Genomic DNA, 110,642 nt, shown 5'->3' on the forward strand with positions numbered 1-110,642 from the left:
TTTATGGATGCTGTTACATATCATGCCAAGGATATATTGTACATACATATGTGTCAGTCTATTGTGCTGATGAATTTGTGTATGGTTGATGGTTGAATGAGTAAGAATCAGCTTCATCAGAGCATGAAGGCCAAAACTGTGACATACAACCACATGTTAAAACCCAGAGACCCGGAGATCTATCTAAAATACAGCTGTCTCATCTCTCTGTGATGATAATATTTAATGAGGGTTTTTTAATCTTTTATTTATCAAATGAAGGGTTCTGATGAGCTCATGCTCTATTCCAGTACTCTGCCTCTCTCCTCTCACTTTCTCTTTTGCCTTCATACGTCTTTACAGCCTACATTCAAATTTGTGATCTTTAAAGGTACTTTTAGAGCCAACTTCATGTCCCGATGGAAATATGAAGTGCAGCTTCCTACAACTGTCATACTCGACCAGACTTCAAAGTCATCCTTTTTCTCCTCGGTACTGTAACTAGAGATATTTTTACACAGCCAAATGTGCAGGTGACATAAGCCTTGATAGCACGTAAGAAAACACTACAGACTTTTTTTGTTTCATTTTGGAGGCCGGGGCCAGTAAACTAACTTAGAACAAGAGTGCTGATCTAAGCCAATTTAAAGTTTGTATGGTTGTGCAACCTAGCTTGTGATCATAGATCTGCTCCTAACGTAAGAAACATGGTGAAGATCAGCAAAAATGTTTATTTTTTCAAACACTTTTAAACTTGCTGAAGCAAACTGAGATTTAAATTGAGGATAAGCATCAGACCACTTTTTTTCTTTTTTTTTTTTTTCTTTTTTAAAGTTGCTGTTACTGGCAAAATAGAAGGTAAGAGAAAAACAACTTATTCAAAGAGCTTTTGAAGCTGTTTTGATGGTTCATCAGTGCACCCTTGGAGTTAACTGAGAGTTTTTCCTTCCTGCCTGATGGAGGATTTGCTGCCTCAGTTCTTATATTTAGCTGTTAAACTTTTAGAGAGGAAACTTCTGCTGTGCCTCTTTCTCAATAACGCTTGACTCGACTGAGAGGGCCAAGGGCACCTTGAGCAGCCGAAAGTCTCACCTGAGATTGCAGCAGTAGTTTTCAGCCTGCTCCTTGGCTGTTACAGGGAGCTGTCTTGACAATATTTTCCTTTTTGAAATGATATGCCTGCTGTCATCCTACACACGCTGGCACTGGCAGGTTCTGCAGTGGTAAATATAGACACATAGGCCTGGATTTGGCTCGCCTAAGTCTTGTGTCAATCCCACACAATGCAGCATGAAAAAATTGTGCACTTGGCCCAAAGGGAGATGCTTCGCTCTCTTTCCTTATCGATCTCTCTCTTTTTCTCTCACGCACACACCTGGTGTAAGACAATGGGAAAAGGAGCCAGTTTTTCTGGTAAAATATTGTTCTTCTACATCAAATCATAAGAAAAGAGGGAGAGAGACAGGGAGAGAGAGGGACAAAGGTGACATGAGAGACACTGTGAAGAAGCGGAGTTGCATGAGAGAGGCTGTGGCCACAGGGAAAAAGAGCTTGAACCAGAAGACCAGAAGAGAATGACAGAGATGGACTGTGTGGAGTGCAAGGCAGGCACAATCACCAACAGTCGTATATTTTCCGCATAAGAAAATGACTTCTCTGTGTCATCATTCAGTAAAAATAAAAGTGATGTTATTCATTATTTATCTGTATGGGGAACTCTCCCTTGCTTGCCCATCTCCAGGGAGGTCAGAGTGCAGGTTCAGCTGCAGATGGGAGTGGATGTCCTCAGCAGAGGAGGTGCTTGCCAACACTGGTCTTGAACCCAGGTCATCCACTTCAAGGACAGTTGCTTTACAGAGCCATTTGTTTTATTTGATGCAGCGGTGGGAGGGTTTTGTAGCGGAGGTGATCCAGAAGATTTATCGGTGCATCAGACAGATACTCCCCGCGCTCTTCACATTGTCACCGCCCTGCTTTCATTCCCCCTGCATGGAAAACTACTCTTTCGTATCAAAGCCTGTCAGCACAAAACATACGTTGGCTTTCGGAGACGCAGCAACAATTAGGGGAACAAACCTCCCTCTCCAAAAACAGACGCCTGAGGCAAAGTTCAGCCCATTTGTTGTCACACAACAGCGTTCTTCTCCTTCTCCTGGTTTCCCCTCTCAGTGGTGCTCTTGGTCTTCAAAGCCATCCCTGGTGAGCACGGGCTCTGGTTTGGAACAAAGCACCTGTCCATTTTATGACATCAAGAGGCGTCAACATTCGCCAGAATTAGTTCCTGAGGAATATATCGTAGAACAAAAGACCTATGACATGTTCACTAACTGAAACCGCTGTTCTCTAAAATAGAACAGAGGAATGTCATCTGTGTGTGTGTGTGTGTGTGTGGCAGGTATAGGAGAGACGAAGCTAAAGTGAGACAGTGGTGGTTTCTGACATGGGGAGAGAGAGAAAAGCACGTCTTTCAAACACATCAGAGTGAAAGAAAGTGGGGGAGGCGAGAGGGGAGTGTATCTAAAGTGTATATGGAAGAGAAAAGGGAGAGAGATGAAAGAAATATGACAGGTGAGTTTGGGACTATTTTAGCTTTGTTTAGTTTTTGTTGCCGTCATGACAGGTACATTCACTGCCACACAGGAACAATGTGACAGAAAAAAGGCGTAAAAAGGCATTCTAAAAATAATGGCACTCTAGTCCTTTAGGTATTTGTACTACTATAATTAAGAGACAAACAAAGTACGGTATAAGCATCTCCTAGCACATTCTGATGTGAAATTCACACCTACTTACTTGAAAAGTTCTTATTTAAACTTTGAAAACAAGGAATACATTTCTCAATATTACTCAGCATGTTACAAAATGGCCAGTCTGACAGCTCATACACAGGAAATGCATCTTGGTAGACAACTCTCCTTGCAGGCCACTGTAATGCATTAGTGGTGTAGTGCGTCCTGGTGTACAAGCTGACTGACTCGACCTGTCTCTCTGAGAACCCGTTCAATCAGTCACGGCACCACGAGCGACGGTGTTCTCTATTGAGGCAGCTGGGATTAAGAAACCATTTGGATGGAAATGGAAATCAGTTTCAGACTTGTATCCATTTATCTAAATCACAGTTTCCCACTCTGCTGGAATGATCTTTGTCTGGGTTAATGCAATTATTTCACCCTGCTAATCCTGGCCCAGGGCCCCGGGGTGCTGCAGCTGGAGGAACAGACAATGCCACGGCTGATCTCCCTCCTCAAAGTGGAAATTTACCCACTGACTCTGGGCTTACTGTTAAATTTCAGAGGTGCAAACTTCATTTGGCAAATAGATATGATTTTTCTCGTTAACTATACCCACCTTTTTCTCTTGGTACTGGGAATATTCTACACCCCGTGGACTTAACACTTGAGATACTAATTTTACATTTACTGGTGTAATGGAAACAATAAAACTGAAGTCAAAACACCCACTATAATCCCACTGACGCCCATAATATCCACCCGGGAGTTCTGTAGCCATTTCCGTTGGATACAACAAACTTTTATGTCTCATGTCAAACTTTTATGTTTTTCTGGTTCTTTGAGTTTGTTTGAGATTTTAAGCAGACTTATCCATCAATAATGTGCTGTTCTATTCAGACGCAGCACCTGGAGGTCTGCCTCACATTGACTAGGAAATTGCTGCAGCCAGCAACAGGCAGTCTGTTCCACACTGACTGAAGATTGTTGCCCTCGGGTTAGGTGAATAATAATGTGCAAGGGATATGGATCTGTCGTCCCAGTCATCAATAACATCAATGCAGAAACAAAGCTCCTCTCTCCAGCCTCAGAGAAGGCTACAAGAACAAATGTCTCCAGTAATGACTAAACCCAGAGTGCACAAGCTGTGAAAACAAGTCAATACAAATGAGAAGCAGCCGGGCTACCATTTTGGCACTACCAGATTTGTGATTTACTCAAGTAAGACGACATTTTGTCAATAACACCTTTAGGGAACGGCTGAACTCTGGCAGGCCCTTCAATAATAAAAGACAAGAGAAATAGTGTGTACACCTCCCCGTTTGTTTTTTTGGTGCCGGTCTCATCCGTCCCTTCAATAGTTTGAAGAGACTTTGACGGCGCAGTATTAAATATTCAACACTGTTGCAAAGTTTTCCTGACTGCGACTCGTTGGGACTGAGACTTGTTAATATGGAAGTAGACACAGGAGAGCCGTGGTACCAACTTCCGCAAGATCCTTCCAAACTTTGACAAAGGTAACACTGTCAAGTGAGCACTAACAAGGGCAGAAGGCTGTCTACCCTGGATGCGGTGCCAGCTTAAGTTGTCCATGAGCCTGCTGTGGAGGAATGTGTGCCCATATAATCAGTGCCAGGCTTAATCTGATTTGATTAGTGTGTCCTGCTGAAAGGGGAGAGTTGCTGCACCCTGCTGGTTCGGGCCCGCAGGCTGCTGTCACACACTCCACACGAAGTCTCTTAGAAGTTGTAATGAGGCCAGTCAAGTCCCCCACCTCCATCGTTCACGGGAGAGGCTGCATAGAAACACATGCGGGCATGCGCACACACATGTCTGGTAATGAGCACTTTGGGGATATGGTAAGTATATAAAAATAGGTGTTATTTTGTCAGGCACTGAAGCTTTCCTTGTTAGTTCTCTCACACAGCTTGAACTAAGTACCCTCATGCACGCAGAGTGGCAAAGTGTTACTTCATTATGTAAATACACACTCCGCTTTTCCACCACAGCAACTGTCCCTGCAGCACAAGAACCATTTTGAGCAAACCAGGAACTCTCACCGCTTTTTCCACTGCAGGGACCAGTCCCTCTTTTCCCCATGGGTGTTCAGGTCCTGACTCCCAAAACGGTTCTTGCAACCGAGGTAGTACCTTCTGAGTTCCTGGGGTCCTTTGCGGTGGCGTTTTAGTACTGAACATCCCTGAACATCAAACTGAAACTGTAGTGTGTGTTTGCAAAACTAACTAAAATCATAAAGAAAATGTCGTTAGTTTTCATCTTTGTCAGTTTTTTTGGTTGTTCATCTGTCCTAAATGAATAAACTTTTTAAAATGGTAGGATGATTTGTTGAGTTTATATTACTCATTTATTATACATGTTATCACACAGTTGGGTTTTTAATACAAATAACCTTTATTGCACACAAAGGCTAACACTAAAACTAATAAAAACCAAAATAAAACTGAGAAAACTGAGATTGAAAACAAAAAGTTAAAATGAAAATAAAAATGAATGAAAAATGCAATAATTTTGATGAGCATAACAGTGGCTTGTTTTGCTCATTACTGTTGTCAGTGACATGCAGAACGACTAGACACCTCTTCCTTATTTACACTGAGTTCTCTGCTCTCAGGGCATAGTCGAAACTCACTAGCAACCCTCCTCTAAGAGCAAGACCCAGGAGCTCTGGCCATGGACGTTTTAAAGTGGAAAAGTCTACATGTTTACTCGAGATTTGATTGTGTCATAGAATTTATAGCAGGATGTGGACTAAGTGGACCATCCATGAGCCATGAATCCCTTGCAGCAGCTCTAGTGAGATAATGACAAAATATAATTTTCTGTCCCTCTGACTAATTCCTCCTCTTTCCGGCAAACGCTTTGCCATCTGACAGCATGCCTCCCCCTCCCCTTTCTCTTTTCCCTCCTCCATTGTTATTTCTCTTCCAGCCATCTCTCCATCCCTGCTAACGGGTGGCTAATAGAGTTTCATCAGGGCCATCAGCTCCAGTGAGTAATCCACTTACCGACTGGCTCTACTCGGCCCACAACCCAGCAGCTACCCCTACCAGGAATGGAGCCATTTAGGTGTGACTGCTCAAATAGCTGTATGCCGTTGGTACGTGCGGTTGCATGAGAGTTTGTGTGAGCGAGAGATAGGGCGAGCGAACAGGAGAACTGGGCTGTGGGCACGAGGATGTGAGCCTGCATTTTTGCCCAAGAGTGTTGCAAAACGGATGTTGTTGCATGCCGGCTTGAATACCAAACCACTTCTAATGAGCTCAGGGGAATCAGTATCCATTAGTAAATGAACGGCCTTTCCCTAAAGACTGCACCCACTGGAGCCTCGCAGGCTGGGTGGTGGATAGAGCCATCCAGCAGTAAATGATGTGAGAATCATCACACGCAGAGGAGCACACGGAGGGAGCGGGAACACATGGTTAGGAGGCTGCTGTGACCTGCATGTTGGGAAATAAGTATCCCCTGACACAGCCAGGCATGTAATGGGAAAACTCAGGTACTGAAACCAAGGCCACACACACACGCACACACACTCCAGCTGAACTGAATGACAAAATGTGTGGCGTTCTTGTCTCGATAGGGCGTTGCATGTCAGAATATTGTTCAGATGCTTTTACAGTTGATGAACTATGACGGCAGCTTTTTTTGTAGAATAGGAGTGTACCCATTCATCGATTGCATCAGATATAAATCATGCCGATTCAGCTGCTCTGATCTGTTAAAAGAAATAAATAGATTCCTAAATCAAAAGGTACAAGTGATTCTGTTGTCTGATTTTTTTTGACATTTCAGATGAAAAAAATTATAGTCTTACATTATTGCATGTGTTTATTGACTCTGCATGACTCTCTCTAGACTCTGTTTATGGGCCTCTTGTTCCTGCCCTCTGTGTCCTTCATGTTTACCTGTTGCTTCACCTGCCCTGCGTTCCAAATCGTATACTTCTTCTTTTTACTTTTAGTATGTACTGCAGCTGCCCTTACAAAGTATGTAGTGTAGTATGCAGTATGCATGCGTATGCATACTGCATACGTCACACTACATACATCGTCCCTGAAGTTCGACCCTCTTGCTCACTTCCGCCGCCGTCCGTAGCGCCACATTTGAATGTTGTTGTCAAAATGCCGGTGCTGTTTCATACTGCGCTGTCGTCTGTCATATTTCTTATCTTCTGTCTTTCTGTCTCTTTTGCTGTCACTGAGCGAGGTGAGTGCAACATGTGTGTTGCGTTGTCTTCCGTATGTGGGCGTGGCTTGTACACACAGCTCACTCAGTGCCACGCAACGTCCGCTGTGCAAAGGATTGTGGCCAGAGCAGCATGCTGAAATGCATACTGTGAAATCTGACCGGATGTAGTAGAACATCCTGGTACAACAGACAACATACTAATACTTTTTTTTTTTTTGCCTACTAAACAGTATGGTAGTATGAGCATTGGAACGCAGGGATGCTCTGTGTTACCCTCATCATTGTTTTCACCTGTGCCTTGTTCGCCTAGCTCCTTCGGTCTCCACCTCCTCTGCTCTTTGTCCTGTCTCCGGTGTTTTCCTTCCATTTTTTGTCCCTGCCTCCTCACCAGCTGGATCTTGTCTCCAATTAGCTCCTTGTGTATTTATACCTGTGTGCGTCCCATTGTTCCTTGCCAGTGTGTCGTCTGTGTTCCCTGGTGTTTCAGCCTTTGTTTTTGTTCTTCCAAGCCAGTTCAGTTTGTCTTTGTCTGCCTGTAAACCTGAGTCTGGTAAATTAAATATATATTACATATTTTTTTCAGTTCCTGTCACCTGTTTTGGCCGGTAGTACTGAATTGATTTGTTTACTTGAGTTTTATGAACACAAACTGAATTTAAAATCATTCTTGAATTGAACTGCCAACTAGTGAATCAAATATGATCTCTGTTAAGCCGAAGATTCACACCCTTAGTGCAGACACTCATCACTGCAACAGATTTCCTTTGATCTAAGAAATGTATCGCCCCATGTTTGCTCAGTGAGGCATGGAGCTACTGAGCATGGAGGTTTTCACATTTCATGGAGCCAAACTAATTTTACTTTGTGAGTTAGTGTATTTTGACCACTTCATCATTCTCAAAACTGTAACTTAAACCACGTGTTTTTTGAAGAATGACATATCAAGAACTAATTTTTGAACACATAAGATCATTCTTTATAAATATACACATCTATCTACATCGATAGATATATATTCAAGACCACCAATAATTGAGGGAAGTCATGTTGAGAATGCTAAGATGACCTGTAAGTTACTTGAATAGTGTCCTTAAAAACTTTCCTTCCTCTGAAACTGTTCTGGCACCACACGGTGACTTTTGAGAAATGACAGCTCAGAAAGTGACACCTCAGTGGCTGGCGCGGCATTTTGATCAAATGCTGTCTGCCAGGTCTGTTGTGGCCGGTGTCATACGTTATGCCTCTGCTGCCAGGGTGGCGGTATCAGCTCTGGGGGATGCCTGCAGCAAGGCTCTGTCGTCGGGATGAACCGAGACTGGCAGGGTAGAGAAAGAGAGAGGATGGTGGAAAAACTGTGTGCCAGCATGGACATCACCTCCACGCCCACTCCACTGTGAGCTGTGTGTGATGAGGAGCTCCTTCAGAGAGCGCCGCGTACCTCCGTGTGTGTTTGTGCCCACCACTCTCTGACTGTACTGCCAAACACGACAGCCAGTGACTCAGCTAAACAGGAGGATGTGGCAGAGCCGCTCCCTGCCTCTTTTGACTGAGATGTGAAAACAGCCCTTCGTACATTAAATCTACTGGCTGCTGTGTCAACAGCATGCCACGTTTCCTTTGTGTTCATGTGTAACACGTCAGTCTGCCAACATGCCATGGATCTGCATCAGAGGCACATATTTAGATTCTGCTTTTTATTTAAATTTCAGTTTGGGTTTTCAGTTGGCTTTGGTAATCTTATTTTTTGGTGACAAATCCTTGGGTTTAGTTTTGCATTTTTAGTTTTGAGTTGCTGTTTGATAACGGGTATCTTTGTATTTTTGTATGCTTGCAACATGTAGGTGGACTATAATAGCCTCCAAACAATACAAACATACATTTTTCAATAAGTTTCAAGTAAAATTGCCCCAAATGCTTTTTATTTTTTTTGCTCTGGACATATACAAGAACCAGAAGCACCCCAGTTATATTTCATCTTAGTTAGATTTACATGTACAAAAGACTACTAGTATGGTGGTTTCACTGGTGTTTTGGTCTTATTTTTGTCCAGTTTATGACTTTATATAATTACCTTACTCTGTGTGCATTTTCAGATAGAGAACTATGCAAACTTAAGCTCAATCAAGATATGGACAGGCTCTACATATCAATATGTAGGTATGGATCTCTCATAAATCTATATTGAAGGAGGGACATGATTTATTGCTAATGGTGACTAGCGTGTCAGTGGGTCACAAGGTGGTAAAAGACTGTAGCGTTTGTTAACTTGTTTATTCTAAGTGCAAAATCTGAATCCCTGATGGATATCTTAAGTACTAATCTATCTCTTCAGGTGTTAAAAGGATAGCTCATACCTGTTGGGTGAAGAATCAATACTAAATACAGTGTCTCTCAATAGTGGAAATGGATAAAAACAGTGTTCCAGTGTGTTTTTTTTTTGGCTCCTATTAAGTCAAAATTAACTGTCCAAGATACTGGCTCTGTTCTTTAAAGTGCATGCAGGTTTATGATGGAAAGAGAAAAATGGCAAAAAGCGGTACGGTCCATAAATCTTTAATGTAAACAGCAGTTTGAGGGGCTTTGGAAAAAAAAAAAAGAAAAAAAGAAAAAAAACATCTTCAGGTATTAAATAGGAAGGAGAAAATATATAAATCATACTAGAAATAACAACCATGATCTGTTTTCTTTTTTTTTTTTTTAAATTAAAAAAATACATAAACCTTCAAATTTTTTTGTGGCCATATGGTCCTGAACACAAAAGGACAGCTTCCCTTGACCAAAACACTAAACATCCTCTTTAAAATACCAACGACTTGGCAGTTTTCACAATTTCAAATCACTAAATCATGACCATCGTACAAACAAACAGAAAAAAGCTCAAATATTGCTTTGGAATGTCGTGTACAGCAGTCGATACAACGAGAGGGAATCCAATGAGGGACAGAGTGTGTGTGTGGCTTTTGTAATGGTGTTTTTACAGTTGTCTATGTGTGTGTACAATATGCTATAAGCAGCATGTGGGATAATATTACCATCAGAATATTCAAAAGAGGCATTTCACTGCATTACAGTGCCTGGGCTGTGACGATCGACTCACTTGTTGTAACAGTCTTCAGTATGTGTGAAGTACGGACAGAGCGTATATAGGGGACAATTTTCAACAAGTTCATACTTAAAAATTTGACCTTAAATTCAGTTGAACCTTCCTTCCTTCCTCTGAACATATAGCTGCCGCAAATAAATGGGAATGTGACAGGAAATACTGTTGGAAAGCCGATGAACCCCCCCCCCCCCCAAATGGCAACCCGGTCCCTCCCTGCCTGCAGAACGACACAACCACTTGCAAAATGGCCCTGTCCAGATCCCTGACACCCCCCTCCCCCTTCCCCCCTTCCCTCCCTGTTTTTCAATAACAGCCTGAGGAAAAAATAATAAAATAAACATTAAAAAAAAAAAACAACCAAAAAAAAAAAAAAAACAAAAAAACAAAACAGGACAACCAGAAAAGCTGAGTCAAATAGAATTTCTAAGCATTTCTCTACAACAATCTCCAAGCAAAATGACAGCGGGTGCCTCAGTCGAGAAGTGAGCGACGTTTGGGTTGGCGACATCAGACACACACAACAGAGGGAGGGAGAGGACGCAGGACGACCGGGCCGACGACACAGGCCAAACACGAACACTTCCTGGTTTCTCTCTCTCTCCCCATGGCAACGTGATGACTCAGCAAAGCGCCGCGTCAAAGCCGGATCAACCCGAGTCACTCAAGTGCAGCCTATTAATATGCACCGTTTTCTCTCTTAAAAAGGAGGTCTAGCAAGAAGCAAGAGGAAAATAGTAAATCCTTTTCTTCCAATCACAGTTCATTTTACAATATGGTTTTATTCATTTTTTTTTGTTTGTTTGTTTCCAGTTTTTAAGAAAGGGAATTGGTCCAGTGAGTACAGTAGGTGCTGGGTAGGTGTTGGGTTGGGGCTTGTGGGTCGGTTGCTTAGTTACAGTCATAAACAAAGTCATAGTTGCTAGGCTCTTTGGGAATTGGGGGTGGAGCCTCAGGAATCTGGATGTTCTCTAGATCCAAGAGGCGGAGCTTCATCTCCATGGAGAGGAGGGTGTCCATGTCTGATTTGGTGTAGTCGCTGGTCATCTCCTTACCGAGGAGGGCATTCAGACCATCTGTCCACACACAGTACTGCAGAGAGAGAGAGGAGGAGAAATATCTCAAGCATTTGGATACGCTGCAGTATAATAACATCCCAACGTGCACAAAGCTTATCATGTAAACGTCCCTCTTCATGCTGTTATGTGTGTTCATTCTCTGTGACATTGGCAGCGACCACAGGGCCGGCCACTGTGCGCGTACCTCATGCTTGTCAGGAGCAATAAAGTTTAAATACTCGTCAGACTCGTAGAGGACAGAGAAGGCCAGCTCTAACACCTCCTGCAGGGAGAGGGAGAGGAGAGAGAGAGGAAAAAAGAGAAATAGTGAAAGAGAAAAGGAGGGGTGAGACAGAGGAATCAGGGTTCAGAGATGAGATGCAGAAGGTGCGAGGAGGAGGTAGAAGAAAGGGTGCAGGAAAAACAAAATAAAGGGAAAACAGGTGAGATTTACACAACAAAGCTAATAAACCAATGCAATCTCCTTCTCCTCCTTGCATCACCTGCTCTGTTACTTGCATTGCACATACTGTATATTCACTTTTATCAACTCACTGGGGAAGGGTGTGCCGATCTTAGAGAGAAATACCTGGATTCCCTTAAGATAAAAGATGGGAAAACGCCTAGGGCACAGATAAGATGTGGAAAAAAAAAAAAACGACTTGAAAATCCATCATACATTTTTCTAGGAAACAAACGCAGGATGAAAATACGAGGACATATGAGCAACAGGGTCAGAGAAAGGTATTGATTTTTCAATTAACTGAAATCGTCCTCAAATCTTCCCGAAATCCCAAGATCGATTTTGCAATGTATGTCTTTTTTTCAGTGGATGTGTGAAGATTTTTGCTAAATGTTAAGTAGCGCCTCCCGTCCTGCAGATGAACTACCAGCCTTCAGAAACTCAGCTGACCGAGTTACATGTTAATGAACAAACGAACAAACAGCGGCAGGAACTCCCTGCTGAAGCACCAACACGCCGAAAGGCAGATGCTTCCAAACACTTTGGATTTAAGAACCATGATGGTAAAGAAAAGGCGGACAAACGCAAAGCTATGTATTGGTATTATAACTGAAATATCCCAACTCAACTTATACAGAATCAAATTGTAATCAATGTCAAACTGAATTGAGACCTTGTGGCTCAAATTGGGAAATCAATACCAATACCCAGAGCAAGTGGGCAACACTCTCTCTGGGTATTTTTGACTAGTAAGGAACAGAAGAGAACATATTTTATCGCAGAGTCATAAATATATGACAAAATTACAGATGATGAGTCAATCCCCCAGCCTCCCTCTGTCTTGGTGTCTCACAAATGGTGTGTGTGTCTGGCCTGCTCCAAACTCCGTAGAGGTGACTTTGGCTGGCCTTGTAACAGTGAGTAATGAAATGCGCTTGTGTTCTCATTCACAGCCCACAGACCCCCCTCAGGCCATTCTTCTAACCCCGCGCTTATCGACAAGGTAATAAAGGAGACAAACCAAGGAGGAGGCGTGCTCCTTTGTCTTGAAGGCTATTTATCCGAGATCCAATATATCAGTCCCGTGGGTGGGGGTGAAGGTTTGGAGAGGCAAAGTGCAGCACAGGAAGGGCTGATGTGTACACACACACACACACACACACACACAGACAAGATGGCTCTTTCGTCCCGGTTAGATTACCAGAGGGCATGGCAACGTGTTGCTTCAGCACTCAGACATCAAAGAAAAGTGGTCAACATGTTTTTCAGGGCTCTCGTGTTGGCAGCTAAAAAAACTATTCTGCAATTTTATTCCTAAGCAGTGCTGCTGATGGCTCCGTCTCTGTGTGCTAAGCTGCAAGAGCCGAGACGCATGTTATTGTGTTATTTCCCAAAGCCAAATTATGTAACGGACGTCACGTTATGTAACTCGCACACAAACACTTTCTGTCTCTCAAATAGACACCCACCCACACGCATGCACGTCTACACACACTTGTTGGCACACATGCGCACACATGCACACACACACATACCGACAAACTCACCTACTCCCACACACACACACACAGACACATACACACACCTTGTTTTGCTTCAGGGCTCCCTTCTCCTTCATGTGAGGACAGTCTTTGCCGGTGACAACAGCTTTGATATCAGCCACAGGCACTGTGGAAGGACAGCGCAACTCTGTAAACAACAACAACAACAACAGCCACAACAAAAACAAAAACAACTACAACAACATCTTTCTGACAACCGTGTCTCCGCAGATGGGCTGCTGATTTATTCATAGTAAATTCCCCAACAGATCAATCACTGTGCATGCATCACAAATTAAACTCATGTTGACTTTATCTTAAGGACAAACGCTGCTATATCAGACAGTGACAGAAGTGCATGCATCTCCCATGAGGCAATGTTTTCAGGCTATGTGCCATGTGTATTAATGCCTTCAGCATGGAGAAAATAAATGTGGACATTATAAGGGGATACAAAAGTAAATGTAAAGAAAATAATTCTGCGTTTGCACTGAAAAAAAAAAAAACATAGCAATGTACAGCGACAAATCTCACGACTTACATTTGTCCTGTAGAGAATCGTGGGGCACCTCGCCCTGGGGGCTCTCCTCCAGATCCCCATAGTGCAGGACTTTATGGTTAGGAGACAGGCGACAATACCAAAACTTATCTGGAAGGAGAGAAGTGGAGGAAGTGAGAGAGGAGGAGAGGGACGACAGGAGGAGGGAGACAGATTTGAAATACGTCAGTGGCTGGCATATGACATCATTTGGGATTACATGAGTCATGTACAGGAGAGAAAAATTAGCACTGCAAAAATCTGTGACCAAAACAAAAAAAAAAAAAAAAATTAAAAATTAAAGAAAAATCAGCAAGGTCCATAGGGAACATCCACAGATGGGCTATGATGCTTTGCATGAGGAAGGTGTCTTGATAGGCAGCAAATACACAGCTACCAGACAGTTGGCCATTATCATTATTCATTTAAACGAATACAAAAAAAAAAAAAAACATAAACAGAGGCACTGAAGCAAAGATTTACAAAAAGGTACCACTGCGGCCTTATTAAAGCCTCACTGCTGATCCTGTTGAGTGTTCTTGTCTATTTGCTGATGGCATGGCGGAGCCTCCAGCTGCCGAGGCCGACAGCTGTGTGTGTGGAGCATCGGGCAGCGCCACACTCAGTGGTGAGCCTGGTGTTCTTTAGTGGTGCCATGCCAAGGTGGGCACTGAGCTAAGCTGGCAGTGAGCAGGCACAGACTGGGGAGGTCTGGTTGGCGCACGCATGGGCGGCACAGTCCAAATTCTAATTGCTGAAAATAGACAGTTGGCAGTGCCAGGCTGGTGCAGAGTAGCGCTAATCCATGGGGAGCGGGTAGACGTGTGTGGCGGCTATGAGGAGAGGGGGGTGTCGACTCTGTGTGTGTGTGAGCACATATAGTTTTCCCTAGCCATCTGTATCCCCCCCTCTTGGATTTCAGTGGCTTCACTCTTGCGTCATATTCAGAGTGCAACTTAAAACTCAACTGTTGTAATTTGATTCATCAGCCATCAACAGAAAAAAGGCCAAATTCCCATGTTTGCTTTCACATTCCTGCAGCAGCACACACACCTCACACTCTCCCAGGTGCTGTAACCTGTAGACTGAAGCAGACTGCCCTTGAAAGACGCTGCATGTACAGGTACTCTGGGCTCTAAACACCGCCAGCCTGGGCTTTTAGTAAGAAGACTCCCCTCCTAATGGGCAAACTGGCACTTCGGAAGGGAGGAAGAAGAGTCATCTCCATTGAAGAGCAGCTAAATTAATATCTGCTGCAGAAATTTGATTTACAAAGGCTGAAGGACTTTGACACAGCCGGATAAGAGGCTGATGGAGGGGTAGGAGAGGAAGGGAGGAAAGAGGGGTGAACACTGCATTTGTCCAAAAAGTGTTGGGCGAAGACTCTCAACTGTTGAGAATTAATACATCTGACTGTGAAACACAAAATCTGACTGTAGATCTGTGATTCACTAAGATCACATCCTAAAATCCTGTGTTACATGTGCAAGAGACTCCTTTATTCACACATCCCATTTCACCTGACCTCCTAATATTGAATGAAACTGGGGTCGGACTGTGCAACATAATGAGCCATAGGGCTCCTTTTATCCTTGTTCAGAGCTTGCGCTGCCTCAGGTCTCTAAGGCAAAGTGCTCTTCACATTGTCAACACATAGATATAAGTACCGCCCAGAGAACAAAGGCTGGAAAATAACTCTGAGCAGAGAGGCGGAGGAGAGAGGAAGAAGGAAGGACGAGTATCTAATGGACAGATATGGATGGAGGGAGGAGCAGGGCTGAAAAGGAGGCAGAGAGAGAGGAGAACGAGGGATGGAGAGACCGAAGTGGGAGGGAAACCGAGCGGGAGAGGCATGTGAATGTAGGAGACACACACACACGCGGGGAGTGGTGCTGAATAAAACAAAAAAAGGGGCATGAAAAGAGTGACGGACGGGCGAATGAGTGTTGTCGAGAAACAGCGTGCCCTTGAGAGCGACTCCTTCATGTGTCCTCAGAGGCAGAGGCGGCTCGTTCGGAGCTTGAAGGAGGCAGACGACTCGCCTACAGACTGCACTGCAGATTAAAGTCAGTGTAATCCCACAGGCTAGTGTGCTAAATTAAATCCCGTGGGACTCATGAACCAGGCTGTATACAGTGTGTGTGGGTCTGCATCCAACTCTTTCTGGCTAATGCCTCTCTGTTTTGATGTTTGGTTCGTGTGTGTGTGTGTGTGTGTGAGTGCGTGCATATATGTGCATGAGCTTCCAATGCCGTTGACAAGCATTCAAGGATCTCCAATGTAATAACCATAATATGCTAATACAAGACTCCAGTCACAGCATGCCACTGCATAAAAGCCAGACAAGCATAAATCAGCCGACCACAAGCGGCGAAGACAATCAGATATTCAATCTGGGCGATACTTTCCACCTGTACGTGTGTCCCGCTTCAACCTCGCAACTCAGATCTATTTTTTCCCCCCCATTTTTGCTTGTCTTTTCAATTTTTCCATTTTGGAAACCCCAGTTGACAATATCTAGATGACAGTTGCCAAGTCGAATCAGTGATAATGCGCTGTAAAATGCCAAAATCCAGTCAGGAGGGAGAATCAACCAGTTTTTTTTCTCAATTTAAGCTGACTTATTGAAGATACAGGGTTTTTGCAGGGCGCCTGTGACAGTAATGCAATATAATTTCTGTTAACACTTCCACAATGAGTCAAACAATTGCAGAACCTGGATTTGTCATTGTGTTTTTTATTCTCTGCATTTCTATGTGCCTGTGTGCAGACGGGGAGAAGAATGACAGAGAGGGGTGAGGGAAAGTGCAAGAGGGAGGACAGAAGAGTGAAGGGATCAGGTCTCAGGCAGATTAAATCCTCTTTGACTGTGAAGAGCAGCGTATTATACAGGCTAAATGCTACCACTGCTACTCCTCTCTCTCTCCCGCTCCCTCCTCCCTCTCTCCCTTGTGACAGCGAGTGTGAAACACGATATTAGGCCGGATGATTCCAGCACGCTTCTATTTGAAGTGGCTGCTGAGTTTTCTCTCTCTATCTCTCTCCTCCTCTCTCCTTTAGTGACTCACTGAGAGGGGAAACTCTCTGCACTTAACACCAAATTAAGTTAACAGAGAGTAGAAAAAGTGTGAGGCTGTGCGACTGCCCGCTACATAAAATTAATGTATGCCCTACTGATGTCTGTGTCTACAGGTGGGTGTGTGCGCGCGTGAGACTTATGCTTCACAAAAGAGACGCACTACAACATCATGGCACCACAAAAAAAAAAAAAAAAAAAAAAAAAACGAGACATCCTTAACTGCCTTCAATCGGAAGCATAACAATCTCGAGCCCTTGATGGCTGCCTGAACACAAAACAGCTCGTGGAAAGGATGGAAAAGAGGCTCTCGACGGATAATACTTTGTCATTTTCACCCCCTCTCTCCACACTGCATAACCGGAGATCACTGAAATCTCTTCTTTCGTCATTCTTTAATTGCGTTTCTCTCTCAAATGCTTCTCTGGAGTTCCTGACATTTATCTTGGCGACTGCGTACGCAGTGTAACAGGGAGGAGAAGTGTTAGTGCATCTCTGAGTGTATGACGGAGGGTGAGAAAGGGAGGGTGCGCCTCTCAGTGCTCAGCTAGCAGCGACGGCAGCATGTCAGTTGTGGGCCCCACTACAAACACCGAGAAGAGCCAGAGGAATTGGTGGGAGCTATTAAGACCGCGAGGATTCGAAGCAGTCTGTGACTTCAATGATCTCTTGTGGTACAAGTGGGGCTCTGGCAAAACAAAGGGAGCAGAGGGAGGGAGGGGTGGTGCAGCGGTGGTGGTGGGGGGTTCAAAGCTCATGTGGGTATGTGCTGTGAATGAGAACAGGATAACCTCGGAGCCTCTTAACCTAGTGCTTGTTTGCTTTTATGGAGCTCTGTGTGAGTGTGTGTGTATGTGTGTGTGTATGCGTGTGTCTTACCTTGCCTCCTGCGGCTACTGATCTTCCTGAAGCAGGTTCCTTCGCACAGCCTGTTGAGTCTCTGCTGTTTGATCAACTCCATTATCTCTGGCTGGATCTTCTCCCTCAGCTCCCTGTACAGGACAACACAAGGAGGGAACACTTGGTTCTTTGGGTCCTTGGTTCGCGAGAATCATCCAAGTCGTGTAAACCACACCCATCTGGTTTTGTAAGCAGGCAGCAAGACTTGGAAGTGAATTCTTTTACAATTCACCAGGTCTGCTGGCAGCATGCAATATTCATCTGACTGACAAAATCCCTTGGATTATGACTGTCAGGAGCGAACAACACAAGATGGGCTGAGAACACATGCGCGGCAAATGCACAAGATATGCTCTTGTGCACGCACATGCATGCTCGTAAACACACACTGACACAAACTCCATATGGAGACCCAAAAGCCTCATGAGTAAAAATCTGCCCTGCTGCAGCTCCAGCTTGGATCTCTGCGATTTATGCATGCATGTACATGTATGTGAGTCCGTGTTGCATATGAATGCTAAGCACACAGCGCAAGTCAACATGAATTATGTATAATAACTCTCCTAGCACTGCGTCTCCCTTTCCTTTTATTTTCCTTCATCATGACTGAAGGTCCTTTCTCTTGCTCTCTCTAGCTGTGTCTCGGCCCATTCCGTTTTATTTTGCCAGAAATATGATTTTGTTGGGTTTGTTTAGGTTTTCTAATTTTTAGCCATACAATGGTGATTTCATTTCTAATGAAAGATTAGCATTTTCTTGTTGTATTTCCCCTCTGTTATCACATCCTTGTCTTTCTTTCTATTCCTTGCCCCTTCTAGGCTCATCCATTTCTCATGTCCTCGGCCTTCCTCCCCATCGATGTGCTTCAGTTTTATTAGTGGACTCTTTACTGAATTAATCCCTTGTTGGATATGAAGTCTAACCTGTTAAATGGGACAGTTCTACAGTCACTTACAGGGACTTGTGGTTATAGCTTTACCACCTCATGTTCTAATGTTCTGACCAAGCCAGACACAGGCGAGATTATTTTGGTGTATGTGTGTTGACATGGTTTGGCCGCACCATCATCTCAGAAAATTGTTCCAATAGAGCCGACTTTCCAGGACTTACAAAAAAAAAAAAAAAAAAAAAAAAAAAATCACAGTTGAATTAAGCGGTGGAAATCTTGTGCTGGTAGAGCTAAGCAAGGGAAGCACTCTTTGGTTAATATCAGGTGTTCCTATTATATGATGAAGTAGAAAGAAGTGAGGCACTCAGCTGTTCAAGTGGCACAAAAACCCTTTTACAGCTTTGCGGAAATGGACAAGCACAGGTACCCATATATCAGTGAAATACTTCATAAGAACAGGAACCGGGGATCAATAATGAATAAAGCTTAGCCACTTCTCATTCTAATTTTCTGGGAACTGGATTAAAGTGAAGACATATATTAACATTTTCTCATAAATGTTTCCTCAGCAGTTCTGAGTAGACCTGCTGTATGAATTTATGAATTTTTGATAGGGTCGTGTTTATATAAGGGCAGCAGGGCGGTGCAGTGGTTTGTACTGTTGCCCCACTGGAAGAAGGTCCTGGGTTTGATTCCTAGCTGGCCAGGCAAGGTCGAGGCACTAAATTGGGTATTTGTTTGAATGCATGCCCATTCCAGGTTTTATTTTGCTGTTTTTTCCAGGATTTCAGGTTTTCTAGACACACAATGGCTATTCATGTCTAATGAGAGACTGCCATTTTCTTGCTGCATTTCCCTTCTATTTGTGTTCCTGATCACATCCTTGTCTTTCAACCTATGAATGTGTGTATGTGTCTGTGTGTCTGCCCTACAATGGACTCATGTCCTGTCCAGGGTGTTTCACCGCCTTTCACCCACTGAGCACTGGGATAGGCTCCAGCACCCTGCGACGCTAATTAGGATAAGCGGCTTGGAAAATGAAGGATGTTGAATGTGTTTGTCTAAAGTGAAATTTTTGGTGCAAGAAACTTTATGTACATACAAAGTGTGCAACACAAAAACAGCAAACACAGGATTTTTCTAATTATGCCAAAATACTTCCAAGATTTCCTTTACAATTCAACCAAAGCTATATGAAGTCATGCCTTGAATGGAGACACTTTACAGGAAGAGCAAAAGGTTCAACATCAGCTGAAAAATAAGCTTCTCCTTTAAGGATCAAAAGTCATTCACAACAATAACGGATTACTGAAATTTAGATTTTGTTGTAGCCATATTCCTTACATCTACTTCTTACTTGAGTTTGTGATTTCCTACATTTCCCAGAATGCCTTTCAACAACTCCTCAGAGAAGGGCCATGAATTGTGGATTTGATCAGAGTAAAGTCAGTATGATGTTGGATAATCTGTGGAAATCTGTTCTCTTCATCTACCTTCAATATTGTATAAAGCAAAAAAACAAAACCATGTTAATGAACACATTTATTACTTGAAAAACGGTTAAGCCTGTAACTGCTTTTCTTTTAATATTTTAATATCTTGTTTCTTATGGGAGACGAGCTATTGAAATCTGAATTGAATGGTTGATTGAATGTTTATACATAATAAAAATAGCTTCTCTAATAATGAAACTACTGCCTCTAAATTGGATTTCCTCCTCTGGGACCCAGGAATGCATCTACATCATTAATAGTTTTTTTTCTTCTTTCTTTTCTTTTCTTTTTTTTCTTTTTTTTTTTTTTTTTTTAGCATTTCAGGTTACAATTTCCCTTTAACTTTCTTTGCTTTTGCTTTACCTTGCCATTTCCACCAGCATTAATTGGTTGCTAAAATTTGATCTCTGCCCTTCCAATATTGATTCAGTAAGCCGATGGCTTAGCATTGATTGCCATTTAAAGGGACAGACTCCCCAGTGAAATGATTTTTCAATAGTGCTAGCTAGTCCATTAAAATAAAGGCAGAACAAAACAATATTGTCCATTACAGGGCCTGTATCCATAATCAGTCAATGAATGATCTATTAGAGACCAGCTCTCCAAGCTTAATGAGCTGGAGGGTCATTAATGGAGTATTCACTGGGAATGCCATTTGCAGAAAATTTGATTTTAATGCAGATTTTCAATCACGAGGGGAAAGCGCAGGTGCACCCTGCTTTATGCCAATAGCTGGCATTTGTTTGACAAATGGAAAAAGAGAACAAGTGGAAAAAAGGGAAGCAATTAAGAGTGTATTAATGACTATGGTTCTTTTATGTTGTTCCAGATGCAATTCTGTTCCTCGTCTTTGTGGGTTTAGACTTACTGACCGGTTAGATAGGGACAGGAGGAATTACTATTAACTATATGAATATTGCCAAGATCCTCTTCTTCCTGTGGTGAGCAATGACAGTCATGGACTTAATAGCTGGGAGAAAATGGAGTATGAAATTTGCTATGCTCCACTCCACAGCTGGGCATAGCTATGTCTTACATTTTCATATTTTCAGAATGGCCTTCCCTGGGCACAACACCACCAGACCTTTGCATATATGAAATTCTAGTTGAAATTATTCAAATTGATGTTCTCACACCATCTCTGCTACCCAACAAACTCACTGTGGGACTCTTCAGCTGACTCAAGTAAGCCAGGCAAGTTCAGGCAACCACTAAAAACTCTTAAACAACTGTATGTGTGTGTGTACCCCTGGATTTTAGACTGTGTTTTGACAATGTATGCCTTGTATGTGTGGTACCATCCTACTGATGGCGGGATTTTGACTCACATGATGGGGCGGGACTGGAAGTCTTCCTGGTTCATCCTTTCAGACTGGCGTATCTTCAGGATCTCAGTGTAGCTCAAGTTCTGCAGGCGACTCTTAAACTGGTCCAGGGAATTAGGCTTGAGAGTCAGCGCTCGCATGATCTGCTCCCTCACCACCTGCATTACCTGCAGAGCAGAGGGGATGACATCATCATTGATGCAGGAGGCACAGAGGATGCAAGTGAGTGTGCCAGTGTGTGTGTGTGTGTGTGTGTGTGTGTGTGTGTGTACATCGGCAAAAGACAGAGTGGCTTACAGGAAGGAGTCAGGTCAAAAACCAACCCCCTCTTGTCAGGGAAGCGTATAAAGTTCTGGTCCATTCCCGACAAGATTAATGATGTGCATTTTTTCAGAGCTGGAGCCTGTAATCCAGTCTAGTGCATTCAGCCTTAAGAGGAAAAGTGCAAGGGGGAATAATTCAACAGTGGCTATTCAACTGTTAGGCCCAGTATCACGCATCAGTGGAGAGCATTTAGAGAACTTGCCCATAGTACCCCAGCTGGGCCTATTAGTTTGACTGTGGTTGTAGAGGCATAACAAGACCAAAACCAGTGGCCAAACAAAGCCCAGGGTCTACAAAGCCCATCATCCAACAGTAAGCTGTCTATGTTACTGGCACTGCGACATGGGTTAAATCCTCAGTTGGGGACTATTATGACTACTTTGATTTGCTCTTTAACACAGGGGATAAAGCGCTGATCCCCTCCCCAGTACAAAGGTCCTTTTCCATCCCAGACACCTCCAATATAAACCACGGGAAAACAGAATTCGCCTGAAGGCCCAAAACCAGAAAATCTTACAAGACAACCACTTCCATGCCATTATCATTTTACTGTCCTGGCTCTTTTGATTCACTCTCCTCAGATTAGATCCATATTAACTGGAGATAAAACCCACAGAGTGGCCTCTGTATGTTCTTTGTGTCGATCAGCCCTCCACCCCAGTGTGTTTTGGTGGAGCGAGGAAATGAGAGCCTGCAGGGTAGGCCCTCGTTGCTGTGCGTCAACAAATTAACTATCAGACTAGATGTTGCAGCATTCATCAGCCTTGTACTCCGAAAATGAATCTGTGTTTTGCATAATTAGGATTCAAACACTCATCCAAGTCAAAGATAGACTCTTTGTGGAAAGATACCCTTCCTGTGATGCACAAAGGAATTGGCTGCGGGTAAACATCATTCCAAACATGCATCCGCAAACTCAGTACAACATAACTTGCAAAAGCGCTTCTCCCCTGGCTTCCGAATGTTTTTTCTAGCCAAGTCAAGCAGTGCTCCACCACTTTGTGCAGATAGCGTGATGGCAGAAGTGACAAGCAGTCCTGATTATGGATCAGTCTTGTTAGAAACTCCCCCTGGGCCTGCAGATTGTTGACTCATTGGATCAGATCCACTGTTCATATGAGGTGACAAAGAGAAACCCATCGCCTTCTCTCATGCTCTTTGATTTTGTTGTATTATTTTTCAGTTCTCTGCTTGAGGACAAACACTTATTCCCAACGTGAGCTGCGAGCTCAAATGCCCATGTTAAAAAGAGAAGATGAGGCTGTGGTATGGATGTTATGTTCATGAAAAAAGTGCAGAGGTATCTGGCATGTCATAATTGGCCTCTACTATTCTATTTCATCTAAAATCCAGGCCTGCTCAAAAGCAACCTCTAACTTGCCAAACCCCAATGAGTTAAGGTACCAAGCAGTCTTACATAATACTGTTATTGCTGTTTGTGTTTACTGCAAGGCGATTACTCATCAACTCGCTAACCTCTGGAGCTTAAACTGGACTCTCACTGGTCAGACGGAGCTGGGGGGCGAGAGTGTTAAAAATAGATGAGCTGAGTTGCTGAAAATTAAATATGAGAAGCCTAAACTTTAGCCCAGTGCCAAAAAAATATCAGAAAAAGTCAGATGAAACAGGCACTCAAGGATAATCCCTTTGAATCGGCGTCGCTTTCGCCGTGATAAAAAGCGGAAAGAAGTGGCCTGGGCTCCAACTCCCTATTCGGGAAGTTGGCAGCGACACGGTGAAAGCACCATAAAAAGGAATTAACCCATTTCTAATTCTAGATCCGATAAGCCCTAGAGGTAATACTCAGCTCCCACCATAAAAAAAAGAATGGGGGGGGAAAAATGCAGTCATTTTCCAACTGATTACACAATTTAATCCTGGGATTAGCTTTTGGGATGCAAATATGTTCAGAGGCGGTAATCACAGTGTATTGCCTAAAAAACTGGCAACAAACTGACCTTGGAAAATAAACACATGCGATAAGGGAGGAAAGCACAATAGGAAACAACACTGTCAGGTCACATACAGTCTGATTGGGGAATTATTTGGAGCAGTAAGCATGCAAATTCCTTTTGGCACCACTGTGAGAAAATCTGCACCTGTAGCACCAACACCTGAGCTCTGCACTCACCGACAGTGATGTTATACACCAGGATTGGCAGGCTGTTGGATTCATCAGTGGATATATTTATAAGCATAAGCTGCAATAGCAAGTTTTGAACCTATGCAACCCTGGAAGTGTTGTACTTCACAAATTTAGCTCATACACAAGACATCACTACAGCACATGAGGCGCTCTCCCCTGTGATCCAAAACAAACCGGCGCTGAGGTTAATTCAGAGCATCGGCGGCTCGGCACAATTCTGCAACACCACTGTGGCGGACCCAGACAAAAAAGGTGAGAGCTGCATGTGTACCTCTGCGTGTCTCACACTCTGCTCCAGCATCACGTCGCTGGTTGTTTAGTAACACAGCAGCAAAGTGAATCTAACTATGTTCAATTAGCCATGACTCAGAGTTGTGAGGTTTAGGCTCGCGCTAGCCAGTTACAAGAAAATGGGAGCACATCCATAAACCCATCAAGATAGCTCCCCATTCATCCAGCTACTGCAACAACCATGAATGTATTTGTGTTGACTGCTGACTCTGCACTCAGTGTGTCATCTCATGGTGTTAGTTTTTTTTTTTTTGTCTGTATTCAGTCCCTCCCTCTGCGTCTCTGTGATACCTGCGCCATATCTTCATACAGAGAAACAGGTGTCCACCTAAAGCCAGATTTATAGCCTACCGAGCGGGCTTTGCAGCCTCAGCATTTCACCTCCCCTCCACCTTCCTGTTCCTTTTCTCTCTCGCTCTCCCCTCCCCCACTCCGCTCCCCGAGAAAAATGTGCAGACAAATAGATGAGGCCACGGCTTGCAATCATGGTACACGAGATTCATCACTCCTGTCCACTGTTCTTAATTACACTCTTACACCACTAGCTAGGTTTTAACACACACACGCACACACACACACACACACACACACATGCACGCGCACATACGCACACACGCTCTCTCACACACACAAACGTGCACGAAATAAACCTTATAATTAAGTTGCACATTAATTTTCCCATTAAGATTACAAATGGCCTGTCATTATGTCTGGTAACAGTACACTAACCAATGATCATTCTTTTTTTTTAGCGTAAGACGCAGCAAGGTTGGCACAAACAGAAAAACAAAAGCAAATGCAAAGACTTAACTTGGATAACCTCTGCACAAAAATGAGGAAAGTCACAAGCTTTAGTTTATTTATCCTTTACACAAAACATATTCAGAGTGGATTACAAAGCCTTGAGAGACGAGACAAGCAAACCAAGAGCCAAAATGGGCCGCTGGAAAAAAAAAAACAACTGAAAAAAACCTGCTTGTCTTCTACTTGTAATTTCAAGTATTATATTTTATATTATTCGAACATGCTTGGCTACTCAAGGTGAGTGCCACTCTCATCTGTGGCTTGCCTCCAGATCTTTGTAAAGACTCCAGAGACCAACTACCATCCAGCCCTTGGTATTTCAGCAGTGCCCTCCCAGGGGAATGTTCATTAATATGCCTTGTTTGCAGCCGTGTCTCCGGCAGGAAAACAATTCTGTTGGCCCATGTGGCTACACTCATGCTAATTAACACGGCGAATATTCATCACATTTAATACGAACACATGGTCCCTTCACAACAGGGGGGTCATTATGAATATTTTATCTTCATCTATTTTTTCCCCATTCACCGACTGCTCACAGAGCACACTGGTAGAGGTGAGATGACGTCAATAAATTTGCAGGATGAGCTAGCTCGGTGGATAAATTTAGGCTCAGGTTCTTCCTGAGCATTTCCGACTTTTTATTCTGACAAACGGAGTCACGCGGGTTTCATGTTGCATCAGTGCAGGAGCAGAATTCGGGCCCACATTATGCATGATCCTTGGGGTATCCTACAGAAGGGGGAATCTATCTTTTACATGTTCTGGAGCCCCAACAAGTTAACTCTCATAAAGCTGCAGATGCCCATTTGACGTGATTCTGCCCTCACCCTGATGGTAAGATATTTCGGTTTGTGTTGTTTAGATGTCATACATGAATTTGTCAAATAGATTAAAAGTGGTGATATTAAAACATAATGTGCAACTAATCACTCAAACCTTTTTCTGTATTTTAACCATGTCTAATGAATTAAACATAGTGACATTAAATTATTCCTCATTTTGCCAAGGAGCCCATGTCCTCTAAGATAGTGATGAAAACTGACTTTGTACTGGTTTCATTTTAATGAAATTTTAGCTTTCGATGAAATGAGGATGATTTTAGCTCAGACACATTGGGCTTCTACTTGTCCTTTGCCTTTGCCTTGAAGGAGCCGTGTGAGCGTCTGTTTGGTCGGAGGTGTTGATCTAAGATTTATTGGTTCTATCTTGTCACCCTTTCTTTTAATCTGTCCCTCTCCCCTCCCCTTCCTCTTCCTCAGACAGCAGCCATCGCTCTCTCCTGGAGCTCGTCTGGGGGGAAGTTATAGGCAACAGACAGCAGACCAAGTGTCGGCAATAGTAATTAAACCCGTTTGTCCCACGGGCCGTCTAGTACACGTAATGAAGAATGAAGAGCTGGCCACACTAGCTCCTCTGCGGCCCTCCTCCACTCTCTTGCTCTCTGTCTCTCTCTGTGTCTCTCTCTCTCTCTCTCAAACAGGACAGTTGGACACTTGCTTCCTCAGTGTCTCCCCCCTCATCCATCATCAACAACGCACCAGCCGTGACAAATTACTGTCCCCTCTCGCCGGCCAATCGACTGTCGCCGCTGCTCCATTTACCTAAGAGGATGCTAATGACATCATTTACCAGCTGTCACTCAAATGCTCCACCCGCCACTCAAGCCCAGGCGGGAAATCTGGAGATTGCGTTGGAGAGGCACTTCGGTGGGCGAATAATCAGGCAGTAATCACAGAATAATGACTTTGCTGCCACTCCCTGAAAGCAATCAAAAAGTCAATCTCACATGGTGATGATGGGACCGTCGCTGAAGTGAGTTCTTGTATTTATGGCCACATCTCGGTCCTTTAAGTCAGCAAAACAAGCATGTGGGCCCATTCTCTCTCACACACAGAGAAGATGTGTACACACACACACACACACACACACACACACACACACACACACACACACACACACACAGAGATGCACGCAAGAAATGAAGCACTCACTCTCACACACAATTCTCCAGCAGTGATCCTTTCTTTATAAGGGGCAGACAAAAAGAAATATAGGGAATCCATTTCCTTGCTATTGAAATGGTAATTCTATTTTCCCTTCCCTGCCACCACATCCCATGTTCAATTAATTATTATCTACTTCAAAGTTGACCATGCTGTCTTTAAATGTGAAATAATGCCACAGAGATGGACATGAAAGGATGCCTGTCTCTGTTATCACAGTGCGCAGAGTGAGGGGGTGGGTATGGGTTGTATTATATTTAGAAACTGCTAAAAATGTATTGCATAAAAATTGCAGCAATGTGTATTGGTGAGGAATTGATTGGACTGAAGAAAATAATAAAAAAAAAAAACATGTGGTTGCAGCCTCATGGCTTTAATACTTTAATTTGTTACACCATTACAGTACCAACATTTCAATGGCAAAGCTGCCGTCATCAAATTAAACCATTTAGACTGTTAAATTCCTATTAAAACAATGTAGCAAAAAGCAACCAACACATCCATTTTTGCAGAACCATGTGTTTTGAGACACTGGCTGTTCTGCCTGATTCTCTATCCAAGGGTTTTCCATCAATAGGGTCTTGATGAAGCCATTGGAGCAAATCTTCCCAAATTCATAAGAAAAAGACGAGCCTTGGCCATCCTTCTTTGCACGTGCGCTCACCCTTGTATGTAGGCCCCCAGATATTGTTTACTTCTGGTTTCTATTTATGAAATGGCAGTGACGCTAATCTGTGCCAACAATGCCAACTGTGCCAGCTTTTGCTCTCTGTCACCCCCATGGTCTGTGTGATAGGACTTTTGGGGAGGCACAACAAAACGCAGATCCACGTCTGACAGGCTGACAGTGCACACACGCCGGCTTTGCTTTGGTCACAACACAGTGAAGCGCTTCAAATGCTCCCCGCTGGCTTCCGCTACAAAAAAGGCCTTTCTGAGCCAACAGTCCGTTACGTTCTGCATGTCAGCTGTTGTGGATGTCACTGAGGTGCTTACAGAGGAGACATTTCTAAAGAACTTAGGATGAAAAATAACATTAAGCCAGTGATACAGGGGTACATTTTTTTCCCCCCAATGTAAACGGGTAACACTGCCTTCAGCGAGGAGTTTTGTCAAATGGGATAAATTCAACATGGATCACATAATGACCAAAGCTGCTGGCAAAACAATCTATCAGCAACGCTTCAAAATGTTCCCTGTTTATCATGATCTCTAGAAACTGGCACTCCGTAGCATCCCAAAGCTTCGTGGATGTGACCCTTTATGTTTTTGTGATAAAATGAACATGGAGACGAGCAACAAGCTGCAGGGAGAATGGCATGAAGAAAGACCTCTCAAGTGGCAAAGCTAAGAAATAATAAGAAACCATTTGTCTTAAGTGCTACTAGGATCTTAAATGTAACTAGGATCCATACTTATCTCTGCACACATGGTGGTATTCCTGAGACTTTGCAGCAGTGTTTCCACATTATAGGTCAGACTCAGGTACACTTAATTATAGCACATTTGTACACTGTGTTAATGATGAGGGCACTGCTGAGATTCCTCCTTTTTTCATTTAATGTATATATGTCTTAGATGCTGAAATGTCACATTGTGGACAATTATATTTTTGTGTTTCTAAATGTTTGTAGGCACGGGGGAAATTTCAGAGAGTGTGAAATGGGGTTGGGCAAAACTATCACTGGAAAAACTTGTAGAAAAACGGCCCGATTATCAATTTGTCAATGAACGGTGCTCGTGCACAGTACACTGAACTTTATGTCTTGTTAAGATTCTCTCTCGACAACCTTGTCCAGGCTCTTTGTCAAGTCTCTTAGGAGCAATTGAGCGTGGAGGCCGTGGTCCCATCCATTAAAATTTCAATTATATATCTACCCCAGTGTCTGGAATGTAAGGGTATGACAGGCACTGCATCCGAGTGTTTCAGTGAAATGCAGTCGTACAGGGTAAATATAACTTCACAGCGCCAAGTGAAAGGCAGCCTTTTCCTCTCTCTCTCTCTCTATATGAATGCCTTAGGGACATGTTTGACAGCATTTCTGCACTGCAGGGAACAAGACATATTGTAGGCAAGACACACACACACACTCATTCACTAGCTATGCAATTCCACCCCTTGTCATATACAAATACACATTAGAAACACATACACAATCACAAACTATATGTACCTATCAACTGAAATCCCCCACCCTAACTTAATCATGTGCATGCAGGCACACATGCACGCGCACACACACACACACACACACACACAAAGAAACCACATCTGGCTGGTTCCCTGGAGACCTCCCTCCATCTTTCATACTCGTCCTTCCGCATGAGTGATGCAGGTTTAACTCCGGCTGTTGCTGCTAGCTGTTGTTGTTGCCATATTTAGCGGGCCAACGCTGCACTCCCTGACAAACTGTCAGAGGGTTTTTTCCCCCAACAATCAGCTCTATGTGAAATGTAGCATGGGCCATATGGGTGATCTAAGACTGAACTCCCCTGGGAACTGCCACTTGCTGTAAATTTATCAAGAAATGCCGATGAAAGCCATGCATTGACCTTGGCTTGTGCACAGCAATATATTAATGGATGCAATAAAATTATGTAGCTTTTGCATGAGATATGAGAGTCTGCATAATTATCCCAATGGGATAGCTAAAATGCTTGAGATTAAACCCCATTCAAGGACATCAAATAAGGTATTATTTCATTATATGAAATAACTCTCATCAAAGACAGGCTCTACGCTAGAATATACCCACAATGCATCACAGCAACTTGGCTAAGCAGAGCCTATTCATTAAATTATCCATAAAATATGCAAATGCGGCCCATTTTGACCAGCTAGGCACACTGAGGCAAATGCTCAAAGTGAGTAAGTGCGACTGTGACCCAGGCTGATTCCTCAGCATGACCCATAGGGAGACAGCTGTTGAGTAATGGACAGTCGGTGTGTTTGTCTCTTTGCCTTACATGCACACACAGTCATCGTCCCCAAGGGGAGAGCTAAAGTGTTTCAAATTAAACCCTTATTCACGGAGTAATACGTCGAGGCAGGATATCATATGACACAGTTGAACGTAAGTACTAAGGCAGCATCCTAAATCTAGTCGTCTCCCTCTTCAGTGGTCTCTCCGCTGATTTGCGGTGAGCTGTTACTGAGGAGCGATGGCGGTATCATTACCTAGACGTGCGCGGAACAAAACGTTAGCTTTGCATCTCCGCTCATGCGGCTCCGATGGCTTGATGCTAATGGCTGATGATCTCCCTGGTCTGATTAGTGCACACGAGCTTTGGCAGGGGACTGGTGTTGCCTGAGATCAGAGATGCCCCTCCAACCTCCCACCGCCACCTTTTTGGGCTGTGCAATACAACAATGCACACACACACACGCACACTTGAAAAAAAAAACCAAACATACAAAAACAAAGAAAAACAAACTCATAAAACATACAGGCCCTTGCGCGCGCGCACACACACACACACACACACACACACACGCTCACACAAAGACATGCACACACATGCACACAAAAAACAATAAAGCAAACCTTGTTAAGAGAGTGGGAGGTGAAGCAGCCAGGCAGAAAGATATAAATAGCCTGTCTGAATTTAACAATAGGGTTGGAAGAGAGAAGAGGTGTAGGGGGTCGATAGACACAGAGAGAGAGAGGGAGGGCGAGAGAAGGGGGGGGGCACGGAGATACTCAGAGAAAGAAAATGGGAGAAGGCAAGGGAGAGAAAGAGCGATAGGGAGAGAAAGACAAAGATAAAAAGAAGAGGCTCTGAAAGAGAGAGAGAGGGAGGGAGAGAGGCGCGGAGGGCAGGAAGATGGAAGCGGCAGGAGAGGTAAATAAAACCTGTTTGGAATGTGAAGCGGCAGGTCTCAATGCTGGAGAGAAGCGGGGGAGGGGGCCACTTCGCCGAGCTCTGATAGTACTCATAGATGGACTGTGTGCTGCTTCATGCGAGGCACGGCGGCAGCAGTCACAGTGGTTGGCATATGGCAACGTGTGCTGCGTTTTGACTAACCGCCCCGAGCCGCTTCCAACAACCAGGGCACCTGCACTCACATTATTGTAGTCACATCGCCTGCGCCTGGACACGCCGGCGACCATTTCATTAATCATGTATGCGCGCCTGTTCACCTTCTAGAAAAGTGGTGGCATTGTCCCGTTACCTCAATAAAGGACAGAGTCAGAAATCATTTGCATTGATTTGCATTAAACATCCTTAATTGATTTGCCCGGCGCCGCCTTAAATTAAACTGAAATGGTTGATCCGCACTGAATGGCAAATCAGTGGCCCTTAAATGCTAGCTAGAGGCCAAGTCTAGAGACGGAGCGGCGAGCAGCAGATGGGGGTGCGCTAAGGAGGGCTGAGGAGAGGAGGGTCTATCGGCAGCAGTCGTCCCGCTGGGGCTTTTGAGGATTGCCATGCGCATAATCCCACATGGAGCAGGTCAGGCTTCAACATGGCTGAACAAAGCAGATTATCTACTGTACTCTACATTACCCCAGGCCAGAGTAGAAATGTTATGAAAGACCAGAAAAAAGGCCTTTGGTTAACTGCCACAGTACATTTAGACATTTATAATCGTCATTATCCAGAGGGACTTCAAATGAGTGAGCAGGATGGGGTTCAATGTCTTGCTTAAGGGCACTTTAGCAGGATATTAATATTGTGATATGAGACTAGACATTGTCGGGAATTTCGGATATTATCTGGATATAACGTAATACAGCATTTAATGTCTTTTCCTGGTTTTAAAGGTTGGGATACAGTTCTCTTCTACCTGCTTCATCATCGCATCCACATTAGTAATGATATTTATCAAAAATATCATGTAAATCTCAAGCACCAATAGTGATTGCTGCAATATCATCACAACATTGACAGAGGTAGTCAGTCAAATAAATCGTGATATTTGATTTTTGTCCATATCACCCAACCCTACTTGAGAGACTGAGCCCCGTTAGGCGACAGTACCTCTGAGGTTACCCCGTTTGCTTTGTGGCACACAGCCGCGCAGACCAATGATAATAAGTGCATGAAACGGCAGTATGTGCCGTGTAACACAGATTAAATCAGGTAGTGGACTTCAATAACATCCACTGGCACTATTTCACAGACTCGGCTCCCTAGGATGTGGGATTGGCCTTAATCTAATGCTCTGTCAAAGCCCCTCCGGCCAAAACAGTGGTTGAAGCTCGTCCAAAGCGGAGAGACAGTGAGTGGAGCGGCAGAGTGCAGCGGTAGTAGTGGCTATGAATTCCTCTGGTGACAAACGGTGGGTGTTGGTGATGTAGAGTAATCCCATTCACAACAAAGCCCAACCCCCTGCCGCCCTGTACAGTGGAATACAAATGATGCCTGAAGTGTGAGAGTGTGTGTGTGACGGATGAACAGGGTGTGTATGTGTTTGCATGCTTGGTGATGAGTATACTGTGTGTGCATGAGCATGCTTATCTAGTGGATTACATTGGTGTGACTGTGTGTGTGTGTGTGTGTGTGTGTGTGTGTGTGTCTTGGTGGAGCCGCTGTGATCTGGGTCCTAGTCTAACCTGCTTACGCCTCACCGAGTCCGCACGGCCCCATCTGTCCCTCTCCATCTCTTCTTCTCCCTCTCTCCCTGCCTTTTCCTCTCCCTCCTCTGCATCCAGGCAACAACACAAACAAACCCTCTGTCACCTTCTCCTCCCTCACTACCACCCCCCCCATCGCTCCTGCCATCTTCGCTAATTGGAAAACACCCCTTCACCCACACTTCTTGCTACTTACATGTAATCGTCACCTCCATGGCTGCGAGTGCTGCGTGATGCTCTCCACAATGCCTGATGAATCCCCGTGCTCTGGCCCGAGAGGAGAGTCGGAGCGCCCGATGGGATGCAGGGATGGACAGAGGGAGCAGATGGCTCCTTGGAAGAGAGGTGCAGCTGATTGTGGAAAGCTAGCTTTCGCGTTAGCCCCAATGTGTGTGTGTGTGTGTGTGTGTGTGTGTGTGTGTGTGGGGTCGTCTGTCAACACGACTCGTCCTCCTCCTCCTCCTCTTGTTTTTCCTTTTTCTTCCTCTCCTCTTTGCCACTCCTTACTTCAGTCCTGGACTCACTCCTCAAGAGGATTTCCCCTCTTTTTAAAAGGGAACAACAAACTATCCCTCCTTCTCAACTCTCCTATCTTCCTCTTTTATTTTGTTTCTGTATCTCTAACTCCCTTCCTCCCTCTCTCCCTCTGTGACTCTGAGAGCATCGGCCAGGCTGCTCTGCTCCGCTTATGTTGATCTCCGGGCTTAAGCTGTGATTGGACACGCCACGAACAGAGGCGCCAATGGGGCTGTGGCTTACGGATCACATGGTAGATGGATGTGTGTGTGTGTGTGTGTGTGTGAGAGAGAGAGGGAGAGTGAGGAGAGAGAGGGTTAGATGGAGGGGGAGGGAGGGATGAGAGAAGGAGCAGAGGGAGAAGGGGGGGGGGGGTATGGTGAGTGGCTGCAAGCCGCTACATCACTGAGGGATTTTTTTTTTTTTTGAGCGCCTGAGTGGAGCGATGGAGGCTTTCTTGTGGAGGGGAGGAGGAGGAGGAGAAGAAGCTCTCAGCACAGACGTTTGGATGAAGGGACGCCAGGCGGTGGAACAAAACGCAGCTTCTGACAGACACTCTCACACACGAGCGCTGACGCACATAAACACAAACATACACACACACACACACACACACACAAGCGGAGAAGTGGCTCCATCTTGCCGAAGCGGAGCCAGAGTGGAGTAGTGCAAAGCAGCGGCGGTAATTGGACAGGGGTTGCTATGGAAACAGGGGAAACGGTTGCCTGACGGTCGGAGATGTGCCCTGGGAGCATCAGACCTGCCTCCATTATACACACACGCTTTATGTGCACACAGCATAAACACACACACACACACTCTCTCTCATCCTCTATACCCACTTCACTACCTCCTTTTACTAAACACTCCATTCAAGACATCTGACATGCATTAATGTATGATGTCTGTAGGATGATGTGTGTGTGTGTGTGTGTGTGTGTGTGTGTATGTGGGGGTGTGTGTAGGCTTAAGTGCCATGGTGTTAAGCCTCGTTTATGCCTTTGTGCCTGTGTTTTATATGAGCATAAATGCATGCAAGAGCCTGTGTCTTTGTGTGTGTGTGCATGTGTGTGTATGTTTATGTGTAAATGTGGGGCGGATGGGGAATGCTCAGTCAGCCATGAAGAGCTAGCCGCTGAGAGAGCCATCAGTGCTTTAGAAATGCACCCCATGCTCTCTCTCTCTCTCTCACACACACACACACACACACACACACAGGCCACAGCAGAGCTCAGCGCACATCCCAACATCAATGAAACCTGGTAAAGCTGGTTTTGTATTCCACACCTCCAAAAGCTCAGCGGCATCAGGAAACCTACTTCAACGGTAGCTGTGTTTTGATGTGGACGACCTCATAATTGTCCCTGAGACAGATAATTACCCACCCACCCACACACACACACCCAAGCAAACACACAGTCCTGCATGCATGTCCATAAAGCATTTAATGCCAACACAGGTACCGCATACATCCACACTGACACAAATGAACAGGTGTCTTTGTATTTGTGAAAGAAAAACATTCTTCTTTTGTTTATCTTACACAAAAAGCAGTGCATGAGACGAAGTGATTTAATATTGATTAATACCAGTGATTTAAAAAAAATAATAATAATACAATTAAGAATACAAAAAGCATAAATAAATTCTGTGAATTTGTTACGCTGAAGGTTAGAAATGTAATCCCATTGTGACCCTCATGGTGTGCAGATGGCAAGCCAGAATGAACCTATACCAACCTCATTATGTGTATTAATGCACAAAATCTTAGCACACCCACATTATAATACACATTATGCAGCGAGGATGATAGATATGTATTCTTTGACCAGCAACTGTAGTGATAATAGTAGATGTGGCCTTCTCCAACACAGGCAGGAGAGATTCATTGTTGTATGTCAATAGTGGACCAGTCATTTCCAATCATTGTTTGAACAATATCAAAGCATGACGCAGAATTTGGTCTATTGCAAGAGGCTAACACACAGAAATCGTTACTATGCAGAAATAACTCGCACAAAAGACATGAGGTGAGTCAGTGATTATAGGCAAATCAGGACAATGTTACATCACTCCTCAAATGTTACCTTTAACCTCTTACTGTGTGTTACAAGCTCTATATCTCACTTTTTTTCTGAAAGGGCTCCCACTGGTCCCTTTATCCCTACTGTGCCTAGAATTATTTCTAAGGTGTATAATACCTTTAAGTGTGTTCATTTTATGGTATACCTGCTCAACTTTGTTTTTTTTTTTTTTTTTAAAGTGCTGGATATATCAATAAAGGTTAATATTAGGATTATTGTTATTTGCCTATACATATGGTACATTACTGTAGGCTTTCACAGAACTCACACCTCAGGCTGCTACTTCAATCTTTTTGGAAGAATTTTTGAAATACTATACAGGGCTGGGTTTTTTTCATGGAATGTCAAAGAACAGTTCATTTGCAGTTTAACAATCCAGTCTCTTGTTAATATGAATTGCTGGTGGATAGGAAAGGGTAAAGGATGACAACTTCGGCCATCACCAGAGGATTTAACGTCTTGACATTGTAAATGGATTGTGTATACAAATTGGGGTTTGCGTTACAGGCTGAAAGTGCTATTCTGTCCACGATTTAGCTGATGGGAAGCGCTTGAGACCAAACGGCCGACTATTGACAGCTTGCTGCTGGATTTCAAGAGCCAAAGGTGCTGTGAGATGAGGGATGAGATGGGGGGAGAGCAGAGGGAGAGGGAGGGGAAGCCTCATCTATCCCAACTCAATTGAAACTGACTCTCATCTTCCAGGGAGGGTTTTGAAGGATGGGCTTGGATAATAGGATTCCTGGCCTAGAGAGGTGTCTGTGTACGTGTGTGTGTGTGTGTGTGTGCGCACGCGGATGCATGAGTGCATTAACCCCCCCCTGCCCCCACCACCAGTCATCAGAACTACTGCAAAACATGGGATGTGCTAGTCATTTCAAAGCCGATTAGTGCCGGTGTCATCGGTCCTGGTGCGACTATCACCAACTCGCACAAGCGTTCAGTTCATTAATATAATATTTGGGCTGACATACATTCTGTGTTCACACTGACAGCTTCTGCCGAGCCTTCGTGTAAACACTGAGACACGGCCTGAACATTTAAAAGCACAGATGGCATTTTGTGAGGACTTCAATCGATTATAGGTGCATGTGACATTTATTCCAAAACTGCCGCACAATAGGGCTAGCTTTTTGAATTTGAAAACAACGTGTCCTGATTCTCCCCTTGGCCGCTTTGATCAAAACCGCCCCACTGGGTCTCAGAAGAACCTTTTTTTATACCAATAATCATGTGAGGCAGGCAGTCCTTTCATGACGGGTGAGAGCTGCTGTCCAAGTTATCCTCGAAAAGCTCCATGTTCTGCCTGCTGCTAGTGTCAGTCAGTGTGGCTGACGAAACCTCACAATGCCATCTTCTATCACTTACCTTACGGCGACATAACAGAGCATGATGCAACTCCAGCATAACTTCATTTGTGCACTCTAACCGTCTCCACAAACAAAAATAAACTTGGCAAACTTGGCAAACTGCTGGCAATGATTAGCAGGGGACTCTAGAGGGTGAGCTAGTACTTAATCCCAATTATAATGTTGGCCTCATGGTGCACAATATCTTTATCTTAATAATGATACTACTATTACTAAAATAATAGCTATGTGACAATAAGGGCTGTTGAGAGTGTAGCAACTAAAGCAAATAGAGAAGCGAGGAGATGTCTCACTCTGTTACCCTTTAAAATGAGGATCAAAGTCAATAAACACAAACAGGACGATCTTGTGAAGATTTGGCTGGGACGAACGAAAACAATGAAAAGGGAATGGGGCATTTGTAGCCTGTGCCATTGCATGTGGCGTTCAACACAATAAGATAATGATAATTATTTGACAAATGAGGGAAAAAGCGAGTGACATCTGTTGACAACTACAACTGAAGTCCAGTTGGATTCACAACATGCAATGTCTGTCTATAAACACTTTGTTACTATCAGGGTCTGGCAAAGCACGCTGGCATTTCCTGAATGAGCCTACTTCAACATCAGCCAGCTTAGACAAGTTTTTCATCTTGAGCCAGCCTTCACTGAGCTCCAAATGAAGACGCTGGAGCAAAATCAGCAGCACAACCAACAGAGACAGTTAATGTGTTATGTCAGTGGGAAAAAAAAACACAATGCAGAAAAATGAGGAATCCAAAAAGCCCCCGAGATGTGTACGCAGTTCGCTGCCTCTCTCAATCTCTTCCCCGAGCTGACAGAAGGGGAAAAAAAAAACTGCATTTCCATGTCTGCGCATCTTAATCAGGCCTGGATAGCTGGCATATATGTCTGTGTGCAGGCTGTGTCATCCTAATAACTTATAGAACTTGAGATATGATTATCATAATTGTAATTATAGTGAGATATGGTTGTGCTGCTGCCTGCCAATGTCCAGGACATAAGTACAAGGTCGATGACGTGTGACAGAAAATGTAATGTGCCATGGTCCTGCATGTAAAAGCCGAAGTACATTGTAAAACAGCAAAGAAAAAATTTTTATATATATATATATATATATATATATATATATATATATATATATCCCAGCATAAAAATGTTATCAGTGGGTCATACTGTTTGCAATCTGTGAGTCTGATAAATGTTATCCATCACAGACTGTCTTTATCTATTGTTATCCTTCATTATGTATCATATTTTTGTTATTTCTGTACACCAATTATTTGGAAGTGATAGATTTGATCCGTTCGTTGGTAGATGTCTGGGACACAGCTTTATTAACTCGCATGGCAGAGCTTTTCTCCATAATTTCAACTTGTGTCACATTTTAAAGAAAAGCACTTGAAGCAACTCACGCCCACCACCCTCCAACACACACAGACATGCAGCTTACCTTGTTGAAGTCTTCGCTAGTGGCCCTCATCTCCTTCCAGGTCTTGTTGAGGAGCTGGATGCAGATGCAGAAGAACTCCTCGAAGGAGCGGTCATGGGTGAAGAACATGGGGTGGAAGTCATGGCAGTTTTCACTGGCTGTGGGGACAAGAAAGAAAGATGGTCATCTGCTGTGCAGGTACAGTTAAAAAGAGAATGAGTGAAGGTCAATTTAGAAACATTTCTTTTTTAACCCTTTGATGCATGAATTATGAAAGCCTGAGTCAAGATTTTTTTCTTATGTGTTTTTACTCTTCTTAGGGCATGAACACTTTTGTGAGTCTCCATACTTCTTCAAGGATGCAGGACTGGTATTACCATGTCATGATACTAGTATTAATATGTTTTCAGCAACAAGAATTGACAGTTTCTGCATAAACCTCGATGGAGGGGAGCAGCAGAGAGCATTCTAACAGCTGATATGCAATTCCACCATAGAAACCATTGCATTTAGGAGAAATGACTTTAAAACAGCTGTCCACTCTAGTGACCGCTATGCGCCAAAGGGTTAAAAAGGTTAGCCTGATAAGGTTTTGTGGAGGGAAGGGGGTTGGGATTACAATACAATAAATTAAGATGGACAAACCACTGGTGGGTCTGTGAGGAAAATGATACACAAAAGCTGTTCGTTTTCTAAGGCCTCTGTCCATTAAGAAAGCCTAAGCTGATGAAACAAAGCTCATGGTTGCAATCAAGTCTTCGTTTACATGAAATATGCATGCATCATATTTAATGCATGCACAGTTTATATCCCCCCTCATAGAAAACCTTCAACAGTCATATTACTGACTCATCACCATAATTAGTTTAATTTTGTGTGTAAGCCAGTGCTGGAAAGAGTACTACAAATTGTTACTCAAGTAGAAGTACTGTTACTTTTGCTGACGTTTTTCTGCTGTGAAATCTACTGCAGTAAAAGTAAAAAGTAGCTCATTTAAAATGTACTTGGAGTAAAAGAGTCCCTTTTTCAAAACATTACATTCGTTAGCTGGGATCTTTTCCATGCAATTATGAAAGGATTAGAGAACACATTTCAAACTACGGTGCATTGTGCAAAATTGCTGAGGGATGATTTAAGTGAGGACCTTATAGACTCAACTGACAAATGTGCAATAGGAGCGTAATATGATGGTTGAGTCTACATGTTTCTCATCGCCAGGTCAACTCATTGATATTCCACTTTTTTCCCCCAAATCTGGTCCTCACTTACATCAATGCACCTTTTACTGGAAATTTGGAAATAACAAGAAGTAGAACCAACAAAGTAAAAGCAGATTCCTCTTCTCATCTTTGCTGACTGAGTGTTTTGATGTGAGAGGTTCTTGTCTGTCATTGATCATTTGTTCTCTGCAATGGATGTGATTTAAAATGCAGTGAAGTGCAGCACTCAAGCGAAAATGTACTTAAGTAAAAGAAAAAAAAATTACTGACCTTAAAAAAGTCAAAAAAAGTACAAGTACACAAAAAGCTACTCAATTACATGAGTCAATGTAATTACTAACTTCCACCTCTGCCATGCAACACATGTGATGACTAAATTCTCTCAGTTAGAGCTCTACACGTCTCAAAAGTCCTGAAGCCCAAGCCAGACCCGTGCTCACACATCCATGTGTGCACGTGTTCAGAAAACGTGAGCCAGTTGGCCAGAGCAGGTCCGTTCATTTACATTTCACATTTCTCCTCTGTTCAGTGACCCATGCCATATGGTGGCCTTTGATTCAGAAATTTCTAATTGGGCCTGAAGAAATGTGGCCCTTGGCCTGGACCTGAACACCTCTGACTAACACTCAACAAGAAGGACTAGCACTTTACTACCAAAGTTGTGAATTAGGTAAAGTCTTGACACACAGCACAAAAATTTGGATGTATTTTGAAGATAATTTTCCAACAGAGAGCGGGTTCTACCATAGCAGTCCTGTAGTTTATAGTTATGCTAATATGATAAATGATTCTCTCTTTAGCTGGAAAGCCTAAAATCATGAGGTTCATACATGCTCAAGATCCGGAGTGAAACTGCACAGGTCCTTCACCTCCAGGAGGTCTGTTTTCCTGATAGATGAGGAGTAGTTTGTAATATGGCATGTGACAGGCTGTTCGTGAGAGATAATCTTACTCTGGCCTGCAGGTGGATTTTCTGAGCCCACATTACAAATGTGGCAGGAAGTTGATGGGTTTATAGAGGTATGAGCTCCTTCATAACCTCCCCACAGAGAAAGAGATACTGCTCCCCAGCGCAGCGAGGCTCTGTGATATTGAAAACGCAGCACCTTATCATCATCAACAACAACAACAAAACATCCCTTGGAGGCAAATTGTGACCTGCCTACACTGCTCCAAACTGGACTAAGGTGTGAGTTTTCATTTTCCAAAGCCAGAGATACCTTACTCTATTTATTAACAATGTATTGAATCTTCTCAGTCACCAGTGTCTGTGTATGTGTGTGTATGCGTGTGTGTATTTGGAATGAGAGCAAGAGACGAGAATTGAGAGGCTCTTAATAGAGTGCCCGAACAATATTAAGCAAGAAGTACAATAACGGGACTTGACATTCATTTGAACTAAATTGTTCTTCCTCTTGTCTTGGCGAGATGAGAGGAAGCCTTGAGCCAAAGGTTGCTTCATTTAAAGAGTCTTGGAGCAGCGCAGCAGGGGCCCGGGCCCTCCACAAGCAGCCATGAAATTGGATGGAGGGGGTCAGGCGGCAATTGAAACTTCACAGCATAATGAATGATGCCCGCGGGCCAGGGGCATTGGGACCCGAGCCTTGATTTGGAGCGATGGATGAGGGATTAAGGGAGGGCTGGAAATCCGGTGAGCTCTGCTACCAGTGCCATCAGTCCATCAGGAAGCTAATGGAGGTGAGCCAAAACAGATGCTGACTGGCTGCTTAGTCAACAGGACATTGCCCTCAGGGACGGACAGAAGACAGAGAGAAGAAGAGAGCGCGGATAAAAAAAAATAAAAATAAAAAAAAGAAACACTCTCCTTGCTCAATCAAATTGCTTTTTTTTTGCAGACTGGTATAGTGGGAGGGTGGGTTGATGCTAAGAGTGACCTCTGGGCTAACTGGGCTGTTTATTGATAGGACCAACACAGCCCTGAGGTGGCAAGGTGAGGGGAATTACATGTCAAGGCTGATTTGGGAGATGCAGACAGTGAGCGGTCTCATGGGGCTCTGCAGAAATTTCTCCTTCCTGAGGCTTTGCAAGCCGTGCTGAGTCGCAGAGACTTTCATTACCTCTCACTAGGCTCGGCAGGACCTGAAGCAGCACAATGACGGAGCCAGAAAAACATTATAGCATGTTCAGGCGAAGCTCATAAACAGTGCTCTGCATTGTAATACTCTAATTGGCAACTAGACCGCAACTTTCCCAAATGGTTACAGCGCAGATCTCTGAATATTTAATCAAACAAAAATATTTCTCCTACAAAGCAAATAATTAAAAAGCGAGAAATCTGGGCCACAACCAAGCTTCATTTGAGGCAGACTCTCCAGATGAAAAAAGTGCAGAGTGAATGTATAGACTAACATATTTATAGTTATAGGAATATAGCCTGGAATTGTGGGCCTCTCAAATTGATATACTCTGACTGTATACAAATGACTTTTTTTTCAAATAATATAAATGAATGACACATAACTGGGAAAACCAGCACAATTTGCTGGCTCCTCTTAGTATTCCTAGCCCGAAATGCCATGACTGAATCACTCTCACCACTGCACAAATGCACTTAAAATTATCTGCATGAATGGAGATGGCACTGTGTGAGTGGAAAGTCGTGTTACTGTCATTAGGTAACTATCATTTTAAGCCTCAGCAGCATGAAAAGGGTCCTGGTTTTTACACAGCAATGCTTATTTTGATTGACACTGATGCTAAAATGATTAAATGAAAACATCTGCTGCACAAAGAATACCTCCCATCTAATTGATTGGGATACTCTTGCCAGTTGTGCTGGCAGGGCTTTGCAGCTGGATGGCCTGAATAGGAAGACCTCGTCTACTGTGGCTCAACATCATTAGACCGAACATGACCTTAATCTGAGCTCTCCTGACTCCAGCCTCTGTGGTGTGTGTGTGTGTGTGTTAAAGACAACAACCCCTCTTTACACTACAAATTGCCATTCTTATCTTCACATTGAGGATTATGGAGGAAAATGTCATTTTATGAGGGAGAAAAAGACACGACTCAAACAAGAAGGAGAGGAGAAAAGGAAAGAGTTCTCGATGAAGGACAGTTCTCTATTCCCAGCGAAATATGTTTTTCAATTTTGGGGCCACTGTGTAAGACTCTGTTTCAGCAGCTACATGGTGAAATATTTCCATGATTGAAAATACTGGCAAGAAAAATGACTGATCCCCAAAATGTTGACTTACTTTCCACCACACACCACTAACTTGGCGCTGCTCAGGGCAAAAAATACGCCAAACAGCTGCCCTGATAGAAGGATTACAGATGCAAAGAATATCCTCAAAAAAGGATGCTGGGTAACATTCCAGTGCCGCAGTGTTGTGATTTTCTCACTGATGTGAGAGCTAATCTCTTATTAGAAACAGGGCTCTGGGTATGATGACACTACCCCATTAACGGTGAAAAACGCCCCTCCGAAACAGTTCCAAGTGGGTAAAGAAAAAGTCACCTTGTTGAAAGAATTAATTTCCTTTACTGAAATACAGAACATTAATATGGAGTGCCACCATTTAAATGGCTCAAGGCATCATTGTTCAGTACCTCAGACTAGCAGTGTGCTGATAAATGATGCAGTATGCATGTTAAGCAAGATTAAACAAGTACATATCACATATTCCATTAATTAAATAGCAATATATCCCTAAACGCAGCCGGCTGGGTTGAATTCCTGTCCGTTTTAAATGATGAAGTGTCACATCATATATCTCAAAGGAGACCCACATGTTTGAGGGTTTTAGGCTTTCCCTGCACTTGTTTCATTTTTAACTTATCCATTATTGTAAATTCTGTTGTTGTTTTTTTTTACGTGAAAATAAATAAATTTAAAAAATAATGCAACCTGTAAGGAACCTGGCAAAGAAACTCTGCATCATTACGAGCTATGCTACATTATCGGACCATGTGCAACACCAACACGGTGTCTCTCAGCTGATTGAAACCATGCATGTGAATCAAACCTGACTTCCTTCCTTCCCCTGAGAAATGGCCTTCCATGACACAGCGTTTAGTGTCCCAGTGTGACATTGCGGGGAAATGGGGTGGACGACTGGACACATCAACTGCCTGAGGAGGCCGAGGCTTTTTGATGGATGAGTCACAGGGCCAGGGGCATGAACACACAGACACACACACACACACAGACACACGCACACACAAAATGTACTCTCCTTGTAGCTGCATGACATGGCACAAAACAGCAGGGTAGATATGGACTTTCTCTCAGTTAAAGTCTCAACCAGCCATAAACGTCACAGAAAGAAAATGTCAGCTATTTTTGTACCTCTTTTTTGGCAAAGCACATGGGTTTGGAGCAGACAATTTAGACAGATGGAAAATGGACCGCAATGGGTGTACTTAAACCTATACGCTTTCCATCCATCTGCATAGTCAGACATTAAGTGTCTGTAACACCCATAAAGTAGGTAACAGGACACTATGATGGCCAGTTTATGTTCTGCTGGACCATATGCCCACGTGGATCCTTCACACTGCCAACAGCCAACCTAGCAGCCTTCATCTCCAGCAGTTATGGGACAGCATTTCATGACCATATGCCACCAAGTTACCAAATGGTGAAAAGTAGATCAACCAGTGCTGCAAGCTGGAGGGGAGAACTCAAACCTCGCAGAGCACAAACACAGAACACACTGCAGCTCACTGACCAAAACCTTGCATGCCCAAAAAACCTCTGGGTATAAAATGGCTTACTTTCCTCTTTAGTGCTTGAGCCTTTTTGTGATACACATGGGAGCAATTTGTCTTTTTGTTCCCCCCGCCTCCTCAGAGAGGTCAGTGTGCAGCATTAACCATGCAACAGCCCTCATGGAGCAGGCAGGGAATCGAGATGGGACGATATGAAAATTCAAAAATCACAATTAATGTGACCAAATTTATCACTTTTTTTTTTGGCATTATCGTGGCAGAGTTAAATGTGCTAAAAGTGTTACATAATTACTAACACACACTGAAATAATTTATTTCACTGTTTTGCATTGAACACACACCTGAATTATCAGGACTATGAAATGCTTGTGTTAAAATAATAACACAACCACTGCCCTGTGTTAACATATAAAGTATTAAATGCACCCCACCCAACTCAAAAATCTCTAGGCATTACACGATCAGGATTTTTGGGGCCGATCACGATCACCGCTCACCGATCAGTGAGTTTAAATAAACCGATCACCGATCCGATCACATGAGGGAGCATGTGTTTTATCTGTCTCAGACACTTTGAAGAAGTCCCACACCACCGACATGTTTGTTTGAATCCGACAGCGAATGATTCAAGATTAAAAAAACTTTATTGTCAGGGCTCAAAGCTAACATGGCGGTGGTGTACTTCTTCGGAGTAAATGAGACAAATAAAACACTGCAACGGGAGCATCTGCAAAAAGTTTCAACATGACATTGACATCATTGATCGGATCTGCGAATTAAGACATTACAGCCGATCACACAAATTGCATAAAATGCAAAATATTGGCAGATCCGATATAGCCGATCAGATCGGTGGAAAGCCTAAAAATCTCTATCATGATAATTAAACTATCTCCAACTGACAATGGCAAAGCTTATTTAACAGAAACTGGCAATGCCAACTCTCAATTAAAAACTACAACTAAATAAAAAAAGAGTTCTGAAATTGGGAACTGGGGTTTAAAAATAACAGTGGCATTATTTCACACACAAGACTAGAACTTTGCAAGAACTGTGCTAGTAAGATCTCTCTTCATCAAACTAGCCTCTGTAGGCCGAGAGAAGCTACAAAGTCAGTGGCTGGATGAAGAAAGGGGCTCGATCAGAGCACTGCTAGAAAAGCCTCGCTCCCCAGAGTCCCAACACGGCCTGATGGGGACGCAACGGCTCACAGTTCAGAGAGTTCACAGAGTTCTCCTCCACTCATTTTCTCAGTTTTCACTCCACCCATCCATCCATTTCTCAGCATGTGTGTGGGCGAGCTGAGGTCAGAGGTCATAGCCATCTCCCCGAAGTGAATGTGTGACTGTGTGCCTGTGTGTGTGAATCAAAGCGTGACTGTGTGTGGGACAGCTGTCGCCTGTCATGCTCTTATCAGACTCCATTCAACGTGAAGGCTCGGAGGCTTCTGTGACGTCAACTCAGAGCTAATTACTCAACTGGCCACCACACAGAAGAGAGCTGGGGACGAGAGATGTGACTAAGCTTCATGTGTTTTGTTAGTGCGTGCGTGCGTGCGTGCGTGTGTGTGCATGTGAGAACGAGACAGAAAGCAGGAGAAAGATGTGTGGGCAGAGTGCCACCCTGGCATCTGTCAAGGTCCGGCGAGATAAGAAAAGTAGTGCGCGTGTGTCCGTGTGTTTTTGTTTGTGTGCACAAAGTAAGAGAAACAACCCTCAGAGTCACCTTGCAGCCATGCAACATGATGAATACACAGTGAAAGGTGTCATCCTCACACTAATTACCATACCAGCAGGCCCCGATGTCCAACTGTGACAAGGGGAGTGTTTATGTGGGTGTGTGTGTGTGTGTCCAGTGTGCAGCGTTAGCAGCATCCTTCCGGTCCAGTCACTGTCCGTGTGCGTGCAGGATGCCAAGGCAGCAGGTATGGAAGGAGATGCACAGCACAACCGGCTGGATGACTTAGCTAGCTGACTGTGTACTTCGCATGCTACAGTAAACAACAGCACAGCAGGAACGCCACAACAGACACTGGCAACAGATACTGGGCTCATTCCAGGCTAAAATAAGCTATAAACAACATTTACTACATTAAAACAGGCTATGTTGTGCTCATTTCACTCACTGGACTGTTCTAATTGAGAAAAATGATTTATACAGTATCCCTGTTTTATCCCATGACATCAAACTAATTCACCTGGAACTGTATCACAGCTCGTGCAGTAAACTTGAACCAAATACGTCATTACTATTTTGGTCACTGTATTTATTTATTTTTTTAATTAGCTTGGCACTCATGTAGTTTAAAGTTACAATAATAAAGAAAGTACGTGACTGCAGGAGGAAGAACCTTTAGTCGATGTGGATGAAAACCGAGCAGAGTCAGTGTCTTATTTCCGCTGTGGTTCTTCTCATTATGTAACTAAACCATTTTAGAGCGCAGAGCCCCAACAATGGTCAAGACGCATTAGAGGACAGACGGAAAGCGAGGGATAGGGGAGCAGCGGGGCGGGGGGGGCGGGAGATGGGGAGGGTAGTGAATCTGTCAGAGCTGTGGCCCGAGAGCCTGAGACACGTCTCCAACCTACTTAAAAGTACTTTTGCTCTCCCAGGGGCTTCCATAACTTAAATACTTGTACAGCAGCATCTGGCTTCTACTTTTCCAGTCAGTGCTGCCAGATGTCATATATAGTAAAAAAGTATAAAGCATGACTCATGTTCATATCACTTACCACATGATGTATCATATATTTGGGCTGCAGCGTGCAGGACAATATGCCCCTCATGCCAGACACTTCCTAAGGCAAATCTTCAGACAGTGTGACTCACGCTTACGCAAACAAACACTCTCACCACAATCTGTCGTAAATGTGAGAGTTGGCCCAAACGCGGAAACACAACTATTTAATCAGAACAAAAGTACACGAAATTCGCCAGTATGCATGCACATATGGACATGCATGCAGTCCTACACACATTCTTGCAGAGGAATGGTTAATGCATGAGCATAAATGATAAATGCGCATATACCAAATATGAAAAGCGCTTATCTTAAACGGTTTTCACCAGCACAACAAACAAAACAGCAACTATAAACAACCTACTTTTCGCCATTCCAAGAGCCCAGCTCCCAGATGGCAGAATTTAATCAGCTCCATAAATGTATTCAACTCGCTATGCGGTGTGTATGGTTCCGTTGTGCATGCACTTTGTGTGTGTTTGTAAAGCGCACAGTGAGAAATGTCAGACCTCAGCTGAGTTCGCCCTTGACAAGGCCTGGTATTAAGGGGCCTTTAGGGAAAACAGCTTCGGCTGGTTGAGAACGTGCTATACGGAGGGGGCAAGTGGTAGTGACAGGTTGGTTTGAGTTGACTAAGAGAATCTTCTGTCTTACTGCTGCAGAAACATCGATGCCGAATTGATTCCAACAAGCTCCAAGTAGGAAAACATGCAACTAAAATGAAACCGGGCATTTGCTGTCACAAAGCGGGCTGTTTCCTCCAGCAGCCTCCCCGCCTCAGTCCAGCAAGGACTTGTGGGTCTGACGAGGAAACGGAAAAGTCTGCAAAACACCGATGATGCTCAAAACCTCACATGCTCAAGTAACCATCTGTCAAGTTTGTTGTTGTTATTTGTTCACACCAATGTGAAAAACCCTTTGCTGGTACAGCCTGTGCCCGCGGCTATGAAACAGAAAACCCCCGAAGAAAGTTTCTCCTTAAACACGAGGCTGCAGCTGACAACTGTGTGAAGCGGCTGCCGACAGGCAAACAGAGCCACATGCCACGGCTTGAAGGATGTTTGGAATTCAACACCTGGCCTTTCCGCCCCTCGCCATCAGCCACTTCTCTCATGATTCAAAGACGGAGGCTTACAGGAGGATTAGCAGCTAAAATCTTGAGACTTAGCAAGTCATTTCAAATGGGATCAGTTTTCAAGCTAATGTTCAGCTAATGCTAATGTTAGCATACTAATATTAGGCCCGGAAATAAATCATCAGCCCACTGATATCTCCAAAGAAAGGGTTTCACTTTTAAAAGAGGAAGTAACTGCATAAAGAACGAGCTCACTGAAAACGATTAATGCCAGAGGATGTAAACATATAGAATTAAATACACTCTAATTCCACATGCCATTCCTCCGTACATAAAATGCCAATAAATACCAGTACCAATTCAAAAACAAACTTACCTCTTGGAAAATCTTAATTTTGTTCTTTTATGATTAAAAGAACAAAAAAAATTTTTTTTCAAATTTTTTTATGATTACAAATAATTGGCTCCATTATTTACACTTAGGCAGCAGCATGTTCTGCAGATGATTAAGGTAATAAGCGTTATAAGCAATTAGTTGTCAACATGGAGCAAAAAGGCCACTAAAATAGTCAGAAATATAATAAATCTATACACGTGATAAACTGCAACAGTAAAATGTAAGACATTAACATCGCAAAATGAACATTATTATTAACCACCAATAATTAACCAGTGACATATTTTAAACTGATGACTGAATGGTAATATTGTCTAATAATGTATTAACTCGACATATTACATTCAGGCAAGATATGACATCATTGGTTATTATTAGTATTACAACAGTTAAAATATGTTGCACTCCTTATAAAGAAATATTCAAGAGGCGATTTGATAATGTAAACTGAAGTGACGTTACATTTCAAACCTATTCACAGGAACGTTGTTTGATTTTTTTTAAAAAAGTGATTTTTTTAATTTGCATACCTTTCAATACTGCCTTCTCACCCCAACATGCCATCTTATTTTGGTCCTGAGTGTGAGTTAAGTATGTATGTGTGATATAACGATACCCCTACGGCGTTTTATGGACCAGTCCAAACACATCACAGCGTTTCAATCTCACAACATGACATTTCTCAGGGGCTGGAGAACAGCATGTGTGTGTGTGTGTGTGTGTGTGTGTGTGTGTGTGTTGTTTGGGCACTGCGGGCATGTCAGGAATGTCATTACAGACGGAATTGTCCAGTTAATGAGTTTGGATGACTCTGAATCCCCCGCTGGGTCCAAACACATGCACATACACATGACTACAACACAAAAAAGACTGAATATGAAGGAAAATCACACCAATCTCGCCCTAAGCAAACTCATCACTGTGGCACTTACATACAATACACTGATAAGGCAAGTAACCCCCTCTGCACCAGTGTAAGCTTGTTTCTTTTAGGTCAACGCATGACTAGTACAGTTTCTAAAGGTGCTCATGTGTAGCATTTGACCACCAATAAATCATTACTTTTCTCCCACATAATTACAGTGAACACACAAGACTATTGCTGAGTTGATGGGCAGCCTCCACCAACCTCTATACTGCATTTTATGAGTGCCACCAGGTTGGATATCAAAGGAAATATGTTGCCCCTCTTTACAGCACAAAGTGTTATCACTTCACCGCACAAAAGAGGGTACTGTTCTTCCCACGAAAAGCAAATTATTTGTCTTGCACTTTAATTATGAGTGACACCAGAAAGAAGGTAATGGAGCAACATCCTCTTTGCAACAGGAAGCAACTGGATATATAGGAAATGTGGTCTTCACTACGTGAGACACAGGCTACCAATCTGCTTGTTAAAGGTCTAATTTGTTTATTGTAATTCTAAGTGATGCAGCAATGACATACTGGCGTGTTTAAATTCTACGCAAAGCACCTTTAATATCTGTGCACCACTCAGTTTGGATCCCAGATTGAGAAAGTTTAACAGCCCCTACTTCTGACATCACATCAGAACTGCCTCAATCACTGGCCACCGTTTCCCAACGCAAGGCTCAAATCCTAATGACTTGCATAACAGGAACCCATAAAAGTTAATATTGCCCTTGGACAGAGAACAATATAAAAATCAATAAAAACACCCAAATAGCAAATCAATCCAAATGGAACTATTCCACATGATGCATCGTGCTCGTGTGCTGTGCTGCCGAGCCGAGCTGAGCGGCAGAGCTGTCCATGGTGCTGTTTGCTACTGCAACACGGGCCCCTGTTCTGACCTTGGCTGATGGCTCTCTGATGGGAGACACAGTTATGAATATCAGAGCATCATTCGACTGGGAGTCTGGAGCCTGCCCCAGCCTGCCTGGATGTCTGGGTGTGGATGCGTGCATGTGCATGCCCATGTGTGGTCCCTTTTGGCTGCTATGTGGGGTTTCATCTGATGACGACTGTGTGTGTGTGTGTGTGTGTGTGTGTGTGTGTGCTTGTGTGTGCGTCCCTGGGTAGACCTGTCGCAGCTCACCACCCAGCTCTCCATCTCAGTGAGGAGACGCCACACCGTGAATCACTAAGCAGACCCATTACTCACCGTGCCGGGCCGTTCTAAATAACTTCATAAATATTCCATGTGCTGGCTTGAACAGGGGTGTCGGAGAAGTCATGGCTTGGAGCCTGACCGACGCAGATTCCATTAAGCCACATGTTCCAGCAGGAACAAGATGGGACAATTAATCTTTTAGGATCAGTGGCAGAGCAACAACAAGAAAGGCAGAGAGGGAGGGAGAGAGGCTGCAAGTTAATGGGAGAGAGTGAGGAAGTGAAAGAGAGGGGATGGAGAGAGGAGGCAGACAGGGAGACTGACACCTGGATTGTGACATGAATTGTATGACAGCTGACTCACCCACATGAGCCCCCCCTCACCTCGCCCCTCCAGCCCAAATCTGCATAGAAATATCTCAGCAGCAACCAAGGACAAAAATGTCAAAACATCTTTCTGTGGTGTCATTAAGTGAAGTCAGGGTTGGATGGAAAAAAAATGATTTCCCCATGACCTGAAAGAGCACTGAGACATCTGTCATGGCATCAGATTTTTGACAAGCTGTAAAGAGCTGCTTGCTCTCTTTTTGTTGATACCAAGTTGCTGTTTGCTTCTGCTCTAGTGCTATTTCTATCAAATTCAAATGTTTGGAGGGGGACGGCGAGACGGCATGAAAGCATGGGAAAGGATTACAAGTCTGAGAGGGACAAATGTTCTTTAGAAGCACAGAGAGAACAAAGAGGGAGCCGAAAAGAAAGAAAGAACAGTGATAAAAGTGAGAAAAATTAGGAGAGAGAGAGAGCTTGAGGAGGCGAGAGAGGGGGAAAAAAAAGCAACTTCAACAGCCTTCAGCAAATCCAGAATCCCTCGGCGTTTCATTCTCATGAGAAAACAAGAAGAGAGCGCCTGGCCCCTGCAAGAGCCATACTGGCATTTCACACAGACAGAGAGAGCAAATGATCCACCAAAAAGTCACCGCCGTCACGATTAATCCTCTGTCTCTTTCTTCTATCTTTATCCACAAATGGATAGTGGGGAGTGGAAAGGGGCTAAAAAAAAAAAAAAAAAAAAAAAAAAACGAGCTGAGAAGAACTTCTTTTTCTTGCACCGGGGGTTTAGACTGCTTTTAAAGAAACCGATTTAAAAAGGCAACCATGACTTTTTAATGGAGAATTACAGAGTGCTGCTGTTCCGAGTTGGTTTAATGACGTTTGAGGTGTCCACCAGCCAGACTGCATCGTGGTTTTGCTCTGCACCATGAATCATTTAGAGGGTACAGCTGCCTCGATGGCTGTATCACCCTGTCGCTGCACACTTTACCTCTCCTGCAGTGGTAAAGTTGATTTGTGAAGGGAGAGGAATATCCCCCATTTTTATAAAACATCCAAATGAGGAGAAATGTAAGCTGTTAGACTTCAAAGCGGGACACAAAAAAAGCTATATTAGATATATATTAAGGATCCTGAGGCCATATGTTCCCCTGCAGTATGACATGGGTCTGATAAAGGAAATTAACCAGTGGAAATTCAAAATGTCATATAGCGTCACACGTTAAGCCATAGTGAGGCGCAGTACCACGGCCTCTAACATTACTTTGACTTAAATACCACACTATCAAAGTTGATAAAATGTTACAGAGACACACACACACACGCTAATGTCCTCATTAGTGTCATGTATTTCACTGTTTCCCTGTTAAAAGGTCAACCAAATGATGACAGATAGTCAATGTAGAACCCAGTCATTTCTCTCCCTTCTTCCTCCAGGGAAATGCATGCTCATGCCCCTGAAACACACATACACACACACACACACACACACACACACACACACACACACACACACACACACACCCTCCACTAATGATCAGCCGTTATTCACTAACTATCTACAACACCTGTCTGCCCCACATTACAACTGTCTTACTCATAAATTCATTTGTGTGTGTTACTATACGCGGAGCTAATGGAGTGTGCATGAAAATGCACTTAGTGCTCGACAAGGGAAGACGACAATGCAGCTTAGGACTTGTGTGGGATGCTTTGGCTCACTCCCTTAGGGATAAGATACATAATATGCTGTGTGTGTGTGTGTGTGAGAGAGAGAGAGTGTGTGTGTGCGAGTGTAAATATTTACTGAAGTTGTGACAGAGACGAATGGGAACATTAGGATTTAGGACACAGTAAACATAAAAATATATCTGAATATAGTCTCCTGTCTCCTGTCCCCGATGATTTAGCTGCATCTTATTTGTTGTTTTTTTAATCTACACATATAAATAATGTTTTTCAGCGTGTCCTCGCAGATGACCCACTTGTGTAAACGGGGATCCTGTCGCGTCCGGTCCAGGTGTGCATCTGTGTGTGTGTGTGTGTGTGTGTGTGTGTGTGTGTGTGTGTGTGTGGTCTGTGGAGTGTTCATTACAGAGCTATTGATTACAGTCTATGATCTCATTATGGCAGCATACAGTATCTACAGACAGACGGGCCGTTCCCTGTGGATGATGGGTTCACCATACCAATTTCTGCCACACACACACACACACACACACACACACGCACACACACACACACACACACAAACATAAATATTAATGGTAGGTTTAGTCTCCTGTGCTAACAGCCTCAGAAAAGAGGCCATTATACAGCCGTTGGGAACAGGAAGGCCCAGGACAAGGAGTCAAGGTCACTGCTTCGATTCAACTCTTCAGCTCTAGCATCCATCAGAGTCACTTGAAATTTTTGTAATGTGCAGTGTGCATCATAAGAATCATGATTGGTTAGTTATGGGAGAATATTTTGGGGCAGAGCGTGTGTAGGTTTAGTTTACATCGTCTTGAATAAATAACCACCCCGACTCTCAACTCCCTTTCCTCGAACATGCAAGTCACTTCAAATTCATATCTATAATGACTGGCGTTCATCCTGGGGATTTAGCTCTAATGCTTAAGCCGTCCACTACATGCTTAGCAAAGAGATGAAGATGTTGTCTTTTTTTTCCGATTATGGGACAGGTCTGGTTACTTAATCAGCGTTCTAATATCCCTGAGCTCAAAACTGTTTTTCTAAGCCACGGTGATTGAGAGTAATTTCACTTTGCCAGCAGAGCGGGTCAAAAGGGCATCAGCAGTGCAGCAGCACATTGGAGACAGATAAAGCCTTATGAGACACGCTGAATAATGTGAAGCCCTGAGACATACTGTAACAAAAAAAAAAAAAAAAACACCAACACACACACATACACACACAATCACTGTGACAAAGCTGCTGGCTCACTGCGGTATATCAAAGTAGATGGTGTGTGTGTATACGCAGGCATGTGAGTGTGCAAGGTCACTCCAGTCAAAGAGCAAGGCACTCTGTCGCTGCACTCTGGTTCACACATCAAGCGGCACCGCAGAGCCCAACAGCACTGCAGGGGACACGACCTGCACTGCCCACCTGTCCTGCTCACCTGGACTAACACCCTGCTCTCAGCCTCGCCATCGCTCAAGGTCGAGGCAAAGCCTGTCGGTTAGCACATTCCTGTGATAAAGTGGTGCAGACAGCAGGTTTCTGGGAAAACAAAATATCTAAATCCATTTGCCTTCACCAACTCAGAAATGTGATGAGGGCAGAGAGGAAGGTGGAGGCATTTTGCATTAGAAGAGGGTCTGGCAGAGATAAGAGCATATTAAAAAAAGATAGCAAAATTACAATATGCTTAGAAATGTTAAAAAGTATTACAGACTGTTCTTATCTTGTAATGAAACCTGGCCTATCACTTCTATCAGTAATGTTTTGCAGAGATGGGAGAAAAGAACATTTGGTTGAAACTCCATTAAGCATTTCCATGGAAAAAACAGAGGAATGGAAGAAATCATTTCAGAAAGGGATAAAGTGTTATTGCTGCAATTGGTAGACAAGACTAGAGAGGGCTGCAATGCAGCCAAGACTCCTCCATGAAAAAAAGACATAGGCAGATGAAAAGGTCACATCAGCTTGAAACTGAACTAAGAACGCCATCTCCTTCCCTACAGAGAGCATCAGGGGTCAGTCTGGAATGCAACTGAGATCAACCTGCCCATTTTAACCAAAAAAAAAAAAAAAAAAAAGACAAATGAAAAGGGCACATCAATTTGGAATGGACGTGGGCACAGCATCTCCTTCCCTGAGCAGTATATTAGACTGGGAGGGCACTCAGTGGGGGCGAGACTCATCTCTAAATAACGAACTCCCTGCAGTACAATTACTAAGGATAATGGCTGCTTTCATCTTAACAGTGGGAGAATGTGTGTATTTGTGTGCAAGTGTGTACACATAACTACAGTATGTGTGCCTCTGTGGGTAAAACACTCCCTGAGCTATTTCTCTACCGTCTCTGCGTTCATTGTGAAGATAATGCGATAAAGAGAGATTAGAGGGGAAAAAAAAGTGTGGAAGGTGTGAATGTTGGCTTGGTGGTGCAGACTTACGAAGCTCGCCAACTTTGAGAATCTCACAGAGCATCTTGGTCAGCTCGATGCTGCTGCGGCCAAACGGACACTCGTGCTTGTCCTCTCGGCTGCTGTTCTCCAGAACAATCTAGAAACAGACAATCCAAAAAAAAAAAAAAAAAAAAAAAAAAATTGTCAGGCTTGTCAGTAAGTACATGAAAGGCAGGAGTTTGAGATGAATAAACAGAAATATGAGCAAACACTGTGCATTGAATGCTTCCTCTGGAGTAAAGACCTGTCAAGTATTTGAATGATGTATTATGGCTCTGAATATGGTGACAGATGTAGCCCAAAATGATGGATGTGCTCATTTCCAATCACCAAGCGTGAATGAATAGACATGGTATCTGACACAAACGGCCCAATAATAAACATTATCCCCACTGAAATACATAACCTACTATTATATCTACTAGTATCACTTTCACCTTCTTTTATTATTACATTACATCACTTTAAATTCTCACCCTGCGATACATTGTCTAATTATAGTGAAGGTCATTTTGCTGTGTCTATAACCACTGGCATTATGAACCCACCTATCACTCACTATTTGACCTGATCTGAACCCCTAAACTGTCTACTTAAAAGTCTGAAAACATAAATGAATTCTCAACAGCTAAAAATTCCCCCTAATTATGCGGATGGTGGTAGTGCGGCATAAATGAGGCCATCAGGGTCCCAATCATTTCAGTGGGTGACAGTTTAATTTGGGAAATTGGAGGCTGTGTTTTGTCACCCGCGGTCCACCGATAAGGGCTGAGTCGGCACCTCTAGGAGAGAGCTCTCCTCCGCTCTCACTTCTAATTCAAGAAACAGGGCGCTATACACTAACACCGCCGACATCATACACACATGTATATAGTGTGTGTGGTCAGATAGCACCTGTGCAGTTTAAACAGACACACACACACACAAACTAATCACAGCAAAGTGCTGGGCAGCTGCTAGAGGCTGATAAAAGTTATTTGGCCTAACCTGAATTAACAAGTGGAGTCTCAAAGACCAAACACACACACACACACACACACTAATTACCAAAGCCATTGGACACCATCCAACCCCAAACAATCACCTGCAGTTGAGCTAACATTAATCATACTGCTAAATTCACTGGGAGTATAAATTCATGTTGACTGTCGTGTTAAAATGACAAAAACGCTTTAAGTCATTCCTCAATTACTCAGGGACTGACACTGAAAGGAATTAAATCATTTCTATTGTATAGGTCGGGCAACTTAATGAAATTCAGTTTTATTAGAAAGACCATCTGGACATGATCCAGGAGCTGCAAACAAGGGATGGATGAGTGAACAGGACAGAGGGAGTTTTAGTTTGGGGAGGAGAGGAGGTGACAAGGACAGAGGGAACAACACTGGGCTGAAGCCATTTAGAGTGTGTGTATCTGTGTGTGTGTGTGTGTGTGTGTGTGTGTGTGCACTTACCTACCTATCCAAGAGGGGACTTCGGCGTCGTCACACATTCACCAAGTGGGGACCTCATAGCCAAGTGGGGACATTTTTTAGGTCCCCTCTTGGTCATGCTTTAAATCATGCTAAAATCAAGTGTAACACACTCTGGTGAAGTTTTTTTAATTTTTGCCAAGTGGGGACCTGAAGGTGTGTGAGTGTTTAAGTCCATGCTCAGCTCTGCCCCTGTAGGCTGGAGCAGGGATTACAACGTCTCATAAACACACGTCGTTTTAAACACACTCCTTCAAGGTGTGAATGGCTTGCAGGTAAGGCAGCCTTTCAGACTGTAGAGGAGCCGTTAAAAAGGAAACCTGTCTCTTTAAACACGACTTGTCTTTGTTTTTGTAACAAAATATAAAGTCTCAACTTTAGTGGATGTCTTAGGTTTCAAGCGCAACACTATTAAAATAAAGGTCTAAGGGGGTAAGGGAGCAAGGGAGTAATAAGTACTTAGAAAGAAAGAAAGAAAGAAAGAAAGAAAGAAAGAAAGAAAGAAAGAAAAACAACCAGAATGAAATTAGATTAAAATTTAAATGATTTCATTTTTGACTAACTGCTAAAAAAACAATTTATTATCAGACTTTGACTAGACTTCTAAAACTGTGATGACAGAAGTTCCCTGTTGGCTGGTAAATACTGACAGGAGTTCCCTCTTAGATAGCATGCAGCGACCTTCACACTCCAGCATGGATGACAAGAAAAAATAAGCAAAATGAGTAAGTAAAATTACAATCTTAACTAGATAATTGTTGTTCAAATATGATGTGTTATGTTTTTTGAGGCACATTACAGAAAAAAAAGGTACTTCTACTGTTTGGAATGACAGAGGTCCCCTGTTGGCTGGGAAACACTGACAGGAGTTCCCTCTTGGATAGCATGGAGCGACAGCCACACTCCAACATGAGTTAGGAAAAAATAAATAAGTAACATGGGTAATTCTTAAGACAAAATAATCTAAACTAAACATAATCCAATCTGTGGTGTTATTCTTCAGCAAAGTTGCACCAGTAATGTTGTCATTGTTGCTTTTTTGAAATGTGGGATGTATTGTGAAAACCACCTATCATGACTTACAGTATGTAAGTATAAAGAAACTAAAATCCTTTAGTACCTAATTTGGATATCAATATTAAGGGTTTGACAGAGAACAACAATTTTACATGGAATGAGAAGGGTTGCCTGTTAGGGAAATAAACTGTTTGGCCCTTTAACTTACTACCTAATAGAGACACAGAATACATAAACACTATTTTGCCACAGAGCGTTTAGAGGATATGCCATTGTTTGAAAATAGAAATACAGGTAAATCTGTTTTTGTATATGATAATCACAGTTTTCTCAACTTGAGAAAACTGTGATTGGGTTTAAGTCAGAACTCAGGATTTCCAACTTCCAGTAAATTCCCAGTAAATAATTACTGAGTCCCCTCTTTGCCTGAACAAAATGACACAGGTGCCCTGTTGAATGGTATGGAGTGACGCTCACACTCCTGCATGTATGTAATTAGGACAGAAAAAGATGTGATCATTGGCAGTAAGCTGTCACAAAGTTGAACAAAAACAGCATTGTTACTGTTTGATATGTTTTTGGTTTTCTAAAGATAGTTTTCCCTGCTCTATAGAGGGTGATAAATATTTTGCCACAGAGCTTTTAGAGGATATGCCATTGTTTGCAAATAGAAATACAAGTAAATCTGTTTTTGCATATGATTAAAAAAAAAAAAGGCAAAGTCAAACATTTTAGTGTAATAAATTCAGCAGTTTTTAACAACAGTTAAGTATTCAGTACTGATACATTTTCAAACCATAAACATTAAACTGATATTGTCATGCCTGCCTGTTAGGGAAATAAACTGTTTGGCCCTTTAGCTTACTACCTAATACAGACACCGAATACATAAACACTGCAACACTGCTAAGAGAAGCACATTAAAACATTGAACATTTGTTTTTAAGTCAGAACTCAGGATTTCCAACTTCCAGTAAATTCCCAGTAAATAATTACTGAGTCCCCTCTTTGCCTGAACAAAATGACACAGGTGCCCTGTTGGATGGTATGGAGCGATGCTCACACTCCTGCATGTATGTAATTAGGACAGAAAAAGATGTGATCATTGGCAGTAAGCTGTCACAAAGTTGAACAGAAAGGTAATAGAGGATTTTAAAGATTTTGCCAGAGCCTTTAGTATCACAGAGTATCAGTATCAGTAACACAGAGCTCCAATATTTTCATTTCTATCAGCTCCTCAGATTAAAACTCTAAGCAAGTGGTACATCTGTTATAAAATCAGAGTATGCGTGATATTACATTATCTGCTAATTCATAGTCAAACATTTTAGTGTAATAAATTCAGTAGTGTTTAACTCAGGATTTCCAACTTCCTAGTAGTAAAAAGCATGCAGAAGTTCCTTAAATTGCAGTAGTCTTAAGGTAAGGCAACTTTTCTCATCCTCTTGGTCATGATAATTTTACTATGCACTTTTAAACACTTTGATTTTCACCATTATACAGTAGTTCTTTGTTTTAAACTTTGTGATAAACTGTAAATAATTACTGAGTCCCCTCTTTGCCTGAACAAAATGACACAGGTCCCCTGTTGAATGGTATGGAGCGACGCTCACACTCCTGCATGTATGTAATTAGGACAGCAAAAGATATTATCATTGGCAGTAAGCTGTCACAAAGTTGAACAAAAAACAGCATTGTTACTGTTTGATATGTTTTTGGTTTTCTAAAGATAGTTTTCCCTGCTCTGTAGAGGGTGATAAATATTTTGCCACAGAGCTTTTAGAGGATATGCCATTGTTTGCAAATAGAAATACAAGTAAATCTGTTTTTGCATATGATAAAAAAAAAAAAGTCCAAGTCAAAGTCAAACATTTTGGTGTAATAAATTCAGCAGTATTTAACAACAGTTAAGTATTCAGTACTGATACATTTTCAAACTGTAAACATTAAACTGATATTGTCATGCCTGCCTGTTAGGGAAATAAACTGTTTGGCCCTTTAACTTACTACCTAATACAGACACAGAATACATAAACACTGCAACACTGATAAGAGAATTAGGATTAGTGGGTTAACTGTTGTCTTGGCTTAACTCAGGTTTTGCACCATCATGAAGCTGCTCAGTTTTAACCTGAGTAGATCACTGTGGTAACTTGTGCTGTATGGCCTGGTCTGGAGCAGGTTAACTTCAGAATATTATAGTATCAAAACATGTCAGTAACCCTTACTGACTACTAGACTAAAGTACTAGGCTATAAGGGACCATACCCACACTTATTTTGAGCCTCAGCCTTATTTTTAATGTTTGGATTTTTTTTTAAAAATATCTATCTATCTATCTATCTATCTATCTATCTAGCTAGCTTATTAAGCGATGTCCAAGTTATGCGATAATAATGTTTACATTTCACATTGGACTTAACAGTTAACTAAAACTAAAGTAAAAACTAAAGCTGGGTTTGAAAGAAACATTTTAGTTAAATAAAAATAAAAACCTACCTTTAAATTAAGAAAACTGCAATAATATTGTGTGCTTACAAAATAAACTGAACAAAACAAATGAATGAACAAACCAAAAAAGAAAAAAACAAAATGTCTTTAGTTCTATATTTTGCCAATTTGGTCAAATTTGTCCACACAAAAACCATGAGGAGGAATTGGTATTTGTGTTTATTGAGACTAGGATGTCAACATGACTGTGAGGCAGTTGCCTTCACAAAGTGTTATTTGTACTGTAATACCTATTCTAAACTTCCTCAATCTTGCCCCTGACAAATACCCCTATATTACAGTATAATAAAAAGTAAATAAAACTAATACTGAAACTACTAAAAAGTAAATTGAAACTTAAGGGCTTTTAGAGCTTGAAATATTGAGGAGGCGGGGACAATCCAAGGGGACATAAAAGTAAAGATCAGTGATATTAAACACACACACACGCACACAAAATAACTGTTGAGAAACCAAACAAACAAATAACAGAACACATTTAAAATCAGCTGCATTCGGGAGTGGAGTAGTTTGTAATCATGGTTTTAAATTGGCGCATGCTCGTGCAGCGACCGGCAGCAAGCCATGTCTGTCCTGTTTATTGTTCTGTTTTGGGGGACTGTTTATTGTTTTTGGGGGGTTTTACACACTGAATGTAGCTGTTGACTGACGAACAATATTTGTGGCAGTGGAGATAGTGGAAACCTACAAATATTCACACTCTAGCATAGATGAAAAGAAAAAATAAGCAAAATGAATAAGAAAATTACAATCTTAACTAGATAATTGTTGTTCAAATGTGATTTGTTATGTTTTTTGATGCACATTACAGGAAAAAATCAAGTGCAGCCAAAGACATGGAGACAGGAATTAATTAATTAATATATTTATCTTTATGCACAAGATAAGAGCTTTGTTTTGTATAGCTATATTGTTAACAAATAGAAAGCAGTACAAAAAAACAACAAACATATAGAACTAATAAATATATCACTGGCTCTAGCAAGTTATAATCAAGTTATCAAAATTGTTTCAATGTTATGGCACAGTGATGTGCCGTTACATGAACAGCCACTGCTGCGACCTTTACACTGAATACGTGTACATGCACACCATATTCCTGTATTATTCGAATAAGACCCCTGGCATGTGCCTGTTCCATCCGGAATATTGTGCCATGTAAACACCTTAATCTGAAAATGCCCCGTACCGGAATATTCAGTTACATCTGTGCATGCTCGATTCACAATGAATCCTGGGTCGTCTTTGTTGCTATGGTTACTGTAAGCGGGGAAAACGACATAGTGAATTGCAGCAAGAGCCAGGAGTCTGCAGTCTGCCTTCAGCTAATGAAAGACTTAAATATCATGGAGTATATCGATTGGAGAAAACGCAGAAATAGCAACAGAAGAAGAAGAAGAAGAAGAAGAAGAAGAAGAAGAAGACTTCTTCTGCGATCACAGCAGCACTTTTAAAAATGACACTGCCGGCACAACAACAGGACGTGACTCTGGAAATGATGTAGTTTGGCGGACCAATCATAGCTCTTGTTGTCAGTGGGGGGCCTGAGTGGGGGGCTACGTGGGGTCCGCATAGTTACAATTTTCGCACAACCCCCGTAAGCTTCGCACAACCCCAGCCTTGATGCTTCGTTTACATGAACTACCAACGTTGTGACCCTTACACCGATGCTCCATAATGCGAGCTCCCAGTATTAATAATTTTACAATGTTATTTACAGGGACCCAGCATTCCCCGATGAGCAAGCACTTGGTGACAGTGGCGAAGAAAAACTCCATTTTAACATGGAGAAACCTCGAGCAGAACCAGGCTCTGGGTGGGCGGCCATCTGCCTTGACTGGTTGGGTTGAGAGAGAGAGAGGGTCTGGCCTGAATTTTCCTTTTCAGTGGCCCGTCCTCTTTTACCTGCAGCTTGCAGCACTTATGATATCTCCAGCGGTCTGTTTTGATGTACACGGCAAAGCAAAATTTGCAAGGCAGATAGTCTGTTGCTGTTGACGGGTAGGTTGCTTGCCTTTTGGGGATGATTTGTCCTTTCCCAGAGGACAGTACTGAACAATTATGGTAGTAATTTCCCTTGTTCCTTACTTTGCTCAAAAAAAGATTGCGCATGGCTGATCCTTGTTTGTGTGCAAGTGCCTGAGCCACTTCAGCTATATTAGAATGCTTTTGCTTGAGGTGTCTCGTAATTTTCACAAAAGGCTTCTCGCAGTAGAGGCAGTAATTCTTCTTGTCATATATTCGCTGATGTGCAGTGTTTGAGGACATTTTCACTTTGATTGAAACTTCTTGTTGAGGGTTACCACCATGGGCTATCTGATCCATTGCCTTTGGTGTTTTTGAAAGTGAATTTTCTTGGAATAGTGCATCAGAACATGTCAGACATGATGCATAAAGCTATTGTTGTGGGTTGGGCACTTTCTTACCCATGTCTCAGGAAGTCTAAACTAGACATAATTTGCGTAGGGTAAGGGGACGGGGAGAAGGTTTGTTTAGGAGCCAGAATAGGAGCTGTAATGAGGGGGGTGGGAGTATTGGAGTTGTTAGTGGTTGGGGGTAGAAAACAGATGAGTCAAAGGGCTGATGGGCAGGGGCCATCTTCATTTTTTTAAAAGAACATATTAACCTTGGGAGGCCATTTCTAACAGTAAGATGTGGCAAACATTGGTTTCTATTTATTTATTAAAGCCCTTAACGGCAACTTACATGTGTTGCTAGTAACTGGGTAATGCTTAAAGTTCTAAATGTAAACACAAAATTTTGGAAAACTGCTTTTTGTGTCCATGCTGCACACATTTTACAACACAAACTAAAAACTATAGTAACCCAATTGTACTTAAAGGTCAGCCCTCAGGTTGTAAAGGTTGAGAAACTCTGCGGTACAGGTTACAGGTAGGGGCGGGGGAGGGGGAGAGGTAAAGTCGTCAGGTTGGAGAGGGTTTGTTTGAGAGCCAGAGGAAGTGTGAAAATGAGTCTCACTGGGGAATGGGGGCTGTAATGAAGGGGAGGGGCCACTGGAGTTGTTAGTGGTTGGGGGCAGAAAACAGATGAGTCAAGGGGCTGATAGGCATCTTGTCATTTTTTTTTAAAGAACATATTAATCAACACTATCTGACACCACTATCTATTTGTCAGTGAATCCATATTCTATTCATAATTTGCCCTGTCATAAAAATCCAACACCTGCAAACACAATTCTAATAATTATAAACAATAGACATAACTGCAGCAATCTATCGCCATATTCTGACAGAAACTTGACAGAGCATACATATTTCTGAAGTTTCTTTACATAACTATAACTTGTACAGAACAGAAAGAGTCAGAAGAGGCGGTGGTGTGGCTATATACATTAACAATCAACTCAAATCATTCCTCTCAAGAAAGTCTGGGTTTAAGCCCACACCAATCTGGTTTTAGAACTAAACATACGGTGGTGTGAAAAAGTGTTTGCCCCCTCCCTGATTTCTTATTTTTTTGCATGTTTGTCACACTTAAATGTTTCAGATCGTCAAACAAATTTAAATATAAGACAAAGATAACACAAGTAAACACAAAATGTAGTTTTTAAATGAAGGTTTTTATTATTAAGGCGGAAAAAAAAATCCACACCTACATGGCCCTGTGTGAAAAAGTGTTTGCCCCCTAAACCTAATAAGTGGTTGGGCCACCCTTAGCAGCAACAACTGCAATCAAGTGTTTGTGATAACTTGTAATGAGTCTCTTACAGTGCTGTGCAGGAATTTTGGCCCACTCATCTTTGCAGAATTGTTGTAATTCAGCTACATTGGAGGGTTTTCAAACATGAACCGCCTTTTGAAGGTCATGCCACAGCATCTCAATAGGATTCAGGTCAGGACTTTGACTAGGCCACTCCAAAGTCTTCATTTTGTTTTTCTTCAGCCATTCAGAGGTGGACTTGCTGGTGTGTTTTGGATCATTGTCCTGCTGCATAACCCAAGTGCGCTTGAGTTTGAGGTCATAAACTGATGGCTGGACATTGTCCTTCAGGATTTTCTGGTAGAGAGCAGAATTCATGGTTCCATCAATTATGGCAAGTCGTCCAGGTCCTGAAGCAGCAAAGCAGCCCCAGACCATCACACTACCACCACCATGTTTGACTGTTAGTATGATGTTATTTTCATGAAATGCTGTGTTAGTTTTATGCCAGATGTAACAGGATGCACACCTTCCAAAAAGTTCAACCTTTGTCTCGTCAGTCCACAGAATATTTTCCCAAAAGTCTGGGGGATCATCAAGATGTTTTCTGGCAAAACTGAGACGAGCCTTTATGTTCTTTTTGCTCAGCAGTGGTTTTCGCCTTGGAACTCTCCCATGGATGCCATTTTTGCCCAGTTGAATCATGGACACTGACCTTCACTGAGGCAAGTGAGGCCTGCAGTTCTTTAGATGTTGTTCTGGCTTCTTTTGTGACCTCTTGGATGAGTCGTAGCTGCACTCTTGGGGTAATTTTGGTCGGCTGGCCACTCCTGGGAAGGTTCACCACTGTTCCATGTTTTCGCCATTTGTGAATAATGGCTCTCACTGTGGTTCACTAGAGTGCCAAAGCTTTAGCAATGGCTTTGTAACCTTTTCCAGACTGATAGATCTCAATAACTTTCTTTCCCATTTGTTCCTGAATTTCTTTGGATCTCAGCATGGTGTCTAGCTTTTGAGGATCTTTTGGTCTACTTCACTTTGTCAGAGAGGTCCTATTTAAGTGATTTCTTGATTGAGAACAGGTATGGCAGTAATCAGGCCCGGGTGTGGCTAGAGAAACTGGACTCAGCTGTGATAAACCACAGTGAAGTTATGTTTTAACAGGGGGGCAAACACTTTTTCACACAGGGCCATGTAGGTTTGGATTTTTTTTCCCCTTAATAATAAAAACCTTCATTTAAAAACAGCATTTTGTGTTTACTTGTGTTATCTTTGTCTTATATTTAAATTTGTTTGACGATCTGAAACATTTAAGTGTGACAAACATGCAAAAAAATAAGAAATCAGGGAGGGGGCAAACACTTTTTCACACCACTGTAGTACTGTCTTTGCTAACACTTGGGTTATAAATGCTACCGCATCTGCTGCTGACAAAGGGAAATATTGTGCTGCCCTGTTTGTCAGTTTGACAAAAGCATTTGATAACGTTAATCATGCTATGCTCCTAGAGAGGCTATGTGATATTGCTTTTGATTATAAGTCCTAAAAATTTTTCGGGATGATCTTTCTCATAGACAGCAAAGTGTAACTTTAGGAAATGATTGTTCTGTATTTTTAACACTGTCAAAGGGGGTTCCACAAGGTTAAAGATTGGGCCCTGGCTTGTACTGCTTTGCTAATACTGTACATTCAGCCACTGGAGGCCTACAACAAGCTTTTGACAAATTGCAGAATGCCTATTTTTATTTGAAACTAAAAATTTTACAGCTAAAAAATGCAAACAAGATATATGCTGTTTTCTAGAGGCAGAGATATCGTGGACAATGGCTTGCATATTAAAAAAAATAAACAAAAAAGCCCTCCTGTCTGTTTTGAATAATAGTGACATAGACATACCTAACTAGATTCAGTATCACTCTGCCCTAAGATATACCACCAGTGACAGTTATTTTACTCTCAAATGAACAAATGAACAAACATCTTGAATGAAAATCTTGGGAGGCCATTTCTAACAGTAAGACGTGGCAAACATTGGTTTCTATTTATTTATTAAAGCCCTTAATGGCAACTTACATGTGTTGCTAGTAACTGGGTAATGCTTGAAGCTCTAAATGTAAACACTCAGTTTTGGAAAACTGCTTTTCGTGTCCATGCTGCACACACTTGGAACATTTTACAACACAAACTAAAACCTATAGTAACACAATTGTACTTAAAGGTCAACTTAAAGGCGATGGGTTATGTCTGAGGAAAGAAAGCAGCCCTCAGGTTGTAAAGGTTCACAAACCCTGCCGTACAGGTTACAGGTAGGGGCGGGGGAGGGCTGAAGTCGTCAGGTTGGAGAGGGTTTGTCTGAGAGCCAGAGGAAGTGTGAAAATGGGTCTCACTGGAGAATGGGGGCTGTAACGAGGGGGAGGGGAGCATTGGAATTGTTAGTGGTTGGGGGCAGAAATTTGAAACTAAAAATTATGTACCTAAAAAAGTGCAAACAAGATATATGCTGTTTTCTAGAGGCAGAGATATTGTGAACAATGGCTTGCATATGAAAAAAATAAAACAAACAAACAAACAAAAAAGCCTTCCTGTTTGTTTTGAATAATAGTGACATAGACATACAGTGGTGGAAAAAAGTTTTCGGACACCCTTAAAATTTTACACAATCTCAAATATTATCATGAAATATTTGTGGAAAAATCTTTTTGGTGTTTCAAAAGGTGTGACTGCATTAGACAGATACAAACAAATACAAATTATATTTTTTTGTTTATTGTTTACAAGAAAAACTAACAAAACTAAATTCTTGACAAATTCTTCTGACCACAGAATCTTCTTCCAGTTCCTGGCTGTCCAGTTCTTGTGTGCCTGGGCCCAACGACGCCGGGCTAGCCTCTGTCTCTCATTGATCAGGGGCTTCTTGATAGCCTTGTAGGGCCTTAAGCCATGATCTAAAAGTCAGCCACGTACAGTGCGGGTGGAACACTGGACACCAGTTTGGTTTGACCACTGCTGCTGAAGCTCCTGTGATGTCATTCGGTGGTTTTGCCTGCACATGCGGATCAGGATGTGGTCATTTCTTGCTGAAGAAACCCTTGGACGGCCAGATGTTGGTTTGTCTTCCAAGCTGTTGGTTCGTCTGTATTTCTGCAGAGTGGATCCAACTGCTGAAGGACTGCATCTGCACTTCCTGGCTATCTGGCGGCAGCTGTACCTTTCCTGGCTGAGAATCTTTATCTTCAGGCGTGTTTCCTGCGTTAGGTTCCTTGTTTTAGCCATTTTTGTGTCTGAAGAACTTTCAAATGTGCTGGCTTTATATAGACACAAAGCTTGGCAACAAAAATTGTGTCTTTTAATAAAAAGAAGGACTTTCATCACTGGTACCAAAATGACCCAATACTCAAAATTTCTTATGTATTTTTATGGAACCAATCAATTTGAAGTTTTTAATGGCTTTTTTAGGATGTATTTAGTATTTTGGCTGTGACTGTACTAAAAGAAATTGCACTTGAAGACCTAAGAGTGATTCTTAATGCAATATTTGACAGATGCATGGGGTGTCTCAAAACTTTTTTCCACCACTGTACCTAACTAGATTTAGTATCACTCTGCCCTAAGATATAGCACTGGTAGCAGTTATTTTACTCTCAAATGAACAAATGAACAAACATCTTGAATGAAAAGCTTGGGAGGCCATTTCTAACAATATGCCAAACATTGGTTTCTATTTATTTATTAAAGGTCTTAATGGCAACTTACATGTTTTACTATTTATTGGCTAATTTTCCAAGTTCCAAATGTAAACAAAATTTTGTAAAATTGCTTTTAGTTTCTGTGCTGCACACACATTTTACAACACAAACTAAAACCTATAGTAACACAATTGTACCTACAGGTCAATTTAGATAGATAGATAGATAGATAGATAGATAGATAGATAGATAGATAGATAGATCTTTATTATTGTCCCGAGTAGGCAATTGGTATTGCAGCAAGTCATAAAGACAAAACAAAAGACAGGTCATAAGAACAAACTACATAATACAAGCGGTTATGAAGGTGATAGGGCACTGAATGTAGCAGCTGCAAACAGGCGAACAGACCCTCAACTGTAACAGCGCCTTGTCAACAAATGAAAATACTGAGGCAACAATAACTAATAAATAAATAAACAAATAAATTAAGTAAATTTTTTTCTCCAGTAGGATAAAAAAAAAATACACCACTAAAAACATCACAATCAGTAAAATTTCACTTCACGGGTTCACAGAAGAGCACTGCCACCGTAAAACAGCATAAAAAAGCAACATCACTACCATGAGCCCAACTGCCTACCTATCACTTCCCCTGGCCTGAGTTAAGGAGATAGATAGCACTGGGGACAAATGAGTACTTATATCTGTTGCTCCTCGCTGAGGGAAACCTTAAATGTGAACCAGAAGGCAGTAACTGAAACTCAGAATGGAGGGGGTGTGTACTATGGAGTTAGCTTTTTTCAAAATGTGTCTGTCGTACAGGTCGGATCAGCTGCTTTGTGGAGCACCTATGATTTTGCCACTGGCTTTCACGATTTTGGAAAGTGCAGTTTTGTCATCAGCACTAAGATTGCCATACCAGCAGATCATAGAGAATGTCATGATAGACTTGATATAGAATTTATAAAATATACGTATCAGAGTGTTACAATTGGCCTTATAGTTCAATGTTTCATGCATTATCCAATGTATTACATAGTTCAGGACAGCTTGACTGCTAAGCAGAGGACAGACAAAGCAAAAGCTAGATGTACTCTCTATCTTGTTAGTTAGGTCTGTTGCATTAGATACACGCCCAGTCAACATTCACACACATAGCATCACACATTCCAGAAACAAGGCATGGACAGTGGTTGGCCTGTCCATGTCCGGGTAACTGGCCAATTATTCTCGGTTGCGTTTAAGTCCAACCTCTGTACGGGGCAGGCCCAGCCCAAGAACATCATTTCCTGATATCGGGGCTCATTCTGACTGAGATCCTGTGAGAGCTCTGTCACACTGAGACCAGTGCTGCCTTGCTTTATATGTGACCATAATAAATATTGCATCAGAAAATTGAAGACTGACTCCGGTCTGTTCTTGGGCTTTCAACAAAAGAATTGTGAGCTAACAAGAGTCTTATCTACATTGAATTTTGCCATCTTGCGGAGGCAGTAGAGACATTGCTGGCCTTTTTTGCAAATAATTTCTGCGTTCAAATTAAATTTCAGCTTGTTATCAATCACACTGTCCAACTATTTGTAGGTTTCCACTATCTCCACTGCCACAAATATTGTTCGTCAGTCAACAGCTACATTCAGTGTGTAAAACCCCCCAAAAACAATAAACAATATCACTGATCTTTACTTTTATGTCCCCTTGGATTGTCCCCGCCTCCTCAATATTTCAAGCTCTAAAAGCCCTTAAGTTTCAATTTACTTTTTAGTAGTTTCAGTATTAGTTTTATTTACTTTTTATTATACTGTAATATAGGGGTATTTGTCAGGGGCAAGATTGAGGAAGTTTAGAATAGGTATTACAGTACAAATAACACTTTGTGAAGGCAACTGCCTCACAGTCATGTTGACATCCTAGTCTCAATAAACACAAATACCAATTCCTCCTCATGGTTTTTGTGTGGACAAATTTGACCAAATTGGCAAAATATAGAACTAAAGACATTTTGTTTTTTTCTTTTTTGGTTTGTTCGTTCAGATTATTTTGTAAGCACACAATATTATTTCAGTTTTCTTAATTTAAAGGTAGTTTTTTACTTTTATTTAACTAAAATGTTTATATATATATATATATATATATATATATATATATATATATATATATATATATATATATATATATATATATATATATACTACAGGCCAAAAGTTTGGACACACCTTCTCATTCAATGCGTTTTCTTTATTTTCATGACTATTTACATCGTACCCTGATAAGGCACACCTGTGAAGTGAAAACCATTTCAGGTGACTACCTCTTGAAGCTCATCGAGAGAATGCCAAGAGTGTGCAAAGCAGTAATCAGAGCAAAGGGTGGCTATTTTGAAGAAACTAGAATATAAAACATGTTTTCCGTTATTTCACCTTTTTTTGTTAAGTACATAACTCCACATGTGTTCATTCATAGTTTTGATGCCTTCAGTGAGAATCTACAATGTAAATAAAGAAAACGCATTGAATGAGAAGGTGTGTCCAAACTTTTGGCCTGTACTTTTGGCCTGTACTGTATGTATATATATATATATATATATATACTGTATATCGATAGATAGATATTTTTTAAAAATCCAAACATTAAAAATAAGACTGAGGCTCAAAATAAGTGTGGGTATGGTCCCTTATAGCCTAGTACTTTAGTCTAGTAGTCAATAAGGGTTACTGACATGTTTTGGTAATATAATATTGACAACTGTTAACAACTGTTTACCCACTAATCTTGCTTCTCTTAGCAGTGTTGCAGTGTTTATGTATTCTGTGTCTGTATTAGGTAGTACGTTAAAGGGCCAAACAGTTTATTTCCCTAACAGGCAGGCATGACAATATTAGTTTAATGTTTATGGTTTGAAAATGTATCAGTACTGAATACTTAACTGTTGTTAAACACTACTGAATTTATTACACTAAAATGTTTGACTATGAATTAGCAGATAATGTAATATCACGCATACTCTGATTTTATAACAGATGTACCACTTGCTTAGAGTTTTAATCTGAGGAGCTGATAGAAATGAAAATATTGGAGCTCTGTGTTACTGATACTGATACTCTGTGATACTAAAGGCTCTGGCAAAATCTTTAAAATCCTCTATTACCTTTCTGTTCAACTTTGTGACAGCTTACTGCCAATGATCACATCTTTTTCTGTCCTAATTACATACATGCAGGAGTGTGAGCATCGCTCCATACCATCCAACAGGGCACCTGTGTCATTTTGTTCAGGCAAAGAGGGGACTCAGTAATTATTTACTGGGAATTTACTGGAAGTTGGAAATCCTGAGTTCTGACTTAAAAACAAATGTTCAATGTTTTAATGTGCTTCTCTTAGCAGTGTTGCAGTGTTTATGTATTCGGTGTCTGTATTAGGTAGTAAGCTAAAGGGCCAAACAGTTTATTTCCCTAACAGGCAGGCATGACAATATCAGTTTAATGTTTATGGTTTGAAAATGTATCAGTACTGAATACTTAACTGTTGTTAAAAACTACTGAATTTATTACACTAAAATGTTTGACTTTGCCTTTTTTTTTTTAATCATATGCAAAAACAGATTTACTTGTATTTCTATTTGCAAACAATGGCATATCCTCTAAAAGCTCTGTGGCAAAATATTTATCACCCTCTATAGAGCAGGGAAAACTATCTTTAGAAAACCAAAAACATATCAAACAGTAACAATGCTGTTTTTGTTCAACTTTGTGACAGCTTACTGCCAATGATCACATCTTTTTCTGTCCTAATTACATACATGCAGGAGTGTGAGCGTCGCTCCATACCATTCAACAGGGCACCTGTGTCATTTTGTTCAGGCAAAGAGGGGACTCAGTAATTATTTACTGGGAATTTACTGGAAGTTGGAAATCCTGAGTTCTGACTTAAACCCAATCACAGTTTTCTCAAGTTGAGAAAACTGTGATTATCATATACAAAAACAGATTTACCTGTATTTCTATTTTCAAACAATGGCATATCCTCTAAACGCTCTGTGGCAAAATAGTGTTTATGTATTCTGTGTCTCTATTAGGTAGTAAGTTAAAGGGCCAAACAGTTTATTTCCCTAACAGGCAACCCTTCTCATTCCATGTAAAATTGTTGTTCTCTGTCAAACCCTTAATATTGATATCCAAATTAGGTACTAAAGGATTTTAGTTTCTTTATACTTACATACTGTAAGTCATGATAGGTGGTTTTCACAATACATCCCACATTTCAAAAAAGCAACAATGACAACATTACTGGTGCAACTTTGCTGAAGAATAACACCACAGATTGGATTATGTTTAGTTTAGATTATTTTGTCTTAAGAATTACCCATGTTACTTATTTATTTTTTCCTAACTCATGTTGGAGTGTGGCTGTCGCTCCATGCTATCCAAGAGGGAACTCCTGTCAGTGTTTCCCAGCCAACAGGGGACCTCTGTCATTCCAAACAGTAGAAGTACCTTTTTTTTCTGTAATGTGCCTCAAAAAACATAACACATTATATTTGAACAACAATTATCTAGTTAAGATTGTAATTTTACTTACTCATTTTGCTTATTTTTTCTTGTCATCCATGCTGGAGTGTGAAGGTCGCTGCATGCTATCTAAGAGGGGACTCCTGTCAGTATTTACCAGCCAACAGGGAACTTCTGTCATCACAGTTTTAGAAGTCTAGTCAAAGTCTGATAATAAATTGTTTTTTTAGCAGTTAGTCAAAAATGAAATCATTTAAATTTTAATCTAATTTCATTCTGGTTGTTTTTCTTTCTTTCTTTCTTTCTTTCTTTCTTTCTTTCTTTCTTTCTTTTTCTTTCTTTCTTTCTTTTTAAGTACTTATTACTCCCTTGCTCCCTTGCTGGTTATTTTTGTTAGATTTTTCTCACAGAGAAATGTTTAAATAATGATAACATTTAAGTTAAATCACCCATTCTTGAAAGAAACCAAGAAAGTCTTTGTGGTAAACGAGCTCTCATTAGGAGTGTGAATGGGTACAGACAGCTCCACTGCCTTATATGGAGGTCCCCTGTTAGATAGGTACACCTCACTCAAGGATCCAGGTCCCCTCTTGGCAATTTCTTTAAAAAAAATTAAAAGTCACATTTGAAGTAACATTATGGTAAAAGACCTTAAAGGAAAATTTTCTATTCTATTTTTGTTTTATTAAAATGACCAGAAATAGAGGTCCCCTCTTGGTCAGTCTGGGCTGATAGTCCCCTGTTGGTAAGATAAACGTGTATGTGTGTGTGTGTGTGTGTGTGTGTGCAAGAGGTATAAGCTCATATGGAAGTGTGTGTGTGTGTGTGTTTGCTCACCCTGATGTAGGCGTCCTGGTGGTGTCTGGCAAAATACAGCATGTTATCCAGAGCCAGCATGCCTGGAGGAATCTGGGTGAAATCCACAGCCGGATTCACATGGTTCTGATGGGGAGAGGGAAAGAGGAAAAAGAGAGAGAGAGAGAGAGAGAGAGAGAGAGGGAGACGGGAGGGTGTTGTTGAAGTTATTCATTGGATAGTCAAATCTCTACCAAATATTGGTTTATGTGACTATCATCTTGTCCAAAAAAAAAAAAAAATTCAGTTGTTTTTCCAGCAACTGATAGTATTGTGTTACTACGGCCAGAAGGTGGCGGTAATGCACCTAAAAGCTGTTTGACAACCGCTATTAATCAAACAACAACTTCGAAGACTGGTCGAATACTTCCTAGTGAATATTGAAGAGCATTTTTGCTTGAAATCTTTCCCTATTGTAGACCCACATGATCAAACATATGGGTGCACATGCATAAGGTATAGGGTGAAGGTGCCCTGATCACAGATCATGGTGTAGACTCAGTCTGGTTTCAAATGAATAGTTGTGGTTAGTGTTGGTGAATTAAGGTTAGGGTTAGGTAAGTTAAGGTTAGTTAAGTTAAACAGCATGGTGAGTGTTTGATAAGACGCGTCAGTAGCTGTCTTACAGAAGTGTTGGACGACACTGAAGCTTTTATGCTCAAACGAGCCCAAAGGATGTCTGTAGCACAAGCTGCCATCTCCATGGTAACCAGCAGGATGCGTCACCGTGAAGGAAAGATGGCTGCCGGCTACTACAATATGTTCGATTTGGCAGAGGACGAGGGAATTTTGAAATTGCTTTTACAGCACCGCAGGAGGCAGAAGAGAAAAGGTGCTGCCGAAATGTACCCTAGGAGGTAAATTAAGGCTTTTTTGCATCTTTGAAGTGCCTCAATGATGAGTGGTAGACATACAGCTGTTTCCATTTCTATGGCAACGAATGCAACTCTGAGTATATTTAACCTATGAAACTGTAAGACAATCAGTGATGGCGTCTCTTGTCAAGATACGGTCAGAGGACACATTTTTCTGTCTTCCTGAGATCATTTTGGTCATCAGACACGACCGACAGACATGTCTTATGTGCATTAAACAGCCTTTATGGTAACATCAAAATCTGATCAGGGATCAGTGGCAACTTTACCCAGGAGCCATGCATACACACTAAACTCCAATTTCATTCCCTGCCAAACTATCCCAGCAAACTGTATCTATCTGCCTCTAATTCATCCTCGCTGGGGGTGGAGAGACCGCTTGCTGGTATTATTTGGCACAACATATTTCCCAACAAAACTCTTTGTCCCTGAAGGCAGTGGATTACATGGGGTATCATGTCATTGTTTTTGGAAAGAGCTGTTGCTGTTGAATTTTCCACATGTAATTTTTTTGACAGTTTGAGCTCCAGATTCAGCCCCATTATACTGGGGTGAAGGGAGACGGGGAAGATCACAGCAGACTGGGAACCGCATGAAATCACACAGAAACTACACTAGGGGTAAGTGGGGAAAAATGTTTGTTGTTTTTTAACATATATTTTGGGTGAACTGTTCCTTTAAGGCTCAGAAGGAGGGATGGGTGGAAGGTAAGGAAAGTGACAGGAGGAGGAGATGTGGAAGCAGAGGATGAGAGAAGCATAAAGAGGAGAGGCCGGGATCTGGCCCGTCAACTGTGTAATTCTGCCTGACAGGAGGCAGACTTGTAGACTTCTATGAAAACAGACCCACCCCCACTAACCAACCCCCACAACACACACACACACACATACACACATCTCAAAAAACTCTCTCCCTCATATAAACATTTACACACAAATAACATTCCAGCATTAACAACAATCCCGACTTAAAAACCCTGAGGCGTTAGAATGCAAACAAATTACCTCGCCAGTGATAAGGTCTTTCAAGAGAGTTTGGGTTTCAGTGTGTGTGTGTGTGTGTGTGTGCGCACTTGACTGGAGAGCCGGCTAGGGATTTTGAGGTCGGTCCAATAGGCCTTATCTTTGCTGAGCACACTGCAGTGAGAGTGGGGATGGGAGGATCTTAGGAAGACCCCCTAAACAGCTTTGGGCTTACACCAGGCCACAATTGGTTTAGGACAAGCCCCCCCATGGTATACTTAGACCACTGTACACACACACACACACACACACACACACACACACACACACACACACACACACACACACACACACACACACACTTACTTATATGTACACACATATATAAACAAGTGAATTAAGAGGAGAGATGCTCAGAAGTGGAAAAAAGAACAAAATAAAGACTATGAGCAATGGAAGAAAAGATTTGAACTACATAATATACTAAGAGGTGTAACAAAAAACTATTTATAAAAGGAACAGATCACCAAAAATACAAAAAAAAAATCCACAGCACTTGGGGATGAAGAGTTTCACTGGGAACTATTTTCTGCCAAAGAACACCAGCAACTTGTATCTATTAGGTCTGAGTTTGTCCTCCTCGGGGGTGTAGGGATACAGTTTGTGAGTGCTCTTTGGGGGCCGTCGGGTTTCTGTGTCAGGAATTTGTGTCATTACATATGAATAAAACGGTTGCTATTTTCCATATATACATTATGTATACATGGAAAACTCACCAGCAACCGTTGTAACGTTTTGACAGCGTGAGCTCCACAAACAAATACCCATCCAGCCCCATTGTGCTTGGAGTGAAGGGACACAGGGGAGATCACGGCAGAATGGAAACCTGGTCAAATCCCACAGAAATCTGGATGGATATCTGAATGGACAGATTACATGAGGGGAAAATAGGAAAATATCTTCTTTGGCATTGTTCCTTTAATAAACATACAAACAGAAATGCTCGCTGTCACACCCAATCTCTCTGACATGCCTGGACTGAAAATACAATGCACACACAAATAATCTAACCTGCACAACTGAAGGACAATCACACTATTCAAAACTAATTTACAATCATTCCCTGTGGGCGGACTGGCTCATATTTTCTTTCTCAGCATCTGTCTTGCAGAAGCTGTGTGTGTGTGTGTGTGTGTATGTGTGTGTGTGTGTTTGTATAGTAGTGGGTTGGGGTAGTTTGTCATGCTCTCTGCGAATGCCTACATCTATGAGGCCCTGTGACCCACACAGACACACTCACAATGAAGCCGAGCTTCTTGTAGTCGCGGGTGTACATGGACTTGCGCTTCTCAATGCTGCCGCTGTTGTTGGGCTCACACTCCACGTCAAAGGCAATCCTCCGCAGCTCAAAGATGATGTCCCTCTGAGCCTGCACACACAGAGAGGAATATTAAAGTGCTGTTCATAAATCCATCCATCCATATCCATCCACCGCGTTATAATTGAGGAATACTTTGCTTTATCTCCACTGGCTGGGGTCTGGTTGTGCCCGAGGCCATCTGGCCCAAAGCCAGCCTCTGCACCGCTTCTATTATTGCTGACTTTCAGAACCTGGCCAGACCCTTTCAAAACTAGCCCCAAGCTACAACATAAAAGATTAATGATTGTTTACTCTAAATGGACTATTTCCTGTTTTTTTTTTTTGTTGTTGTTGTTGTTGCAGCATTATGTTAAAACAGTTACCCCTATTAATATCTCTCTCACAAAATAAGCTCCTGGGAGAGAACAATAACAATAAAAATTATTGCATTGTTTTGCTGTACTTCCACTCCAGTGTTGGGGAAAAAAAAAAAACAACTTTGTTTTTTTTAGGTTTGTGGAGGATGCAATTGTTATTTTGAATCCATCAAGTGCCCTGGATAGCTCTGCTAATTAATGGAGACACAAACTCAACCACATGACAATGAGCCAAGCCTGGCTGAGCAGAGCTGATGGAGATGAAGCATTTCATCTTGTTACCTTATTTTCCACCCACTCCCCCAAGCCATTCAAGGAGGAAGAATGACTAAGTAGTAGGGGGCCAACACATGAACAGTGCCAATTTGCAACATTGCACAAGTGTGTGTTATTTCTAGTTCTGACTAAGTGTGACTTTCTTTTTCTAGCATCCGCCCATTTATCCCTCCCCTCCTCCACCGACCCGTCCTGCTGCCTCCTAGCCTCTACCTGGTCCTGAGGGTCCATCTTGGTCATCATGCGGTCCTCCAGCAGGTTGAAGGTGAGGACCTGCAGCACGTACAGCTGATGGGCCATCTCGTCATTGATGGGCTTGTTGCTCCGGATCACATTCTGCATCACGTGGAGATGATAAAGACAAGGTAAAGGAGGAGAAAGGAAGGGGATGGAGGAAGGAGAGAAGACAGAAAGGCGAGCGGGAAGGAGTAGGTAAGGGATGTAAGGCGGGAGGAGGGTGGAGAGAGGAGACGTGGATTACAGAGGAAGACAGAAAGGGAGAATCAGGGGATTTGAGAGTGAGAAGGAATGAGTGCAAGAGATTAGAAAGTGAGACGCAGATGAGACGAAAAGGAAAAGAGACATAAGAGAGAAGACAAAAAGGAAAATGAAGAACAGGTGTGTGACAGTGAGTATAGATAATAACCAAAGAAGTGAGATAGAGGGAGAAGTTACACAACTGTGGCAGGAGTCATTTTCCATTCTGATATCACACTGGTGCAGAGCCATAAACCCAAAGAGAGATAAAGAGAGGCAGAGAGAGAGAGAGAGAGAGAGAGAGAGAGAGGGTGGGGGAGTGGAGGGGTGGAGGAGAGGAGGGCATGATGAGTTAGACTTACACTGAGAATGATGGAGCGCAGCTGTTTCTGGGCAAGAATATGGGCCATCTCCTGCAGAGGGAGGGAGGAAAGGGGGGAGGGGTGATGAGACGATATGAAACAAGAGTGTCATAATAAAACCAACCAACATCAAGACTCTGTGCAGGGTTCTGGGTTCTCTATTTTGAATGACAAATGATTATGAATAAAATTAAAATAAAAAGTAGAAAAAAAAAATAACGTTGCTACTGCAGCACTGTAAGTACGCAGTAATGGGTCATAAATATATGAACAAATAAATGAATCCCAAAATAGAACTCAATCTGAAACAGGGAGATTTAATGCACTACCTGATATCTTCTACAGTGCATACTACAAAGGGAGCTGATCAAGTGTACACTTACGGTTAGGGGACAATTAAGGATGTCCACATTGTGCTCATCAAACTACCATATCGTGTGCAGTGAGGAAACAAAGTCAGAAACAGAGAGAGAGGGTGAGTGAGTGGATGTGGAAAAAGATAGGATGAGTTTAAGAGAAGGGGAAAAGAATGAGAAAATTGAAGAAAAAAAAACAATAACAACAACAACAATTCTTTTTCTGTCAGTGGAAAAAGTTGCGGAGAGAGGGGTGAGGCATCGGAGTCAGCAGAATGGTGAGGCTGGGGGATCGTAATGACAGCTTTGCTGATAGTCCTTTCCTTTACTTACCACACGCACACGCACAAGAGTGTGTGTGCACTTCACACCCATACACACACTGAAATGTTAAAAACCATTATGTCGCCATTAGCCCCTAGCCTGTTTTAAAATGTGTCATCTGTGATTTATCTGCATATAAAAGCACCTGACATGATGAACAGGTGCTGTCCCATAACTTCACATTATAAAACTGCCTCTCTGCAGAAACGGAATGGGCTGCCATAAACCTATATTACTGCACACGCCTGCACCTGAGATAATGGAGACATTGCTCACTTATCACCTAAAACAACCCAATAAAGTTGCTTACAATTGCTATCAAACAGCTACTCAAATGCATGCTGTGTCACCCCCTTGGACAAACCACCAAAATTGACTTATTTGGCTTCAGCAAATGTTTCACTGATGGATAAACACATATATAGAGTGCGCTATGTATGCAGAGGCGCTGTAAAGCTAATCCCTGCATAGAGTGCCTTCAAATTGTGTCTTCAAATTTGTATGCTTCTGGAGGAAAGCTGCGAGTTCGTATCATTCATTATTAATGTCAGATCACACCATTGGACCCTACGGTGCTGATGCAAGGGATCATGTGATTAGCAAAGGGCAAAGCATGACATAGATTAGTGAGAGGGAGAGAGAGACAGACAGACAGAGAGAGGGAGGGCGAGGAAGGCAGAAGTAAATGCATGGTGGAGCAAAAATGTCATAAGAGGAGAAATGAATGGAGGGAGAGGAGGAGAAAGGGAAGGAGGAGGGGTTGGTGTTGCATTTATAGTCACTAAATCTCTACTTTGCTACTAGATTTTACTGCTGATATGTCAAGACGCATGCAAACACAGAGTACACACTTACATACAATGAAAATGCTGCTGTAACATGTAAGCTGTTTAAAAATGAGTGAAATCTCAGGATCTTCTCAGTGTGAATACATTCCCATGAACCTTATGCATGGATAATGATTAAATGTGCACCTGCAGAGAGCTGTTCAGTGCTTCCTGCCATGATGCACACAAAATGTGTACTGTACAGTGTGTGTATACTGTACAGTGACCTCACCTGTCTCTTCTCCTCGGGGGCTTTGAGGAAGAGAGCGTTGATGACAGCGATAGTGTAGGTCTGAACATCTTGGTCAGTCCTGGGATTGGAAAATACCAACAATTACAACAATTCTAAGTTTATCTTTGCCAACCCACATGTTCACAGTTAGGTAAGACTTAAAGGTATGATTAAGCTTCAGGGACTGAACATAACTCAGATACACACAGAGAAAGGAGTCAGTTCTCCAGCCTATCCACTCACCCCTGCAGATGTGGAATGAGCTGTCCAATGGTGATCTCTTGCGCCACCTTCTGGTAGAGGTCCTGGCTGTTGAGCACCATGGACTCCAAGATGGCCAGGGAGCGCTGCAGCACCGCCGTGTCCATGGCCGACTTGTTCACATAGCTGGCAATCTGCATGGAGGACAGACCAGGAGAGGCTACTTGAACAAAGTTAAGACAAAGAAAAAACATTCAGCGATGCATTCAAACAGTGGACTGAGGACTTTAAGCAGCCACTCCACAATAACATTTTCTAGCGCTATGATGTATGAAAAAAGGAAAACAGGTTCTGAATGTAATTTGTATAATATATTCTGGTTCTTTATTTGATGTTTTGGAACAGGACGGCTGCTCTGGGTCCATTTTTCTTGTCATATACCTGACATATACATGTACCTCTCATCCTAACAGGAGATAAAAGCATTAGTGCAGAAGTGGATTGTATATCATGTAATATGTTTTGTGCATATAATTTGATGACAATGATAACTTAATCAAAGTCCTGACATTAATAACAGACTAAAAGTAATGTTTATGAGACAATACTTAATTAATTAACTAGATCATACAGATTTACTTTCAGTGAATCAAAGTAAAACAGATGAGGACTGCACATGTCTCGCTCAGGATTTACTAGGGCAACATCAGCATCACAACTTCATTGGGTAATGTATGGTAAGGAAAAGGTAATGCATGTGAGCAGAAAATATTGCCCCCACTCCCAGTCTGGTATTGATCAGAGAGGCCATTATAACTTTAGTGTGACTGCTAATATCTAGCTGTTGCCTGTCACAGCCCTATCATTAAATGTTTTTGCTTGGCTGACCTTCTTAATGAAGGCCACAGAGAAAGTGTCCCAGGAGACGATGCCATGGTCCATCAGCTCCACGAAGGCCGTCAGGGTGAAGGACAGCAGATCGCCGAAGCTACGAGACAGCACACACACAGACACACATAGGAAACCTCCCTCTGGCTGACGGCCTTCACCAGTGTACAGCAGCAAAGCCAAGCCGGCTCGGAGCAGAGAGAGGAGAGAGCGGCCGGTAGAGGATGAGTGGGACAGAGGGGACTGAGACAGAGGAAGAGCAGATCACTGCCATAACCAGGCTTGCTGAGGAAAGACAGAAAGAAGTAAAAAAAAAAAAAAAAAAAAAAAGAGACAGAAACAGGAAAGAGGTTTGCTGTGCGGTGCAGACAGCAGCCCAGTCTTGGAGAAACAGCAGGGGGCGTCGGAGAGCCAGCAGGAGCCGGGCAGCATGATTTGGAGTTAAGTCAGTACCACAGAGCTACAGTACACAGCGCTGTCATGCAGGTACAGAGATGCCAGGAAAAACAGTCACAGGAGCCTAGAGCACGTAAAACAGCTGTTGTACCCAAAACACATATTCCGTAATTAACGTATTTAAAAAGGTATATTTTCAAATATATTTCTGATTCATAACCAAAGTAAAGAAATCATGGGAACATTCAAATGTTTAGGTTATTCCTGTATTCATGACAGCTCAATGAGCCTTAACCTTTCAGACACCCTGCAACTTGACCAATACACTTCACCCTACTGACATCTACTGTTCAGTTTTTACATTGCAGAGTTGTGCTGCACTGACTCTTGTCCTTAACTGGCTCAGCACTGATTTCAGCCTGCCATCTTTCATGTGTTAATTATCCGTCTTTAGTCGTACCGAATGTTCACAACCTAACTGCAGAGCTATAATCAACTCAACAGCACAGCTCAAACCAATAGCATCTAGGGGAAAAAAACAACAACTTGCATCTCCAAAATCAAAATGCATTTTCAAAAAGGTCAATTATCCTAGAGTTGAGAACCCGGTTTTAAAGCATGTTTGCAGCCAAGTTGTAACAAAAAATGGTAAAAACTGGAGGAATGGATTTTGAGAGACGGTGACTCAACGGAGAGCATCATGGGTCAGAGCTTCTGCATGGTAGGTGATTAGTGAACAGTCAGATGGTGTAATTAGTAATCCACAGCTGAGGGGTGAGGAAGCTTTTGCAGATGGCACTGGGCATTTAGATGACACAGAAAAAAACTACATGGCGCTGACATGAAAAATCCTACAAATTTGACTTTGGGAGGTCAATTAGAAAAGGCAGGGAAAGTCGAGAAAAACCTTGCTGATGGATAATGCGATGTTTTCCATTACCGGCGATGGTGATAAAGGCTACTGGATGGGCTAATGATGATGAGAAAGTGCAGTGAGCTGCTGAGGAATCTATTAGCTGAAAAACCGGCCTGCAGGAAGCCCATCATCTTATTAATGCCATGGAAAATCCCCTCTGCCTTTGTGAAGAACACCAAGATTTAGTTTCTGACAGGAGCTGCTTGTACCAGAAGTAATGATAGCTGTAAATCCAGCTTTTCATCGACTCTCATAAATTCGAACTTCTTATTTGGGCAGTTCTTTTCCAGAGATAAATCTTGGTCCTCTTTCAGTCTGTGTACCCCAAAAAACCAGAGAGGTGGAAAGTTCCTATTTGACCTTGTTGCCCAAAACCACATGCAAAAAAAAAAAAAAAAAAAAAAAAAAAAAAAAAAATGAGAGAAAGACACTGATTTCAAAATGGAAGCCTGTAAGTGGCTACATATTACAGATATATATGTATTTTTGCTAAGGCACTGGGGCCAGAGTCTTAATCATGCAGACTCGGCCAGCAGGTTAGGAAGAGCACAGAGCCAATGAGGTTACCCGGCCAGGGGAAAGGGGAGGGGCTTACCAGGGCTTCATAATCTTCTGTAGTTTCTGATAGCGCCTGCAAAGATTTGAGAAACTTTGGGGTCAAGGTGGGGGAACAAATATCAAAAACCTTTCAGTCTTAGCCAGTACAGAGCAGGGAACAAGAGACATCACATATGGTCCAGATTTAATTCATCCCTGAAAACAAGACCAGGCTCAAAATGAAATAACATGTCAACATTTCATTCAACACAAACTCTGATGTGATCAAATGTCTACTGAGGGAGGCTAAAATAATAAATAATTTGATGGTACTGATAGGACTTTAAAACCAGTAGGCCTACACACAGCCACTGAAAGCATGCCAAGCAGAAATTGAAAAAGCAGTTTGCTGTCACAGTCAACCAACCTGACTGGACTGCACACAGCAAGCTTGGCTTGCAATGACAGTGCACACAAATAACCAAACAACACTTTCTTTCAACAAGGAGAAAACCAATTCAGCTGAGACAATAAGAAAAAAAAACTGCTTCCCCTTTGTTTTCAAAAGTAATCTCCCCTCTTGGTAAAATTGTTGTAGTTGCACTGAGCATTCTGAGCAGCTATGTAAATAAATTTTATTTTCATACTTTAGCCACTAGAGGGCAACATCTAACTGAGGCACCGAGGCAGCAGCAGCAGCAGAGATCTGATTTCCACATGAAACCCAACATCAGCATGAATACAACACAACAGATCACAGCACCGCTCTGCTCTCAAGAGTCTCCAGCACTGAGCCTCTTGAATAATTACATTATGCCAAGTTGGTTGGCAGACATTACCGGTGAGTGAGTGTGTGTGTGTGTGTGTGTGTGTGTGTGTTTCTGAGACACACCAGTACCTAGATGTATGTGTGTGTGTTGTTTCATAAGCTCCTTCCGTTGTCCTTCTTCTCTCTCTTTCTAACACACACACACACACACACACACACACGGTCATGTTTCCATCCCTTCAGAGGACATTACATTGACTTGCATTCATTTCCTGGGGACTGATCCTAACTTTAACCGTAACCACTACCTGCCAAACCTTAACTTAATCCAGAAGTTAGCTTACCTTTGAATCAAATCTTCACCCTAAAACTAATTATTTTCACTGAGGGGACTTGCTTTTTGTCCCCACGAAATGACTTCGTAAACAGGTCTATGTCCCCACAACATTACTAATACCTGGTACACACACACACACACACACACACACACACACACACACACACACAGATGAAGAGGCCACTTTCAAACTCTCCAGTACTGAATCACTAATGTGAAGGTAATTTCCATAAAAACATTTAATGAAAGAGCCGGGAGGACAGTGGAGTCAACATCAGTACCACAGCGATGACTCCTTGCAGAAAGATCAGACAGGGTCAAATATTTGCTAATTAGAACATTATATGCAAAAAGGAGGAGAGGCTTTAACGATTTCCTGTCAAACGGTAGAAAAGTGTGTAATACTAGAGGCATCTGCCGCCCCATCCTCAGGAAGAGCAGGTCATTTAGTGGCTTCTGCTGAACAGCGGACATTAAATATCTGACCTGAATCTGAACCTGCAAGTTCCAAATGGCAGAGGGAAGTGATATCTGCAGAGCCGGAGCACGAAGGCAGAGGCTTCCCAGTCCAACAACTGATCACTCGATTTGAGAATTCAACACAAAGGAGCCTTTAAAGTGTGCTTTGGGGTCTTCACAGCTGCTGAAATAGGCCGTCCACCAGTGTGCAACGGTCAACATGATGTGAGTTTTGTTCTCAAGGCAGGAAGGTGACATTTTTTCCTAGGATGGCGAAGGAATATCCTAACTGACTTACATTTCCCTAATCTTTCCCTAAGCCCTAACCTTAACCCTAACTTAACCAATTAACCAAAATAACTAAATATTGTAGAAATGACTTTTCCATGCTAGGAAAAAAAACCTGTGCATGTCTGATCTGCCTGTGGCCCAAAATTTGTGACAACTACGCTACTCCCGGCTGCAAGTGCACCACCTGCAATCTACTGCGCATGTGTGGAAGCCATCTGCCACGGGACTCCAGAAAGTATAAACACAGCGACTACACGTCTGTGCAGTCATCCACACAGGAGTATCTGAGCTTTTACGCCTTCAGAGCCATAAAACCAGAGAAGCAGTGACTCAGTGTGTGTGTGTGTGTGTGTGTGTGTGTGTGTGTGTGTTGCACAAGTGTTTGGATCCTCTGTGCCAGGGAGAGTTTTGACACTAGCGTAATAGAAACACGTTTGACCTTGTGTCAGTGTGGGTTTACAACACAAAATGCGTCTTTGGAGCCAACAGGAAGCGGCTTCATAAGCAGGCAAACAATTCTTCAATCTCCTCTGTCTCTCCCCAGGAAGAAGGGATGAATAATGAGAATTGCATGAGGCAGAAAACGAGTGCGTCCCGGATGGCTGGCTGCTTCTGCCCTCTCTGCCAGATTGCTGTGTATATGACTGAGTGTGTGTGTGTGTGTGTGTGTGTTTTGCCCCCCCACTGTAATTCTCCTCTGGGTTTTGACTCTGGCTGGCGCCTTGTACTCACACAGCATGCTCCATACACACACCCATCCCCCTAGCATTATGGCTGAGAAAATCCACCTCAGCAAAAAAACATCTCTGACCTCACAGCAACCTTCAGCTGAGATGGTCTCTAAGGCCCCCACTACACACACACACACACACACACACACACACACACGGATAGTGAGTTTTTGGATCTGCTCGGCAGTTAGGAGCCACTTACCCTCCTCCCTGCTGTATGCAATCAGACTATAATGGGCATGAACAAGCTAATACTTCAGCATTAACACACCTGCACAACACCTCAGAAAGGCCCATACCATTTCTTTAGTCCCTAACTGGTATAATTTAACTCTAATTTGAGGTTTGTTACCAAACTGAACGGAGTTCAGTCGGGTGGATTTTACCCAGTCAGAATGCACAGTGCAACCACAAAAGAGCTCCTGGATTCTCACTGTGTGTCTGTGGGGCTGAACAGCTAATCAAAATGTTGTCGAAATTGCAATACGGTCAAGTGCAACATACACAAACAAATCACAGGGGGTGCAGTTTTTATGATTAAGGTAAAATGTGGGACAAAATAACATTATACATTAAGTGCTGTGGTACTACAGAGATACCGACAAAGCGTGTACCCCGGATGTAAGAAAAAAATCCTTGTCTCGTACAGACCCCAGCAAAAATCCTTTTTTTTTTTTTCAGGGAAAATGAAAATTATGACACCAAAATTAGCATTCCCGCTTTATTCATGAATCATGTCACAACTGCAATATCTTGCAAAGTAATTGCAATATGATTTATTTATTTTATTTATTTACAATATTGTTCAGCCTGATTTTCTCACGCAAATCCCCGGCTTCAGGCTAAAAAATGTTGAAGGGATATACTGTTGTTAGCAATTTATGAATTGAAATTAACTTGTCATTGCAGGATTTATTTGGGTTTGGACTGACAAAGAATTATATCCTTTGGGCTCTAATCAGCGTTGGGTTTATAAATTGTGGCTGGGTCAGGCCTGAGTCAAGCTGCACATAAATGCATCAGGATGTGCTGAATACGAAATAAATGGGAAAGCCATCCTGTTGTCATAACCCTTCTGTTCTCTATCACATTCATCACGCAGAGGCATATAAAACACTGGAGGGAAGAAGGGAGAGTCACAGAGACTGCTGACTTACTCAGTTCCGCTCTCCACCATCTGAGTGAGCAGGGAGATGCCGTCCAGGTTGATGAACTCCTGGGCGAAAGTGATGTCCCGGGACGCGTTGGCCAGGTCTTTCAGAGCCTCCAGCTTGGCGTCCATGCTGGACGACTGGATCCGCTCGTGGAGCTGGGCTGCCGTCTGAGACTGCAGGGAGCCAGAGCAGAAGGAGAGGAAGAGGAGGATGGTGTTTCACGAGGCAGAAAGGAAACAAATATGCATATGCTCTCTCTCTGTTTTGCTGACTTTCCCTCACAAATCTCAGGAAGAAAACAAATAAACATGAGCAGCATCTGTCACAATGTTCTACACAAGTTTTAGTCTTAAAGTTTTACCCTTTCATCGAATTAATTATTAAATCACAAAGTAAAGTTTTTAATGTTTTTACTTTAAAAGAAGAGAAAAATGCCAATTCCTTTTATTATTATAGTAGTTATGTATCTGTCCACTGCAGTGAACAGCAGGCATCAATGGTGATTAAATGGAACTCAATATAGGTGCAATAAAAACTTATTTTTGGTATTTCTGCATTGTGATAGTGACAGTAGAGAGAGCCAGGAAAGGCAGAGGAGAGGGAGGGGCAACATGCAGCAAAGGGCTAGAGGCCGGAATGAAACCCGGGTGGCTGTGGTAAAGACTTTCTCTTGATATGTTGTGTGTGCTTCACCACACATGAGAGAAAACATAATATCTATAAGGGGTATAAGGGTATAAATATTGCATTGAGTGTGAATGTAATGTTCAGTTAAGTGTAACAAACATAAGGTAAGAGTGTGTGTGTGTGTGTGTGTGTGTGTGCGCACATCTACTGGAGTGGACAGATGTATTTTAATTATGCATAAATGTACAATAAAAATACTATTTAAATTTGCGTTAAAGTATTTCTTACATCTTATTTAATTGAACAATATATTTTTTTTACCTGTCTGGTTCTCTGACAATAAAAGTATTTAACGGTATGCCCGAGGTACTTGGTGCACCTCTTGCCTCTGCCATTTTAAATTTATGATGCAATATTCCAAAATGACAAAGAGATACAAAGATAATAAATTGTAGACACTTTGGGGATGTGTCACCTGGTGGTTGGGACACGGTACTACAGCTTGAATAAAAAACGAAACAAAACAAAAAAAACACTTACAGGTGAAGTAGTCAGGCGCAGGATTGAGCCGTTTTTAATGTCATTGCGATTCTGTGGAGAATTGCAGAGAAAAAGCACTCGAGTAAGCTCTAAAGGCATTTTTACCTTGGAATGTTTTGCTTTTTTTGTTTTTTCTTTTCACAGTGATAATTCAACTGGAGAGATAGATAAAGCAAACCTTTTCTGTTATGTAGAAATTTGTCGAGTCACCATTCTGCAGAGCAAAGTTTTCGTGGTTCCCCAAGGACCACCTGAAAGCAATTGGATAAAGGAACTTAAAATACACCGCATGCCTGGCAAAGTGCAGTACATCTTCTGTAAAACCCAGCTACTGGAAATCAAACAATAGGAGAGATCGGAGGATAGAGGTAGTGAAAGATAAAGAGAGAGACTTTCTGCATCAAGGCAAGGGGAATTATATTTAAATCTAAAGACACACATATATCCAATCAGACACACACACAAATAATGAACGTAAAGCCAGCCTTACCCCTCACACACTTCTTTTATGATGGCCGAGAGAGGCTTTTTCTGTGGAGAGAGGAAGAACTACATTTAGTCCACATCCCAAGCTTCGGCTCCTAAAACAACACTCAACTTACAGTGGGCTGCAATTATTTTATATTACAGGACTGGCACAATGAGAGACTGTTCTTCACGAGCCTGTATTTATCCAACTTGTCCAAGGGCAGCTGTGGGATCCCAGACCAGGTCCCTTGCACCATTTTATTGGTTATCATCTGAAATGCCAAACCGCTCCCAGATCAGATCGACAAAGCTACACATGGAGCGCTCGCCCTATATTCCCGTCCGGGTTACATTTCAGCTCGTTCACAGGTGAGGCCCTCGCCTGCGGCAAGCATAATCTTCTTAAAACACGCACGCACGCCAACATGCACACTAACACACACACACACACGTGCAGTGGGTTGGTAAACATCTGAATATTATTACAATATACAGAAGATGATTTGATTGCATTGTTGTTTCAATAGTGAGAGAGAAGAAGAGAGACAGAGGAAGAGAAAGAGAGAGTGCGAGCTGCAGGGAAGATTTGATAATGGTAGAGATGAGAAGGTGGACATCAACAGAGAGAGAAAAAGAGGTGGGGGATGAAACGTGAGCAAAAACAGTGGGCAAAAAAAAGTGAGAAATAAGCACAATGTGGAGGACAGAGGGAAAATGTGCACAGCGAGAAGGCAAAAAGGGCAACGAGAGAAAGAGAGAGACTGTTAGTGGATAATGGTGACACAAGGGGGAGGGGGGCTGGAGGACGAAATACAAGAGCTTGCAAAATGCATTTAGGGGCTGAGGTAACAAATAGAGTTTATATTTGTATGTGTGTTTGTGTGTGTGTCTGTGTGTGTGTGTAATGCCAGTCAGTATTAACTCAACATCTACTCTCCCCCTGCAGTCGTCCTTGGGCTCTCTGGAACTCAAGCTGCTGGGGTACAGTGGACACACACACACACACACACACACACACACACACACACACACACACACACACACACAGAATCATAAGACACAAGCCTTATTAACGCAACCATTGAACTGCACACCAACTTCAAAATCAAAATAAACAGGGACGACGCTGGCATAAACAACCTATTTCCTAACAATAGATCTACAGTTCCGCAGAAAAAGGGCACCGGAAAATTCAAATGCTAAGGGACACGAAGCCCGCATGTGTTTAGCAAACAGATGTCATGCTGCACGTTACACGATGAAGCAAAGAAAGAAACCTGCCGAGTCACTACAGGGAAGAAAAGGCAACACCTCCAGTAACAGTTTTTAAGACCTTTTCAGACTCTTTAAGGACCTGCAGATGCCCATGCAAACACCACTGCACATAAACAACTCCCACACAGCTGCCACTGACTCCGAGCAGCCGACTTAAACGCTGCAGTAAACTGTGTATCCTCCAACACCACAAATTAGACGGAGAAGTTTGCCCAGCCACCTCTCCCTAGGCTGTCTTTGCTCCTGTCCTCCTCCTCTGCCCTCTGTCTGCACCCTTTTCCCTTCGGAGGCTGAAATACACATCGCTCTTTCCCATCCTTTCATCATCTAGGGGTTTAGTCTGATCTGCTACCCAATCTCCTCGACTCTTGTCCTCTCCCATCACCATGACACTTGAGTGTAGACGTATGTCTGCTTGAAGCACAAAAGGTGGGAGGTAATTTGGGAAAATCCTGCAGAACCTTTAATAAACCCTAAAATCTTACTCTAAATCTCATACTTAAGTTGTCTCATAACAAATATCATCTCTTTTCTTCTATCCAGTTACTCAACACGCAGACTTTACAAACCAGAACTGACTCCTGGCAACAGCACTGTCTGCACTCTAATTACAGACAGTGGTAACCATTACTGAAGACTAAGATGCATTTCATCTCTCTCTGCCTCTAATCAATTATGGGGTTATTACATAGGCAAGGCCAATTCCCCTTAGACATTAAACATTTCTATTCATTCATTCTCATTTTGGACTGCTTAAGTGCTGCAAGCGTTTTTTATATGTTTGGATTAAAGTGCACCATTTAACTACATACCAGTGAAAAATGTCTAAAACTAATTTAGAAGTTGCTGATGGCCACGTTTTTCACTCTAAGCTTCATCTACAAATGGTCCTAGTCCATTCATCAGCTGTGTGATCTAGCAAATTAAAAGAAGTTAAAGCTGCACTAAGTATTTTTCTGATCACTAGAGGGTGTTGAGAGCTAAAACGCCATTTGTAAACAAACAGTCAGTCCTTCTGGGTTCATGGTAGCGTGTACAGAACCGAAAGTTAAAGCAAAAAAAAAAAAAAAAAAAAAAAAAAAAAAAAAGAGGAAAAAACATTGTTTTTTGGAAGCAAATGAGGGATACATTTCACTCTCACAAGACTCTTGTTGGATTCCATGGATTATTTTCTCTCTGACCTCCAATTTGAAAATGTGGTGAAGCTGCAAACTTTCAGCTCCAAGGTAAAAACAAGTGCTCTGAATGAACTTCTGCGGTCGCTGCAGTGCAGCAGCAGAGGCACCCGCACGATTGATCTGAAATTTGGATACGTTTATCAACACGGTATGTGGCTTCAGAGATACTCTGAATGACGCTGAAGCGTCGGGGGGGTGACGTCGAGCTCTGGGCCGGAATTTGACCACAAAGAGAGAGAAGAGGTGAAAAGGTAGAACAAGAGAGAAAAAGAAGTGACTGGGTAGCGCTTGATATAATTATGGGTACAAAAGCACAGGTTAGTTTGAGGATTGTTAATTGGTTTTGAAATTGCTTGGTGCAGATTTAATTTAAAATAAAAAATAATGCAATTCCAAAGAGTGATGTTACAAAGTGTGCTGCAGAACAGCCCACGGCATCAACAAAAACACATCAAGAGGTCACAGCACAACAATATAAAGGTCTATCAGTGCAGCTCTGGAGAGGCTGGAGAGTCTCTCGCTTGTTTCTAAAACTTTTCTGTTTCTTTTACGTTTACCTCCCTCCCCCTCTTCTCTTGCCCCCCATCAGACCCCCTGCCCCCCCCTCCTCCTCCTCCACTTATTTCTCAACCGCGTCCTTGACGGACTGCAACAATGAAACGCTCATTACCATCGTCTGCACTTGGTCCAATTCCCCGATGTTTCGAACACAAATGTTGGACTTCTGTGCCTCTGGGGCACTGAAGATGTTTGGAGAGATACAGCAATCATAGATGATTTATGCAGAGATAGTCACACACATACACAAACACACACACTGAAACAGATGTAAGCGCACTCCCCCACCCACACACACACACACAAATTAGAATGCACACGCGCACACACACACACACACACACACACACACACACACACACACACACACACACACACACACACACTCTTCAAGAGAGCTGTCTGTGCATACCTGCAAATACAAATTAACTTTGCAGAGATGCACCAACATACACAAACAAAATTACATACACAAAATACACACACACACACACACACACACACACACACAGCTCTCTCTGGGTCTCCAGACAGCATGAGTGTTGGCTAAAGCCCACTCCCCAGCACATGACTCAGACAGCCATATGCTGCTGCAGGGCCTATTGTACAGAGGAGAAGAGAGGGAGGAGGAAAGAGTTGATGGTGGAGGAGGAGGACGTGGAGCGCAAGTTTCACGCTCACAACAAAAGACGGGGAGGAGGAGTGAGGGGGTGAACGAATGGGAGAGAAAGGGAAGACGGACGAGGAGGAGAAAGAGGAGGAGGAAAAGGAGGCGGCAAATAGACGGAACAACGGGGAAGTCGGTGTGAAGATGACAAGGAGCGATAAGAGAACGCCGCAGCATCAGAGTGGAGGAAGTGGCGGAGGATAGGTAGCTGGAGAAGAGGCATATAATAGAGATAAATTAGAGGGTGAGGTGTTTTACAATTCAAACTGAAAGAGCAACGCTAAACAAGGGAAAATGAGAGGAGAGGTTATTAACCAGATGAACCACATTCCTCACGCTCGTGAAAAGTGTGGTGGCAAATACAAAAGCGCACATATTCAATAGTTCAGTGTTTGATTTAACAGTTCAGCCATTCAGTGGGGCAATCGTGGCTCCAGTTGCCATGGTGACTCATAGCTTGTACAATCATTAGCCCATCCATGAGTCACCCACAGCGAACAGGCCGCTTTACACACTGTATCTGTAATCGAACAAGACAACAGTAAACATGTCGCACCCCACGCATGATGCAGTCATTGTTTGGGCTAATCATTGAAAAATGGTGCGATCCAGCGTTTGTGTCGTTGGGAGCAGCGATCCTCGAATACAGCTGAGACCCCAGAGCACGGCTTGTTTTTGTTGTTTTTTTAATTCAGCCCAGGTCGAAGTCGCTGGCAGAACAGAAAAACAACAGCACTCTGGACCGGCCTTTCATTACAACGAATCGACTATTCGCATGGCCCCCCAGCACACACACACCACACACACACACACTCCAACTACAACAAAACATACACATAGGATTACTGCAGTGGGGCGTGTCCACATAGAACATGTACCTTATTCGTAAATGAAAAGCATTTGTAAGGTTGTAATCACTGAGGGCGACGTTTGCTCTCCATTTTCATGTTTGCTTTGTTTCTCTGTGGATCTGAAGGAAAAGGCTGGGTGTTTATGATATGACGGCTCCTTAAATCACAACAGGGGTTGGCGGAATTCATTAAACTTATTTGTATTAAACCTTTGATCTTTGCCCAATTGCTTACAGGGAGATATATCTGAGGGTGTTTTATGAACTTAAATTAGTTTCAACAGTTGTAGATTAAAAGAAGTGGGGAGGGACTTGATCCAGTTTTAAGCAGGGTATGTGCCTACAGCTACAGTACACACACGCACACACGCACACATGCACGCACACACACGCACACACACACACACACACACACCCAAATAAGATGGATGATTTCTCTTTGTTCCAGTCTTACCTGGTCTATCTCCATGAGCTTGGGGAAGGCCCCCGGCCACTCAATGGCCACCTTCACGATGTCTGCCGGCGGCGGCATGGCTGCCGGAGGGGTTGTGGAGGGGGCGCTGCCTCACACTGCTATCACCAATAGTGGAGGAGGCTCATCCAAACCTGCAGGACAAGAGTAGAAGGGGAGGAGGGAGGGAGATAAAAAAAGGGGAACAAGACAGAAAATGGGGCACATTAGTCAAGAACTAGGGCTAGTTATCCAAGATGATCGTGTTCATGAATTAACCTACTCTAAATTTAAAGACTGTTACATATGAGAAAGGACGAAAGGTCGGCGAAGGCAGCTCTGAAAAATCTGTAAGACCTGACTACAGCGGGACACACTGGGGACTGTTCATATGCAACTAATAACATTACAGTTTACAGTACACACTACTGCGCACCTTAAAGCAATACTTCACTTCTATATATATATAGAGGGTTTTTTTTTTATTGGCCTACTCACATAAGATAGCTGGAATTTGTCTTTCTGCAGACACATACATACACATTAGGGCCTTACATAATCAGAAAGGTCAGACTGCACTGTTTTAGTGCAGGAATTTGGGGTTCAGTGCCAGTACTGGAAACAAACACAAGCAATGCAGTACAACCCACCCTCAGTCTTAAGTCCATAGATAGAATTTGCCCTTAGGCCCATGTCAAGCATTTACTTTAAAAACTCATGCATGTTTTGATAATGCTGTCATGTACTAACTTTTTCTTTCCTATAATCCCATTCATACACTTGTACAAACTAAACTATACCAACTCAAGCAGGCTGACAGACTTATTTTCTGTTTCGTCTTGTCCTATGAGATCATTTCATCCAAAAGTGGCCTGATTCTCTTTGCAGTTGCTGACACATGGAACATGACACAGCATGAAATGGCAGCGGCGGAGACGCTCGGCGCGGGGCGCAATTAAAATTGAAGTTTAACTGCTAATGAGGTCACAGTGGGTGTGTAAATCGAAAAGTTACGAATTTCCGAAAGATCCGCCGAGCTTCATTTCCACAGTAATTTCTACACAGCAGCTCCTCCATTGTGAGAGATAAAGCTACTCCCTCTCTTCTACCGAACCGCAGGCAGTGGTGTTGCTACACTTTGGCCACAATAGCCAGTAAGCACGCGGATCTCAACGGCAAAAGAGTCGGTTTTCAGCAGGTCACAGCCCAGAGCTTCGTCTAAGCCTCCCATTTCCACTGGCTTGAGAGAAAGAGAGAGAGAGAGAGAGAGAAGGAGCCACAGTGGCGAAGGAGTGGAAAGGGAAGGAGTGAGTGAAAGAGGCAGAGATAAGACCATTCATTTGACAGCCGGCTTCTGAGGTGTGGAGGGCCTGGCCGAGGCGCAGAAGTGGGCTATTACAAGAGATATGGAACTGCGTGTGGTGTTGTGAAACCCGAGCTGTCACACACATTATCTCACTCTCGTGTTCACCCTCGTTCGCGTCTGTGGTTGCCCTTCTCTTTGACACGTGACGTACAGACAGAGCGCACAGTATCTGATGATCTCTCGGCGCACAAACACAGGCACGCTCTCCGTAATACTGTATTCCGCAGCCGTCTATAAACACACTCACTCCTCTTTTATGCACAGCACACACAGACTCGGGCTGAGCCTCTAATCCTGGGTGACTCCTCCTCGGCTTCAATCCCCGTGCCGAGGACTCCTGAGAGGGCAGAAAGAGGACGATATCTGACGGGGGAGCAGGCAGCCGGATTGACCTGAAACCCTGTGGCTCGCTCAGATAAGCCAGTTAGAGGTCCAGTGGTGGAAAAGCAGCGGTGCTCACTGAATCATAGAAACAAGTGTGTCACTCTAAACCTCACAGGGGGAAATGCCAGGGCTGGGTAATGCAGCATCCATGTGTTTGTGAGGTACGTGTGTGTGTGTGTGTGTGTGTGTGTGTGCACATTTCTGGGAGAGGAAGATGTAGCAAAGATATCCCCAAAACCAACCGAGGAAGGTATCAATAATTCACCTTCAAGTCTGTCTAGAAAGCTTGGATCATCCTAGTTCCTGGTGGAGAAGACTGTTTACATTTTTAATCTCCATCAATAATGCATGAGGACGGCTAAGGCTAATTCCTGAGAGACAGCTAATACAAGCAGAATAGTTTGTGCGCTATACGGTTTGTAGTCCTGCACAACTTGCCTTTGTGTGCGTGTGTGTAAATAAAACAGCGGTGCAGAGCATTTGTGCTGTGTATATACGTGTGTGTGTGTGTGTGTGTGCACACGCGCACCTGTGAGCGAGAGGGCCACGTATTCATTTAAAAGACGGTATATGTCATCAGTTTGGCCAGGCGTGCATATGTGATTCACCCCATAATAATTCGCATCGCCTTTATTCAAGGGCCGGTTGCCATGGCAGCTGCTGCATCAATAACAAGCGAGATGGGTGCATCTCTCTCTTTTCACCGCGCGTGTCATCATACTCAAGTCACGTTTGTTTGTCACAACTCCCCAAAATGAGTCACCCCACCCCTTCACTTTGAATTTTCTCCATTGAAATAAGACAGTGTGTTTGAATTGAGGATTAGCCCGAGCCGTTACATAATGTACACACTGAGCGGCACTTTGAGAAACTTTGCTTTTAGTGTCATTCAGCGTGTGCAGCTGTGTGTATCTCTCTCTCTCTCTCTCTCTCTCTCCCTCTTCCATTCTTAGAAAAGCAGGGCGTGATGTGAGATGTGGAGCAGGAGGGAAAAAAGACAGATCAAGTGGAGAGAGAGAGAGAGAGAGAGAAAGAGAAAGAGTGTGAGGGTAAACATACACTAACGTTGCCTGGATGAGCACAAGCCGGCCCCCTTCGCTCTAATCAGCCGTCCATCCGCCCCACCAGCTCATCACAGCTCATTTGCAGGGTAGGGAATATTTACACCAGCATATCAGCGGCGCTTTGTACTTTAATGTCCCCACGGCTGACACTGTAACAACACTGCCTTGAAAGCACCTGTCTTACCCAAAAGGCCTTTCTGTGCACAGACACAAACACACACACACTCATACAGAAGGTGTGAGCGTCTGATTCATTCGATTGTATTCGATTCACAATAGGATTAGTCATCGAGTATATTCAGAGGTTTCCATCGATACTGGTATTAACCAGCGACACGGAGCGACTGAATGGAAGCTGTGAAGCCGCCGAAAGGTCAAGAGCTTTCAACACAAGGACAAAAAAAAAGGAGAGCAAAATTAAAAGTTTGTGTGTATTTGTCCATGTGTACAGTCAAAACATAAGCCTGCTGCTGTGAGTGTGTGTGTGTGCATCTTATGGTGTCATTGTGTTTTGGAAGCTGACTGTCTGAGGGTTGTTTTTGGGTGTCCTTGTGTGTGTGTGTGCGTGTTTTCTGAGCATCTTGTCATTGTATTCTCAGAATTACAGATGACTCAGAAATGGACAGCCTTGAGGTTCACTGATTGGAGACACTCTCTCTCACACACACACACACACACACTTCATTGCTGACAGCCACAGTAAATCCTCTGAAACTGGACTCGAGTGTAATCAGGAGTCAGTGAGGTTCAACACCAGCCAGGCGTGGGCAAGGCTACAAATGATCCAACACTTATTTGATCAACAAGTTTCCCTCAATATCTGAAATGGTCCTCGCATCTAAATGCTGCCCTACAGGGAGCAGCTTCTGGGCAATCGGGTTACATACCAGGATCTGCCTGGGCGGGTGTCTGTTTGCACGTACCTTTGAATATTCTGTGTGTGTGTGTGACTGTGGGTGTTTGCTGTAGCCCGAGGCGCTGTATATCAATTCCCAATCTGTGTCTGCAGCGTCTCATCCCAGCCTCTTCACACTGTAAATGGAACCTTGTTATCGAGCTGTCAAAGCTCGTCATGTCAGACCGGCTGATATGCTGCAACCTCGCTTTAGTGGAGTGTGAGTGTTTGTTTATTTTTTGCTCTGCCAGAGGGCAAAACAGGCTAAAGAGGGCACAGAGCTCACTCTGTCTTTTCTGTGGATGCTATAACATTATTTTCCAGGTCTTTCCTCCGTCACTGTCCAAGTTCCTTTCCTCCGGCTGCTCACCCCTCACCTGTGGGCTTCCCCGATCCTCTATCCTTCACCTTCCTTACCCCCATCTTCCTCGTCCACCAAATCCTGTTTCATACCTTGATCAATCTCCTCACCGCTCCCACTTGCCAACTTTCTTTCCACTCAGAATCCGGAGACAGATTACAATGCAGCACAGGAACATAAAGCAAAGTTAAGACAGATTCCACTGACAGTCGGAGCGTCCTCCCACTCCCCTCCCTAATCCCGCACTCCTCTGTTCATTTGACACACATTCGCAATCCCTCCACTGCTTTAATTACAGTAATGCTCCGTGTGCAATATCATGCAGCAGGAACCATCAAACCACTAGCGTCTCTGGGCTCCGGTCCAGCAAGCTAATCTGTGTGTGTGTGTTTGCAAGGGAATGCATACATGTGTGCGATTAATCTGACGCTCGCCTACCTACTGTAACAGAAGAGGCGTGTGCTGCTGGGTCACGCAGGCCACAATTCCTAAGGATTATCTCCAAAAGAGTAAGGGGGGGTGGGGGTCTCATGTTACTCCCAGAAATTGTGAGCTGATCTGCTGCCAGAGGTCAGAATTAAGGAACAAACCCATCAATAAAGAGGGGACTGGAGGGTAAGAGGCGGGGACAGAGGAGGCTTGTGATTTGTTGGACAGCAGAAAAGTGTTGGGTTTCACCTCAATAATTCATGCTGGGTAATGTGAGCAGCTGTGTCTGCTGCAGAGGCAGGCAGGGATGGAAAGGGACGCGGGAGCGAGACGACGGGAGATGGAAGGCGAGAGATGCGAGGGAAAGTGAGAGACGAGAGGTCAAAGAAAGGGAAGAAGGGAGTGAGATGTAAATGGAGAGCGCAGGGAGGTAGAGAAAGACGATAAGCATGAAATAATGAGGGGAAATGAGAGGAGAGCGATGAGGAGAATGTCACAAAATGTCAAAAAATATGAGAAAAAGCAAGAGAGGGCAAAAGTGAGTGGGCAAAATGAGAGACAGGAAAGAAGGGAAAGAGAGACCGAGACAAAAGAGCAAGCAAAAGAATATAAACAGCAGGATAGGAAGAAAAAGATGTGAGAGAGACAGAAAGTCACAATGCAGAGAATCTGCAGCTTTCAGGAACTTAGTTATTTCAGAAACTTCCAAGTTCCTTTAAATGCTATTTAACTTGAGGCATATCAAATTTTTCAAATGATAAATGATCTGCGTAAGACAAACAACAGCAGGAAATTTAAGTGTTTAGCGAAATGATGCACAACCAGTTTGGCATGGTCTAGTAACCATAGTAACCCTGTTCTGCATTAATCTTGTTGTGCTTGCGGGTCAAACTTAATGTGACCAACTGGTTGCACAAAATTTAATACATTTTCAAAATAGCATTGCTGCTGAGCCCCACTCACATAAAACACAATTCACGACATTGACTTTAGAGAGAGAAAGAGAGAAATTGATTGTATTTGTCTTGTTTTTTCAATTCAGTTTCATCTAGATAATCAACAACATCTCTGTCTAGTTTTACAAAGAAAAACTCTATTTAAGACATTTTAATACTTCCTAAGGCTGTGAAATTTGGTAATTAAGGACTTTTTCATGATCTGCTGATGGAGTGGGTGAGACCGAGAGACCAAGAGAGGAGAAGAGGGGTTGAGAGAGAGAGAGAGAGAGAGAGGGAGAGGGAGAATCAAGAGGAACATGATCTAAGTAAAGCACATCCTTGCCTGCCAGCTTCCCCTGGCACCTTTTAGTGGGACCATTAATGGTGTTGAGAGAACATGAAGCAGCACTTTTTTGCTGCCAATGTCACGGTGACCAACCGGCACTCAACCCTGATGAACTTCAAACTTTGAGAGCAGCACAAGAACTTACAAAGCAAAAAGTTAGACGTACAGCCAGTCCCCCATGTCAAACAAGAGAGAGCTTTTTCGCGTGCGTTTTGCATTTTATCACACACTCCACCTTTGTTGCATCCAGCAACGACACACTGCGTAAAACAAGCACAGAATGTGATCAATGCGGGCCTTTACAGCCCACACAGAGCATGAAACCGGCTCCAGTCCATGAGGTCAACCCATCAATCAATTTCCACGCAGGCTTCTCCTTCCCCTCTTTTTTTCTAGATTGTGAAAATTAATCCTCTTAAACTTTCACAGCTGACGGGTTGGCTTCTGGTGTGCCTGGAGTGTGCGTGCGCGCCTCCATGCTTCCATGATTTTATGTGCATTTGAATGTGGGAGAGTGTACGGGTGTGTGTACATGGGAGCGGTGCGAACACTTGTGCTACACTTGTGTGTGCGCTTATAAAATGTGCGTGCACATGTCTGTGTCTATGCATGTGTGGGGGTGTGTCTGCATTAACCTACGTGCTGGGTGGATTTCAAAAGGACCCCTTCTAGCTCTTCATCTGATGCCTCTACAAAGGGCCCGCCTCGCCGCAGGGGCCTGTGAGTGTGTGTGTGTGTGTGTGTGTGTGTGTGTGTGTGTGTGACAACCTAAAAAAAGAGCACCATCCATTATCTGAGAGCTGAGACAAAAGGCCACGGACACGGAGCTGAGGACCAAGAGTTATTGTTGCTGCGAGTCTGATGCCTTCACACACCTACACACCCTCGCACCCACAAACCTCTTGAGGGTCTTGTTACACCCTTGAGGAACAGTGTCAAAAGTACAAACACATATACACACCCATAAGTAAGAGCACACACACCGCATGCACATTTGAAAGCCATGCTTCTATAAACTCACTGCTCTTTTGGGAGCATTTTTTCCATTAATGCGTGTGTTTTCCAATTTTTCGTGCTCTCCTGGGTTTATTCAAAATATTCACACAAAAACAAACTGTAGTTCCCGGGGGAAAATGCTGATAAAAAAGAGTTTCTCGAAAGCAAGATGCATCTGTACTATGCCCATACACAACACCCAACCTTACCCCATTGGAAAAGCTTTTGGCTGTGAGACAAAGGCTGACTAAACGGTGACAAACGGAGGAAGAGGAGATAAGGGAAGGAAAAGATGGGGTGAGAAATATGGCAAATGATGGGAAGACTGCCATGCTATAAAACATGTTTTAAGTTAAACATTTAAAAACTCCTTGTGCCAAATAAATCCCTGATGAACAAATACTAAAGTGGAATGCCATGTGAAAAGTCATTCCACAAGGGCTCAGTAGGATGTCTTCTGAAACAGGGAGCTTGGGCTGAGGCACGCTGCCACCGTCACAAAGCCCAGTGACTTTCTACTGAGTGAATCTCACCGGGCCAGCCTGCCACTGGCTGCGTCTCAGTGGGGCTCTTTGTTTCACAAACATGCTCTGGATCTCTCTGCGCTGCTGCAACCAGGATATCCTGTCAAATGTCTCTGCCAGGGGCTCGCAACAACCCTCAGCAGCAATTAACAGCCTTCCAGCCTCCCGCCGAGGCCTTGCAAACAACCATGCTAACAGCAAGCCAAGCCAAGAAACGTATAATGTGTACACACATGCGCTGTATAACCCTGGAATCTGTGTGTGGATAGGAGTCCGTGACTAAAGCTGCATGCAGGGGGGAATAAGTGGAGAATGAACCTGCAATGTATTGCTGAACAAGGTACAAGCCCGGCCTAATTGGTGTGCTGTGAACAGAGCAAGCCAGCAATTTGAGGTAAACAAGTGAGTCAGAAACAATAAGAGGCACTTGGATGGCATTCAGAACACCCAGAGAATCAAAACATTGGAATGGTCAGAGATGTGGAAGAAAACACACATACGCAAGCACACATACACGTGCAAAACAATTAGCTAGAGGGGAAAAAAATAATCTATGAGACAAGATTAGGCCCATAGGCATGCAACTAATCCTTAATGTGCATTGTGTCGGAACCATCAAATTGCCAAGCAATTACTTTCTAGCACAGAGAAAGACAGAAAGGGGAAAGTACAGACTTATCAGCTGTGTAAATATGTTCTTTCTGTATCCCTTCCAAAATCATAAATTGTGACAATATGTTTCCACCTCCCCCCCCAGTCCCCACTTGGCATGTAACATAGCCACAACGTGGGGAATTTCTTAGGAAGTCACTGTGCTTGCAGGTCCATTCATTCCCAGGTTGAATATGTAAAACCCACCCAAACAGGAGCAAATACATCCACACTATGGCAGAGCAAATATGGTGTAGAGATGGCAACAACTCATCTTGAACTAACCAGGCAGCGTGAACGCAGCAAAACATTCACTCCTCCAGCCTGTAAACATCTAACCACAATGTCTGTGTCTGCTGGTGACACACTGGAGAGGAGTTCGGAGAGTAGCCCATTACACTGAGAGCCACACCCTAAGGCCTACTGCATCCTGCTGCTGCCTGAAGAAAGAGGAAAAAACAGCTTGAAGAGAGATGAGAACTCACCCGGAAACCTTGACAACCAAGAGGCCCGGCAGTTTTGCTCCAATCAACCTGCTTCCTGTGCAAAACAGCTGCTAAACACGGACAGAAAGGGCGACTCTCTTTAAAAGTAAGTCCAGTCTGACAAGCTGCCTGCAAGTCAAGTTCGTTTGGCTTCATAAGCCATGGACAAAAACTTCACGGTTTCAGCAGCGCTTCGCCTTGGGCAAAAAGCGACAGAGAGGAGAGAGAGAGAGAGAGAGTGAGAGAGACAGGAAGAAGGAGGAAGTAGGCGTTTGTTCAGAAAAGAGGAAACAGGTCTGTCTCAGCAAAAAAAAAAAAAAAAAAAAAAAGCGGCAAAATTCAAAGATAAGATGGCTGCAAGTAAGAAGAGGAAGATGGGGCCTTGGGTAAAGATCCAGACAAGCCATCAAAGGCTGGAGGTTTCTTTGTTACAAAAAACTTGTTTTTAGCTGAGGTGACTGGATAAATAAAGATTGAATTCAGCGCATTTAAGCCTCACATTAAACTGTCTCTCTCTATCTCACTCATCATCACCTCTCTCTTTTTCTCATCACCATCCCCCCACCCTCGCCGCCTGCCACCAACAGCATCAAGTGCAACATCCAGAGAACTTGCACAATGACAAGCTCTGACATACAAGGCCAAATAAACTGTTGTGCAACAAACTGCGGTACAATATGCCTATTGGTGATGGAGCCATGTGCCTCAATAAAAGATACAGACAATTACAATCCAGTCTGTTGTCTTCAGTCTAGACTACTGAAACCTACACATTAATTTGCCTTGACAGCAACCAATGCCATGCCAGGAAACTAACTCATCAGTAACATGCAACACACCATTACATACTCAAATACAAGTGACCAAAAAATATATAGATTAATAATAACAAATAATGAATGACCTCGTTGTACTGTTGTTCATGAACTGCCGGAGAAAAGGTGACTATCCACCGACACAGCACATGCTTTCACACTTTCACTTCCACATCTGGCTCCGCCCATCAGCACTGATGCTGCAACAGGCTCAGAGAGCTCACAGCGGGTGCTGACAGAATGACTCAGACAGTTCACATTTTCCAGCAATAGGAGCGCTGATCATGAGCTAAGAGGTGAAATGTCTGAGTGAGACGTTCACTGCTTTAGCTTAGGGGGATGACATCTTCAGTTGGACTGAGTTGGGGCTCTGAGGGCCATCTGTGCAAGTGACACACAAAACAGATGTTTACTCCACCCAGGCTGAGGTCAACGTTCGTTAGCATGTCGCGCATAAATGCATGCATACGTGTGATATTTTGAGCTCTGCCTCAACCTCCCACACAGCCTCTGGAAGTCAAAAATGACACCGGGTGGGAAACATGCCAGCACAACAGCACTGGCTATAAATGCAACAGTTAAGCAATGCAAACACAGTATCAAATCCTTATTTTGAGTTTCGCATCCCGTGCCACATGCCAAGTTGAGACGTTTTGGGCTTAGCAGTCATGTGCGCCTACTGTTGCTACCAGCAGGCCAGCCCGTGCTGTTGAACACAATGGAGATCTGAGGCGGGAGAAAGACGCTGGCCTCTCCCACCATAGTGACTCCTGGCCATGCTGCCAACAATCTCAGTGCAATCTAGACAACTGGCTGTCATGGGAGGCAGCCACAACCTTAAAATGAAGTTTGCTCTGTGCAACTGCTGAGTCAGTCTCCCTGGGGACTCTGCCTGAGTCCTCGCTTAAGCTTTAGTCATCACCTATCCAGACTGCAGCAGCTTCCTGCTTGCTGTGTTGCCTTAGCGCTCTCTTCAGCTCCATCAACCCACCCAGAATACTGCAACTGACCTTGACCTCTTCAAGCTCCCACAACTTCCCTCAAGTCACCCCTTGCTCTGGTCATATTCAAATCTTCCAGTTGGGGTTCAAAGCAGCTGAGGGATTTGCATCACCACAGATTCAGGTTATTGTGCAGCCTTACACTGGGGGTATATGCTTTACTGCTATTTCTTGCTTACCTCACCCTTTCCTGCTCCCAAATAATGGATAGATCTTTTGATCCCTGTCAGGTTAGTAACTCTCTCTCTTTGGTCTGCCATAAGCTGAAAACTCCACTGTCAATGAATCACATCACTTTCACTGTATCTCCTTAGTTCTACTTGCTCAGAAAATGCTCCTGTCTTGTTTGTCAAAAAAAGACTCGAGGTTTTCCCTTAGCTTTTATTTCTTTGGACCTCTCCAGCACATCACACGAGGCTGACATCAAAGCACAGCAAAGTGTGGGAACACTTCAGGAAAGATTCTGCTAATGTTGTAACTTGCACACTGCAAGGTGGAATCAGATTTTCACAGCAGTAAAACATGCGTGCATTAACACTTTTAGAGGAAACATCCTGGCGTGGAGGATGGTAGGGCATCATAATAGTAAGTGTAAACATTACTGTAGCGGTGCATTAGCATGGCATTAGAAGCCTTGCTCACAGCATGAGGTAACATTACCATGACAAGTAAAAAACAAAAAACAAAAACAAAAAACACATTCTTAGTGCATTTACAGTTTCTATCATCTAAGGTGATGAAAAAGGCAGGCTTTCTTCTGAAGCTGCTATAAACAGCTTTATAATGACAATCTGTTATTATTTAGGTGTATGTCAGTTGCTCTTGCTCAAATTACTCCATTAGATTCATGATCATATTAAGTCATAAATCACCTTCTAAACAAATGATTTTAGTCCATCCTGAAGCTGGGGCTGCAGCAGCTTGTGGATTTATATTGGTCTGAAAAAAAGTCTGAACAAAATTCTCTAGAACTTTATTCATTGTTCTAATGAACATCTACTCAGGCTTAATGTGTACAGCTAACTGTGTTAAAGCCGTGTTCAAATGTTGATTAAATATAATTACTATAATTACTAGATTTTGTTTTAATATGGAGAGACAAAACACAGGGGGTAACGTAACTGGAGTCAGTTCTTTTAGAGAGGATGATGCATTTCATTATAATTTCAAAGATATACAATGATGTAATTTATACACTAGAAATACAGTAATGTATAGTAGTGTATACTGTGTAGTGGTGTAATGTATTATACTGTAGTAGTGTTTAATGGCTTTCAAACAAAAACAAAACTGCTCAAGAAAAGTGAAACATTGCAAATGTCAGTTCAGTAAGCCCTCACACAAAGACATAAATAACAATGTTTGGTTATTTTTAAGAGTTAAGAATTTCTGTGTTTAAAAGAGAAACAAATCAAGCAAAACAAGAAAAAACAGACTTTTTCCGTTTCTTTCACAAATTATCCAAACTGAGCTATGAAAAGAATCATTTATTGTGCCCCCTTTCAAGTGCATGGACCATTTTTTCAGTCACTGAATTAAAGTCAATCATTTTGCACAACTTTGTGCAATTAATCGATTGTGAAATGATTGCTGCAGCCTGCTAATATCATGCAGGATTATTCAAGTGAGACTATTGTCAGGCTGCTGGGGCTCTGACCCCGGCACTCCTTACCACTGGTTTCCTCTAATGTTGGTGATCAAAGCATTTAAATTTATTCTAGTGTTGCACTAAGTCACTCTGGATGAGACGTCAGCTAAATGCCCAGCTAATGTAAAATATAATTGCAGATGCTGAGGAAGGTCAGACAGGCGTTGAAAACATTCTGCTGGTGGTGTTTCACTATCCTTTTTCCTGATTCGGAGGGATTTTCACATTTCTGAGGATTGAGTGAAATTGTACGCTGCCACATTCTGCTTGCAGAGCAAGTTGTCAGGCAAAGATAATTCCACAGCACCTCGGAGCATCATCTATTATTCAATAACAGACCCGAATTTATTCCAGTTAGAGAGGAAAAACATGTTTTACTGGTAATTATTAAACCCCAACGGTTATGATCCATGAAGAAACTTTTCAACATACAGTGGGCTACATTAGACATACCCTGGACAAAAGCCATTTAGACCACATTAACATTTTAATGTGCTATTACATCTTATAGTGCACAGCACCTAGCACAACTGAAAGTACAGTAGGTGTAGCACACCACATCCTGCTTCCCAAAACAACCAAGCTCTAATAACATTACCTGAGGCTAGATGCTAAGCTAATGTACGCTAGGTGTGCGTAAATGAATAAACAAGCTATGAGAACAGACAAATGAGCCAATCCCAGCTTTCCCACAGAGAGGACGACACTGGGAGGGTGGGTGCTGTTGGAGGAGGCCAGTCTTCTGATGTTTGCTATATGAACTGGATCAGTTTCACAGGATGATGACCTGTAATGTGAATTTCATGGGCCATGTATGTATGTAATAACAGCAGATACTTCATACCGGATAAAGGATCTCCCTCAAATTATAGCTGGGAGCCCAGACGTAAAAACGTCATGATCAGCACTTCTGCTTATATGCACATGCTGGTAGGACAATCTGCCAGCTGCCAAAACGTAATGTATTATTACACAACGGAGATGTCAGTTCAAACCGGCTTGATGTGAAGATTACCTTTCAGTTTGCCAAGAACTGTAGGTGGCCCGATTTTCCTCTTACTTTCCAGACTTGTAGAAATTACAGACGGACAGAATATCACAAAAACAGGACGCCTCCCAGGAAAACTCATATGGATAAAATGGGACTGCTGATGAGGTGAAAACAGTCACGGCCGCATCTGAGTGGGAAGGTGTTAACAGGTACTCATCCTGCCAGCCAGACACTCAAGTGGACCACAGAGACATTCCTGGGTCCGTCTTACTGTCTGAAAGTCACAGTCACTGCCCGAGTGTTCTGCAAGTATCTTTAAATGAGCCTCCAGTTTATAATGAAAAAACTGGTACATGGTCGTAAAGGCTCAAGTCAGACGGCAGTTGCAAACCAGACATGATTTCATGAAGTGATCAGTTAGCCTCCATTCACTGTCTTGGAGAAGTGAGTAACCACGAGCACACAGCATCACACGATAAGCAGCAATGTGAATCACACCTGCTGGAGGAAAAAATACATACACCAACAAAACAATACTGGAAACATGGCGGCCAGTAACGCTCTGACCTTCAGTCCTGCCTTGACATGTGACCATGTTTGTGTTTATTTTGAGCATGCTGGAATTAACTGGACTACCATGATCAGTGTTATAATTTACCTGCAGTGGTCATCAATAAACAGCTTCAACTGCCTGTTTAGGCTGGGTTTTTTTCTACCAAGAGGGTAGAATACAATGACATTCAAACAAGTTTAATCAGCATGACTGTCACAGCAGGAGAACCAAACACATTTAGCTTTCAAATTATTTTTTTGTTTCTGTTTACACTTTGTCTATGAATAAAGAACCGAGGATGGCCGAGTAAGACTTTCACAAATTATATGAACCATCTCCGTCAACAACAATGACATATGGGGAGGGGGACGAAAAAAAATCCCATTACATCCAAATATTATAGCCACTTAGTGAGTTAACTCCCTGGAGTAAAGCATAATTACAAATCATGTTTCAGAGACAATTATGGATATTATTTGGGCATGATAAAATTAATAAAATAAATACAGAATGAGTTTATATAAACAAATAATGTAAACTTGATGCTTGACTGCAAAACACTCACAACCAAGGATGCAGAGGATGAAAGGTTGTTTGACACGATGTACCATTTATGTACCATCATCATCATCACCACCATCATTACCGTAATTAACACCAGCTGCATTTTTTTGATGTGTGAGGTTGACACCTGAGTTTGAAAATGCTGAAACATGGACAGATGGGAGTTTTGTGGTGACAGTTTTTTCCCCCCACAAATTACCTTCATTGCTAATTCCTGGTGCATCTCAATTAAAATGTAATGAGATATTTAAATGATTAAATAATTTTTACAAATCTGTTAAAAAAAAAAAGACTTAAAAAGCTTTTTCAGACACTTTTCAAGGTAGACTTTTTTTTTTTTTTTTTGCCATTTTAAGGAAAATGTATAATGGGTTTGCACATCTCTTAATACTCTAAAATCAAAATTAAAAAAAAAAATAAATAAAAATAGCTCCACCTGCACTTTGTGTATTCAAGGGTGTTATGTAAGGTGACTATTACACATGTTGTTTTTTCCTCCATTGCCTCGCTAACTGAAACACAATAGGCACTGTGCTCTGTTCAAACACAATCTCTTTTCTCTTTAGATTTAAAAATAACATGCCCCCCCTCCCCTCCCAACCCCATTACATAACTCAATATCAGTCAGCATCAAGGTCGGCTGTGAGAGCTTAAAATCTGAAAAGAGGAGCACAATTAGGTGTTTACTCTGGGAGCCTTTTCACTGCCAGTTAGGGCAAAGTGAGTGAGAGAGAGAGAGAGAGAGAGAGAGAGAGAGAGAGAGAGAGAGAGAGAGAGAGAGAGAGAGAGAGAGAGAGAGAGAGAGCCCACAGGCTTAGTGAGTCACTGACAGTGTGACCTTCTGCTCCCAGGCTTCTCAGCCCAGTTGGAAGCAGCCGATCCAGGTCAGACACCCACACTCCACAGTGTATTTATTCCAAGCTGACAAAGACATAGGAGGATTGTGTTATGGAAATACTGTCTCATCGAATGTTCTGTTCACACTTCAATAAGAATTTGAAAATTCCTGCAGCAGCGGCAGAAAACATTAGCATAGCAGGGGTGGCGTGATCATGCACAACAGCAGTCATGAAAACAATTACCACCATATATCACACATATGCTGCTTGGATGCATAATAGGCAAAAAACACATGAGTATCTTTAACTAGCAGCACGTGACACGGCTGCAGAATGAGAGGCATGCACAGAATAAGGTGGAAGGACTTAACCTTGGATTTCATACTTCATTAACATGGCGCTAATTTACCATGGTGGGCACTACAGTGGAGCTGAATGATAAAAAAAAAAAAAAAAAAAAAATCATATTGCAATTAATTTTACCTATATGGTGATTGACGTATACACAATTCACAATTTTATCAAAAATAGAGGGAAGGAGCATTTTTGCCTCGTGATTTTCAGTTTAATTGAAAAAGCTTTTAAAATGATGATGTGATTTTTGCTAAGGTCTGTAACAAGCACATGTTTTCTTATACCTAGAAAATACAATTTGTAAGCCAGGGCCTCTCTTTAGCAGCGTAATACTTAATTTACAACAATGTTTTGTCATACATTTTATTTTTAGCAAAAAAAAATGCAGGTCTTGTGATTTGGATATTGCACTTGGCCACTGTGATTTTGATAATATTTCAATTAATAATACAGCTCTACACTACACCATGAAAGCTCCCTCAAAAATATGTCCTTCTCTGTGCTCCTCCACAATCCTCTCTGACGTTCCCCACCAGAAGGCATTCATGGACTTCTGGTCAAATTCTGAGGCAGATAATGATGTTTTTTATACCTCAAATTAGCTCAGCCTAACCATGGAGAGGGATGCGGGTTAGGGAGATAAAAATGTCTGCTATGCCTCGTGCGTCCCCAGGAGCCTCTGCAGTGGCTGGTCTGGCCACAGGCTCTTGGGGTCTTTGGAGTAATCAACTTACATAGCTGTGCCATTAGGACAAAGCTGGAAAGAAGAGGCAGGATGCTTGAGGAATAGATTGGAATCAGGAATGCAACTGCCTTAATACTGAAAACAGCGGTGCTGGGTTCTGGATCCAATCACCATTGCGGACTATGGAAGGGATTCAACCAAATGTTTATTGCAGTATACATTCATTCCAACATGACACTGGATAAAGGCTACTATTCAAATATCCTCCGTTTCATACAAATGGTTATGGTCACAGAAAAATTCATGATAGGGTTTCAAATAGGGCTGTACAACTGGGGGGAAAAAAAGACATCCAAATTGCATTGCTGGCTACTGCCATTTCTAAATCACAAATGCCTACATTTTTCTCAAACCTGTCATTCTCTCCAAACTGAGCAAATGCTAAGAATTAACATCCTGATTTCTCCCAACTCCAGAATGCACTTAAAAAGAAGTTATGAATAAAGAGTTGTGCCCACATGTATCAAGAGCCATATCCCAATTGCAATATTCAGCAAAAAAAAAAAAAAGTTTATTTTCCACTTATTTGGCAAATAAACAGTGAAAGTTATAAAGCTGCCTTGGACATGGTTCACCGAGCTGTATACAAATTTGAAAGCTGAGGTCTAGAAATACAAGTCACTTGCAGCTAAAACTGCTCTCTAAGACATGTAATATCACTGTAGTGCGATTAGACCTCACTAAAGAGAAAAATATTTCACAGCTGGATCTTGCACCTTCATTTATTTGTCATCAAAGGTAAAGCTGGAGTCTCTTGCCTGGTAGCATGCATTATCAAAGAAGTCTTACAAACTGGAGCAAGCTCAAGAGACTACAAGATACAAAAGCGTGCCTTGTTTCCAAAGACACAACATTTCAAGATGTTCAAAAACATCAAAACGTAATTCTTCAAAAGCACTGGAGGGTCGGGTCGGGGGAGAAACATGGAATGTTTAAGTGGTGACTGGTACTTCCCCTTGACTGATCGCTGAAGCCAACCTCAATGGCTTGGGCCTCTGGGGGCACGCTTCAAGGGACAAGCCACCCTGAAAATGTTCACTGGACCCCTATCTGTGTGTGTGTGTGTGTGTGTGTGTGTGTGTGTGTGTGTGTGTGTGTGTGTGGAGGGGATGGGTAGCGTCCACACAAAAAGCCTGCCAGGTCACGTGACCCGGGTAGAGATGAATGGCGCTTTTTGGTTGGCCAGAGAGGGAAGTCATGGAAACAGGTCTATAGTCCCATTGTCCAAGTGTGTATGAGTGTGTGTGTGTGTGTGTGTGTGCATGTAGGCTATGTTGGAGGAGGAGAGAGGCGTTGGAGCATCAGTAGGGACCAACACAGCATTCTCCATTCACAAGCAGAAAAACGCCTCCATCATAAAATGACCTTGACTACTCTGGCAGAGCAGTGAGTGCATCAGTGCATCTCTCCCACACCCCCTCTCATTCTGAGTGGGCGCATTTTGCAGAATGCAAACAACCAAATAAACATTTTTAAACTACCGGTCCGCTATAAAAACACTGACACAGCTCAGTTTATGAAACAATGCCTTCATTGAAGAAAAAAAAAAACAGACATTAAGTAACAAAATGACTGTTTCTATATTCCACATTGTGTAACTAATCAAGCCATATAACTGCAGCGCAAATCAATACCTCTTTTACAACAAAGCCTTCATAGTATGCGTGTTTTATGCTGCAAACTGCTGGGAGCCTTGCTCATACACCAAGTCAAAAGGGCTCTAAAGGGCTGTGCTGGAAATAAAAAGCAATCATTACAAAAGTAGCAGTCGGAAAATGGAATGCCCTGCTAGAAAAATAAACTGTCGTTTCAGTTCTTTAAATTTCACATCAATCTTTGTTAGTGCAAATAGGAGAAATCAGTAAAAGGGTAGAAATCAAGCACACTCTCATTTAGGATGTTGAAACTGGCGCATACCATGAGTTAAGATCAAGGGTTAAGTGTCTCCTGATTCACCCACTGCAGAGTTCAAAAATAAAACATGCATGAAATCCCACTTCCTCAAAGTGCTAAACTTGCACCCTAGACAGCACTGGAAAAACACAAAGTGTACCAGACCAAGGGTTATTCCAGAGATGACGCTCTCATAACCGCATGAGCATGTGTGGAGGCACAGACAACTCAAGTAAAACTGCATTTTAAAGTTGTCTTCTGAGAGGCTTTTCATTCAAAAATTATACACAGTGGTTATCACACTCCAGCTAATTCAACATGGCTGTTATGGTTTATTCCTTTCCTTAATTAGATTATGCTTGTTCATATGGCAGATCATTATGGTACAGCTTATGTGTGCTAATTGAAAATCAAAAGGCAGGTGCTATGGGAAGTTACTAGCACCCACCCACAAACGTGCAGCAAGAGCCCTAGCACTCACTCTGTCTACTGGGCATGCATTGTATGTAGGACCCAGAATAGAGCAGCGGGGATTATGCAAGAACAATACTGTAGCTAAAGGCTTAGTTTCACTCATTTTTGAAGGGGGTGAGGCGCACAATACAAGCCAGAAAAGAGACCTTTTCTGCCCAAGAGAATGGGCAAACAAAGACATTACCATAATTGCTAAGCTTCACATGTCATTGTGCCCATCTTGTCTAAAAAAAAAAACAACAGTCTTCTTTTCAGACTGAATGAACACAGATGGAGCGAATGTGACACATTGAGCATTTTCTTGTAACAGCTAATTGCTGCACGCATTACAGTTATGAATGCAGCCGTGGTGGAGTTTTAAGTTAAAAGGTTA

The 110,642-nt window shown here is 42.6% G+C and overlaps 1 protein-coding gene across 3 annotated transcripts; it reads right to left on the reverse strand.

Annotated features, from left to right (window-relative positions):
- Positions 1 to 9,454: 9,454 nt before the first annotated feature.
- Positions 9,455 to 100,608, reverse strand: elmo1 (engulfment and cell motility 1 (ced-12 homolog, C. elegans)). Of its 3 annotated transcripts, XM_030063456.1 has the most exons (23): positions 100,393 to 100,608; positions 91,957 to 92,108; positions 86,997 to 87,037; positions 86,685 to 86,757; positions 86,507 to 86,557; positions 85,343 to 85,512; positions 81,657 to 81,692; positions 79,750 to 79,849; positions 78,904 to 79,055; positions 78,661 to 78,739; positions 77,305 to 77,346; positions 76,922 to 76,972; positions 76,296 to 76,418; positions 75,370 to 75,498; positions 72,215 to 72,319; positions 54,509 to 54,617; positions 37,876 to 38,012; positions 21,304 to 21,467; positions 17,573 to 17,685; positions 13,621 to 13,728; positions 13,124 to 13,206; positions 11,281 to 11,358; positions 9,455 to 11,109 (listed from the first exon to the last, which is right to left on the reverse strand). In XM_030063456.1, the coding sequence occupies exons 2-23, from the start codon at positions 92,032 to 92,034 to the stop codon at positions 10,909 to 10,911; spliced, it is 2,223 nt and encodes a 740-aa protein (XP_029919316.1). In that variant the 5' UTR covers positions 92,035 to 92,108; positions 100,393 to 100,608; the 3' UTR covers positions 9,455 to 10,908. The 3 variants fall into 3 exon arrangements, with proteins under 3 accessions (XP_029919316.1, XP_029919317.1, XP_029919318.1); XM_030063457.1 differs by lacking the exon at positions 77,305 to 77,346 and having other exon boundaries at positions 100,393 to 100,607; XM_030063458.1 differs by lacking the exons at positions 37,876 to 38,012; positions 54,509 to 54,617; positions 72,215 to 72,319; ... (12 more) ...; positions 91,957 to 92,108; positions 100,393 to 100,608 and adding an exon at positions 32,647 to 33,119.
- Between the last annotated feature and the right edge of the window lie 10,034 nt (positions 100,609 to 110,642).

This window comes from Myripristis murdjan, chromosome 11 (assembly GCF_902150065.1).
Source record: "Myripristis murdjan chromosome 11, fMyrMur1.1, whole genome shotgun sequence".
Classification (NCBI taxonomy): domain Eukaryota; kingdom Metazoa; phylum Chordata; class Actinopteri; order Holocentriformes; family Holocentridae; genus Myripristis; species Myripristis murdjan.

What these genes read in the sequence shown, in the direction of transcription:
- elmo1 (XM_030063456.1), bottom strand. Translation starts at nt 92,034, where the DNA reads ATGCCGCCGCCGGCAGACATCGTGAAGGTGGCCATTGAGTGGCCGGGG. An exon ending in TGCGCCTGACTACTTCACCT is followed by an intron (nt 85,513 to 86,506) that starts GTAAGTGTTTTT and finishes GGCTCCCTGCAG; the next exon opens with TCTCAGACGGCAGCCCAGCT. An exon ending in TCCTTAATTGTCCCCTAACC is followed by an intron (nt 76,973 to 77,304) that starts GTAAGTGTACAC and finishes CTCCCTCTGCAG; the next exon opens with GAGATGGCCCATATTCTTGC.